Source organism: Megalobrama amblycephala, linkage group LG20, assembly GCF_018812025.1.
Source record: "Megalobrama amblycephala isolate DHTTF-2021 linkage group LG20, ASM1881202v1, whole genome shotgun sequence".
Lineage (NCBI taxonomy): Eukaryota > Metazoa > Chordata > Actinopteri > Cypriniformes > Xenocyprididae > Megalobrama > Megalobrama amblycephala.
This window is the reverse complement of record NC_063063.1, coordinates 31,305,387-31,421,956: the sequence shown is the minus strand read 5'-3', so window position 1 is coordinate 31,421,956 and position 116,570 is coordinate 31,305,387. Positions and strand designations below refer to the sequence as shown.

Below are 116,570 nucleotides of genomic sequence, written 5' to 3'. Positions count from 1 at the left end.
CTTGTGGCTGTAAATATGCTACCTGAGTACCAACATTTACAACAGGAACATGAGTTAACCCATTCTCCATGGCCAATAAAGCATGGGAAAGTAATACTCCAGGGGGCAGATGAGTTTCATCAGAATCAGTTGGTTCCAGGTAAACTAAAGACCTACTGTTAACTTTACCTTTAGGTCCAGTTGCAGGTACTAACACCAAACAGCCAGCTGGAATTGGAACCAGGGCTTCAGACTGCACACAAATTTTCCCCACACAACTGGAGGACTGGTCCTCCAGCTGCTGGCATGTTAACATAGCTTCCTTCCACAAATTGTTATCCTGCAACTCAGACAAGACAGAAGGCAAAGCAACACCATACTGACAAAGGAGCTGTTGATAACACTGGGTAAGAATATTCATCCCTACCAAACCTGGGGTACGTTCCTTTTGTTTTGAGAATGTAGGGTAAGGTGGATCTTTAACTACTAAAATCCCACAGTTTGAAATAATCTGTCCTTGTACTACAACATCCAGTTCCAAATATCCAATATATGGAATATCTAACCCATTTTCAGCTTTCAATTTTAACCAATGGCAACTCTGTAGTTTTTGTGGGCCCAAACTCTCAAAATTCTTGGAAAAACAGCTCTTTGTCATTGTACTAACCATGGAACCAGTGTTTATAAGACATGGAATTGGCACCCCCCCATAACCACTTCCATAACCGGGCAAGGTTCAACAAAATTTGACATAACTGGAACCGGCTCTACACTTGAGACATGCTCACTCTCTACTACATGACTTTCCACTGCAGCAGCTGGCGATGGTTCTGCCTCAGATTGATTAGCGTGTCTTCTCTTTTGCCTAAACTCATTTTCAGAATTACTGATCAGCAGGTTCAAAATGGTAGGGTTAGGGGTAGGGGTGTGCTTAGGGACAGAGACAAGTAATGTCCCAATAAGGTAGCATCCATTCATGATTATCACAGACTGTTAAAATTATTACTACAATACACTAAGGTGCAAATAATATGTGCCACTCTTTGCACTAAGTAAAATAGCATCTTTTTTTTTTTTTATTGGTGCAAAGAAAACACTGCTATAGTGCAAATAGCTGATGCCTTTTTTAAACACCCTGAATTCAATTTAGGCTAAATTACAAAATGCTATATTTGTTGTCCTCAGGCTAACGGCACCCACTTCATCTATGATAACTTTATTCTGGGGACACCGAGGTCAGAAGGTCTCATCAGCAGAGAGAAAATCCTGAAGCTTTCTTTCAGCTGTGTTTATCCTCAAACACAAACACTTTCCATGAATGTGGAAATCAACCCACTGGAGAGGTGGGAGTTATATACCAATTCTGGTTTCAGCAGCACTATTTTTATTAAAGGAGCAGTTCATCAAAACACAACATTTTTCTCACCCTCATGTTGTTCAAACCATAATGTGTTTATTTGTTCCAAGGATCACAGAATTTTACTGGTCTCATCTTTCAGTGCTTTTAATCCTCATGGGGACTTTCAAGCTTCAAAAAGTGCACAAAATGGTTTATATGACTCATACTGTATATTCCACATCTTCTGAAATTATGTGATACCTTTGTGTAAGGAGCTTGAGAAGATTCATGGTTCATAAGTTAATCATTATGGCCACATTGTGAACCAGTTTCCTTGTAAATATCCAACTTAATAGAACAAAAGTGCAGATTTCAAAATTGTCAGTGAATAATGTTCACTGAATTGTCAACATTGTGGGTGAACTAATCCTTTTAGCAGAATAATAACTGTATATAATAGGTAAAATGATTACCCATAAAACAACGTAGATTTAACACAGATCTATTCATTATTTCAAAAGAATTGTGCACGACTCTTCCCACTGGTGAAGGCAGATATCGTGTCCGGATGATTGCATATCAGGATGATGAGTTTACCCGGCCCTTCACTGGTGCAGTGGATGCAGAGCTCGACCAGGAGATGCATGTGGAAGTTCGTGTTGAGGGGGTCGACAGTCGCCAGTTTGCCCTGGTGATGGACACGTGTTGGGCTACACCTGTGAATTATCCTGATTACAGCCTCCGCTGGGATCTCATCGTTTCAGAGTAAAGCAGGGCTTTTTTTTTAATTCTTTTATAATATTTTAGCTTTAACTTAGTGTAACTGATTAATTAATTATTTTACTAAATAATAATCATGTAACTTTTCGGATTGCCTTACATGCCTTGTCTTTCAGTATGTCAGAACTAAAGCATAAGATTCATGGAATGCAAATGTGTGATGATTTACAGCCGATCACTTTGTATTGACTGTTTCAAATGAGAGAATTTGTCATTATTGATATTATCAGGTGTCCCAATCCAAATGACGACACACTGAAGCTGCTGCAGAACGGCGTCTCGACATCCAGCCGTTTCTCCTTCAGGATGTTCATCTTCACTGCAAACTCCACTAAGCTTTACCTGCACTGTGCTGTTCACCTTTGCCTTCTGTCAAGCAACCACTGCTCAATGGTGAGTTAACAAACCTTCCAGAATTCATAATATTGTGATGTTAAATTTGTAAGGGTATCTTTAGTAGGCTTACTGTAGTTGTGAATTGCTGGTATATTCATGCATTCTCATGCTAAACATGGCCAAAGTTTCAAAACACAAGTTGGCCTTATGACGGAGTATTTCCAGTTGCAACTTCCGGTGTGGACATTTTGCCGATTTTTTATGGCCTGTATGATGTCATAAAAGGGAGTAATTCCTCGTATAGGCACTTCTCCCTGATAAGCGTGCACACACACACCACTCAGAGCAAGAGCACGCCCATCAACGTGCTTCATTCAGAATACGGAAGCAGAAAGATTTTTCAACAATGGCTGTGTCCCAAATCAGGGGCTGCACCCTTCGAAAGCTGCATCAAACGTCTTTGTTCCCTCCTCATTTATATTGATGTCACAGCTTGCAGATGATCTCTATGCAAAAGCTGCGCGAGCTCGTGACTCTTTAGCTCTACCCACGGTAGCCACACCTTCAGAAGCTCGGCTTTTTTCGGAAAGACTCGGTTTAGCGTATCTGTCTTTTATAAATATAATAAAACTAAAGACCTTTCAGAGATATGAAGGGTGCAATATTACTCTATGTGTACTCATTCAGATTGGCAGAAACTGTGTGATATGTTTAAAATGTTATTTTTTTTCTAATGAAACTTACCCACATTCAAGTGTTAATAAAAAGGAATTCATGAAGCTAGAATATTTATTATTATTATTATTTTTAAAGCAGAGGCTTTCTTTTGATATATATGTTCAGACATTAATATGACTTTCTTTTCTTAAAAAAAATAGTATTGTAAAAAAATTTTAAGGCATGTATAAAAAAGGTCTTAATGATCCAAAAAGTAAATGAGGGGGGAAAAAAATAAATAAATTTGATGGTTGGCCTCATACTATGTTCTTCCTTTTATAATAATTTTCTTTCAGTAAAAGAATGAGAATGTTTAATGATCATAGCTTTATCTTTTTCCTGCTATTTACAATAGTTTTACTTCTTTTCCATATGATGTTATGATAATATGTATAAGAAGAGTCTTGCTATTTTACTTTCCATTCTAAAGGCTTTGAATAATTTTACAGTTGAATTGTTCTTTAAAGGAAAGATGTGGTGACGATCAGTCATTGATCAGGTTACCAAAACGTGTTCTTTGTATTGTTCTAGTTTTCAGGTTTAGAATGAGAAGAGTACATGAAGTTAAAGAGCCAGTAGGACAAAGTGCATTCATTGTGACATATTTGCATAATTTTATCCTCAATTGTGTAAGAGAGTAACATTATTAACTGTTCACCACTAAGACACACTCACTGTAAAAAAAATCAAAAGTTGAGAAAGCTTAAAAGTTTATGGCAACAAACTTCAGCAGATTTGAGTTTTCTCAGTTTTTGTTGTATAAACTGAATACAAGAAGTTGAGAAAACTCAAAAATCTTCTGAAGTTTGTTGCCTTAAACTTTTAAGTTTACTCAACTTTTTTTAGCTGCTGCATTCATGCAACATTCAGATTAAAAATATTAAATTATTATTATTATTAATTATACAATATTGTTGAATGTTGTATGAAATTGTTAATTTGACAACAAAATATTACAGATCAAATACTCAAGATTTCTACATTAGATTATAAACAATCAGCAATATGTCGGTAGTCAACAACCATATTGTGTGATTCAAATTCCTGTCAAATATGTTAAGATAAATAAAATAGCTATTAGATTGTTACACACAGAAGGGGACGGAGACACAGGTATTAATTAAGATGAGTTTATTAAACAACCAGAGGATCAATGACTGAGTGCAGGTGAGTAACGGCAGGATTGGTTCGTGGAAATGGCAGTAACTGGATCTGATTGTGGTTCTTATCTTTTCCCAGGGACGTGGATGCAGGCAGGCGTGGAACAGACTGGACACGATGACACTCACTGGAGACACGAGGAATTACGGAGAACACTGGAGACAGGTAAACAGGCATTGAACGAGTCCTTAAAGTATGCATAGCAGGTAGGTATGCATTAACGAGACTGGAAAATGACTGTGTGATCTGGAGTGTCTTTTGTAGTGCCGCTGATGAGTGAGGTGATGTGTGTCAGGTGGAGCTAGTTAATACTCAGGGGAGGGAGTGCATTGTGATTGGGTGAGTGAAGAGCCTGGCGTGTCTGTGACATAGAGTATAATAAGTAGAGTATGAACTGCTTTTATATTAAGTTTTAACCTATAAAGGCATTGATTGTGTTCCTGCACATGTGAAAGACTCTGGTGTGTCATGTTGTAGTATAGCTGGTTTATTCAGTCAGTATAACAGGTTTCTGAATGAGTCAGGTAAACATTCGCTTATTTTTCATTGCACATTCATTTACCTTAGACACACAAAAGCAAGCTTATTATGATCATTTGTGTCAAAGTTCTCTCAATTTCAATTCAACGAGATGCTAATAGACTGAGTTTGTTTAGTGAATAATTAGAGAATATTAATCTTCTTTATACATGAGGTTTGAGCTTTATACAATCAGCTCCTAATAATGTTCAGGTTTCCTGCTGTACATTCACAGAGGAGTGTCTGTTTGTCTCTATTTATGGTTAGATTATCTCACCACAATTTTCAACCCTTTTACTTTTTATCACATAATCATGATCGGCTGCATTCTTTATGACTGATTTTACATTATTATTTTGCCCGTTTGAAATAATATGCAGAAACTGCAATCATCACATTTGTTGTTGTGTGATAATGTAAAATAAACTAAAAAGTCTGTTAATGCAGTGGTGACAGTCATGTACTGTAAGTAATTCTGGGGAATCTTGATCAACTGCATTTGCAACAATTACTGGAAAAATTTATTTTGGTGACTGGATAAGAATAAGTTCATTGTCCAGAATCCATTCTGGTGGTTTCATAAAAAAAATCCCAGTAAAATTTACGGTAAAAAACCGGCAGCTGTGGTTGCCAGAATTTTACCGTAAAAAATACGGTAGCAACGTAAAAAAAAAAATCTGTTAAATTTACGGTAAAATAACATATTTCATTAACTGATATTAATGTTAATTTACCAACCTAATGAAGTACTAATATCTGTTTTGCACGTTTATAATACACTGACAGTCACCAAACACAGTGGTGATAAGAGTCACATGATGAATCAAAGTTCATCACAAGCAGATTTTCCACAAGCTGAGAAGCACAATACTAATATATAGAAGGTGCACACAGTGTCATTCACACACACACTAAACACCATCATGGTAACACGCATGCCATTTTAAAAATGCAATAAACATTAATTTAACAACATTAGGTGTAACATAAAACCCTAATGTACATAACTGATTAGAAAAAAATGAGAAAAAATAAGAAGAAACAGAGTTATTTCAACGAAAATATATCAAATTTGAAGTGTCACGCAGGGAATTGTGGGAATGTCAATTTACGGTTTTTCACTGTAAATTTTACAATGAATTGTTATTTTCACTTCCAAAAACTGTGAATTTAACAGTATTTTACCGTAAAATTACATTAAATGTACCGTTAGATCTATTACAGTTATTCACCGTATGTAGTACGGGAACTTTCTGTAAACCAATTAACAGTTTTTCACCGTAGCATTTTTACAGTCTTTTACTGTTAAAATCACGGTCATTTTTTACAGTGTGTGAAATGTGTAAAGATTACAGTGAACCTGACTATCAGGTTTGGCTGCACAAACAAAGAAATACGCAGTACTTCTCATGAGATGCTCATACTGTTCTGTAGATCAGAGGATGAAATGTTCTTTATATTGGTGCCAAGTGTCAAATTTACTGCGTAAATTAAAACTAATTAACTTAATTATAGCTAATGCAATAAATAAATTAATAATAAACATCTTTTTTCACCAGCATATTATAACATTTAAAAATACACACCTGTTCATTGTTATTTCATGTTTTTTTTTTTTTTTTTTTTTTTGGTGTTAGTTTAGTTTTTTCTTCACAAGTCCTCACATTCATAGAGGAGTGTCTGTTTGTCTCTATCATTGGTTAGATTATCTCACCACAATTTTCAACCCTTTTACTTTTTGTCACATAATCATGATTGGCTGCATTCTGTATGACTGATTTTAACATGATTATTTTGCCCATTTGTAATAATATGCAGAAACTGCAATCATCACATTTGTCATTGTGTGATAATGTGAAATAATAATACGCTTAATAATACATAATACCCAATGGCTTAAGAAACAATTCAAATAATTAAAAAAATGCAGACAGTTTTCTGTGATGGGTAGGTTTAGGGGTAGGTGTAGTGTAAGGGGAGAGAATATACAGTGTAAAATACAGTATAAAAACCATTACGTCTATGGAGAGTCCCCGTAAAGCACATATACAAGTGTGTGTGTGTGTGTGTGTGTGTGTGTGTGTGAACATAATGTACGTATGCAGGAATGTAGAACAATTGTAAAGAGTGTAATAACTGCTCCTCCAGTAAACCAGTTAATATAGTGTTCACTTCCTCAAATTCTTCCAGAACAGAGGCCAGAGTTGAACATCTTATGAACGAACAACAGTAAATAAAACATATGGGCTTTTGACATATAACACGCATCAACGTTTCTGTTTGACCTAATTTTATGTATTCTCTGTGGTCTTTGTAAATTAAGTTCCATGACTAGCATTTGTTGCTGTTTCTCATTTTTTTTTTGTTTTTTTTTTTTTGTTTGTTTGTTTCTTTGTTTTTTTCTTCATAGACAACCATTTGCCTAATGCTAATCTGCAAACTAGCATACCATTTCTTAGCTGTTTTAAAAAAGACATTAGAGTTTACTTTAGAGTTAAGGTTTGTGTAGACTTAGTTGCATTCAAAATAAATTCGATATGTATTTCTGGAATCCTGTTCTGATTTTGCTAGTTTGCACATCTCACCAAACCCCACTTGACCACTGCCTGCATCCTTCCAGATGTTTTAGGGATGGACTCTAAAGCTTTTAATGTAAGCATCAATTATTTAAAGCAATAATTAATTGCCATCATGAAATTAATAAATGTGAATCTTTCCAGTAAAGTGTGGGTCACTCACTGAGTGTTTTAAGGTACTATTGTTGAACATTTACTTTTAAAAAAGTGCTAATCAAATCAAACTGACCCACCGTCATTCCATCTTCACATTTAATTTGAGCACAACGAGGTAAAGAATGTCTTTCTGAATGCAGGTGTGCACAAGGAAACAATCAGTTAAAATAACAAATCTCTCAATGTCACATGAAAAATGAAAAACTGGTTTAAGCTATTTTTGAGAAATTCTGGTTCCAGTAATGATCCATCCCACAGTTATTAAAGGCGCTAATGAGATTGTGAGATCTGCAGTTCAGCATCACTGTATTGAGCTGCTGAAGAGAGAATCTCCCTGAGTTTGCTCTGATATCAGGTAAAAATACTTCTGTTCTGTCTCTTTGGGCTCTAATGAGTTTGGCTGTTTTATATATTTTGTAGACTTTACCTGTTATTTAAGTAACTGTGGATGTTTTAATTGCTTTGCAAATTTGCACAACAAAGAAAGAATAAAATATATCAAAACATAAGAAACAATTGTGTGTATGTTGCATATGTGTGTGTGCAGGTGCCGTTCGTCACAATGAGGTTTCTGATCTCACTGTGTGTGTCTCTACTGCTGCTAATTAATGGTGAGTGTTTTATAATCTCTCATGTAAAATGACTAAATATTTTCCCAATAATACATAATTATGCTTTAATTGTGCATTTAACAGGTGAAATAAACAATGGACTATTAACAGGTACATTCATTCACTTCATCTAATATTCAGTTCATATTTTGTTTTCCATTCAAATATATAGAAATAAAAGTCGTAAAAAAAAATTCACATGGTAAAAAAGTTTTCCAATTGATATAAAACCTCATATTTTAGCACTTTTTACACATTGATATTAACAGCAGACTTTAAAAGAAAGATTTTATTATTATTATTATTATTATTATTATTATTTATTTATTTATTTATTTATTTTGCAGTCTGTGCCATTTCTTTTGAACTCGCTGCAGTTCTATTTTAACAAACAAACGTTTTAAGACAAAACCCCCAAACCAGGCTTAATGTATTTGGAATTTGTGACATTTATGAACTGCACAAATATCACACACTTTTTAGTTTTTTATGTAATATCCTGTTCCTTTTTCTTTTTTCCCTTATAGCAGTTGTAGCAGATACAACCACAGTCCAAACCATGGAAACTACAACCATGGACATTACAACTGGTAATATAATGTACTATATTTTTTCTGGAAGAGTATTTATTTATTTAGGAGGCTTAACATGTCATATAAAACCTATGGTAATATATATAGGCATAGTGAAACATCTAGTTTAAATATTGCTGTTTATTTAACTGTGTGTGTGTGTGTGTGTGTCCATACATTTGTACATATGTATGTTTACAGAGGAGACATTACTACTGGACACATTAAAGTACATCACATAGCCTTTTTTGAATGATGACGAGCTTCTCCTAAAGTGTGCAGGTGAGGAACGTAGAACAGTTGTAAAGAGTGTAATAACTGCTCCTCCAATAAACCAGTTATAGGCCTCCTCAAATTATTCCAGAACAGAGGCCAGAGTTATGAATGAATGTTTTATGAATGTCAGTACAAACAATAAATAAAACATATGGGCCTATGACATATGTAACACTCACCAACGTTTCTGTTTAGCCTAATTTTATGTATTCTTTGCGGTCTTTGTAAATCGAGCTCCATTACTAGCATTTGTTGCTGTTTCTCTTTTTTTATGTTTTGTTTTATTTATTTGTTTTTTGTTTTTTTTCTTCATTGTTGGTACCCAAATATTACACACCCATTTGCCTAATGCTAATCTAATCTAAAGTAAGGAACAATCTGGGGTGCATTTCCAAAAAGCATCATTTAAGTTAACATTTTTTTTTTTTTTTTTTTCCATATATAGTACGAACAACTATAAACATAATCCCAAATATAAAACACTGATTAATTCTTAAATGCATGTGAATTCAATTCCAAAGTGCAATTTGTATATAATGTGTACATATGAAGCAACAAATCAAGTTTGCACATGTCTGACCTGGATGTATGATCTTAAAGGTGCCCTAGATTATGTTTTTAAAAGATGTAATATAAGTCTAAGGTGTCCCCTGAATGTGTCTGTGAAGTTTCAGCTCAAAATACCCCATAGATTTGTTTTTATAAATTTTTTTAACTGCCTATTTTGGGGCATCATTATAAACGCGCCGATTTATGCTGCGGCCCCTTTAAATCCCGTGCTCTCCGCCCACAGCACTCGCGCTTGCCTTAAACAGTGCCATAACAAAGTTTACACAGCTAATATAACCCTCAAAATGGATCTTTACAAAGTGTTCGTCATGCATGCGGCATGCATGCGTCGGATTATGTGAGTATTGTATACTGTTATATTGTTTACATTGATTCTGAATGAGTTTGAGGCTATGCTGCGTGGCTAAAGCAAACATTACACACTGTTGGAGAGATTTATAAAGAATGAAGTTGTGTTTATGCATTATACAGACTGCAAGTGTTTAAAAATGAAAATAGCGACGGCTCTTGTCTCCGTGAATACAGTGAGAAATGATGGTAACTTTAACCACATTTAACAGTACATTAGCAACATGCTAACGAAACATTTAGAAAGACAATTTACAAATATCACTAAAAATATCATGATATTATGGATCATGTCAGTTATTATTGCTCCATCTGCCATTTTTCGCTGTTGTTCTTGCTTGCTTACCTAGTCTGATGATTCAGACGTTGATCCAGACGTTTTGCCCTTGTCTAATGCCTTTCATAATAATAATGTTGGGACCGTGGGCTGGCATATGCAAATATTGGGGCATACATATTAATGATCCCGACTGTTACGTAACAGTCGGTGTTATGTTGAGATTCGTCTGTTCGTCGGAGGTCTTTTAAACAAATGAGATTTATATAAGAAGGAGGAAACAATGGAGTTTGAGACTCACTGTATGTCATTTCCATGTACTGAACTCTTGTTATTTAACTATGGCAAGATAAATTCAATTTTTCATTCGAGGGCACCTTTAAAGACCTTTTGATCTATATGATTCTGCTGAAATGTTTGAAATGAGTTTATTTACTATGTTAGATTTTGAGGTTCATTAAATTAATAAAGGTCAGATAACCAAACCATACTTTAACATAATCTGAGAAAATGTGGGAAACTAAAGCTCTGATATATAGTATATTTTTTTTTTTTTTTTGCTCCATCACTAGTATGTTAAAATTGTCAGGTCAAAGTTTGAACTAATTGTTATATACTTGCACTAGCATATTGTATAAGACAATTTAGCCCATTTGTGTTTGCGCTCTGGAAAACATCAGATGTATCTATTCACAATGTCTTTTTGCAGCGGTGAGCAATGAAGCCAATCACAGTCATAGTTGTTGATCTCTTGAACGCAATGGCCAATCAGAGGTTAGCTCAACTTAAACACCAATCAATACGGCAGAGTTTTTATTCAATGCTGACTTGTGCAGGCTCATGAAACCTCTCATTAACAAATAAATTGTAGACATGATGAAAGTAAGAGAGTTATTGCTTTTAAAGGGAGCGTATGGGACACTGAATGTGACATTGCTATGGTAGAGCCGTTGCTTAGCCTACATTTGCACTTTGCTAGAGCTCCCTCATTAATGAATTAATCATTCTGGAACCGAGCCTGGTTTGTGGAACAAAAGAGGGTCTTCTTTATTGATTAGTTTTGCATCATATTGGAAATAAAAACAATGATAAGGAAGTGTATTGAAAGTACAATAGTTTGTGATCAGAACAGGGAGAAAGCGTGAAATATATAATTTGAAAGCGTGATATATATCATTTAATGTCTTATTTGCCCTTTACATTTTTTACTGTTATTTATTAATTTGTTTATTTTAAGTTTTATTTTGAATTGTTCATATAGTACTGCTTCACAGTCTTTAATTATCTGAGGATGATCTATCTTGAATGTTGTTCCACTTTGTATATTTTCTTTCAATAGGAAAATTGTTTTAATAGGAAAATATTTTAATCTTACATTTGTCATCAAAGTTCCAACACTAAGTACAGTATTGTTATTCAAGTGGGTTTTGGCCTATACAGTTCCTTAACACTCAATTGAGATCAATTAATTAGTGAGAGAAGGTTATAAAGGATACACTTGTAGATGCAGTCAGTGGACCTCAGTGACTAAGTGAACTGTCTTATTTCTTTATTCTCTCAGAACCTACTACTTCCATCTCTGATCCATGCTATGATTATCACACTCTTGATGAATCCTGGAGAGATATACAGCAAAACCAAAACTATGGATATGATGACACCCTTGTTGAATGGAGTGGCTGGTATCGTCTGTATTTGAATGGAGAAAGTGCCCAGATGTCTGAGTGGTGTATGAGTTATATGGGATGTGGTGGTCAAACTGGACTGCATCTCAGCGGTTCTCATCCAACACTTGAGGATGGAGTGGTGACCCGAGAAGTCCTGGGAACTTTGGCTCAGAGGTGGTGGTGGGAGTATTCCCGTCAGTGTGGCGACTACAGATCCACGTCCATCCAAGTCAAAGCCTGTCCTGGAGATTATTACGTCTATGAATTTGTCAAACCCATCATATCAGCTCCAAGGCCTATGTACTGTGCAGGTACAATTTTAAATCTTTTCTCTAATATTTTTGTAATGATTTTTTTTGTTATTCCATCCAGTCCATTATCCATTCTTTACTATGTTGGTTCCCCATGCAAATCAGTAGCTCTCATAGATCTCATGTTATTTGTAACACAATTCTGTTTGTTCAATATTTTATATCTTACTACATATGAACACATCATAATATTACTCCCCAGTCCTCTTGTGCTGATTTGCAGTCAAGTCTTTGTCAGGAAAACTTGAATATTTGCATAGATTGTGGCCACCTCAGAGCTGGCAGGAATTAATAACCTGCATCTTGCAATAGATCGTGGCTCATTTTGAGTTGGACGAGACAAGTTCAACAGTTTGAGCTGAGCTTTGCAGTTTACATATTTGATCGACAGACATATCAACAAATGTATTTGTGCATCAGTTCCAACAATAGCTGAGCCAATATAAGTAGCTATAAGTTTTGCTCTAAAGCATACTTGTCCCATTTTGAGCCTGCACACACCCACACACACAGACAAATTACATTTATGTAATGTTATTTTGCAATCTCCATGACAGTTGCTTTCCAAAGCATCAGCAGTGATCCCTGCTACAACTATGAGTCTCTGGATCGTCCCTGGAGAGCCAACAATGAAAGTGGAGTTTACGTTTGTGATAACTCTTTCTCCTGGAATGGCTGGTATCGGCTTTTTCACTATGGAATGAACATCCGGATGTCAGAGACCTGTGTTAGTTCATTCAGCTGTAACGCATACATCAATCTGTGGCTCAGTGATCCTCACCCTCAGATAGAGGATGGAGTGGTGATCAGGGATGTCTGTGCTGGGACTCCTTTGAGTGGCTGCTGTGAATACAAGACAAGACCCATCAGAGTGAAAGCTTGTCCAGGCAATTACTATGTCTATGAACTCGTGAATCCACAATCCTCCTGTTCAGGATACTGCATAGGTACTCTGGTTTTCTCATTTAATTTAAGTCTTTCAAACTTTTTACAATGATTTCTGTCATGACACAAACTTTTTTTTCTATTTTTTTAGATGTCAGCACTATTTCACAAGCAGTTTCCACTGTGGGTCCAGATATATTCACTGGATCCAGCATCACCTTGAGTAAGTTATAAATAATATGTGAAAGAATATATTAATAATAATAATAATAATATTATTATTAAAAATGATCTCAATAGAAAAATGTGCTAGTATTTTTCGAATTAAGGTTTTGCATTACAGTTTAAATGTCAATGTTTATTCATAATCGTTTTCACTATTACACAGTCACATTGTGTTTGAATGATTTAAGAATCTCACAATTATTTCTGTGTTTCACTGATTCACATTTGTACTTGGAAGTTCCTCATTGGACTTTAATTTGTCTTTTTTCATCTCTCACTAACAGATTATGATCCGTGCAATAACTACAACATACTCGACAACCACTGGAGAAACACACTCAATTACTGGTCTATGTATGGATACATATCTGATCATGATGACACTCGTGTAGAATGGGATGGCTGGTATCGACTCTTCATTAATGACTTGAGTGCTCAGATGCCTGACTGGTGTATGTCTTTCTTGTCATGTGGAGGTTTTAGTTCTCTGTATCTTGGTGACTCTCATCCTCAGCTAGAAGATGGAGTTGTTACTCGTGAAGTTTATGGCTCTCATCATGATCAGTGCAGTCGCTACAGATCTGACCCAATCCAAGTCAAAGCTTGTCCTGGAAATTATTATGTCTACAAGTTTACCAGGCCAGCTCTATCAATCCCAGCTCCTGTTTATTGTGCAGGTACATTTATTCATCTTTATATTTGACATGCTTATCATGAATTATATTATTTACATCTTGAATAAATGTAATCTTTAATATACAATGCTATCTTTCTACTTTTTCTACTATAGTACCTTTCTCCACTCCAAGTGTCGACCCCTGCTACATCTATACTAGTCTGGATGAGCCTTGGAGATCCACTAATAACTCTTACTATAATCACTATAACTACTTCGTGTGTGACTATAATGTGCAGTGGAATGGCTGGTACAGGCTGTTCTACGATGGTCAAAATACTCAGATGCCAGATTCATGTGTTAATCAGTACATGTGTGGCACTTATTACCCAATGTGGCTCAACGGCCCTCACCCACAGCTGGAAGATGGAGTGGTCACCCGTCAGGTCTGTGTCTCCTCATGGAATGGCTGCTGTACTTATGTTTCCCACCCTATAAGAGTCAAAGCCTGTTCAGGAGATTACTATGTTTATGAGTTTGTCAAGCCATTAGCTTGCGGAGCTTACTGTATAGGTAAGCATATACTGCACCTATTTGTACTTTATTTATTTATTTTTCTGGATTTGTTTTAAAATGATTGATATTGATTTAAAATGTTCCTAATACCAGAAGCCTCAAACCAGTCCATCTCATCAGCGTCTACAACAACAGAGACAATCCCATCCACAGAATCCATTACTCCATCAATCACAAACACTGGTAAAGTATTGTCTTACTTCCTTTATAAACTCTCATGAGCATCTTTTTGAACATGTGAAAAAGTTACTAACCAGCATGTACACATACATAAAAGATAAAAGAACCATAGTTTCATAGTCTTTCATACATTCATACATTTTTAGTAGTGTATTATCTTTCTTGATTTGTACATGAATACATGAACAGGAATCAAATACATGAAAAACATGCAAAATTAAGTAATAAGCAAAGAATACATGCAAGTATAATAAACAATGAAAGCAAAAGCAGAGATCCAGGAACGAGCTATTTTTGCAGATTGCAGATATTCTAAAAAAAATTTCCTAAAGTGTGCAGGTGAGGAATGTAGAACAGTTGTAAAGAGTGTAATAACTGCTCCTCCGATAAACCAGTTAATATAGTGTTCACTTCCTCAAATTCTTCCAGAACAGAGGCCAGAGTTATGAATGAACGCTGTTGTCAATACAAACAATAAATAAAACATATGGGCCTATGACATATGCAACACTTACCAACGTTTCTGTTTAGCCTCATTTTATGTATTCTGTGTGGTCTTTGTAAATCAAGTTCCATGACTAGCATTTGTTGCTGTTTCTTTTCTTTTTTTCTCCTTCATTGTTGGTACCCAAATATTATACACCCATTTGCCTAATGCAAATCTAATCTAAAATAAGGAACAATATAGGGTGCATTTCCCAAAAAGCATCATTAAAGTTAACTTTTTTCTTTCTTTCTTTTTTTCCCCAGTTGCAAGCAGCATAAACCCTACTACTGTTATAGCAGATACAAGCACAGTCCAAACCATGGAAACTACAGCCATGGACATTACAACTGGTAATATAATGTGATATATCAGTCTGGAAGATTATTTATTTATTTGGGAGGCTTAACGTCATATAAAACCTATGGTTATTAGGATATTAAATATGAAATGTCATGTGTTACATTTGCATTTTATTTTGCATTATATATTGATTTAAAATATTCCTAATACCAGAAACATCAAGTCAGTCCATCTCATCAGCGTCTACAACAACAGAGACAATACCATCCACTGAATCCATTACTCCACCAATCACAAACACTGGTAAAGTATCTTGCTTCATTTATAAACTCTCATGAGCATCTTTTTTAGTTACTAACCAGCATGTACATAAAAGATAAAATAACCATAGTATAGTTTCTTAGTCTTTCATACATTCATTCATTTTTATAGTGTATTATCTTTCTTGATTTGTACATGAATGCATGAAAATGAATCAAATACATAAAAAAACATGCAAAATGAAGTAATAAGCAAACAATACATGCAAGTATAATAAACAATGCAAGCAAAAAAAATATCATTTTCAATTAACAGTCTGTACAGATCACCACTCTTTTTTTTTTTGCAATATAAGTGGCAAAGTGTTCTTTCTTCTCAATGTCAAGTTGCTTGTAATATTTGTGCTCAATTGCAAGGGACTTAGGTTTAGCTGTTTTTAAGAGGAGATGTTCTGAAGACTCAAAACAAACTGTCTTCAGCTTTGAACTTAAAACACACATTAAACAGGGAGCTAAAGTAAAGAGCATTCTGGAGATAACTATTTATATAATTCATTTATTCATTCAACAAAATTAATATTTGTAATTTTTCTATAACAACAGCTCCCCCTGTTGACCCTTGCTATAACTACATTGTCCTGGATGATCCATGGAGAGCCACCAACAATCAACATTCCCCTCAACTAATGTGTGACTATAGGGTCAGCTGGAATGGCTGGTATCGTCTCTTCATTCAGGGTCAGAGCGTTCAGATGCCAGACACATGTGTTGATCAGTATAGTTGTGGCACTCATGCTCCACTGTGGCTGAACGGAGGACATCCAACAGTTGAGGAAGGAGTGGTCACTCGAGATGTCTGCGGTCACTGGAGCAATAACTGCTGCCTTTTCCAATCCAATCCCATTAAAGTCAAAGCCTGTCCAGGAGATTATTATGTCTATGAGTTTGTACGCCCAAATGGTTGCTATTTGGCATACTGTGCAGGTAATATTTACACATTGTTTGCGCATTGTATGCAGGAGATATTTTTTTTTTTTATGTAATATTTATAATTTATTTCAGATTCAAGCAACATAAACACTACCACTACTACTGTCACACCAGAGACAACCAAAGCTGAAACTACAACAACAGAAACTACATCCATGGACACTACGATTGGTAATATGATGTATTGTGTTAATCTGGAGGATTGTTGTTTTGCATGAGTAAATCAGATCTATGTTATGTGTTTGTGATTCATGTACCTAAATAACTTATACAAATTTATAAAGCTATATATTATATTATCAGTCATATTAAAGTGATTCAGCCATGTAGATGTAGGTCATAATGTGCAATTGCAAATATTATGATGGGGACACTGAGGTAAATGAAACTGAAATGATTACTATGACATTACTAATATATATATATATATATATATATATATATATATATATATATATTTTTTTTTTTTTTTTTTTTTTTTTTTTTTTTCTTTTTTTTTTTCTCTCAGACAATGGCATTGATATTATGAGCCGATTTTATCCATTTAGAGTTGGAGACACAGTGATTGAACGCTTTGATGATGGAAGTTCATCAGTTATATACCTCCAGCAGCCGTTTATATTTTTTGGGCAATCATACAACCAAATTTATGTAAGTCAATCGGATATGAGAGGATCTGGGATTATGAATGTCTATAATCATTATACTCTTGGAGAAAAAGTAAATGAGAAAATGCATGCTTGCATCCTTTATAAGAATTCTGCCCATGATAATCAGTCCTCTTCTATTTCAGGTTAACAACAATGGACACTTGACTTTTGACAGTGCATGGTCCAGCTTCTCTCCATATCAGTTCCCAGCTTATGGAGGGAAAGACCTCATTGCTCCATTCTGGACAGATATTAACAACGGTTGGAATGGTGTTATCTCATATCAACAGTACACCTCTGGCAGTGTCCTTACACAGGCGACCCAAGACATAAACCAATACTTCCCTGACTTGAGTTTCTCTGCTTCATGTGTCTTTGTTGCAACATGGGATAGAGTTGGATACTACTACAATTCAGGAACAGTAAGTAGTCCAATTTGGTACCATGGAAACCGTCATGTTCCCATAAGAAATTAAAATCATTATACCACGTTTTCTTGCTTCACTTGCAAAGGGGGAAAAAAAAAAAAACAACTTTTTTTGTATGTGTCTTTTTAAGGAAACATCTTTCCAAGTGGTTTTGATTTCAAATGGCCATCTCTCATTTGTTGTAATGAACTTTGGTGCAATCGCTCCAACGCAACAATATGTACAGGTATGCACAAGATGACAGATTTATATAATGTATTGAATTGTTTATGACTAACTAATCTGACATCTGGATTTCTTCCATATCATTAGGCTGGTTATGACACCATCAACTCGAGTCACCATTTCTCAATTACTGGATCACTCCAGAATGACATCACAGCCCTACCATACAGCAGCAATGTCAATGTGCCAGGCAGATGGGCCTTCAGAACAGATCATGGAACACGAGGCTGTCAATTTAATGGTAAACACTGCTTTCCTGATTGCAAGCAATATTTGCTTTTTGCAAAAGACTATTAATTAACCATTCAAATGTGATTATACCATGTTAGTGAGCCATAGGTGAAGCCTTCCAGAAATGACACAAATGATTTTTGGTATGTTGGTATGATTTTTTTTTTTTGTATTCATAAACTCTTTGTTATAGGTTTTCCAGTGCAGCTGGGAGACTCCTTCTGGAGTGATATCAACTGTCAGCAGAGATGCACCTGTACCAGAGCAGGCCTCCAGTGCAGCTTTGAGACCTGTACTTTTTCCCAAGCTTGTCGTCCAGCTGCTTTCCAATACTCTTGTCAGAATATTCAGCGGCAAACGTGCACCATCTCCGGTGATCCTCATTACTACACCTTTGACAATCAGATATTTCACTTTCAAGGAACCTGCACATATGTTCTGTCTGAGGTTAGTAGTGCTGCTATGGCTTTCGGTAACACTTTAGAATAATGGTCCATCATTAATAAGTAACTATGCAGGAAGTAATGCAGGACTAATGAGTAGTACTACATTAACACTTCAGCTACTACTATTAACTAATATAGAAACAAGCTTAACTAATCAGTAATATCAAATTTAGGAGATAGTTCCTTATTAGCTAATCAATAATTACCTAATGAGATTACCATCATTAATAACTATTAACTAAATCACTAAGGGTAGGTTTAGGGATGGGGTGGGTGTAGTCATTAATAAAAATTAGTTTTGGTAAATGGAAATAGGAGAAATGGTATAAAAAGTCCACACACTGCATTTAAATGAACACGCATTTTGATTGGTAATGACAGTCATTTCATGACGACAGACGTAACACGACACTGTCATTATTTTTACGCCCACTAGAGGGCGCATGATTTCAAAACGTAAATATAGGTCGTAATATGGTGCTTAAAAACGACCTATAGGGTCGGTTTTTTTTGGAGGACAGTTACATAGTCACTATGCAGGAACTACTAGTGATCAGGGGTGCGTTTCCCAAAAGCATCGTTAGCCAACTAACATCGCAAGTTCCGTCGTTACTTACATAGTTCAACGATTTGGTGTTTCCCGAAACCATCGTTCAAACGAACATTCGCAAACTGCATCGTAAACTTGTGTGGTTGGAACGACAGCTCTCAAGCTGTGGTTAGAAGCATAGTTTCCTGTTTTTTTGACGTGGACTTAATAAATCGTTAGCTTGAGCTAAATAAGCAAGCTGACATTAAGTACATTGTATATCTTCTATTTCGAATATATACAAGTGTCATTTATATATTTTAGTTTGTCAAGAGATTTAAAGCACCGTTTTTGTAGAGTGCGCATGTGTGTATGTGCTCTAGTACGTAAAAACAAGCATTTGATTTAATCTGGAAATAAAGCAAAATAACTGAGGAAAATGAGAATTAGTCCTCTAATGCCATGTCTGTAATTTATAGCAGAAATTCTAGCATTAATTCAATCTCAAACGGATCATTTAAAGAAGTTATTACTCCACCATCTACGTGACGTCATTCACCAATGTGGTTGAACGACAGGTTTGCGGCAATACGGTTTCGGGAAACAGTTGTGACTAGCTAGTTGATTTGTTCAATGATGCATCGTTACTTGATTAATTAGTGATGCATTTTATGACCACATTGAGAGTAAAAAAGGACAATCTTCAAGAACTACTAGTGATCTGGACCATTATTTTAAAGTCAAAAAGATGTTTTTCACTTTAAAATAATGGTCCTGATCACTAGTAGTTCCTGCATAGTGACTAGGTAACACTTGAGTAATTAATGATACATTTTATAACCATGTTGAGAGTAAAAAAAGACAATTGCTCAGATCTCAGACACTTTAATGTTGTGATTAGTAATTAATTAGTAATTCTATATAATTTGGCATAGTTACCTATTAGTTCTTAATGATGTCAATCTCATTCTCTAATTACTAATTAGCTAATAAGGAACTATCTTAGTCCTAAATTTGATATTACTTACTGATTAGTTAATCTTGTTCATATATTAGTTAATAGTAGTAGCTGAAGTGTTAATGTAGTACTACTCATTAGTCCTGCATTACTTCCTACATAGTTACTTATTAATGGCGGACCATTATTCTAAAGTGTTACCTGGCTTTCTATTTATTGTAGAAGAGATTGTACAGTCTTTTACTGATTCTGAATTTGTATCATTGTTTAGGCTTGTGGAAATGGTTTGCCGTACTATCGCATTGAAGGCAAAAATGAGCATCGGGGTAGTACACATGTGTCATGGACTAGGATAGTCAGAGTATTTGTCTATAATGAAGAAATTGAACTGGTCAAAGATCACCATTATGAGGCAAAGGTAAGTATCACTTTAAGCTACTGCTGTAAGATTGATTTGATTTCAGCCTTTCTTACATTTTCCTAATTTCTTTTTTGTCAACATTTTCAAGGTCAATGGGACCTTTCTAGCAACGCCATTTACCCTCCACAATGGCTCCATCCAAGTGTATCAGTCAGGTTTTTCCGTGGCCATCAGCACAGATTTTGGTCTCCTAGTGACCTATGATGCGTATAGCTATGTCACCATCTCTGTACCTTATGACTACCAGAATGCCACATGTGGTCTGTGTGGGAACTATAACCTACATCCTGAAGATGACTTCCGTTCAATCTCTGGGGAGATCTTGAGCTCAGATGTTGAATTTGCCAACTCTTGGAAGGTAGAGGGCGACACAGATCCTGAATGCCATGATGTCAGATGCACAGGCCTTGCTTGTGCGGTTTGTACCAGCAGTGAAATGAGCCTTTACAGTGACACAAACCACTGTGGAATCCTAGGAGATGTTTCAGGGCCTTTTGCATCTTGCCACTCTGTGTTTTCACCACAGACCTACATAGAGAACTGTGTCTATGATCTTTGCTTAGGAGGAGGGTACCAGCCTATTCTGTGCCAGGCTCTCAATGTGTATTCTGCTCAATGCCAACAGCAGGGTGTACAACTAGGGCAGTGGAGACAACCAGACTTTTGTGGTAAGTGCCTTGTTATATCTGTATTAAAAGTAAGATTGGCAATCAACCTAATTTAACTTAAAATAAGTCCATTTAAATAATAATAATTTAAAATATTTTTGGAAGGTGAAAGATCACAAAGTTTGCATATTTTTATTTCTGCCCTCCATTTCCAGAAATCATATGCCCTGAACACAGTCATTTTGAGTCCCACGGACCAGGCTGCCCTGCAACTTGCAGCAACCCATCTGCCCCAATAAACTGTCCCTTGCCCAGTAAGGAGAGCTGTATTTGTGATGATGGGAACATCCTCAGTGCTGGGCAATGTGTGCCTGAAGTGAACTGTGGCTGCACATTTGAGGGCTTCTATTACTCTGAGGGACAGTCAGTAGTATTGGATGAGGACTGTGAGAGACAGTGTGTTTGCAGTAGCAGGTCAGTGGTCTGCTATCAGCACCAGTGTGGTCCAGCAGAGGTGTGTGGACTCCATAATGGTGTGAGGGGCTGCAGACCCATCAGTTATGCTACCTGTTCGGTTGAAAGCCTGGGTTCATACCACACCTTTGATGGACAAACTTTCAGATACCCTGGAGCTTGTGGACTGACCCTTGCCAGAGTGATGGGGCCATCCCAACTACCATACTTTGTTTTGACAGTGGAGAAAATACCCAGAGGCCTTCAAGGCTTTTCCAGGTTCCTGAAGTTTGAGGCAGGAGGAACTCATGTTTCCATTGAGTTGGGAGAAGGTAGCAATTTACAGGTAGGCTAAAGAATCTTAGCTTTTCATTTATTTGCAACAGTTTAACTATATTATTTCAAACTCATATGCTAGATCAATTAACATTTTTATTCTCCCCAGGTGGATGGACAGGTGGTTAGTCTACCCATCAGTGTTGGTTCCAGTCAGATCCGCATCTATCACAGCAGTGTGAGGGGTTTTGTTTTGGAGACGAACTTTGGAGTGACGATTAGAGCTGACTGGCCGCACATTGTCCGAATCACAGCTCCAACCACTTACAACGGTACACTTGGAGGTCTGTGTGGAAACTTGAATGGAAACATTATTGATGAATTCTATAGCCCAGATGGTGTCCTGCTGGATGACTCGCAGCTTTTTGCGGACAGCTGGCGTGACGGATCCCTGTCAGCCCACTGTGAGGACCCAGCTGACATTTTGGAACCAGGACTTAATCAGAATAGGAGTGAGTTCAGTGAGCGCTGCAGCATCATGGCAATGAATGATGGACCATTTGCTCAGTGCAGCAGAACACTAGACCCTTGGCAAAGAATTGAAGACTGCATTCAGATGCTGGAGCAGACGGACGGTGCCAGGGAGGCTCTATGTGAAGCCCTGCGAGGGTACACACTGCACTGCCAACAGAATGGCATTGCAGTTGGAGAGTGGAGGAGTATCACCCACTGTGGTTAGTATCTTGTAAGGTGATAAGATTTTCAGAATTAAAAGTATACATCTTCTTCAAAATGCTCATCATTCATTCCATCTGGTTTTGTCTTAATTATCCCAGATCCCAACTGTCCAGCAAATACACATTTTGAACTGTGTGGCACATCCTGTCCGGCGTCCTGCCCTAGCCTCTCATTTCCCTTCCAGTGTGCTTTGCCATGCCAGGGGGGATGCCAGTGCAATGATGGACTAGTGCTGGATGGAGATCGCTGTGTTCCCCCCACTGGTTGCGGCTGCCACTATGATGGCCGTTATCGGCAGCCTGGAGAACAGTTCTGGCATGGTGAAGAGTGCCAGTCCCTGTGTGTCTGTGATGGAATCACTGGAAATGTCCGTTGCACACCATCATCTTGCAGTGAACAGGAAATCTGTCGTGTGGTGGATGGAGAGTTTGGCTGCCATTCTCGTCCACATGGTAAATGTTCTGCTTCTGGAGATCCCCATTATATCTCCTTTGATAGAACCTACTTTGACTTTCAAGGTACATGCCGATATGTGCTGGCCACAGTGTGTAATGACACTCATGGACTACCACACTTCCAGGTGGAAGCAAGAAATGAAGCATGGAATGGATGGCCTGTGTCAATAACTGTTGAAGTTTTTGTCAACGTCTCAGGGCATCTTGTGCACATGTCACGGGACATGAACAGTTATTCTGCTGTTAAGGCAAGCATGTCCCTCTCACTGTAATTTGTAAATGTGATATGAAAAAAATTACTGTTGTAATTATTGATACGATTATTTTGTATAAACAAACTCTACTTTTTCTTCAATTAGGTTGATGAAGAGACCAGAAACCTCCCTATCTATCTTGACTCTGGTCGGGTGTTTGTCTACTCCACAGGACAGTTTATATATGTCTCAACTGACTTTGGTTTCAGTGTCAGTTATGGTGGTTCCTGGGAGGTAAACATTGTTGTGCCAGCAGAATACAATGGAGTTATGTGTGGCATCTGTGGCAACTTTAATGGCCATCCTGAGGATGACTTCCTCACTCTGTCAGGTTCTCTGGCACCGTCAGCAGACCTTTTTGGGGCAGCATGGAAGGTTGAGGACAACATCACATGCAATGACCGTGGGGACAGCAATCCTGGCCATTGCCAAGATGAGAGCACAACTCTGATCTCACAAGCCTTGTGTCAGATCATCAGAGACAACCAGGGCCCCTTTAGCTTCTGCCATGGTTCTGTAGTTCCACAGGCCTACTTTGATAACTGTGTCTTTGATGTGTGCATCTCTGGGAACCGTAATGATGTTTTGTGTCACTCTATCCAATCCTATGTGAGTGCTTGTCAATCTGTCAATGCCATGGTCTACCCCTGGAGAGAACTTGCATCCTGTGGTAAGTGACCGGAGGTGTGGCTGAGATATATGTAAATAGACCAACTTCAGATGAATTTGTTCTCTATATTGAATTTTGCTCTCCTTTTATCACAAAGATTTAATATTGTACAAACTATTAATTGCTTTTCCAGTCATGGACTGCTCATCAAACACCCCAAACAGTCATTATGAGGTGTGTGGCACAGACTGTGGTCATACATGCGCCAGCAGCATCGATGCTAGTTGTGAACACACATGCTCAGAAGGTTGTTTCTGTGATGAGGGATTTGTGAGGAGTGGAGGACTCTGTGTACCAGTGGAGCAATGTGGCTGCTTGTATGATGGATTCTACTATCATGTGAGGATTAAAACATTATGTTTTTATGTTAAACCTTATTATATAGGGCAGCATATTATGGCAACATACATCATGTCAAATACTTAAAACACATAGTGCCATAGTACAAAGATGGTATAATCATAGTATTTGATATACCATATATTTACATTCCATTGCATTTGCATGGTGCTCCTAAAAAAACTACATGGTGATACCAGGATGCTTTTTTGAATGTAAAAATACTCACTGACCTTGTTTTATGGAAATGTAAAGTTTGTTGTCATTGTTGATTTTGTAGATTGGTGAACAGTTCTGGGATTCAACATGTTCCCAGCGTTGCCAGTGTTTTGCTCCGAATGATCTGCGCTGCACTGCATCTTTCTGCCCAGTGGCCATGGAGTGTGCGGTCAGAAATGGACATCGTGATTGCTATAGTACAATGTCCACGTGCACAGTCTGGGGTGACCCCCACTACATCACCTTTGATGGGACTGTGGCCCACTTTCAGGTATGAGCTTTTTTGCAGACAACTGTGTCCCAGTAGTAGAGGACAAAAAATATTCAAGTTTATTCAAAGGAGGGTTATTTAGGTAAACAAGTTTGACAAATGTATTTAACATAATAAATATATGAATTTATGCAATGTCAGTATAGAGAAGTGAAAGAAATGAAGACTATGTTTATTTTGTTAAACCTTCCAGGGAACGTGTTCGTATGAGATTGCCCAGACCTGCGGAAATGTTACAGACAGTGATCTGGGGTTCCGTGTGGTGGCCACCAACAGGCACCGGGGGAACATGGTAGTGTCATTTGTTTCTGCAGTGGATGTTTGGTTGTCACAACATGGACAACAGACACACATTACTATTGGGCAGAACAGAAGAGTTAAAGTAAGTTATGTTTTAAATTGCATACATTTTATATACACTTAAATAGACTTATACACTTCTCTCATTTTCTCTCTTATATCGAAATGTTCTAATTCTCCTTCAGGTTGATGGAAATCCTATTGACACACCAGTTTATCAAATCAATGATCTTGTAGGGCTACATGAGGAGCAAGGATTTGTAATTCTAAATGCACTGAATGAATTCATTGTCCATTTTGATGGACATAACAGCCTTCTAGTCAGGGTGAGCAAAAGATTCTATGGATCTCTATGTGGAATGTGTGGAAATTTCAATGGTAATCCTGTGGATGACAAAGTGCTGCCCAGTGGAGAACTCGCTTCTGATGACATTTCCTTTGGCCACAGCTGGAGATCAGACACCAGCATTCCAGGGTATGATCCATGAGACTTTAAGACAGTAATTTTAATTTGATGGGTCATAATTCAAAAATGTGTCCTCGGGTTTGTTTTGTTAGAGTGGTGGAAAGGGAAATAAGGTTTGTATGTTTTGTGGATGTCTTGTAGCTCAAACAGCAGGGCATGACACTATCAAATGCAAAGCTATGGGTTTGATTCCAAATGAAAATATGTATATATTGAAAGCAATGCAAGTCACTTTGGATGAAAGTAATCCAGAAAAATAAATTGAGTGAATTAATTGCTGCTGACAGAAGTAAATGCTGCAAAAATGTCATGTATTTGCATAAATGCATTAATTGGATTATTATTGACTAGTTCATGTCCCTGCTGAATCAAGAGTCATTTCTGTATGGGGTTTACATGTTTTCCTTGTGTCAGGGTGGGTTTCCAATGCCATGCAAGTTAGGTGAATTGGTTGCACTACATTTCCAATAGAGTAAGTGTGAGTGTCCCAGCCAGTAAGGTTGCACATGCTACTGCACTCTTGGGGTTGCATCAGTTAAAGGACTATTTAGATGATTATGTATCTGGAGTAAAATCTGTGTTGAATTACTGATGACTCCACTCTGGCAACCGTGAATTGGGAGCAGCCAAAATAATGAGAGAGATTAGCTTCCAAATGTTGATGATTTCATGCTAATGTTCATATTTGTTTAATGTTAAACTGTTTACTTTTACTTTGTTGAGTCGCCACTCAGTGCCCACTGTAAAACCTCTTCTGAAAATCCTTGCTTCAAAACAAAAAGAAAATCACTGCTTTAGTTCAAAATATGCAAATGAATATAGCAAATGATGTTTGCTGTTCACCTGAAAACTATCCAAATGGTGAAATAGTATTGGCATATAATTGACCTGAAGTTTCCTTGTATTCTTCAGCTGTGGTATCAGAGACCAGCCCGGTAATGCTGATGAGTGTCCATCCAGGCAGAGGTATTCTGATCTCTGTAGTATTATCACTAACACCACTGGCCCCTTCCAGAACTGCCATCTTCATGTTGACCCTGCACCTTATTACTACTCTTGTGTGTATGATCTGTGTCTCTACGCACGTACCAATGGCATGCTATGTTCAGCTGTTGAAGCCTATGAAACAGCTTGTGCCATCTTGGGGACACAGATCTCAGAATGGCGCTCGGGTCTGCGGTGTGGTAAGTCAAAATCACATTTCAGCACAGAATATTTTGTGATTTTGTTACCAGTGTTACTAAAATGTAGGTTTCTGAACTAACCTGAAAGATGATAAAGTAGCAGGGAGGGGTAATAGGGTCCATAGGATACAAGTTTGTTTTTTGTCCTCTGTGTTCCTGTTATGATGAAGAGTGAGAAACTGATTCCAAATGATTCAGTGGATGAATGAGCTGTCTGAATGATTCACAGTCATTATCTGATTTTTATCATTTTTATAACCCGTTTGACCAATCCAAAGAAAAGAATGACTGTTTAAAAACATGATTAATTCATAAATTGGACATTATTAGCTCATAAAGCCTAGATTTTAATAGTTATGATTTTAAAATAAAATATAGCAGCACTACCATTAAGCTTTTTTTTTAGCAATGCTACTGTCCAACAGTGCCTGTCACAATGAGGCAGCAGTATATTGGATTTTACAGCAAATCACGACTAAAAAGAAACCTCTGCTACACATTTCACATGTGGAGAACGTATACCCCTTTTCCAACAAGGCAGTTTGAGTGCTGGTTCGGAGCCTAGTTTCAAATCAGTTCTTTGTCTTTCGACACACAAAGCACCAGCTCCGAACCAGGAAAAGTGGTTCGTAAGTAGCACTAAAACATTGCTGGGCTAGAAGTAAGAACCGCTTGCGTCAGGGGCTGGGGGGTTACCGTGATCATCAAGAAACTTGTGATCGCCATTTTTTAAATAACAGCTAATCAAGCTAATAGCAGCTCGTTTGTAATCTCCGTCTATATACGAATTACGTCGAGTCGTGTTTGGATGACGATGTAGGTTCGCAATGAGCATCAACAGTAGTGAAACATCCGCGATTGTTGATAGAAGGCTTGTTCGAGATGCATCGGAGCAGCGCGGACCGATTCGGCAGGTGCCGCGGATCCGCGGGAGCGTTTGTAGAGCATACGACTCCTTGTGCTTTTGGATTGCTCTCGCGGAGCTTCGATGTCATGCGTCGATCGCTATGCGAGAAACCGATGCATCTCAAACGAGCCTGGTGTATTTGTGTTTGGCGCTGCGGCGCTAGCTTTGCTGTGAAATATGAGATGTATGCAGTGACGTAAGTCCTGGCTCTGTGCTGGCTCTCTAGCCCGTGGAAAGGCAAACCGGTTCTTAGAAGGCTCGTCAGTTGAACCAACACCGAACTGGCACCAGCACTAGCTCTGAACTCGCACCCGGTTTGTGCTGGTGGAAAGGGGGTATCAGAGGGCATTTATATCGAAATCACACCAGCAATTTAATTCTTATGGTTAGTTGGATGTAAAGTGTACTATCTATGGATCTAAAAGGGAAAATTATTAAAAATGAAATGGCTCATTTAATTCACTAGAAAAAAAATATCTTGGGGAATACAGAACAATAATCATTTAGGGGCCCAAAATGTTAAGCTCTGGCTCTGTTAACATGACTCATTGTCTTTGTGTTGTATTTCATTTATCTGTGTTTTTTTACTTAGATGTAAGAGATCGCTGTTCTGAACTCCGCTGCTCTGAGAATGAATGGTGTGGGAAGAAAAATGGTGTTTATGGCTGTTTGTGTGACGATGATCAACCCAAACCAGAACCTGACACTTTTGGTTGGTATCAATCAACCAGAAACTATGAAATATCTTTTTTTTTCAATCATTAATTGCCTTACTTTTTTGTTTTGTTCAGATTCCTTAGAAACCTGTGAAAGCAGCTCTGGCTCCATGTCTGTGTCTCGCTGTCAGCTCTTTGAGGCTGGTTTTCAAGCTGATGTCTTACACCTCAATGATCCCAGCTGCAAAGGAACGGTCCGGAATGGCAGAGTGGAATTCCATTTTGATAATGATGGACACATCTGTGGTACAAATCTTGTGGTAGGTTTAACTATGTATTAACTATTCAAATACACCATCTGAATATTTGTAGTGTCTGTAGAACCAACACAGTTTGATCTGACCACTTGGGGAATCTCTGTTGTTCTTTGAGAAGTCACTAGAGAGGTCTGTAAGGGTACTGAATCTGTAACAAGAAAATAAAGGGCTTAAACAGACTGCCCTACAGACTTCTCAAAGTCTCCGAGACATTCAGTGGGGAAGGGTGCACAACACCGTGCCATAAAAGAGACTGGAACCTGTGCCCGCATTCTCCACCATTTATTTGTAACTCACCATTATTTCACTTTACTGATGCAACGTTTTGGGCTTTGTAGTTTTTAATGTCATATATAAAGTTGAACTAGTTAAGAAAGAAAGAAAGAAAGAAAGAAAGAAAAAGAAAGAAAGAAAACTAACCTTTTTTTCTCCCCTTTTTAAGGAGTGTCTATTTAAACTATGTGCAAATAGCCCACCTCATTGGCAGAGGTTATTTACTCAAACTTTGATTAAGCCAGACAAAAAGAAACACATCTGTAAACAAGAGCAGTGGAATGGAGAGAAAAGCAGCTTGTGTTAGCTTTTGACGTGACTGACCAGATTTCAAATCAGCGTTTTCCAGGTTCAATCTTCTCCCTTTTCCCAATGCGTTTCAGCTCAGAGAGGTGTATATTTTTAAGAAAAACAAAGAAAATATTCGAAAAGTGGAAATAAAATGCCCAACAGGTGTTTATTAGTAGAAATAAAGTGTTTAACAGGTATTTAATTGGCCTATGATTGAAACTGGATGTGATGTCCTCGCATTGATCAGACAGGCTGAGACATTGACCACAACACGTGTAGCTCATAAACCATGGACCTTCAAGGACTACTTTACTGATCAACAGGTTTAATATGGTAGAGTTAGAAGAAGGTGTAGTGTGGGCTTTAGGAACAGAGACAAGTAATGTCCCAATGGGGTAGCATACATTTATGATTCTCACAGACTATTTTATAATATTATTACTACAATACGCTAAGGTGCAAATAGTATCTGCCACTATTTGCACTAAATATAAATAGCATCTAACAACTTTTTTCTTCTTTTTCCCTCATAGTTACTTGGTGTAAAGAAAACACTGCTATAGTGCAAATAGCTGCTGCCTTTTTAAAATATCGTGAATTCAGGGGCGTTTCCTCCGAGTAGGCAAGGGAGGCAGTGCCTCCTCAAAAAAATAGGATGGGAAAATAATCCATATTACATATAAAACAACGCAAATATTACAAATTATGACATTAAAAAGAGCACAAGTCATGCTTATTTCTAAAGGAACACTGCCCAACAGTGACACCCGCAGGTAAAGTTACAGCAGGAGGTATGCAGGAGTCATGCCTCCCTTTTCACTCATAGAAAACCATATAAAATCATCAGACCCCGGCGTGCGGTGGGTTTTGTGGGGGGTAATTGAGAATGAATGGGGGAAAGTCACGTGAGAGGAGGCAATGTCTCCATCACGCTATGATTGGATGTAATTGGTTATGATTGGATATGATTGGTTTGTGCGATAAATCCCGCCTCTTGTTGACGTGTGCGTTCCGCGAGTCAGTTTGAATGAACAAATGATGGCGTCAATCGGAAGAAAAGTAAGTAAACAGATCACCCAGTTATATATCACCGCTTTATGTCACGTCAAAATCAAACTTGAAGTGGACTGAAAGCATGATGACTGCGGGGGTTTTTAGTGCAATCATCTTGGTGAAATTAAAAATACAATTCGTGTGTGTGACAGACGGTGTAACTTGATGAGATTGACTTGGTTTTGATAAATAGAACATTTACAATACTGTAAAACCACAAAATAGAATTGTATTTGGTTTCTTTTTTCTTTTTTGATGTAATGTAAAGTAATGTTCATTTAACAAGGAAGATGTGTCAACATTAAGAGTAATGCATGAATTTACATTGATTCATAAATAAATAAAAAAATCATTTCAGAACACCACTGCACGCCACTGCTTGAATTTAATTTAGGCTAAATTATAAAATAATATATTTGTTGTCCAACAGGCTAACGGCACCCACTTCATCTATGATAACTTTATTCTGGGGACACCGAGGTCAGAAGGTCTCATCAGCAGAGAGAAAATCCTGAAGCTTTCTTTCAGCTGTGTTTATCTTCAAACACAAACACTTTCCATGAATGTGGAAATCAACCCACTGGAGAGGTGGGAATCTTTTAAGCAGGAAAAACTAATGCACAGTAAAAAATGAGTAAATATACAGTAGCAAGAAAAAGTATGTGAACCACTTGCAGAATCTGTGAAAATGTGAATAATTTTAATAAAATATGAGGGATCATACAAAATGCATGTTATTTTCTATTTAGTACTGTCCTGAGTAAGATATTTTACATAAAAGATGTTTGCATTTAGTTCACAAGACAAAACAATAGCTGAATTTATTAAAATAACCCCATTCATAAGTATGTGAACCATTGATTCTCAATACTGTGTGTGGTTACCTGGATGATCTATGACTGTTTTTATGTTTTGTGATGGTTGTTCATGAGTCACTTGTTTGTCCTGAGCAGTTAAACTGAGCTCTGTTCTTCAGAAAAATCCTCCAGGTATGGCAGAGATTTCGGTTTTCAAGCTTTTTTTGCATATTTCAACCATTTCCAGCAGTGACTGAATGATTTTGAGATCCATCTTATCACAATGAGGACGGTTGAGGGACTCAAACTCAACTATTAAAAAAGGTTCAAACATTCACTGATGCTCCAGAAGGAAACATGATGCATTAAGAGCCGGGGGGGGGTGAAAAATTTTGATTTCAAATATCAAGGTAAATTGTACTTTTTTTTTTTTTTTCGGGAAACATGCAAGTATTTCTGTTGCTTCCGAAGGGCAGTACTAAATGAAAAACAATGATATTTAAACAAAATAAGAAAAATTGTGACATCTTCATCCTGTTCAAAAGTTTTCACCCCCTGACTCTTAATGCATTGTGTTTCCTTCTGGAGCATCAGTGAATGTTTGAACCTTTTTTAATAGTTGAGTTTGAGTCCCTCAATTGTCCTCAGTGTGAAAAGACGGATCTCAAAATCATTCAGTCACTGCTGGAAAGGGTTCATACATGCAAAAATGCTTGAAAACTGAAATTTCTGCAAGACCTGGAGGATTTTTCTGAAGAACAGAGCTCAGTTTAACTGCTCAGGACAAACAAGAGACTCATGAACAACCATCACAAAACATAAAAACAGTCATAGATCATCCAGGTAACCACACACAGTATTGAGAATCAATGGTTCACATACTTATGAATGGGGTTATTTTAATAAATTTAGCTATTGTTTTGTCTTGTGAACTAAATGCAAACATATTTTATGTAAAATATCTTACTCAGGATAGTACTAAATAGAAAATAACATGCATTTTGTATGATCCCTCTTATTTTATTAAAATTATTCACATTTTCACAGATTCTGCGAATGGTTCACATACTTTTTCTTGCCACTGTATGTGAATATACTCCAAGAATATATGCTCTTGATTAACTTGAGATCTTCTTTTTTTTAATGGCTCTTGAATATTTCATCAGCATTGTGCACAAGACTCTTCCCGCTGGTGAAGGCAGATATCAGGTTCGGATGATTGCATATCAGGATAATGAGTTTACCCGGCCCTTCACTGGTGCAGTGGATGCAGAGCTCGACCAGGAGATGCATGTCGAAGTTCGTGTTGAGGGGGTCGACAGCCACCAGTTTGCCCTGGTGATGGACACGTGTTGGGCTACACCTGTGAATGATCCTGATTACAGCCTCCGCTGGGATCTCATTGTTTCAGAGTAAAGCAGGGCTTTTTTTTATTCTTTTAAGCCTTAACTCTAATTAATTGATCAATCAGTATGTCAGAACTAAAGCACAAGATTCCATTTTTTTTTGTACATGGAATACAAATGTGTTATGATTTACAGGAGACTTTTTTGTATTGAATGTCTTTCAAATGAAAAAAAATGTCATTATTGATATTGTCAGGTGTCCCAATCCAAATGACGACACAGTGGAGCTGCTGCAGAACGGCGTCTCGACATCCAGCCGTTTCTCCTTCAGGATGTTCATCTTCACTGCAAACTCCACTAAGCTTTACCTGCACTGTGCTGTTCACCTTTGCCTTCTGTCAAGCAATCGCTGCTCAATGGTCAGTTTACAAAGTTTCCATATTTCATAAAATCGTGATTTTCAAGTGTATCTTTAGTTTTGTAGCTGTGAAATAATTTTTCAATACGTGTTGAATTTCAGTCTAATTCATCAATTATATTAGACAGTGTCTGTCTGTTTGTCTTTCTGTGCATACTGTATATCTATCAATATTAAAGTATCTTTAGTAAAATGTGGTGGGTAAATGGTACATGTAAAGGTTTAGAAATCTTCAGTTTATAAACCCTTGTTGATTAAACACTAATATAAGAAAGGGATGTATTTTGTTTTTTTGTTTTTTGGCTGCCCTCTTCTGGAGACTTTGTGCACTCCTTTGTTTCTTGTTTGTTCAGTGATATTAAACAGGGATTCACACCGCTGGATTTTGCTCTTTTCTCTATCAGGACTGTGACTCTGGACACCAGTGGAGAGAGCGCAGGTCTCTGGACTTCCATGACAGTGCTTCCATATCCATGGGTCCTCTGATGTTGTCTGGAGGGAACACAGGTGAATATTTCATTTATTTTATTCATTTGTAATAAAGGTTACAGATGATTTCTGTCATGAATACATTACATTTCACTGCATTTCATTATATTCCCTGTTCACAGATAAGTGGGTTCCAGACCAAGTGAAGGTATCTGAGGCTTCTTGTCTGTGTGGTTCTCTGATGGTGTTTCTTGTTCCTCTGATGAGTGTCCTGACACACTTTTAGTTTATTTCCACAACGTTTTACATGCATATTGTTTATGCCATTTTAATTAATGTTGAACAAAATGTTGATGCCACAGTGGTTGTGGGTTTCTAAACGTTTCTTTATTTCATAACTGATATTTTATGTGGCATAAAAATGAATTATTTAATCATTTACTTTAATTTTTATATATTACATTTATTTTGTACTATTTGCAAGGATTTGCTACAATAACAATGACCATCACATTTATTCAAATCATGCAAAAACATAACTGGGTCATTCCTATTCTGTGGAAATCTGATATTATAATCATAGAAATCTAACTAATATGATTTTCTTTTCTTAAAAATTGTGCTGTAATATTTTATTCAAGTATTTAGTATAAGGCATGTATGAAAAATATGTAAAAGATCCAAAATGAGGAAATAAATTTGAGATTTTTGACAATATGGATGGGAGGAGTGTTGCTATTTTTACTTTATTTTATTTTCTTTGAAGAATGTTGCTGCACTGGTTGAACTGTTCCTTTTAGAAACGCAAGATGTGGTGATGTTCAGTCAGTGATCAGATTGCCAAAAAATTCTCTTGTATTGTTCTAGATTTCAGGAAGGTGAAGCCAGGTGAAAAGAAAAAGTAAATTTCAATAACAAACGAACCCATTTCTGGGGCCTTTGAATAAGGCTGAAGCAATAGATGTCTTTCTGTTTTTATTAAATTTATTTATTACTTTATTACATGTCTTTTACTTATTTGATTGATAAGATGTTTTTGGTCTAACAATATATTTTAGCTGGTCTAAATTCTAAGTTAGACACAAGTTTGCGTTATATAAGGTTCCCTTCTAGACAAGCTCATAAATTGCTGTTTCAGCTGCAAATTTTCAGTAATTTCGATCAGTGCATCAAATGATGTAGGCCTAAACTAAATTCATGTATTTACAGTAAAAGAATAAAGAAATAACTCTAGACTTATTGGCTAGGCTACATTTGGAAAAGAACTTCAGACATTCCGGTAGCTGACCATTAGCAGAGCTGGCGATGGGGTAAATACGTATGGGCAATATATAATAATAATAATAATAACAATAATAATAACAATGTCTCAGCAAAGACCGAACATATTTATTTGTCTCGGCACACGTCCGCTAACAGTAACACAGTGCATCAAGGCTTGCTGTTGTCTTGGCTACCTTACAAACGGCGATGGAAACAACAGTGAATTTTTCCCCCTTATGTGGTAATTTACCACTATTTTCTAGTATCTTCTGCTTTCATTTTTGGGTTTCAGTTGGATGCTTTATTTTCATCTTTAGTCAACTGAGTTCAGTTCTAAAAAAAAAAAAAAAAAAGGCTACATAGTAAATAGGTGAATCTGCGATGGGAATCTGCCATGTTTAAAGGTGCTAAAGAGGATGTTTTGTTTTATATATTTTTGCAATATTACTTGAAACTGTCTTTGCTAACTGATAAAAGACTATTTATTAGGTGCACTGAAAGTAATAATATTAATATACATCATCTGTGCACGAGGTAGGGCCTTAAAAACATCAGCCAATCGTTTACGCGATCATCGCGTAAACGATTGGCCCTCTGGCTTGTCAATCACTGCCGTGACGTTCCTTGTGAGAGACGTGCGCGGATTGGCCCTCTGGCTTGTCAATCACTGCCGTGAAGTTCCTTTTGAGAGACGAGCGCGGCTGCGCTCTCCAGTAAATTTCCACACTCTCAGGAGACAGGAGTAACAACTGCAGATTATGAGTTACCTGCGGTGAGTCTGACATAATGAATCCACTAACACGACACAGCGAATGCCGGTGGTAAACACTCGTGTTCCAATACGAGTGTTTACGAGTTTTGGGAGGCGTTCCTTTGAAATGTGTTGTGAAGGAGGGGAAAACTGTGAAACTCATGCGCTCATTTCAAAAACTCAGTAACAGTCTTTGGATTCTCAGTCGACGAAAAAATCCTCTCTATCACCTTTAACGCGTACTGCAAATAAACATTATTGTAGTACTGGGCAAAGCCGCTAGGTGGCGCATGAAGCTCACAAATAGAAAGTAGGTGAAAAGTAATTATATTTTGCTGCGTCATTAAGTAGAATGGTGAATATGAACAGTGACACGTAATTAACAATCCACGCGATATACAATATACAATACTATGAATTTAGTTACATACAAGCATCAATTAAATCTATAAAATGAAGAATTAAACTGGTTAGGAATGCAATACAGCAGAACTTGTACACGCGATTTGATATCGCTACTTCAGTGACTAAACAAGCTAGCGGTAATATACAAATACAATCACATAGTCACTTTACAAACATAAATAAAGAGTCTCCCATTAAAGTATAGCAAAGCACACTTACATTGTTTCAGTGACTCACGAAATAAATGTCCACTTTATGGAAATTTATCATTAATGTTCAGCCTCAGACAGGGGCGGATCTACCGGGGTGGCACGGGGTGGCAACTGCCACCCCATCTGCCACCCCAAAATTATCACAGAATAAAATATAAATGTAAGCAATGTTTCAAGTACTGCTTTTCAGCAACGGCGCTTCAATGTGATGACCTATAAAAGTCAGCGTAACGCAAAATAATGGCAAGAAAACATGTCTTTCAATAAACTGTGCATAACGGTTGCACGCTCATGCAGTGCGCCCAGTGAAGTCAGCTTCATTAACAAATGACTCTTATGAACCGGTTCTTTGAGAGTCAAAAACACAGCGCAGCCAAGTTCACTTACGATTTTACTCCTATTTGTGCGTAAAGCGGAAAATTACTGCTTTTCTGCTAACTCAGAAGTCCTCTGAGAAATCTAATCCCATCCGAATAGGTCTGAGATTCATTTTCGTAATTTTTTGGCGAGCTGATTCTCCAACAGACCGCTTCAATTTCATCATGGATGAAGGTCTTTTTTGTCATCCGACGAAACAATAACATGAAATCAATAAATAGATCCGGATCACAGAAAATAATAGCAGAGTTAGTTAAGAATCTAAATCTATTTGAGCTTTTCTCGATTTCTAACACATTATAAGTGATTCAGTTGGCCCAGTTTCCCAAACCATTCGTTCACTTCTCAAAACAAAGACACATTTCTCAAAACGTTTAACAATGACAACATTTGGTAGCAAAACTGAGCTGCAAAATAATTTCTGAATCCCAATAAGAGGTTTTTATATTAATTGATCTCACAAGTGTTCAGTCAGTGAACAGTGCAGTAGTCAGTGCATTTGTTACGTTTGTGTCATCTGATGCAAAGTTTCATTTTGTCAGACAAGAATAAGTTTTTGACTAGAACATTTTATTTTGACCTGGAAGTTTGAGGTTTGTACAAGTTGGTGTATTTTGAGATTGTGTTTATAGTTCTGAGAAAATGTTGAATTGTTTCATGAATCGTGCGTTAGCAATCAAGAAAAACAATAACTAGACTGAAAAGTTTGAAAGATAAATTTAGGTTGGTAAAAGTCTTGTTTAAAAAATGTAAAGTTGGGTCATTAGGCCAGAATATAGATGTTCTGGGTGATTGCTAAAGTGTTGCTAGGTGGTTGCTAGGAGATTCTGGGTGGTTGCCGGGTGGTTACTCTTGTTATGCAGTTGCTGGGGTGTTGCTAGAGTATGTGGTTGATAGGGTGTTCTGGGTGAACACACAGAGACATTCCCACCTCTGTTAATAACAGAAACTCAAAAATTGTTTTGTTGCTCTAACTTGCACTAAAACATTTGATTTATACCATCGAAGTAGCCTGTGTAATATTAATAAAACTGCTCATCTCCTTTACTGGAGAAACTCAGTACAAGAATACAAACTCAGACGCATTTAGAATCTGTTGATGTTTTACATATAGTGTCTTTACTTGCCATGATGGACATTGAAATCTTAATACAATAATACAATGTTTGTGAACACAGTTGTGTATGTCAGACCATAAATCCAAAAACTATGCATGGGCACTTGCTTTGGTGTTGCCACCCCTCATAGACCTCATGCCACCCCTTTGCCACCCAATAAATAATTTTCTAGATCCGCCCCTGATCTAGAGAGGTCTGTAAGGGTACATAAACTGTAAAAACAAAATAAAGGGCCCAAACATACCTCCCTAAAGACTTTGCAAAATCTTATAGTGATTCAGTGGGGAAGGTGCACATACCATGCCATAAATGAGACTGGAACTGGTCCACCATTAATATGCACTGATACATTGCACTTGAATGATACAGCGTTTTGGGCTTTGTATTTTTTTTTTTTTTTTAACGTTATGTATAAAGTTGATTTAGTAAAAAAAAATCAAATAAACACAACACCCCCCCCCCCTCCTTTTTTTTTTAATGGAGTGTCTGTTGACACCAAGTGCAAATAGCCCACCTCATTGGCAGAGGCTATGAGCCAGACAAAAAGAAACACATCTGAAAACAAGAGCAATGGTGTGGAGAGTAAGGCGGCTGGTGTTAGCTTTTGAAGTGACTGACCCGAGTTCGAATCAGTGTTTCCCAAGCTCATTCTTCTCATTAGGTGTTTATTTTAACAAAAAACAAAGAAAATATTAATAGTAGAAATACAGTGTTTAACAGGTATTTAATTTACCTATGATTGAAACTGGATGTTATGTCCTCGCATTGATCGGACAGGCTGAGACATGGACCACGGCACGTGTAGCTCATAAACCATGGCACCCTTCCTGGAGCTTCGAGGATAAATTTACTGATCAGCAGGTTCAAAATGGTAGGGTTAGGCATAGGGGTGTGCTTAGGGACAGAGACAAGTAATGTTCCAGTAAGGTAGCATCCATTTATGATTATCGCAGACTGTTAAAATTATTACTACAATACACTAAGGTGCAAATAATATGTGCCACTCTTTGCACTAAGTAAAATAGCATCTAACAACTTTTTTTTATTTATTGGTGCAAAGAAAACACTGCTATAGTGCAAATAGCTGATGCCTTTTTAAACACCCTGAATTCAATTTAGGCTAAATACCAATACCAATTCTGGAAATACTAATTCTGGTTTCAGCAGCACTATTTTTATTAAAGGAGCAGTTCATCAAAACACAACATTTTTCTCACCCTCATGTTGTTCAAACCATAATGTGTTTATTTGTTCCAAGGATCACAGAATTTTACTGGTCTCATCTTTCAGTGCTTTTAATCCTCATGGGGACTTTCAAGCTTCAAAAAGTGCACAAAATGGTTTATGTGACTCATACTGTATATTCCACATCTTCTGAAATTATGTGATACCTTCATGATTCATGAGTTAATCATACTGGCCAGATTTTGAATCATTTTCCTTGGAAAGATCCAACTTAATAGAGCAAATCACTTGTGGACATCATTATTTCTCTACTGAGCTCTGGTGAACACGCTAAAGAGAGCATTAGTGCAGATTCCATAATTGTCAGTGAATAATGTTGACTGAATTGTCCTTTTAGCAGAACAGTAACTGTATAAAAAGTAAATATACTGTATGGTAATATTCTCTAAACCAAGAATATATATGGTTTACTAAATAAATAATAGGTAAAATAATTACCCATAAAACAAAGTAGCCTTAACACCGATCTATTCATTATTTCAAAAGCATTGTGCACAAGACTCTTCCCGCTGGTGAAGGCAGATATCGTGTCCGGATGATTCCATATCAGGATGATGAGTTTACCCGGCCCTTCACTGGTGCAGTGGATGCAGAGCTCGACCAGGAGATGCATGTGGAAGTTCGTGTTGAGGGGGTCGACAGCCGCCAGTTTGCCCTGGTGATGGACACGTGTTATTCTTTTATAATATTTTAGCCTTAACTTAGTGTAACTGATTAATTAATTATTTTACTAAATAATAATCATATAACTTTTCGGATTGCCTTACATGCTTTGTCTTTCAGAATATCAGAACTAAAGCATAAGATTCCATTTTTTGTACATGGAATGCAAATGTGTGATGATTTACAGCAGATCACATTTGTACTGACTGTTTCAAATGAAAGAATTTGTCATTATTGATATTATCAGGTGTCCCAATCCAAATGACGACACAGTGGAGCTGCTGCAGAACGGCGTCTCGACATCCAGCCGTTTCTCCTTCAGGATGGTCATCTTCACTGCAAACTCCACTAAGCTTTACCTGCACTGTGCTGTTCACCTTTGCCTTCTGTCAAGCAATCGCTGCTCAATGGTGAGTTTACAAACCTTCCATAATTCATAATATTGTGATGTTAAATTTGTAAGGGTATCTTTAGTAGGCCTACTGTAGTTGTGAAATGCTGGTATATTCATGCATTCTCATGCTAAACATGGCAAAAGTTTCAAAACACAAGTTGGCCGTATGACGGAGTATTTCTAGTTGCAACTTCTGGTGTGGACGTTTTGCCGAATTTTTATGGCCTGTATGATGTCATAAAAGGGCAGAATTCCTTGTATAGGCACTTCTCCCTGATAAGCGTGCACACACACACCACTCAGAGCAAGAGCACGCCCATCAACGTGCTTCATTCAGAATACGGAAGCAGAAAGATTTTTCAACAATGGCTGTGTCCCAAATCAGGGGCTGCACCCTTCGAAGTCTGCACACATCATCAAGGCAGTCTCTTTTAAGAAAAATAACCATTAGATTGCAAAGTAAGAAAGAAATTACAGTATTTTACACCTCACAATGAATATCAGTCAATTTTATTACGGTTACTTCTCTTAAAGGTGCTAAAGAGGATGTTTTGTTTTATACATTTTTGCAATATTACTTGCAACTGTCTTTACTAACTGATAAAAGACTATTTATTAGGTGCACTGAAAGTAATAATATTAATATACATCATCTGTGCACGAGGTAGGGCCTTAAAAACATCAGCCGCGTAAACGATTGGCCCTCTGGCTTGTCAATCACTGCCGTGACGATCCATGTGAGAGATGTGCGGCTGCGCGCTCCAGTAATTTTCCACACTCCACAGGTGCTGCATGCAATGTTTTTGTCAGGAGACAGGAGTAACAACTGCAGATTATGAGTTACCTGCGGTGAGTCCGACATAATGAATCCACTAACACAACACAGCGAATGCCGGTGGTAAACACTTGTGTTCCAATACTCGTGCACGAGTTTTGGGAGGCGTTCCTTTGAAATGAGCTGTGAAGGAGGGGGATTGTTCTTACGCATGCGCTCATTTCAAAAACTCAGTAACAGTCTTTGGATTCTCAGTCGATGAAAAAATCCTCTCTATCACCTTTAAATATGACATCCTTGACAACGTATGCAGCCTTCAAACGCGACCTCCGGAGGACGCAGCCTCCGAAATGAGACGCAGCTCCTGTCACCAAAGGAGTGTGTTTTTGGTTGTGAGGGAAAGATTACCTTTTTCAGCTTCCCAAAGAACCCAGCGTTAAGGGAATAGTGTCTGAAGTTTGTTTTTCTGGGGCAGCAACGGAGTTGTGCACATATATTTGGTTGTTCCTGGGATTTTGGTGATGAATACTTTGTAAACAAGTCCCAGTTTGGTGCTATATTTGCAGACCGTGGTGGGTGAGTGAAGCTGCATCAAACGTCTTTGTTCCCTTCTCATTTATATTGATGTCACAGCTTGCAGACGATCTCTATGCAAAAGCTGCGCGAGCTCGTGACTCTTTAGCTCTGCCCACAGTAGTCACACCTTCAGAAGCTCAGCTTTTTTCGAAAAGACTCGGTTTAGCATATCTATCTTTTATAAATATAATAAAACTAAAGACCTTTGAAAGATATGAAGGATGCAGTATTACTCTATATGTACTCAAGATTAACATGAGATTGGCAGAAACTGTGTGATTACCTCCCCCCCCCCCTTTAAAGAACACAGACACAGCCAGATAATTTCCATAATGACCAACTCGAGCAGTGCAAATTTGTGTAGGGCCGCGAACAAGCAGAGCTGCTGATAATCAGGTGTGTGTGATCTAATAACAACACAGGTTAAAAATGAGGTAAGACAAGCTTTTTTGGAGCAGTAAATAATGGCGCAAATACCAGTAAATTGACTAGCGCAAACCTTAATATATTAATGTTGAGGTCTGCTCTCTGCTGGAGACTTTGTGCACTCCTTTATGTTTCTAGTTTGTTCAGTGATATTTGACAGGGATTCACACAGCTGATTTTGCTCTTTTCTCTACCAGGACTGTGACTCTGGACACAAGCGGAGAGAGGGCAGGTCTCTGGACTTCCATGACAGTGCTTCCATATCCATGGGTCCTCTGATGTTGTCTGAAGGGAACACAGGTGAACATTTCATTTATTTTAATCATTTGTAAATAAATGTTTATGATGATCTCTGTCATTAATACAATTCACTGCATTATATTCTCTGTTCACAGATAAGTGGGTCCCAGATCAAGTGAAGGTATCTGAGGCTTCTTGTCTGTGTGGTTCTCTGATGGTGTTTCTTGTTCCTCTGATGAGTGTCCTGACACACTTTTAGTTTAGTACCACAAAAAATAAATAAATAAATAAAAATTGAAACGTATTATATGAATGTTGTCTAATGCCATTTTAATTGGCCCCACTGGGGTTTCTTAATTGTTTCATAACTGTTATTTTACTCAATCTATTTTTTGCTTATTGTTCTGAATCTGATACTAATGAAGCCTATGACAAAAATGTGATTTGCTCAGCTTTTTGTTTTTGTTTCTTTTTTTCTAATGAAACTTACCCACATTCAAGTGTTAAGGAATTCATGAAGCTAGAATATTTATTATTATTATTATTTTTAAAGCAGAGGCTCTGTTCTTTCTTTTGATATATATGTTCAGACATTAATATGACTTTCTTTTCTTAAAAACATTGTATTTTAATATGTTTTAAGGCATGTATAAAAAAGGTCTTAATGATCCAAAAAGTAAATGAGGGGGGAAAAAAATAAATTAATTTGATGGTTGGCCTCATACTATGTTCTTCCTTTTATAATCATTTTCTTTCAGTAAAAGAATGAGAATGTTTAATGATCATAGCTTTATCTTTTTACTGCTATATTTACAATCGTTTAACTTCTTTTCAATAGATATGTTATGATAATATGATAAGAGTCTTGCTATTTTACTTTCCACTCTAAAGGCTTTGAATAATTTTACAGTTGAATTGTTCTTTAAAGGAAAGATGTGGTGACGATCAATCAGTGATCGGGTTACCAAAACGTGTTCTTTGTATTGTTTTAGTTTTCAAGTTTAGAAGGTGAAGAGTAGAGACGGTGAAGTTAAATAGCAGGACAAAGTGCATTCATTGTGACATATTTGCATAAGTTCTCTGACATTGTCCTCAATTAACCCTGTTGTGTGAGAGCGTAACATTATTAACTGTTGACCACTAAGACACACTCACTGCAAAAAATCAAAAGTTGAGAAAACTTCAGAAGATTTTGCCTTAAACTTTTAAGTTTACTCAATTGATTTTTAGCTGCATTTATGCAACATTCAGATAAAAAAAATAAAAATAAAATATTATTATTATTATTAATACAATATTGTTGAATGTTGTATGAAAGTGTTGATTTGACAACAAAATATTACAGATCAAATACTCAAGATTTCTACATTACATTATAAACAATCAGCAATATGTCAGTAGTCAACAACCATATTGTGTGATTCAGATTGCAAATTCCTGTCAAACATAAGATAAATGTAATAGTTATTAGATAGAGTATAATAAGTAGAGTATGAACTGCTTTTATATTTAGTTTTAACCTATAAAGGCATTGATTGTGTTCCTGCACGTGTGAAAGACTCTTTGGCCTGGTGTGTCATGTTGTAGTATAGCCGGTTTATTCATTCAGTTTAACAGGTTTCTCAGTCAGGTAAACATTCGCGTATTTTTCATTGCACATCCATTTACCTTATTTATCCTTATTTATCCATTTTGTGTCAAATTTCTCTCAATTTCAATTCAACGAGACACTAATAGACTGAGTTTGTTTAGTGAATAATTAGAGAATCTTTATCCTCATCAGTGTGTCTCTATAACACCTTTATACATGAGGTTTGAGCTTCACCGAGAGCCAATAGATACAATCAGCTCCTAATAATGTTCAGGTTTCCTGCTGTTCATTCATAGAGGAGTGTCTGTTTGTCTCTATCGATGGTTAGATAATCTTACCACAATTTTCAACCCTTTTACTTTTTATCAATCATGATCGGCTGCATTTGTTAGGACTGGAATTAACATGATTTGGCCATTTGTAATAATATGCAGAAACTGCAATCATCATATTTGCCATTCTGTGATAATGTAAAATAAACTAAAAAGACTGTTAATGGAGTGGTGACAGTTATGTACTGTGAGTAGTTCTGGGGAATCTTGATCAGCTGCATTTGCAACAATTACTGGAAAAATCCACTTTGGTGATAAGAATCATTCATTGTCCAGAATCCATTCTGGTGGTTTCATAAAAGCTGTGAAATGTGTAAAAATGAGCCTCACTATCAGGTTTGACTGCACAAACAAAGAAATAAACTGTAGATCAGAGGATGAAAGTGTTCTTTATATTGGTGCCAAGTGTCAAATTTACTGTGTAAATTAAAACCCATTAACTTAATTATAGCTAATGCAATAAATAAATTAACAATAAACATCTTTTTTTTCCCCCAGCATTTATTATAACATTTAAAAATACACTCCTGTTCATTGTTAATTCATGTTTTTTCATAATACATTAACTAATATTCATTTATACAGCTTGTTAAAACATTCTCAAGCTTCTCATGCTCCCCATTTTGACAGGAGAGTGTGTAAATTACATAATAATGTCTAATATGACTAATATCAGGGCCAGTTCTAGACATTTGGAGGCCCTAGGCAAAATTTATGTTGGAGGCCCCTGATAACACTTCTCCCCTCTGTAATATTTTTATATTGTAATAATTTTACCATTACTCTCCAAATTAATAATAACTTAAAGCAACAACTTTAAAAAAAAATATATCTGTGGCCTGGCCTTAAATAAACGTATCCATATATATTTATAACATATAGCATAGAAATATATAGCATTGAATAAATTTATCAAACAATTTATGCAGTCTTCACTGCATAAATTATAACTTAAACATAAGCCTTATTAAAGCAATTGTCTCTTGTCTCCTTTGTTCTTTGATGAACATTAACGACAGACATCACAGCAACTGGTTTATTAGGCTGCTGTCACTTTAAGAGCTGCCGCTGCCGAACATGACGCGGATCTGACGCGCATCTCATTTTCTCACAGCTCACAGCTTAACTTAATTTAAGACATAATTTAACTCTTTTAAGACTACTCTTATGAAGATACTCGACAAAACAGGCATAATTCTGTGTATTATTGTTTGTTCAAGAGTGAAAGGAAACATGATATTGGTGCACATCTTTCTGTCTTTTCTTTTCTGTGAGTCGTGTGTGAGTCGATCACTTTCACCTGAACTGGTGTCTGTCTTATAGGCTAAATGAACCGAAACTCAGCGTATAGGCTGCTTGCCTCACAGACATGAGAAAAAATATCTATAGAAAGCTTGAAATGTCTACTTTTAAATGAAATAATTCAAAACGAAAAGAAGTAGGCTATTATGTAATCCGAATGAAATGTGCATTCTCTCTAAGCGCGTCCAAGGAGATGATGAGAATCAGCAATGTCAACTTCATCTTTGCAGCCGACACGGATTCAGAAAACATTAGTTTATTAATAAACAATTAAAATGTCTCCTTGCTGTTTTTGTCACATTCATAATCATTACTTTTGCAGGCTTTTTATGGCAAGCTTTATTTAGCATCACCCACAGTATGTGTTCGTTTTGGCGAGTACATCGGACCTACTCTGACACGGCGACATTAAATGGTTCGACATTAAGTGACAATTCATCTATATCCAATGAACAAAGAAGCTAGCATTTTGCTCATCTCTTGACTGGTGGACTAGCGTCAAAGAGCTTAGAACCCAAGAGGCGACACTTCGATACTTTTTTTCTAACAGCCACTAGATGGCGCTCCGGTAGCGCGGCCGCCATTATGGGGTGAAAATACTGACTGGACCATTGAATCCTTCACATCTTACGCACCCAAAATCGACGAATTTCACTGCCAAATCAGAAGCGCAATAGAACAGTTTTTTAAATTAAGTCACCAGTAAATTGTATGGCTCCAAAGACTATAGAATAACACAAGATGTGTCACTCGTATTGTTTTGAATGGGAGAAAGTGTAACGTGCAATATGGCGGAATAAGTCCTGTCACATCTGTCTAGTTTATTTCTTGGTTTCGTGACAGAGCTCTGACACTCCCGTTTTTGTCCTGTCTTTGTGTGCGCGTACGGTCTCGAGTGTTCTCGGGCCGTGCGCTCTCTTGTCTGCGTGCCTTGTTTCATGTTGGGAGCGTGGCGTTCGGATCCCGGCACTCGTGTCAAGTTTGGTTTCGTGTCGGGATTCGAACACTCGCGCTCCCAGTCCTGTCTTTATTGTGCGTTCTTGTCTTGTGTTTTGTTTAGCGCCTGGTCAGTTCTTATTGGCCAGGCGCTCGTGTATTGTTTTGTGTAGCATGCGGTTGTTTCCACCTGCCGCGTGCTTTCATGTTGTTTTTGTCATGTGTAGCACGCAGTCTGTGTTTCACGGGCTGCGTGCTCTCATTTTGTCTTGTTTTGTGTGAACACGTGGCTTATGGGTTCCCTCATAGTTGCGTGTTCATGTCTCGTTTTGTGTAAGCACATGGCTTGTGATCTGTCTTCATTGGCCATGTGGTTGTGTTTTTGTTTTGTTTGGTGTGAGCGCATGGCTTGTCATGTGTTTCTCTGTGCCATGTGCTCTCATGTCTATTGTCTTGACCCCGCTCTTCTTGTTACCTCATTATTGGTTGATTTGCCCCACCTGTCCTCCCTCATTACCTGCCTTGTTTGCGCTCCTATTTATTCTCCTTGTGTTTGCAGTCCTGTGCTTGATCGTTGTCGTTAAATGTTACCTTGTGTGTTTTTCAAGTCTAGTCTAGTCTGTTTTCCCCCTCGGGGTAGGTTTTGTTGTGTTTTTTGTTTTATTTTTATTATTGAATAAAGCTTTTCCTTTCCTGCATTATTGAGTCCTCGCTCATTCCACCACCACAACCTGACACATGATGCATCGCTGTGTCCGTTATCGCATAATTCCCACTTTTGGACACTTTTGCTTTAACAGACATTAGACAACACTGCAAAATCAAGCTGTTATATTCATATATTTATTGTCAAACATTCCCAATTTTTCTGATGCATGTCCTTAATTTAATTTCATATGTTGGTATTAATTCAGTGTTTATAAGCCTTTTAAAGAATTTTAATCCAAACTGACTGGGTTTCTAGAGAGCAAAGGTTTTGTGGAAAATGTGGAAGACTTAAACACAAAGTGTGTAAAATAAACTGTAAAAAGGATTTGATGATCACTAGTGATAGTATTTTATTCTGTGTTGTCATCATTCAGGTTTGATTTCAGCTTTAATATACATTTCACCACAAAATGGCGGAAACGCAGGGCCGCTGCTGGGCGCCGATGTTGCAATGGAAACTTCTATTGAGTGTCGCTTCTTGTTAGCGTATATTCTTTTCTAGCGTCCAGGGGATGTTGCGGTTATGGAGGCCCCTCCTCAAAATCCGAGGCCCTAGGCAATTGCCTGAATTAAACCTTATTGTTCAATTCTTTAACAAAAATTCTTGACATTCATATGTAAAGCATTGCACACCTAAAAACTGGTAAATATATTTGTGTGTGTTCTTGTATACATTATTTATGAGGACACAAATGTGTATAATGACATGGGTATTACAATAAAAACATGGTTTATGAGGACACTTCCTGTGTCTTCGTAAACCAAATGACTTAACAAAAAAAACATACTAAACAGTGTTTTTTGTTTGTTTGTTTGTTTGTTTAATGAAAAAATGCAGACAGTTTTCTGTGATGGGTAGGTTTAGGGGTAGGGGTAGTGTAGGGGGAGAGAATATACAGTTTAAAATACAGTATAAAACCATTACGTCTATGGAGAGACCCCGTAACGCACATATACAAGTATGTGTGTGTGTGTGTGTGTGTGTGTGTGCGTGTGAAAACATACATTTGTACATATGCATGAAGTGTGTAATAACTGCTCCTCCAGTAAACCAGTGAAGATAGTGTTCACTTCCTCAAATTCTTCCAGAACAGAGGCCAGAGTTGAACATCTTATGAATGAACAATGATAAATAAAACATATGAGACTTTGACATATAACACGCACCAATGTTTCTGTTTGGCCTAATTGTATGTATTTTCTGTGGTCTTTGTAAACCAAGTTAAATGACTAGCATTTGTTGCTGTTTGTCATTGTTTTTTTTCTTTTTGTTGTTGTTTTTTTTTCCCCCTTCATTGTTGGTACCCAACTATTAGACACCAATTTGCCTAATGCTAATCTGCAAACTAGCATGCCATTTCCCAGCTGTTCTGTATGTTTACAGAGGAGACATTACTATCGACATTACTACTATTAAAATGCATCACATAGCCTTTTTTGAATGATGACAAGCTTCTGAATGCAGGTATGCACAAGGAAACAATCAGTTAAAATAACAAATCTCTCAATCTCACATGAAAAATGAAAAACTGGTTTAAGCTATTTTTGAGAAACTCTAGTTCCAGTAATGATCCACCCACAGTTAATAAAAGCGCTTATAAGATCGTAAGATCTGCAGTTCAGCATCACTGTATTGAGCTGCTGAAGAGAGAATCTCACAGAGTTTGCTCTGATCTCAGGTAAAAATACTTCTGTTCTATCTCTATGGGCTATAATGAGTATGGCTGTTTCTTATATTTTGTAAAATTTGCCTCTTATTTAAGCATCTGTTAATGTTACAATTGCTTTGCAAATTTGCACAACAAAGAAAGAATAAAATATAGCAAAACATAAGAAACAGTTGTGTGTGTGTTGTATATGTGTGTGTGCAGGTGCCGTTCGTCACAATGAGGTTTCTGATCTCACTGTGTGTGTCTCTACTGCTGCTGATTAATGGTGAGTGATTTATAATCTGTCTGTAAAATTACTAAATATTTTCCCAATAATAAATAATTATGCTTTAATTGTGCATTTAACAGGTGAAATAATCAATGGACAAACAACAGGTACATTCATTCACTTCATCTAATCTTCAGTATATATTTTGTTTTCCATTAAAAAAAATGTAGAAATAAAAGTAATTCATATGGTAAAAAAGTTTTCCTATTGATATAAAACCTCATATTTTAGCACTTTTATACACTTTGATATTCACAGCAGACTTTAAAAGAAAGATTTTATTATTATTATTATTAATAATAATAATAATAATAATACATTTGATTTATAATGCGCTTTTCTTAAACCCAAAGCGCTACAGTAATAAAATGAAGCAAAAACAACAAAAGCAATACAACAATTCATTAGAGAAAGACAGTCTTAAATAAATGTGTCTTAATCAACTTTTTAAAATGACCCAACATTGGTGCATTTCTGATGGGCAGAGGAAGCACATTCCATAGCTTAGGGGCTCAAATTCTTGTATTATTTATTATTTTGCAATCTGTGCCAGTAACACTTTAGAATACTGATCCTTCATTAATGAATAACTACACAGGAACAAATGAATAATGCATTATTAACACTCTAGTAACTACTATTAACTAACAAGAAACTCTGATTAATGAAATCGTAAGTAATAGTGCTCAGTTTAAGGTGGTAGTTCACTATTAGCTAATCAATAACTACTATTTTTTTCATTCATCCCAGAGAACTACTAAGAACTACTATATACATGTTCAAAATTAATGTGAATAATGCGTAATGTATAATTAATTCTAAAGTGAAGGTCATAGTAACCCTAATGACTGAAGTATTACCAAATACTAATTACTAATTATTTGGATCAGTATTCTAAAGTGAAAAGCATGATAACTCTCTAGTAACTACTGAAGTCATTGTAAACTTTTGAGGTTTTTGTAAAGTATTGGATAGTAATAATAACTCAAGAGTTATAACTCTAAAGTAACTACTAATATTTGGATCAGTATTCTAAAGTGAAGATCATAGTAACCCACTAGTAATTACTTAAGTATTAACAAATACGTCAGAAGGAATTACTGTACAAAAACATACAAAAACCTTAAAAGTTTACAAAGACTTCAGTAGTTATTAGAGAGTTATCATGTTTTTCACTTTAGAATACTGATCCAAATGATTAGTAATTCCTTCTGAAGTATTTGGTAATACTTCAGTCATTACTAATGGGTTACCAAGACCTTTACTTTAGAATCAGTTATACATTATGCATCATTCATGTTAATTATGAACCTGTATATAGTAGTTCTTAGTAGTTCTCTGGGAGGAATGAAAAAACAGTAGTTACTGATTAGTTAATAGTGAACAACCACCTACAACTGAGCACTATTACTTACTAAGTCATTAATCAGAGTTTCTTGTTAGTTAATAGTAGTTACTATAGTGTTAATAATGCATTACTCATTTGTTCCTGTGTAGTTATTCATTAATGAAGGAACAGTATTCTAAAGTGTTACCTCTGTGCCATTTCTTTTGAACTCACTGCAGTTTTATTTTAACAAACAAACGTTTTAAGACAAAACCCCCAAACCAGGCTTAATGTATTTGGAATTTGTGACATTTATGAACTGCACAAATATCACACACTTTGTTAGTTTTTTTATGTAATAGCCTGTTCCATTTTTTATTTTTTTTTCATACTGTTATAGCAGATACAACCACAGTCACAACCACGGAAACTACAACCACGGAAACTGAAACCACGGAAACTGCAACCACGGAAACTACAACCATGGAAACTGCAACCACGGAAACTACAACCATGGAAACTACAACCACGGAAACTGAAACCACGGAAACTGCAACCACGGAAACTACAACCATGGAAACTGCAACCACGGAAACTACAACCATGGAAACTACAACCACGGAAACTGCAACCACAGAAACTACAACTATGGAAACTGCAACCACAGAAACTACAACCATGGACATTACAACTGGTAATATAATGTGCTATATTTTTCTGGAAGATTATTTGTTTATTTGGGAGGCTTAACATGTAATATGAAACCTACAGAATGGTACCAGTGGAAAACAAACAACGTTTGTACATGTGTAAAATCTAAAGTAAGGAACAATCTGGGGTGCATTTCCCAAAAAGCATCATTAAAGTTAACTTTCTGGCTTAACATGTCATATAAAACCTATGGTAATATATATATAGGCATATTGAAACATCTAGTTTAAATATTGCTGTTTATTTAACTGTGTGTGTGTGTGTGTGTGTGTGTGTGTGTGTGTGTGTATGTGCGTGCCTGTGTGTGTGTGTCCATACGCTTGTACATATGTATGTTTACAGAGGAGACATTACTGTCGGACACATTAAAGTTCATCACATAGCCTTTTTTGTTATGAATAAACAATGAACGCTATTATCAATACAAACAATAAATAAAACATACGGGCATATGACATATGCAACACTCAACAATGTTTCTGTTTAACCTAATTTTATGTATTCTCTGTGGTCTTTGTAAATCAAGCTCCATGACTAGCATTTGTTGCTGTTTTGTTTTATTTATTTATTTTTTTTTTTTTCCTTTATTGTTGGTACCCAAATATTATACACTCATAATGCTAATCTAATCTAAAGTAAGGAACAATATGGGGTGCATTTCCCAAAAAGCATCATTAAAGTTACCCCCCCTCCCCCCCCTCTTATTTTTTTTTTTCTCCCCAGTTGCAAGCAGCATAAACCCTACTACTGTTATAGCAGATACAACCACAGACCAAACCACGGAAACTACAACCATGGATATTACGACTGGTAATATAATGTGATATATCAGTCTGGAAGATTTGTGTGTGTGTGTGTGTGTGTAGATGATGAATCGCCTTCGATAATGAACGCGATATTGCGTAGCTTGTCAGTGAACTACGGCTCTGTCTATTAAATGCCGCTACATTTGAAAGCAGGTGATGGCGATTTCGCGGTAATCAGGGAAACGGCTTTACTGACGAAATGCGCGTGACAATCGCATGCTGGAAAGAGCAGATGTCCTGGAGGATGTCACTGTTTGGGTCTGTGTTGATTTGGGCCTTGTCTTCACAAGTCTCCATCTCCTGATATGGCTGTGGATATATGCATTAAGGTCACAAAGGTGTCTCTTAGCCAATTTGTCTTAAAGTTTTTGGCAGGCCTGGTTCTACGGGGGTGCTAGAGGGCGCTAAGCATCCTCAAACGCATGTAAGAGCACCCTCAGTTGATATACTAAACAGATTTGACAAATGCTCCAGTGCACATTTGTGTTTGCACTCTGGAGAACGTCAGATGTATCCATTTACAATTTATTTTTGCAGCGGTGAGCAATGAAGCCAATCACAGTCATAGTTGTTGATCTCTTGAACGCAATGGCCAATCAGAGGTTAGCTCAACTTAAATAACGCTCAATACGGCAGAGTTTTTATTCAGTGCTGAGTTATTGGACACTGAATGTGACATTGCTATGGTAGAGACGTTGCTTAGCCTACATTTGCACTTTTCTAGAGCTCCCTCATTAATTTCAGAGGCACCTTCAGTGATTTAATTCTGGAACCGGGCCTGGTTTGTGGAACAAAAGTGGGTCTTCTTTATTGATCAGCTTTGTTATTAACAAACCCTAGTATGAGATTAAACAGGCATGGGAGAGATGTCTCCTTCAGCAATTTAGGATGGTGAGCATCTTACATTGTCATGTGGAGGTTATAGCTCTCTGTATCTTGGTGGCTCTCATCCTCGGCTAGAAGATAGAGTTGTTACTCAGGAAATTTACGGCTCCCGTTATGAGCAGCACAGACGCTACAGATCCAACCCAATCCAAGTCAAAGCTTGTCCTGAAAATTATTATGTCTACAAATTTACCAGGCCAATTCTTTCAAATCCCCACATTTATTCATCTTTATCTTTGACATGCTTATCATGAATGGTATTATTTACATTCATATTATTATCTGGAATAAATGTAATCTACATTATATAGTGCTGTCTTTCTACTTTTTTCCACTATAGTAACTTTCTCCACCCCAAGTGTTGACCCCTGCTACACCTATACCAGTCTGGATGAGCCTCAGAGAAGCGCTGACTATTCTCACTATACAAATTTCTTTGTGTGTGATTATTATGTGGAGTGGAATGGCTGGTACAGGCTGTTCTACAATGGCCAAAATGCTCAGATGCCAGAATCATGTGTTTATGATGGCATGTGTGGCACGTATTACCCACTGTGGCTCAGCGGCCCTCACCCACAGCTGGAAGATGGAGTGGTCACCCGTCCGGTCTGTGTCTCATCATGGAATGGCTGCTGCGCTTTAACATCCCACCCTATAAGAGTCAAAGCCTGTCCGGGAAATTACTATGTTTATGAGTTTGTCAAGTCATCAGTTTGTGGAGTTTACTGTATAGGTAAGCATATACTGTACCTATTTGTATTCATTTATTTTTCTGAGTTTGTTTTAAAATGATTGATATTATTTAAAATGTTCCTAATACCAGAAGCATCAAGTCAGTTCATCTCATCAGCGTCTACAACAACAGAGACAATCCCATCCACAGAATCCATTACTCCACCAATCACAAACACTGGTAAAGTATTGTCTTACTTCCTTTATAAACTCTCATGAGCATCTTTTTGAACATGTGAACAAGTTACTAACCAGCATGTACACATACATAAAAGAACCATAGTTTCATAATCTTTCATATATTTATAAATTTTTTTTCCTTCATTGTTGGTATCCAATTATTATACACCCATTTGCCTAATGATAATATAATCTAATGTAAGGAACAATCTGGGGTGCATTTCCCAAAAAGCCTCATTAAAGTTAAATTCTAGTTAAATTCTGTTTATTTAACTGTGTGTGTGTGTGTGTGTGTGTGTGTGTGTGTGTGAGTGTGTGTGTGTGTGTGTGTGTGTGTGTCTGTCCATACGTTTGTACATATGTATGTTTACAGAGGAGACATTACTGTCGGACACATTAAAGTTCATCACATAGCCTTTTTTGAATGATGACGAGCTTCTCCTAAAGTGTGCAGGTGAGGAATGTAGAACAGTTGTAAAGAGTGTAATAACTGCTCCTCTGCTAAACCAGTTAATATAGTGTTCACTTCCTCAAATTCTTCCAGAACAGAGGCCAGAGTTATGAATAAACAATGAACGCTATTGTCAATACAAACAATAAATAAAACATACGGGCCTATGACATATGCAACACTCAACAATGTTTCTGTTTAACTTAATTTTATGTATTCTCTGTGGTCTTTGTAAATCAAGCTCCATGACTAGCATTTGTTGCTGTTTTGTTTTATTTATTTATTTTTTTTTTTTTCCTTTATTGTTGGTACCCAAATATTATACACCCATAATGCTAATCTAATCTAAAGTAAGGAACAATATGGGGTGCATTTCCCAAAAAGCATCATTAAAGTTACCACCCCCCCCCCCCCCTTATTTTTTTTTTCTCCCCAGTTGCAAGCAGCATAAACCCTACTACTGTTATAGCAGATACAACCACAGACCAAACCACGGAAACTACAACCATGGATATTACGGCTGGTAATATAATGTGATATATCAGTCTTTAAGATTTGTGTGTGTGTGTGTGTGTAGATGATGAATCGCCTTCGATAATGAACGTGATATTGCATAGCTTGTCAGTGAACTACGGCTCTGTCTATTAAATGCCGCTACATTTGAAAGCAGGTGATGGCGATTTCGTGGTAATCAGGGAACCGGCTTTACTGACGAAATGCGCGTGACAATCGCATGCGATATATCGCCCAGCCCTAACATATACCAAAACTGAGGTAGAAGTTCGTAAGAATCTAGCTGTAATAAAGGTTTAACACACAGAAAGAACTCTGTAGGTTATATAAAACATACATGATACACAAGATATATCCAAGTGAACTGGTGATTATTGGTAGAAATTTTGAGTTTGTGCTGTTTTAAGAGAAAATATCTCCGGAGTGTGCAGCTGGGAAGAGCAGATGTCCTGGAGGATGTCACTGTTTGGGTCTGTGTTGATTTGGGCCTTGTCTTCACAAGTCTCCATCTCCTGATATGGCTGTGGATATATGCATTAAGGTCACAAAGGTGTCTCTTAGCCAATTTGTCTTAAAGTTTTTGGCAGGCCTGGTTCTACGGGGGTGCTAGAGGGCGCTAAGCATCCTCAAACGCATGTAAGAGCACCCTCAGTTGATATACTAAACAGATTTGACAAATGCTCCAGTGCACATTTGTGTTTGCACTCTGGAGAACGTCAGATGTATCCATTTACAATGTCTTTTTGCAGCGGTGAGCAATGAAGCCAATCACAGTCATAGTTGTTGATCTCTTGAACACAATGGCCAATCAGAGGTTAGCTCAACTTAAATAACGCTCAATACGGCAGAGTTTTTGTTCAGTGCAGAGTTATTGGACACTGAATGTGACATTGCTATGGTAGAGACGTTGCTTAGCCTACATTTGCACTTTTCTAGAGCTCCCTCATTAATTTCAGAGGCACCTTCAGTGATTTAATTCTGGAACCAGGCATAGTTTGTGGAACAAAAGAGGGTCTTCTTTATTGATCAGCTTTGTTATTAACAAACCCTAGTATGAGATTAAACAGGCATGGGAGAGATGTCTCCTTCAGCAATTTAGGATGGTGAGCATCTTACATTGTCATGTGGAGGTTATAGCTCTCTGTATCTTGGTGGCTCTCATCCTCGGCTAGAAGATAGAGTTATTACTCAGGAAATTTACGGCTCCCGTTATGAGCAGCACAGACGCTACAGATCCAACCCAATCCAAGTCAAAGCTTGTCCTGAAAATTATTATGTCTACAAATTTACCAGGCCAATTCTTTCAAATCCCCACATTTATTCATCTTTATCTTTGACATGCTTATCATGAATGGTATTATTTACATTCATATTATTATCTGGAATAAATGTAATCTACATTATATAGTGCTCTCTTTCTACTTTTTCCACTATAGTAACTTTCTCCACCCCAAGTGTTGACCCCTGCTACACCTATACCAGTCTGGATGAGCCTCAGAGAAGCGCTGAATATTCTCACTATAAAAATTTCTTTGTGTGTGATTATTATGTGGAGTGGAATGGCTGGTACAGGCTGCTCTACAATGGTCAAAATGCTCAGATGCCAGAATCATGTGTTTATGATGGCATGTGTGGCACGTATTACCCACTGTGGCTCAGCGGCCCTCACCCACAGCTAGAAGATGGAGTGGTCACCCGTCCGGTCTGTGTCTCCTCATGGAATGGCTGCTGCGCTTTAACATCCCACCCTATAAGAGTCAAAGCCTGTCCAGGAAATTACTATGTTTATGAGTTTGTCAAGTCATCAGTTTGTGGAGTTTACTGTATAGGTAAGCATATACTGTACCTATTTGTATTCATTTATTCATTTATTTTTCTGAATTTGTTTTAAAATGATTGATATTATTTAAAATGTTCCTAATACCAGAAACATCAAGTCAGTTCATCTCATCAGCGTCTACAACAATAGAGACAATCCCATCCACAGAATCCATTACTCCACCAATCACAAACACTGGTAAAGTATTGTCTTACTTCCTTTATAAACTCTCATGAGCATCTTTTTGAACATGTGAACAAGTTACTAACCAGTGTAGTGATTTTTACTTTGTCCATCAAAGGACACAAAGTAAAATAGGGATTGGTACTCACGTCACCGCTGACGTTGTGATTTTTGGATCACACGTCTCTTAAGGTGTGATTATGAGTACATCAGATGACCACTTTCCCCTTATTCCCTAGTTCAGGGCACCAGTCAAGGTCTGTTACCTTGGCAGTATGAGAACACTCCCAAAAGGGGCCTTCATTCATTTAGAATTAATGTAAAGTGGTCAGCTGATTTATCTGAAAATTGGTGATATTGCTAACTTGTAGAACCTTTTCTGTATTATCAGCACAAGGAAGACACAAGTGTAATAAAATAAATTTTATTAACAAAAAGATAAACAAGAATAACTAACACAACTACTAAATGAATACTATGAATGATAAAGGAATAAAGTGCATAAGCTACATAGAATACAAGTGATTAAGTTGGGTGTGGCTATGGAAGAGTTACGTTATCTTATGGAAAGATAAACTGTTTCTCTAAAAATAATAAGGTGGAGAACCTTATTATGCACCAAACAAATAAACAAAAGATTATTTGTTATTAACTAACATCAGTTATTATTACATCTAATGGAAATTAGGAAATTATATACTGATAACATACAACAATGCCAAGGTCTCTGGAAAGAGGTTTGGTTAAGTGATATTTACGTTCCACTTGGTCGAGTCCGATGACGGTGATGTCTTCCACTGGTTGTGCTGGGTGACAATGCAGTGGGGAGAGGAGCCAGAATCTGTTTCAACAGTCTTGAACACGAAGCTCTGTGGGATGCTGATCTCCTGGAGCACCAAAGGGTCCTAAAATCTGGAACACGCAGATGAGGCCCTGGTGTAGGTGCAGAAGGTCCTTAACAATCTGGAACACGCAGACGAAGGTACCTTGGATTGAAGGTTTGTTCTCCTGAGCTTAACCTTGTTGCAGATGTCGTTACTGTCTCACTGGACGGAAACTCTGAACGTAGTGTTAGTTGACGTCTCTTTCCTCACAAGCTAGAGGCTTAGAACGTGGTCGTCTCTGTTGCTGCCTCACAAGCTGTAGGCTCAGATCACGGGATCTGTTGTTGTCTCTTCTGGATGGACCAGAGGCTCAGAACGGTATATCTGTTATGTCTTCTCCCTTCGCAGGGCAGACTCAGAACGATGTATCTGTTGTGTCTCAACTTCGCAAGCCGGGACTCAGAACGGTCTATCTGTTAATGTCTATCCCTTTTGACGGACAGACTCAGAACGAGGAGTGTCTGTTGAAAGGGTACCTTTATCCCTTTCCGATGAGGAGGAGATTGCATTTTGGCGCTTCTCCATTCGAGTGCTGTGATTGGCTGCTGGCATCAGAGGGGACACACACAGTGTGGCCCACCCTTCTCTCCCCTGTGGAACTCATTTGCATAAAGCACAAAGTTGGAAGTCTTTACAGTGTCTTTAAAGTTTACCAATGCATCTCTCACTTTCCAAACCACCACCAGAATACCTTTGGCAATATTCTAAACAAATAGAGACTAAACATGATGGAAAAAGATTGAACTGTCATTCAATTGTACATTAACAGCTGTATTTGTATCAGATGTTGCACTACAAATGGCTGTCACTGAGAATACTTATTTCTGTGAATAAGTGTGAAATGGATGTGTAGTTTGCATCAGTTCTAAGGTTTTCAAACATAGTTTTGAATGGATTTGGATGGATCTTTGTGATCTCTCTTTGTTTCACCCATTTCTGCTAAGGTCCCGAGGAATTTTTATGGCAGTCTCTGGCCAACCTTAGGAAGTAGTGTTTAGATGGGTGAAGGGCAGTAACTGCCTATGGACCAATGAGAAGCCTTGTCCTTCCCAGGCTTGGTACAAGAGGTCTTCTTCTTACCCTCTAAGAGAGGTCTGGATGTTGTCCTTCCATCTTTATCTGATGGCGTAGGACAGTTTGTTTGTGTTAGTCCACCGAGATCTAATCAAAATGTAGCAAACCTTTGTCCATTGTTACGGACAGAGAGGGGCCCGGCCATAAACTGGGCCCTAGAATGTGCTGTTCACTACACCAGCATGTACACATACATAAAAGAACCATAGTTTCATAATCTTTCATATATTTATACATTTTTTTTCCCTTCATTGTTGGTACCCAAATATTATACACCCATTTGCCTAATGCAAATGTAATCTAAAATAAGGAACAATATGTGGTGCATTTCCCAAAAAACATCATTAAAGTCCATTAATCCCCCAGTTGCCAGCAGCATAAACCCTACTACTGTTGTAGCAGATACAAGCACAGTCCAAACAACGGAAACTACAACCATGGACATTACAACTGGTAATATAATGTGATATCAGTCTGGAAGATCATTTATTTATTTGGGAGACTTAACGTCATATAAAACAACAACCATGGACACTACGACTGGTAATTAGGGCTGGGCAATATATGGCATTCGTTTGTCACGTGCATTTCGTCAGTAAAGAACTCAGTTCCCTGATTGCCGCTAAATTGCCATCACCTGCTTTCAAATGGAGCGGCATTTAATAGACAGAACCGTAGATCACTGACAAGCCACGCAATATCATTATCGAAGGCGATTCATCAATAAAATTTCAATTTTATTTATCATGATAAATAAAATTGAAATGATGACTGTGATATTACTAATAAATGTTCAATACTGTTGTTTTTTTTCTTTTCTCAGACAATGACGTCAATATTATGAGCCAATTTTATCCATTTGGAACTGAAGACACAGTGAATGGACGCACTGATGGTGGAAGTTCATCAGTTATTTACCTCCAGCCGCCGTTTATATTTTTTGGGCAAACATACAACCAAATTTATGTAAGTAAATCAAATATGAGAGGATCTTTGATTATGAGAGTCTGTAACCTGTCTATAATCATTACACTCTTGGAGAAAAAGTAAATGAGAAAATGCATCCTTGCATCCTTTATAAGAATTCTGCACATGATAATCAGTCCTCTTCTATTTCAGGTTAACAACAATGGACACTTGACTTTTGACAGTGCATGGTCCAGCAACAGACCATACCAGTTCCCAGCTTATGGAGGGAAAGACCTCATTGCTCCATTCTGGACAGATATTGATACTGAACACCGTTGGAAGGGTGTTATCTCATATCAACAGTACACCTCTGGCAGTGTCCTTACACAGGCGACCCAAGACATAAACCAATACTTCCCTGACCTGAGTTTCTCTGCTTCATGGGTCTTTGTTGCAACATGGGATAGAGTTGCATACTGCTGCAGTTCAAGAGATGAAGTACTGAAGCCTAATTTGGTACCATGAAAACCTTCATGTGCCCATTTAAAAAAAAAAAAAAAAAGATATACCATTTCTTGCTTTACTATATATATATATATATATATATATATATATATATATATATATATATATATATATATATATAATATTTTTTTTTTTTGTCTTTTTTAAGGAAACATCTTTCCAAGTGGTTTTGATTTCAAATGGCTATCTCTCATTTGTTGTAATGAACTATGGTGCAATCGCTCCAACGCAACGATATGTACAGGTATGCACAAGATGACAGATTTATATAATGTATTGAATTGTTTATGACTAACTAATCTGACATCTGGATGTCTTCCTTTATCATTAGGCTGGTTATGACACCATCGACTCAAGTCACCATTTCTCAATTACTGGATCACTCCAGAATGACATCACAGCCCTACCATACAGCAGCAATGTCAATGTGCCAGGCAGATGGGCCTTCAGAACAGATCATGGAACACGGGGCTGTCAATTTAATGGTAAAGCTGCTTCCCTGACTGTGTGCAATATTTGCTATTTGCAAAAGACTATGAATGACCTATTCAAATGTGATTATACCATGCTAGTGAGCCATAGGTGAAGCCTTACAGTAATTAAACAAATGATTTTTGGTATTATTTTTTTATTCTTTTATATTCACAAACTCTTTGTTATAGGTTTTCCAGTGCAGCTGGGAGACTCCTTCTGGAGTGATGTCAACTGTCAGCAGAGATGCACCTGTACTAGAAGTGGTCTCCAGTGCAGCTTTGAGACCTGTACTTATTCCCAAGCTTGTCGTCCAGCTGCTTTCCAATACTCTTGTCAGAACATTCAGAGGCAAACATGCACCATCTCCGGTGATCCTCATTACTATACCTTTGACAATCAGATATTTCACTTTCAAGGAACCTGCACATATGTTCTGTCTGAGGTTAGTAATGCTGCTATGGCTTTCTATTTATTGTAGAAGAGATTGTACAGTCCTTTACTGATTCTGAATTTGTATCATTGTTTAGGCTTGTGGAAATGGTTTGCCGTACTATCGCATTGAAGGCAAAAATGAGCATTGGGGTAGTACACATGTCTCATGGACTAGGATGGTCAGAGTATTTGTCTATAATGAAGAAATTGAACTGGTCAAAGATCACCATTATGAGGCAAAGGTAAGTATCACTGTATTGCTGTAATGTTGATTTGAGCCACCCTTACATTTTCCTAATTTCTTTTTTGTCAACATTGTCAAGGTTAATGGGACCTTTCTAGCATCACCATTCACCCTCCACAATGGCTCCATCCAAGTCTATCAGTCTGGATTTTCTTTGGTCATCAGCACAGATTTTGGTCTTCTAGTGACCTATGATGCATATAGCTATGTCACCATCTCTGTACCTTATGACTACCAGAATGCCACATGTGGTCTGTGTGGGAACTATAACCTACATCCTGAAGATGACTTCCGTTCAATCTCTGGGGAGATCTTGAGCTCGGATGTTGACTTTGCCAACTCTTGGAAGGTAGATGGGGACACAGATCCTGAATGCCATGATGTCAGATGCACAGGTCTTGCTTGTGCGGTTTGTACCAGCAGTGAAATGAGCCTTTACAGTGACACAAACCACTGTGGAATCCTAGGAGACGTTTGGGGGCCTTTTGCATCTTGCCACTCTGTGTTTTCGCCACAGACCTACATAGAGAACTGTGTCTATGATCTTTGTTCAGGAGGAGGGTACCAGCCTATTCTGTGCCAGGCTCTCAATGTGTATTCTGCTCAATGCCAACAGCAGGGTGTACAACTAGGACAGTGGAGACAACCAGGCTTTTGTGGTAAGTGCCTTAATATATCTGTATTAGAAGTAAGATTGGCAATGAACCTAATTTAACTTAAAATAAGTTCATTAAAAAAAAATAATAATAATTTAAAATATTTGTGGAAGGTGAAAGATCACAGAGTTTGCACATTCTAATTACTGCCCTCCATTTCCAGAAATGATATGCCCTGAACACAGTCATTTTGAGTCCCACGGATCAGGCTGCCCTGCAACCTGTAGCAACCAATCTGCCCCAATAAACTGTCCCTTGCCCCGTCAGGAGAGCTGTATTTGTGATGATGGGTACATCCTCAGTGCTGGGCAATGTGTACCTGAAGTGAACTGTGGTTGCACATTTGAGGGCTTCTATTACTCTGAGGGACAGTCAGTAGTATTGGATGAGGACTGTGGGAGACAATGTGTTTGCAGTAGCAGGTCAATGCTCTGCTATCAGCACCAGTGTGGTCCAGCAGAGGTGTGTGGACTCCGTAATGGTGTGAGGAGCTGCAGACCCATCAGTTATGCAACCTGTTCCGTTGAAGGCCTGGGTTCATACCACACCTTTGATGGACAAACTTTCAGATACCCAGGAGCTTGTGGACTGACCCTTGCCAGAGTGATGGGGCCATCCCAACTACCATACTTTGTTTTGACAGTGGAGAAAGTACCCAGAGGCCTTCAAGGCTTTTCCAGGTTCCTGAAGTTTGAGGCAGGAGGAACTCATGTTTCCATTGAATTAGGAGAAGGTAGCAATGTACAGGTTAGCTAAAACCTTTTTTTTTTTTTTTTTCAGATTTTCATGTATTAAGAAAAGTTTAACTATATTATTCCAAACGCATATGCTAGATCAGTTGTTAACACTCCAATACGTTTCTATTAGTTAACAAGAATTAACAGTGTAAAATACTTTTAAAGCATTTATGAATCTTAAGTATTTGAATTATGAATTTCAAGATTAACTAATACATTATTAAAATCCAAAGTTTTATCAGTTAATATTATTTAATGGACCTGAGCTTACACATTAAAAATGAACAGTTGTATTTTTATTAATAAAGCTTAACAAATAAAAACTGTATCAAATATATTGCTCATTGTTAGTTAATATTTTTTAATGCATTTACAGACATTAACTAATGGAACCTTACTCTAAAGTGTTACAATACAATTTACTTTTTTATTCTTCTCAGGTGGATGGACAGGTGGTTGGCCTACCCATCAGTGTTGGTTCCAGTCAGATCCGCATCTATCACAGCAGTGTGAGGGGTTTTGTTTTGAAGACAAACTTTGGAGTGACCATTAGAGCTGACTGGCCGCACATTGTCCGAATCACAGCTCCAACCACTTACAATGGTACACTTGGAGGTCTGTGTGGGAACTTGAATGGAAACATTAATGATGAATTCTACAGCCCAGATGGTGTCCTGCTGGATGACTCTCAGCTTTTTGCGGACAGCTGGCGTGACGGATCCCTGTCAGCCCAGTGTGAGGACCCAGCTGACATTTGGGAACCAGGACTTTATCAGAATAGGAGTGAGTTCCGTGAGCGCTGCAGCATCATGGCAATGAATGATGGACCATTTGCTGAGTGCAGCAGAACACTAGACCCTTGGCAAAGAATTGAAGACTGCATTCAGATGCTGGAGCAGACGGAGGGTGCCAGGGAGGCTCTATGTGAAGCCCTGCGAGGGTACACACTGCACTGCCAACAGAATGGCATTGTAGTTGGAGAGTGGAGGAGTATCACCCACTGTGGTTAGTATCTTGTAAGGTGACAAGATTTTCAGAATCAAAAGTATACATCTTCTTCAAAATGCTGATCATTCATTGCCTTTTCCATCTGGTTTTGTCTTAATTATCCCAGATCCCAACTGTCCAGCAAATACTCATTTTGAACTGTGTGGCACATCCTGTCCTGCATCCTGCCCTAGCCTCTCATTTCCCTTCCAGTGTGCTCTGCCATGCCAGGGGGGATGCCAGTGCAATGATGGACTAGTGCTGGATGGAGATCGCTGTGTTCCCCCCCACTGGTTGCGGCTGCCACTATGATGGCCGTTATCGGCAGCCTGGAAAGCAATTCTGGCATGGTGAAGAGTGCCAGTCCCTGTGTGTCTGTGATGGAATCACTGGAAATGTCCGTTGCACACCATCATCTTGCAGTGAACAGGAAATCTGTCGTGTGGTGGAGGGGGGAGTATGGCTGCCACCCTAATCCACATGGTAATTGTTATACTTCTGGAGATCCCCATTATATCTCCTTTGATAGAACCTACTTTGACTTTCAAGGCAAATGCCGATATGTGCTGGCCACAGTGTGTAATGACACTCATGGACTACCACACTTCCAGGTGGAAGCAAGAAATGAAGCATGGAATGGATTGTCTGTGTCAATAACTGTTGAAGTTTTTGTCAACGTCTCAGGGCATCTTGTGCACATGTCACGGGACATGAACAGTTATTCTGCTGTTAAGGTAAGCATGTCCCTCTCACTGTAATTTGTAAATGTGATATGAAAAACATTACTGTTGTAGTTATTGAAAATATTGTTTTGTATAAACATACTCTACTTTTTCTTCAATTAGATTGATGAAGAGACCAGAAACCTCCCTGTCTATCTTGACTCTGGTCGGGTGTCTGTCTACTCCACAGGACAGTTTATATATGTCTCGACTAACTTTGGTTTCAGTGTCAGTTATGGTGGTTCCTCTGAGGTAAATATTGTTGTGCCAGCAGAATACAGTGGAGTTATGTGTGGCATCTGTGGCAACTTTAATGGCCATCCCGAGGATGACTTCCTCACTCCGTCAGGTGCTCTGGCATCAACAGCAGACCAGTTTGGGGCAGCATGGAAGGTTGAGGAGGACATGTCATGCAATGATGACAATGGGGACAGAGGTCCTGGCCATTGCCAAGATGAGAGCACAACTCAAGCCTTGTGTCAGATCATCAGAGACCATCAGGGCCCCTTTAGTTTCTGCCATGGTTCTGTAGATCCACAGGTCTACTTTCATAACTGTGTGTTTGATGTGTGCATTTCTGGGAACAGCAACAGTGTCTTGTGTCGCTCTATCCAATCCTATGTGAGTGCTTGTCAATCTGTCAATGCCATGGTCTACCCCTGGAGAGAACTTGCATCCTGTGGTAAGTGACCGGAGGTGTGGCTGAGATATGTAAATAGATCAACTTCAGATGAATTTGTTCTCTATATTAAATTTTCCTTTTATCACAAAGATTAAGATTAATATTGTACATAGTATGAATTGCATTTTATGAATACATTTTTGTTCCTTTTCCAGTCATGGACTGCTCATCAAACATCCCAAACAGTCATTATGAGGTGTGTAGCACAGACTGTGGTCATACGTGCGCCAGCAGCATTGATGCTAGTTGTGAACACACATGCTCAGAAGGTTGTTTCTGTGATGAGGGATTTGTGAGGAGTGGAGGACTCTGTGTACCAGTGGAGCAATGTGGCTGCTTGTATGATGGATTCTACTATCATGTGAGGATTAAAACATTATGTTTTTATGTTAAACCTTATTATATAGGGCAGTGGATAAGGGGGAAGCACAGCCTTAGTATATTATGACAACATACATCATCTCAAACACACACACACACAAAAAGAAAAAAAAAAAAGAAAAAAAGAAAAGAAAAATGTGGTGCTGCCATGGTACATAGATAGTATAATCATAGTACTTTCATATATATCATATATTTACTTATCATTGCATTTGCATGGTACTCATAAAAAACTACATGGTGATACCAGGATAAATTTGTTTTATATGTAAAAATACTCACTGATCTTATGTTATGGAAATGTAAAGTTTGTTGTCATTGTTGATTTTGTAGATTGGTGAACAGTTCTGGGATTCAACATGTTCCCAACACTGTCAGTGTTTTGCTCCGAATGATCTACGCTGCACTGCATCTTTCTGCCCAGTGGCCATGGAGTGTGTGGTCAGAAATGGACATCGTGATTGCTATAGTACAATGTCCACGTGCACAGTCTGGGGTGACCCCCACTACATCACCTTTGATGGGGCTGTGGCCCACTTTCAGGTATGAACTGGTAAACTGTTATGTGTAGATAAACACGCATGAAGCAGAATTAATTTCAAAGTTCTTTTTAATAAACCAGGGGAATACGCAAGAGAAAATCAACAAGGCATGTACACAATAACATAAGATTGAACAAAGAAGTAGAACGAAGGGCTAATGTTGGCCACACACTTGTAGATTTTAAGCTTGATTTTGGGCCTGATTTGCCCAAATTTGATTTTCTATTCGAGGCTTGTCGTAACCTACTTTTTGTCCAAAACAATCCTCAATTTTATGGTGTCATTATGATTATATTACTGCTCACCATCGAGTCGAAGCCTCCCCGATCCCAAATTGTAGATATCGAACATGCCAGCATGTCTTGTGTCTGCATCCAAATCATCTAGTGTGTGCATGCAGAGTATTATAATTTTTAAAAAATAAGTTGAAACTGTCCTTAAAATTGGTTAAAATTTAAAAAAAAATTGTCTAGTGTCTTCCAGGCCTTAAATACACAGAGTGAAGTAATCAACATAAACTAAAAGAGGTGCCGAACTCATGAGAACTATTGAAACAAACTAGCAGACAAAACTCAGGCAAACCAGAACATGGCAATGAATGAAAACGAAACCAAAACAAAACAAATTGTATTGTGTTAATCCTACCAGGGAACGTGTTCGTATGAGATTGCCCAGACCTGCGGAAATGTTACAGACAGTGATCTGGAGTTCCGTGTGGTGGCCACCAACAGGCACCGGGGGAACATGGTAGTGTCATTTGTGTCTGCAGTGGATGTTTGGTTGTCACAACATGGACAACAGACACACATCACTATTGGGCAGAACAGGAGAGTCAAAGTTAGTTACACTTCAAATTATATACATTTTGTATACACTTCAATATAAATTTCCTTTCACTTTCTCTGTTTTCTCATGTCGAAATCTTCTGATTCCCCTCCAGGTTGATGGAAATCCTATTGACACACCAGCTTATCAAATCAATGATCTTGTAGGGCTACATGAGGAGCAAGGATTTGTAATTCTAAATGCATCCAATGAATTCATTGTCCATTTTGATGGACATAACAGCCTTCTAGTCAGAGTGAGCCAAAGATTCTATGGATCTCTTTGTGGAATGTGTGGAAATTTCAATAGTAATCCTGCGGATGACAAAGTGCTGCCCAGTGGAGAACTCGCTTCTGATGACATTTCCTTTGGCCACAGCTGGAAATCAGACACCAGCATTCCAGGGTAAGAATCATGAGACTTTAGGATATAGAGAGAAATTGTCTTCCAAATGTTAATTTCTTGCAAATTGTTAAATTTTGGTTTACTTTTAGTATTTTGTTCAGTCGCCAGTCAGTGTCCAATGTAAAACATCTCCTGACAATCAACAAGTAGAGAATCATTGTTTTAGTTTAAAATATGCATGAATAGGAAATTATATTTGTTGTCCACCTGTAAACTCTTTCTTTATCCAAATGGTGAAATAGTATTGGTATATAATTGACCTGAAGTTTCCTTGTATTCTTCAGCTGCGGTACCAGAGACCAGCCCGGTAATGCTGATGAGTGTCCATCCAGGCAGAGGTATTCTGATCTCTGTAGTATTATCACTAACACCACTGGCCCCTTCCAGAACTGCCATCTTCATATTGACCCTGCACCTTATTACTACTCTTGTGTGTATGATCTGTGTCTCTACACGCGTGCCAATGGCATGCTATGTTCAGCTGTTGAAGCCTATAAGACAGCGTGTGCCATCTTGGAGATACAGATCTCAGAATGGCGTTCAGGTCTGCGGTGTGGTAAGTCAAAATCACATTTCAGCACAAAATATTTTCTGATTTTGTCACTAGTATTGCTAAAAGTGTAAAGTGTAGGTAGCTAGACTAACCTTTGGCTCTGTTAACACGACTCAATGTCTTTGTGTTGCATTTCCTTTATCTGTGCTTCTCGTCTTAGATGTGAGAGATCACTGTTCTGAACTCAGCTGCTCTGAGGATGAAAGATGTGGGAAGAAAAATGGTGTTTATGGCTGTTTATGCAACAATGATCAACCCAAACCAGAACCTGACTCTTTTGGTTGGTAGTGTTCAACAAAAAATATGATTATAGGTCATTAATTGCCTTGACAATCTTTTGATCTGACAATCTCTTTTTTTCCCCTCAGATTTATTAGAAACCTGTGAAAGCAGCTCTGGATCTATTTCTGTGTCTCGCTGTCAGCTCTTTGAGGCTGGTTTTCCAGCTGATGTCTTACACCTCAATGATCCCAGCTGCAAAGGAACGGTCCGTAATGGCAGAGTCGAATTCCATTATGATAATGATAAACACATCTGTGGTACAAATCTTGTGGTAGGTTTAACTATGTATTATCTATTCAAATACACCATCTGATTATTTGTAATGTCTGATAGAATCAACAGAGACAGACCAGTTGAATCTCTCTGAGACTTTGAGAAATCTGCATGCAGGTCTGTAAGGGTACTGAATCTGTTACAACAAAAGGAAGGTCTCTAACAGACCTTCCTAAAGACTTCTCAAAGTCTCAGAAAGATTCAGAGGGGAAGGATACACAACCAATGCCATAAAAGAGACAATGATGTTTGCCCGCATTCTCCACCAGTACTATGTAACCCACCATTATTTAACTTAACTGACACAACTTTTTGGCTTTTTATAGTTTGAAGTGATGCTTTAGTATTTTTTTTTATTTTTTTTAAATGCCTTGAATTCAATTTAGGCTCAATTACAAAATGTTATATTTGTTGTCCACAGGCTAACGGCACCCACTTCATCTATGATAACTTTATTCTGGGGACACCGAGGTCAGAAGGTCTCATCAGCAGAGAGAAAATCCTGAAGCTTTCTTTCAGCTGTGTTTATCCTCAAACACAAACACTTTCCATGAATGTGGAAATCAACCCACTGGAGAGGTGCAAGTCAAGCAGCACTATTTTATTAAAGGAGTAGTTCACCAAAAAACAAAGTTTGTTCAAACCCTAATGTCTTTATTTGTTCCAAGGAACACAGAATTTTACTGGTCTCACCTTTCAACGTAGTTAATGCTCATGGGGAATTTCAAGCTTGAAAATGTACAAAAAATGTCTATATGACTCATAATGTATATACCAAATCTTCACCATTTAAGTGATAGCTTTGTGTAAGGAGCTAAAGTTGAAAGAATTGTTAACTTTTTGGGTGAACTAATCCTTTAAGCAGAAAAATAAATGTATTTAAAATATATATGGTAATATTATCTAAACCAATATACATTTTATTCCTAAAACAGAATTTTACCCATATGCAAAGTATTTTTAACATGCATCGATCCATTATTTCAAAAGCGTTGTGCAAAAGATCCTCCCTGCTGGCGAAGGCAGATATCGTGTCCGGATGATTCCATATCAGGATGATGAGTTTACCCGGCCCTTCACTGGTGCAGTGGATGCAGAGCTCGACCAGGAGATGCATGTGGAAGTTCGTGTTGAGGGGGTCGACAGCCGCCAGTTTGCCCTGGTGTTGGACAAGTGTTGGGCTACACCTGTGAATGATCCTGATTACAGCCTCCGCTGGGATCTCATCGTTTCAGAGTAAGCAATGCTTTTTATCTATTCTTTTAAGCTTGGCCTTAACTCAATGTAACATTTTTGCTGAATAAATAATAATCATATCACATTAAGTATTAGGGATGTCAATTTACACAAATTCCCATGATTGATCATCATTTAAATTAACAATCAATTAATCGATAGCCTTAATACTGCAATATGCAGTAGGCTATAGACAGCAGCATGACAGGGTGTGCAAATGTTGCTCAAAATGCCATGTTCCTCACCAAATGAATGAGAAGAGCTAGTGGGATTGTAAAATGAGTTGATGTTACTTATTTAATAATCAAATATAACCACCAATATAGTGTGTATTGTGAGTGCTTGTCAGAATGTGTACTCCTGTTGTGGACGCATTCTTCCTGTAACGACGTGCTGAATATATGTAGCAACTAAACTCAAGGAATTCCCAACAATTTATTATGGTGTTATCATTAATGTTATGTAATATGGCAGTCTAAATCATAGTTATTGTTAGTCATGCATTGCTGTTTGAGTTGCATGTGCTGAAGTGCTGAATTAACACCGGTAAACTGGAGCACTTTGCTAGTGCGTTATTTAACTCTAAGAAACACTTCCTATATGAGACTAATCAGTCATATACAAAATAAACATAATATTACAAATTATATCTGCACAAAATGATGCAAATGCACAAGTGAACTTGAACTAAGTTACGTGCTATTCAGAATGCGTGAGTCATGTTGTAGGCGTGCTCTTCCTGGAGCAACACAATGAAACAACTAAACGGCAACTAAACACAAATAATTTATGTTTTGTTACAATATTGTTCTCTTCATAATGTGATGTAATATGACAGTCCCAATCATAGTTATTATTAGTTGTGCATTGCTGTTTGAGCTGCATGCGGTGAAGCTGAGAAAACGGCACGCATTACTACAGCGTTAATTCTTAACCAATGCATCCTATATTGATATTCTCAGGTGTCCCAATCCAAAAGACGACACAGTGGAGCTGCTGCAGAACGGCGTCTCGACATCCAGCCGTTTCTCCTTCAGGATGTTTATCTTCACTGCAAACTCCACTAAGCTTTACCTGCACTGTGCTGTTCACCTTTGCCTTCTGTCAAGCAACCAATGCCCAATGGTGAGTTCTGATTTCATAATACTTTTGTATAGCTAATTTGTGAAATGTAATGGAATTTAGTGTGTAGAGTCAGATTGTTTTGGTTCCTTCAGAAGACACTGACACAGGGACGTGGGAACTATATTGTGAGGGGGGGGGGATTCTTGGGGGGGGGGGGGGTGTTAGTGTATGCCTATAGTAGGCTGTGTTATGTATCCTGATTGGCTTTATGATTAGTTAAATCTGTTTTGCACATGCATCGCCACAGAGTTAACCATTTCAGACAGTAAAGGACAGCCTCTGTCTCGTTCACTTCACGTCTGTGGGCGTTATGCACAGCTCAGTGTGGCCCAGGCACGGCGCCAGGATTCCAGTTTTGGATGGGCCAGACCAATTGTGGGTGGGCCTTAAATTAAAAATGTTAAATTAAAAAAAAAAAAAAACGTTATACAATCACTGCTTAACCTAATAAAAAAATATTGACTAATATAGCCTACTGTTATATTATCTGTGCGTATATATAATATAGATTTTAATAGCTTGATGTTCTTTAAATATTGTGTTGCATTGTTAAAAGTTTCGGTGCATAGGACAGACCTATCCGCGATCGCTCTCCATGGTTCTGACCAAAGAAGAGGGCTTTGGAATCTCCATTACGCATGAAACGCATCATACCTGGGCTGCGTTTCCCGATAACATTGTCTCTTAGCGTGCTACGAAGACTCTTAAGGTATATCTTAACTAAAGGTATACTACCACTAAAGGTATATCATTGCTAGGCGTCTTCAGGGCTGTCATCCACTTCGCGAAGCATAGGCGCTGAAAGGCAGAGGCGCTGGCGCCCTCCTAGCAACGGTGCTGTTTTTGGTAAAACATGATTTTGACGACTTCATTAAGTTTTGTTTTATAGAAAACTGTTTTTAAAATATATTCATTTTGTATAAATTGTATCTTAATTTTGATCAATGTTTTATCAATCAATTGCCCGTATTTAATAAATAAGAAGCAAATATATAGCAGACAATGTAATAACCTTGTGTAATTGACAGAATTACTAAAAAATATTTTGCTACCTAAAAGTTAAAGATTTTTTGTGTCACGCATGCATGCATGTCTATTTCCCTAATATTAAATATAAAACGCATGTGGACCGATATTTTTCCAATGTCTGGACTCCTTTATTAATGGAGTATATAAACAGACGTTTCAATATATTGGTATTAAATGCATTTTCTGAGAATTTATATTTCAAGTTTTTAATGCAAATGTCGAAATGCGCGCACTTTGGTCCATCAGTGCTTGGGTCACTGATCATAGAATACAATATCTCTTAATAAAATACAAAATTGACTGATTTACGAATGTATATGTGTTAGCTATGGCATGAAATATCTGATATTCCGATTGTCAAATACATGCAAGTGGAAGTGTATTGTTGTTTAATCACCTTTATAACGGTCGCGTTAGTTGAGCTGTATGCGCGATATAATTTTATGACACAAAATTTTGAAATGTAGGCTTAAATCAAACACATTTTAAAGGTGCCCAAGAACGTTCTTTCACAAGATGTAATATAAGTCTAAGGTGTTCCCCTGAATGTGTCTGTGAAGTTTCAGCTCAAAATACCCCATAGATTTTTTTAAATACATTTTTTTAACTGCCGATTTTGGGGCATCTTTAACAATGCACTGATTTACACTCAGTGCCGCCCCCTTAAATCGTGTGCTCCCTGCCACACCAGCTGTCGACTATATTACAGCGCATTTACAAAGTTCACATAGCTAATATAACCCTCAAATGGATCTTTACAAGATGTTCGTCATGCATGCTGCATGCATGCTTCGAATTATGTGAGTATTTATTTGGATGTTAAAGTTTTATTCTGAGTGAATTTGAGGCTGTCCTCCGTGGCTAATGGCTAATGCTACACTGTTGGAGAGATTTATAAAGAATTTGAAGTTGTGTTTATGAATTATACAGACTGCAAGTGTTTAAAAAATGAAAATAGCGACGGCTCTTGTCTCCGTGAATACAGTAAGAAACGATGGTAACTTTAACCTCATTAAACAGTACATTAGCAACATGCTAACGAAACTTTTAGAAAGACAATTTACAAATATCAGTAAAAATATCATGCTATCATGGATTATGTCAGTTATTATTGCTCCATCTGCCATTTTTCGCTGTTGTTCTTGCTTACCTAGTCTGATGATTCGGCTGTGTGCAGCTCCAGACGTTAACTGGCTGCCCTTATCTAATGCCTTTTATAATGTTGGGAACATCATGGGCTGGCATTATGCAAATATTGGGGCGTACACCCCGGCTGTTACGTAACAGTCGGTGTTATGTTGAGATTCGCCTGTTCTTCGGAGGTCGTTTAAACAAATGAGATTTATATAAGAAGGAGGAAACAATGGTGTTTGAGACTCACTGTATGTCTTTTCCATGTACTGAACTCTTGTTATTTAACTATGCCAAGGTAAATTCAATTTTTGAATCAAGGGCACCTTTAATTCAGATTCTGTACTGGAAGAATGTGGGAGAATGTTGGAACAGGGAACAGATACTGTTATAAACTGTGTAAAAATCTCATCACATTCTGGTTATCCATTTTCAATCTTTAGCACTGTGACTCTGGACACCAGCGGAGAGAGGGCAGGTCTCTGGACTTTCATGACAGTGCCTTCATTTCCATGGGTCCTCTGGTTTGGTCTGAACAGAACTCAGGTAAATGTTAAATTTAATAACCATGATACTTAATTTTCTCTTTTCACTTATGTCAAAATTATGTATGTTTTAAGCCATATTTATATCTCTTTTGCAACTTCACCATGCACTGAACCATGTCTTGTCCCCCTTCACAGACATACAGATTCCAGAAAAAGTGCAAGTGTCCAAGGCACCAGGCCTGTGTGGTTCCTTGATCATTTTGATGGTTTCACTCCTTTGTGCCTACACTATGTTGTATATTTAAACATAGAATTACCTTTGAATTATACATTTCTAATTTTTTTGTTCATCATATTTGATTTGTACACTGTATGTTGGATTAGGAACAATTGGCACTGAACTTATAAATTGTTCTGCTTTGACTTGTATTTTTACCTAATAATAATGACTGTTATTAAGAGATGTTTCTGTCTATTATGATAAAATAAGAATTATTTTGATTACTTCTTTATTTATTTGTAATATTTAAAATACTTATTTATTTTAAATACTCAAAATATTTACTGTGGAAAATGCTTTTTAGCTGTTTAACTGTTACTTATGAGGAGAAACAGCTGCCTTCCTCAATAAAATGATTTTTAAAAATCCTCATCCAAACTGTGATTATTCCATCCTGACCAGTGGGGAAAAGTAAAGTGTACCATGTGATTTTGTCCAGTATCTGTGTAGTTTTATAATGTTATTACTTATTATTACTTTTCTGAAGAGTGTCCTGACCTTTGACCCTTTTTTAATTATTAAAGTGCCCCTATTATGACTTTTGAAAGGTTCCTATTTTTGTTTTGGGAGTCCCCAACAACAGGTTTACAAGCATGCAAGATCAAAAAACACTTTCATTGTCTTATAATATGGATTTATTTTTACCTTATTTTCTCAAGGTTTGGGCTATTGTTGTAAAGATTAATTTTAACCACTGATTCTTCATGTATTAGCAGAGTTTGAGAGGTTTTAGGTTTTCCCTGGTGTCTGTGCACACAGTAAGTGGGCGGGCAATATGCTGATGTTTCGTTTTGCGTTTTGATGTCACAACGAAATGGCTTGGGATTTGTTTAATTGACTCTTACATTTGAAACAATAACTTTATATATGGTGCACTTTCAGATTTAAAACATTGCAGGATGTTTTCATTCACTTAGAGCCATGTTACACACTACATGAAAGGTCATTTTCAAAAATCCATATTAGGGGCACTTTAACTTTGTCATATCTATGTGTGTGTTTTGTATAATAGCAGTCCAACATCCCAAACCAGATCAAAGACTGTTTTTGATAGAAATTATATTTCTACATGGCAAATATTTTACTGACAATTTTACAGAGAGAAAATCCTAAAGGCTTCTTTCAGTTGTGTTTGTCCTCAAAAACACACACTTTCCATGAATGTGGAAATCAACCCTCCGGACAGGTGCGAGTCAAATACAAATTATTGTTGACTGAAGAGTCAACATTCTGGGTGAACTAATCCTGTTAGCAGAATAATAACTGTGTATAATAAGTAAATATACTGTATGGTAAACCAAGAATGGTTATCTGGGAAAATAATGGGTAAAATGTTTACCCATAAAACAAAGTAGATTTAACACACATCTATCCATTATTTCAAAAGTGTTGTGCGCAAGACTCTGCTCAATGGTCAGTTTACAAACCTTTCATAATTCATAAAATTGTGATGTTAAATTTTCAGAGTAGATTTAGTACTGTAATTGTGAAATAAATTTTCATTGTATATGTGGAATATGATCAAACTAATATAAGTATGGCTAGACGTTCAAGGCTGCTAAAATACCATGTTTGTGGTTGCCCTCTTCTGGAGACTTTGTGCACTTCTTTATGTTTCTTGTTTGTTCAGTGATATTTAACAGGGATTCACACAGCTGATTTTGCTCTTTTCTCTATCAGGACTGTGACTCTGGACACAAGCGGAGAGAGGGCAGGTCTCTGGACTTCCATGACAGTGCTTCCATATCCATGGGTCCTCTGATGTTGTCTGGAGGGAACACAGGTGAACATTTCATTTATTTTAATCATTTGTAAATAAATGTTTATGATGATCTCTGTCATTAATACAATTCACTGCATTATATTCTCTGTTCACAGATAAGTGGGTCCCAGATCAAGTGAAGGTATCTGAGGCTTCTTGTCTGTGTGGTTCTCTGATGGTGTTTCTTGTTCCTCTGATGAGTGTCCTGACACACTTTTAGTTTATAACCACAACATTTGACATGCATATTGTCTAGAGTCATTTTAATTCATGTGGAATTTGATGCAACACTAATATAACTAATATTTTATACAGAATAATAAATGAATTATTATTTAATCATTTATGTTTTTACATAGTACATTCATTCTGTATTACCTGAGGGGTTGTGCGACAACAACAAAGACCATCAGATTCATGTTTAACTAAAGGAAAACACGATTAGTTAAAACTAACTAATATGACTTACTTTTCTTAAAAATTGTGTTGTAATATTTTATTCAGGCATTTATTAAAAGGCATGAAAAAGGTCTGAATGATCCAAAATAAGGAAAAAAATAAATACATTTTATGGTTGAACTTTTGTTATCATTTTATTTCAATAAAAGTACAAGAATGATTAATGATCATCTTTTTACTGCTATCTTTGTAATTGTTTTACTTATTTTCCATCGTGATGCTATGATAATATGCTTGAGAAAGTCTTGCTATTTTACTTTTAATTCTAAAGGCTTTGAAGAATGTTGCAGTTTGTTTAGTGAATAATTAGAGAATCTTCATCCTCTTCAGTATGTCTCTATAACATCTTTATACATGAGGTTTGAGCTTCACTGAGAGCCAATAGATACAATCAGCTCTTAATAATGTTCAGGTTTCCTGCTGTACATTCACAGAGGAGTGTCTCTTTGTCTCTATTGATGGTTAGATTATCTCACCACAATTCTCAATCCTTTTACTTTTTGTCACATAATCATGATCGGCTGCATTCTTTATGACTGGTTTTAACATGATTTTGTTGCCTATTTAAAAAAAATGCAGAAACTGAAATCATCATATTTGTCATTGTATGATAATGCAAAATAAAATAAAAAGACTTATCGCAGTGGTGACAGTTATGTACTGTAGGTAGTTCAGAGAAATCTTGATCAACTGCATTTGCAACAGTTACTGGGAAAAACCCACTGACAACTGCACTTTGGTGACTTCAGAAGAATCTTATCTGGAATCCATTCTGGTGGTTCCCTAAAAGCTGTGAAATGTTTTGACTGCACAAACAAGGAAATACACAGTACTTTTCTTGAGACGCTCATAGTACTGTATACTGTAGATCAGAGGATGAAAGTGTTGTTGTTTTTTTCATTTTGTTCTTCATATTGGTGCCAGATGTACTGTGTGTAAATTAAAACGTTAGTGTCAGTGACCCTGGTTCGAGGCCCGCACAGAGCGGGGAAAATAGGACGTGACCCAGATGGGAATAAGGGTTAGGGGTGAGTGTAACCAAAGAATATACACTAACAAGAAGCGACACTCAATAGAACGTTCTATTGGAACATCAGCGCCCAGCAGCAGCCCTGCGTTTCTGCCATTTTGTGGTGAAAGTGAGTCGTCAGTCCACTAGTTTCTATGGCAATATCAGCTGCTTTGTTAAAAACAAAAAAAAAAGTTCATTAAAGCTGAAAATAAACTTGAATGATGACAACACAGAATAAAATAATATCGCTAGGGATAATCAAATCCTTTTTAACAGTTTATTTTACAGACTTTGTGTTTAAGTCGTCCACTTTTTTTCACAAAGCCTTTGCTCTTTAGAAACCCAGTCAATTTGGGTTAAAATTCTTTGAAGTTCAAGTATTAGCATTATAAACACTGAATTAATACCAACTGTGGGGACATGACCAGAGTAAAGGCGGGGAGACACTGCTTGAAGTCAATATAAAGAGTTTATTGACTCTAAACTTGCATTTCACAAAAAAACCAAAAAAAACAACAACAACAACAACACATTAAACCCGGGACACTAGTGTTGACCCACCTTTTTTTCGTTTACTACTAAAATCTGATAAAGGTCAGATAAATATGATTAGAACAATGCCAATGCAATCCACTAATGCCAACATAATTTTGGAGTCTATTTAAAAAAATGTTGTGATCGATAGTGTCAAAAGCAGCACTAAGATCCAGTAACACTAATAGAGAGATACAACCACGATCCAATGATGAGAGCAAATACTTTGTAACTCCAATGAGAGCAGTCTCAGGACTATATTACAATTAAAATCCTGACTGAAAATCCTCACAGATACAATTTATTTCTTAAAAAAAAAGCATAGTTGAGATGATACTGCCTTTTCTAGTATATTTGACAGAAAAGGTAGATTCGAGATCGGCCTGTAATTGAGTAAATTGTAAATAAAGTTGTGTTTTTGTTTTTTTTAACAAGATGTTTTATAATAGCCAGCTTAGGTTTTTGGTATGTATCGTAGTGAAAAGATGAATTATAGATATAAAGATGAGGATCTATGACCTCTGGAAGCATCTCTTTCAATAGCTTTGTCGGTATAGTGTCTAACTTACATGTTGTTGATTTTGATGATTTAACAAGTTTAGACAATTCTTCCTCTCCTATAGCAGCGAATGAATGGAGTTTTTCCTCAGTGATGTAATACTGTAGTAGACGGTTGCATGGTTATAATTTTCGGCCCCACTTTATATTAAGTGGCCTTAACTACTATGTACTTACATTTAAATTAATCATTTGATACAATGCACTTATTGTGTACATACATGTTTTTACATTGTACTTATATTTTAAAAACACCTGCATGTAATTACATTTGTAATTAATTTCTGTTATTACATTTATAATTACACTGTTGACCCATCCCTTACACCTTAAACCTACCCATACCACCAAAGCTTTCCCTAACCTTACCAATATCCCACCTCAATAGCAGCACAAGTGTTTTGCAATTCTATATGAACCCAATAAGTACATTGTACTTATTTTTTGATGTAAGTACATAGTAGTTAAGGCCACTTAATATAAAGTGGGACCTAATTTTCTCTCTAAAATTATCAATCTTGTAAGTAAAGAAGTTCATAAAGTCATTACTGCTGTGCTGTTTGGAAACATCTGGGGTTGAAGCTTTATTTCTCGTTAATTTATCCACTGTATGAAATAAATATCCAGGGTGGTGTTTGTTTTCTTCTAAGAGGGTTAAAAAATAATCAGATCTAGCAGTTTTTAAAAGGCCTTTCAGTTCTTAAGGCTCTTTCAGTTCTTCAATGTTCTCTCTCCACAAAATATGAAAAACTAGTTTTGTTTACTTGCAGCTGCGCTCCATTTTGAGCTTGTGCAGTGTGCAGGTGAGGAATGCGGAACATTCCTAAAGACTGAAAATGTTGCTCCTCCAGTAAACCCGGTAAAATAACTTCCTCAAAACTTCCTTAAACTTTTCAAGAACAGAGGTCAGAGCTGATTTTTTACTTCAAATGAAATTATCAACCCATGGGATGTGAACGTCTTATGAGTTGTGTTGTGTTAATTAAAGGAAAATATAAAATATATACATGTATGGCAATTATGACATGTTGAAATGAACCGCGCTAACCGAGCAATCGCACCAGGGTTCGTTTTAATGTGAACGCACCCTTAATCCCTGGGCATACTTTCTTTTTTATGCGTATGCTAGTGTATGCGCATAGTAGAATGCACAGCCTTGCAAAGCATACGCCATTCGACTCATACTCGTACACAGGTGTTCGACGCATGCGTAGTGAACAATCTTTGAACAATCTCTCACTACGAGTTACAACCCTTGTAAACATCTTTGTATTCTTTCATGCTAGAGTTGTACAAAGGGGGTACTTTCTAATTTCTTTGCACAATCTCTCGACTATGTAGGCCTCCATTGTCACTGTAGCTTGCATGTGTTCTGTTCTGTTTATGCAGTTTTTCTTTGACTACCTTGTGAATTGACACCCCCAGAGCATGGTTGCCACCTTGTGGATAAACAAATTACTGCAAAAACAATTATGAGCGCGTGGGGTGCGTGTACATTATGCGCATACACTTTGATTACTAAATTTGCGTCACATGCACTGCATGCTGACCCTTGCACACGTGTAAAAAGTGAACTATTCTTTGGGCTTTAGGGATGAACTCTAAAGCTTTTAATGTAACCATTAATTTTTTTACAGTTCTTTACAATGGCTATGACACATGTAGGTATGCTTTTGTTATTGTTGAGAAATTTATTGTAGTTCTAGCAATGCTCCGCCCACAGTTAATAAAGGCTGTGAGAGCTCGCATTTCAGTGTCACTGTATTGAGCTGCTGAAGAGAGAATCTCAGTGAGTTTGATCATCTGACCTCAGGTAAAGAGCTGTTTTTCTGTTTTATGCCCTTGGGCCACCAGCTTTTGATGGCTCCAAATTTAGTAAAGTTTGGCTGTATCTTATATTTTGTAAAATGTGCCTTTTGTTTAAGTGTTTGTGAATGTTATAGTTCTTTTACAAATGTGCACGACAAAGAAAGAATAAAATATAACAAAATACATTAAACATATTTCATGTGTGTGTATGTTGTATATGTGTGTGTGCAGAAGGTTCATCACAATGAGGTTTCTGATCTCACTGTGTGTGTCTCTACTGCTGCTGATTAATGGTGAGTGTTTTATAATCTGTCTGTAAAATAACTAAATATTTTCCCAATAATAAATAATTATGCTTTAATTGTGTCTTTAACAGGTGAAATAATCAATGGACAAACAACAGGTACATTCATTCTTTCACTTCATCTAATCTTCAATTCATCCCTTGTTTTCCATAAAAAAATGTAGAAATAAAAGTAGTGGAAATAATTAATATAGCGAAAGAGTTTTCCTGTTGATATGAAACATTCTTATATTTTAGCACAAATTAATATTCACATACTGTAAAAATGATTTCATTTTTTCAGTGAAAGACTGTAAAAATGTGACAGTAAGAACCTAATTGGTTAACAGTACATTCCTGTACTATATACAGGGAAAACTGTATTAGAGCTAACCATACATTTCAGTAAATACTGTTAGATAAAAAGAACAAATTTTCTTATAATTTACAGTTAAAAACTGTAAATTTGCATTCCCAGAATTCTCTGCGAGGCAATTTACACTTGATAGTTTTTATTTTGAATAATTATGTTCCATTATAGTATTTTTTTTTTTTATCAGTTGTGTACATTAGGGTTTTATGTTCTATGTTGTGAATATTTCTTGCATTATTTTAGAGAGTTGTGTGTTACCATGATGGTGTTTTGTGTATGACACTGCGTGCAGCTTCTTTATATTAGTATTTAGCTCCAGCTTGTGTAAAAGCTACATGTGATGTACTTTGATTCATCTTGTCTTTCTCTTTATCACCAGTGTTACTATGGTGGATGTCAGTATGTGTAAAATGCACAAAACAACTTTTAGAAGCAGCAGGGCCTTGCTAATTCAGCAGCAGAAAAAAAAAAGAAAATAAATATAACTACTTTGCTATTAAAAACAAAACTGAACTATTTTAATGACTGCAACAGTGGTATAGACTGTGTAATGGGGAGGATTCGGGCCGAGAATTCTGATAAGCTGTCGGACACAGGCCAGACACGGGCGGGGCTCAGATTTGAGGCCCGGTGCAGGGATCTACTACAATAGTTCCAGTGCCAAAATTTACAGACAATCTTCGATCAATGGCACTAACACCACTAGCGATTAAATGTTTTGAGCACTTAGTGAAAAAGTACTACATACTCTGTAATTTAAGCCTCTGGGGGACTAGAGGACACACTTTTAAAGGATTAGTTCACTTTCAAATAAAAATTAGCCCAAGCTTTACTCACCCTCAAGCCATCCTAGCTCGATATTTGACTTCATAACTTGTTTAAATGGCCTCCCAAGCTGCCAGATCCACCATGGCAGTCCGATCAGCCAGTAGTGTCCTGGAGACGACCTACTCTGTATCACCCTGATCACCCCTCCCTCTCCCCCTCCCTCTCCAGCTATATTCACGGCACAAGGTCACACCTTCTGGGATGGGGGAATACTGCCATGGTCACCAGCTCAGTCACCTTCCCTGCACTCCATTTCCCAGCATGCCATCTGTTCTTCTCCAGTACACCATCATCAAACACCTGCATATGAAAGCTATCACCATTGTTAGCACACCACTACTTAATCCCCATGTTCACTCCACCACGGTGTCTGGTCTCGTCAATGGATAGTACAATGTCACATGTACCTGGACTCCTTACCTGCTACTTACCTGAGCCGTCTAGGTCTTCTGTCGTCAGTTCTCCATTCCATCGTTGATTCCTTCGGTCAACATCCTGTTTTACACTTACCTGTCTGCCTCCGTCTGTGCCCTGACATCTACAGTGGGTACGGAAAGTATTCAGACCCCCTTAAATTTTTCACTCTTTGTTATATTGCAGCCATTTGCTAAAATCATTTAAGTTCATTTGTATTCCTCATTAATGTACACACAGCACCCCATATTGACAGAAAAACACAGAATTGTTGACATTTTTGCAGATTTATTAAAAAAGAAAAACTGAAATATCACATGGTCCTAAGTATTCAGACCCTTTGCTCAGTATTTAGTAGAAGCACCCTTTTGATCTAATACAGCCATGAGTCTTTTTTGGGAAAGATGCAACAAGTTTTTCACACCTGGATTTGGGGATCCTCTGCCATTCCTCCTTGCAGATCCTCTCCAGTTCTGTCAGGTTAGATGGTAAACGTTGGTGGACAGCCATTTTTAGGTCTCTCCAGAGATGCTCAATTGGGTTTAAGTCAGGGCTCTGGCTGGGCCATTCAAGAACAGTCACGGAGTTGTTGTGAAGCCACTCCTTCGTTATTTTAGCTGTGTGCTTAGGGTCATTGTCTTGTTGGAAGGTAAACCTTCGGCCCAGTCTGAGGTCCTGAGCACTCTGGAGAAGGTTTTCGTCCAGGATATCCCTGTACTTGGCCGCATTCATCTTTCCCTCGATTGCAACCAGTCGTCCTGTCCCTGCAGCTGAAAAACACCCCCACAGCATGATGCTGCCACCACCATGCTTCACTGTTGGGACTGTATTGGACAGGTGATGAGCAGTGCCTGGTTTTCTCCACACATACCGCTTAGAATTAAGGCCAAAAAGTTCTATCTTGGTCTCATCGGACCAGAGAATCTTATTTCTTACCATCTTGGCAAACTCCATGCAGGCTTTCATGTGTCTTGCACTGAGGAGAGGCTTCCGTCGGGCCACTCTGCCATAAAGCCCTGACTGGTGGAGGGCTGCAGTGATGGTTGACTTTCTACAACTTTCTCCCATCTCCCAACTGCATCTCTGGAGCTCAGCCACAGTGATCTTTGGGTTCTTCTTTACCTCTCTCACTAAGGCTCTTCTCCCCCGATAGCTCAGTTTGGCCGGACGGCCAGCTCTAGGAAGGGTTCTGGTCGTCCCAAACATCGTCCATTTAAGGATTATGGAGGCCACTGTGCTCTTAGGAACCTTAAGTGCAGCAGAATTTTTTTTTTAACCTTGGCCAGATCTGTGCCTTGCCACAATTCTGTCTCTGAGCTCTTCAGGCAGTTCCTTTGACCTCATGATTCTCATTTGCTCTGACATGCACTGTGAGCTGTAAGGTCTTATATAGACAGGTGTGTGGCTTTCCTAATCAAGTCCAATCAGTATAATCAAACACAGCTGGACTCAAATGAAGGTGTAGAACCATCTCAAGGATGATCAGAAGAAATGGACAGCACCTGAGTTAAATATATGAGTGTCACAGCAAATCAACAGAACGAATAGACCCCTTTGGAGCAGACGAAGATGTTTTGTTGTGCCTCTGGATGTTGGAATTGGAATGAAATGTTGGAAAAAAAATTTAGTCTTCATTTTTAAAGAAAACCATAATTGAAAACGTCCTTTGAAGCTAAACGGAGACACCTGCAAGGATTAGTCTACTATTAAAGCAGGAATTTGATGTAAACAGTAAGTCTACATAATATTCACATATGCAGTTCAGAGGACATACATACATAGCAGTTACAGCATGAAATAATATTTAAACCTATAACATTTTACATAGATAACTTTTAAACATAGCCTATACAATTTTTATTGTGAGAAATAAAAGTCAGAATTGTGAGATATAAACTCGAAATTAGCTTTTTTTTATTCTTTTTTTTCGTGGCTTCCATAGACTGCTACTGTTCAAATGTCATTTTCTGCAACCAGGTAGGCTCCGCCCACAAAAAACATCATCGCTGTTTGCAAACACTAAATTGGTCTATAACCTTTTTTGCTTTGAATGATCTTTTGCTTCGAATGCGTTCTCGACCACATCAAACCGTGACTGCATGTTCAAGGTGTTAAAGACTGTTGCAATAAGCAAAGGCATAATATTTCACTTGTACTGTTTATATGGGCCCTCAAAAGTTTTTTGCATAGAGGACAAATAAGCTGCTCTGTGTCCAAACCTGTGCTTCATCAAATAAAGGCAGTTAAGTCTTGTCAGACGAGCTGTTCCTCACCGTCGTCTTCTTACCCAGCAAGCAATTTTATGTCTAATAGACGTCAAAACATAGCCCGGCCGTCTAGGCTAAAACAAGGCAAAAAAATTGGCTGAATTTGGGCTGTCAGTGAAAATCTAATAGACGTCTAACTATAACCTAAAAATAGACTAGTTATCAAATATACGGCTAATGAATGACTACATCTATATATGTAATAGACAACAAAATAATGGCTAAAGGATTATTTTCACTTAAAAATATTCTCATATATATTTAAGTATAAATATATTCTTAAATATATATTCTCATAAATGACCATCCGTCCAAATATATCCATTAAATATAAAAGGTTTCATTTAGAAAAAGAACTCAAGATAATACACAATGATAAAAAAAAATCAATTAAATTTTACAAATACAATACAAATAAACATAAAAAAAAATTACAACTTAACATAATAAAAATATAAAACATTGACAAAAAAAGTTAGGCCTAAATAAAAAAGGTTAACAATGTTTTTTGGTTTATAAAACAACCTGATTAATTTTCGGTTCCATAAATTCCATGTTTTATGTAAAGCATTTTGAATTACCTTAACAATTGTTGTTGAAATGTGCTATACAAAATAAACTTGCCTTGCCAAATCAAAAACTCATATTTTCATATCATAATGATCAAACGATTAAAAGATATATGAGGTTTCTGTAACAAATAATAATAGGGTGCACAGGTTTCATGTTTACCCCCTTGTATTTAGATAATAGTGAGTTTTAGGGCACAAGGAAACACTAAATATGCATGTAGCATGTTAATTAATCAAACCACATTTACTCTGAGTCTGCACTGTTACCCGCTAAAATGTCACGGTTCCTACGCATGGGCATAGTCGAACATGCTGACGTAGACCATTTCGAGTGATTCTCAACATATATTCATGACATAAAGCTCATTTAATCCAATCACTGCGCTGTAGTATGCATAGGATTATAATTGCAGTATTATAAGTTAAAGTTTTTATTTCACACATTCTCCTGCACCAAACATTAACCAGCACGGTGTAGTTATGCACACATATTTCATCAAATCTTCTTATATGTGCAAACTGGACACTGATACAGTGGTGTAGCCTATCTGAATGCGATGACACGATTATTCTAATAGACAAAAGACTGCAGTGCTCGTAAACGTAATCAAGGTAGCCTATTATTAGCCCTATTAAATATTCTTTCCCATTTCTCCCTTGTGCTTGGGAGTTTGTTGTCATTTTCTCCATGCTCATATATTAATATTCATTATTCTGTATAATGAGTGTGTCCTATGTCTGTGCTTCATTGGTTGTTCTCTCCCCTCTTCCCCCCCTCTACACTCCCACTTTTCCAGAGCTTTACACACCCATTTTAACAGACTTTTTTGAGCTTTGAGGCTTGAACAACCAGGGTAAAACAGGGGGGTTTCATGACCTTTTAACAGCGTGAAAATACGCAGTAGCCTACTGGTGAATTTCAGTGTTCTCATTACTCTGTACATTTTAAAAATGGGATGCAAATACAAATTTGCGATATACGCATAATTACGTATGGAAACAGCTCCAGGGCTTTTTAAGCGATATAACAAAAAATTATGCAACAATGCATTTTTTTTTAGGGATGATGTCTTTACACATGTCATTTTATCGGTAAAATGCCAACTGGATGGAAAGTCCTGGCGACAGCAAATTTCGCAAATATTTTTTTGTGCATATTTGCTTTGTTGATTACGAAACTGCAAAAACTGGATGGAAACTTGGCTAATGTCAGTTGTCGACTCATAATCAGCCTTTTTCAAAGACTGTGATGATGCGTTTTAACAGCATTGTAAATCCTGTGAAGTTATTTATATTTTTAATTTTAAAACATTTTATGTAGGCTACATTTATAACATTATACTTTGTATTATATTAGCTTTGCATCAAATTACAAAAACGCTGCTGTGAGGGTGTTTGTAATACAGCGGCTGTGGGAGTGATGGTCAAATTGACATCTTTCTCTCTTCTGACTGACGTTATCAATCGCTTTGTTTGTTTTTTTTTTCCTCTTTTGAAAGTTGTGAAAACACTATTGTAGTGTTTTTCCTTTTGCTATTTGAACAAATAAGAACACAAAAAAATATATTTAATGTAGTCTTTTACAACAACACTTTCGTTTAGACGTTTCCAGAAGTAAATTTACCCTGCGATGCCGAGCGCCGGATCGTCTGCCGAAAACTGATTGCTGACCACAGGAGCACGCGTAGCATGTTTAAAGGGTATCGCCCCTGTTTCTACACGTCTACAGCTGCATTTATCATGATTAAATGGCCATAACCTGCAAATACATATAACTCTGTGTCCATGTGTCACGGATTGGCACAGAGACAAACAGGTAAGATCCAAGTGCAGCTTTAATGGGGTAATCCAAAATGTAATCCACAAACAGGCAAGGGTCAAAATCCACAGAGCAGTCCAAACAGAAAACAAAGAAAACAAACAGAGAAACCGGTGACATAAATGAAACCACAATAACAAAAGCAGAAACAAACCAGATATAAATAGACAGACACTAATGAACATAACACAAGACAGCTGGGTGCAATGAAGAGGTAATGAGTCCGGGAAGTGAGTTCAAATGAAGTCCAAGTGTAGAAAACAAGAGTCCGGGTTGGAGTGCCCTCTAGTGGCTGATATAGGGCACTCCCACTAGTGATCATGACACCGTGGTAATATGTTTGTGCTAATAGAAAAGTTTCCACCTGTTACCATCCCAAGTTTTGAAAACAACTGTATTCAATAATTTCTCATGCTGTCAGCAAATCACACTGAAGTCCTAAAGGCAAAGTCAGAAGATCAAGGACAGTGGAAAATGACCTCATATTAAACATTTTAAATTAATCTGAAGGAATAATAATAATGAATAAAAGATCTTTTAATACAGGACTTAAATATGTACTATTTGTATTTTATTAAGGGATAATCCATAGCTAGGTGTGCATTACACAATTTTAATGCACAATGTGGAGGCAAAGAACCACACAACACAAAGCTCATTAAAATCATGTAGCCAAACTGGGGGCCCAGAGTTATAAAAAGGGTCATGGCAAGGCTAAGGAATACAGTCACTGAGCAGATTGTTATGCAAAAGAAACTTCAGGGTGATACAAGATCACACTGCAAAATTAGTTTATTATGCAGCTACTTGCCACATAATAAATAATAGAACACAAAATATTAATTTGACATGTTTTCTCATCTCAAAGTGTCTCACAGTACTCACTTCAGCGCTCTGTTATCAGTAGTAGTGGTTGTTGTTGTGAAATGAATGAATCAGAATTCAGTACTGTAAGGAGCCGTGTAAAAATATAAATGATGAAGCATGGTTCTGCGCTAAGCACAAATGCCATTGCCAGCTAAACATAAAGCAGACTATGATCTACTTCAAATGTCACAAGCACCAAAACAACATATTAATTATAATTTATCCTGCTTATTCTGCAGTCCTGGGCAGAATTATTGGTACCCTTGGTATATATGTGCAAAGAAGGCTGTAAAAATAAAAATGCATTGTTTATCATTTTGATCTTCCATCCAAAAAATTCACAAAAATCTAATCTTTCAAAAAATATTTAAATTTCATAATGAGATTTCCACCCATTTTCAATTGATTCAATTGATTTCAATTGACATTACTACTGTCCCATCCACATGAGTCGGCCACCAGAGGGCATCAATACTAATCAAAGCAGGATTCAAACATGAGACCCATAAATCAGTGTGAATTGTAAACATAAATGTCAGAATTGTTTTTCTTGTTCCCTCTTGTTAACACCGGAAATATTCTACCCATTCACAGGGGCGCAGGAGACATTTTCAAAGTGAGGGGGATGCTTTTGCCTTTCAAGATGTAATTACCGAAATCAAAACAGTCCATAAACTATAAATCCTCTCGAAAACTTCAGTAAGCCAGCTCGCGCGTCAACCTGAGAGATCAGCCTCCTGTCAAATTTCTCGGTTTCTGAATGGACGGTTTGGCTTGATTGACAAACTCTATCGTTCGGGCAAGATTTATATACCATCAACCTGTCCTAAAACGTTAGCACGCTTTGATCGATTGTTTGGAGATCGCGTGTTTCTCCGTTCGAGAGCGCATTTCCTGTTCACATCCGCGACAAAACAGCTGATTATTTACGAACGGATCGCTTACAGAAACGTGAAAATGGTCTCAATTGAAAGAAAATATCCTAAGCTAAAAGATGATATAGTGTGACTGATTGAAGCAGCCCTTATCAAAAGTGCGGGGGTCGACTTCTATCTTTGTTGGCGGGGGTCCTGACCCCCCGTCCCCCGTGCCAACGGCGCCCCTGCCCATTCAGCTCATCAGGAAACACAAGAAACACTGCTGTGTGTGTGTGTGTGTGTGTAGACACATATGAAGGTACAGTAGTTAGCGATCTGGTTTGGAAAAAGCATGAAATATATGATTTTACAAACCCTTATTCATCCTTTATTCGTACTGTTACTTATTTGTATATTTAAAGTTTTATTTTGAATTGTTCATACTGTACAACATCACACTCTTTCGTTATCTAAGAGTAAACTTGGATGCTGTTCCAATGTTGTGTTTTGAATGTTTTGTTTCAATGGGAAAATAATTTTACTTAAATATTTAAAATCTATCATCTAAATTAAAATGTATCATCAAAGTTCCAAAACAAAGTATAATATTGTCATTTAATTGGTGAAAACAAATATGACAGTTACTAGAAATAACTTGGTTGAGATGTAGATGGCAGCTCTTTTTAAAAGAGTGGGAAAGGGGTATAAATTATGCACTTGTTGTAGGTTTAGTCAGTATCTAATCCACCCCAGAATCTAATCCACTCTCAGTTTACCATCCCAATATATCTTCTTTTTTTCATACAAATGCAGATGTTAGATGTTTACCTGTACCTCATTGAATGAGTGAACTGTCTTTTGTCTTTATTCTCTCAGAAACTACAACTTCCATCTCTGATCCATGCTATGGTTATCACACTCTTAATGAATATTGGAGAGACATACAGCAAAACCTGTACTACGGATATGATGACACTCTTGTTAAATGGAGTGGCTGGTATCGGCTGTATTTGAATGGAAAAAGTGCCCAGATGTCTGAGTGGTGTGTGAGTGATGTGAGATGTGGTGGTCAAACTGGACTGTATCTCAACGGTTCTCATCCAACACTTAAGGATGGAGTGGTGACCCGAGAAGTCCTGGGAACTCGTTCATTTTCCTATCAGTGTGGAGCCTACAGATCCACGTCCATTCGAGTCAAAGCCTGTGCAGGAGATTATTACGTCTATGAATTTGTCAAACCCAACATATCAGCTCCAGGGCCTACGTACTGTGCAGGTACAATTTTAACACTAGGATTTTTGTTATGTATTTATTTGTTTTATGAAAATCAGGATGTTTTAACTAGCAATCAGTGATGTGTAGTTCATTATCCATTCTGAATAGGTTATATTGGCTCCTCATTACAGAGTAATAGCACTCACTAAGATTATTTTTTACTTATTACACAATTCCTCATAGTCATATTGCACTTTAGTCCATTTATTAAATATGCATACCATATTTTAAAACATTATAATATTACTCCACATTTTGTGCCTGTTTGGTGTTCAGACTTTACACAGCTTTTTGCATATTGTCAGCTACAGTATTTTGAGCCTGACAGCACATCTCTGGTTAGAATATAATTGCTCAAAATCATGTAATTAACAATCATAATAGGTTAAAGATATACTAGTCTTATACTCTTTAGGATATAAAATATATATTTTATTTTTCCAAACTCCATGACAGTTGCTTTCCAAAACATCAGTAATGATCCCTGCTACAATTATGAGTCTCTGGATCGTCCCTGGAGAGCCAACAATGAAAGTGGAATAAGTATTTGTGATTATATTTTCTCCGGGAATGGCTGGTACCGGCTTTTCTACTATGGAATGAACATCCAGATGCCAGAGACCTGTGTTAGTTCATTCAGCTGTAGCACAAACATCAGTCTGTGGCTCAGTGATCCTCACCCTCAGATAGAGGATGGAGTGGTGATCAGGGAGGTCTGTGGAGGGATTTATCAGAGAGGCTGCTGTGATTACAAGTCAAACCCCATCAGAGTGAAAGCATGTCCAGGCAATTACTATGTCTATGAACTTGTGAATCAAGAATTGTGGTGTACAGGATACTGCACAGGTATTGTGTTTTTCTCATTTAAGTCTTTCAAACCTTTTAAAATTGATTTCTGTCATGACATGAATTTCCTTCTTTTTAGATGTCAGCACTATTTCACAGGCAGTTTTCACTGTGAGTCCAGCTATATTCACTGGATCCAGCACCACACTGAGTAAGTTGTAAATAAAATATAGGAAAGAATATGAGTGTTATTAAAAAATGATTTTTTATTTTTTTTTTCAATTAAAGATTTGCATTACAGTTTAAATGGGATTTTTTGTGCATAAACATTTTCAATTCAATTCACATTTACAGGTGCTGGTCATATAATTAGAACATCATCAAAAAGTTGATTTATTTCACTAATTCCATTCAAAAAGTGAAACTTGTATATTATATTCATTCATTACACACAGGCTGATATATTTCAAATGTTTATTTCTTTTAATTTTGATGATTGTAACTGACAACTAAGATAAAAATCCCAAATTCAGTATCTCAGAAAATTAGAATATTGTGAAAAGGTTCAATATTGAAGACACCTGGTGCCACACTCTAATCAGCTAATTAACTCAAAACACCTGCAAAGGCCTTTAAATTGTCTCTCAGTCTAGTTCTGTAGGCTACACAATCATGGGGAAGACTGCTGACTTGACAGCTGTCCAAAAGATGACCACTGACACCTTGCACAAGGAGGGCAAGACACAAAAGGTCATTGCAAAAGAGGTTAGCTGTTCACAGAGCTCTGTGTCCAAGCACATTAATAGAGAGCCGAAGGGAAGGAAAAGATGTGGTTGAAAAAAAGTGTACAAGCAATAGGGATAACCGCACCCTGGAGAGGATTGTGAAACAAAACCCATTCAAAAATGTGGGGGAGATTCACAAAGAGTGGACTGCAGCTGGAGTCAGTGCTTCAAGAACCACAACGCACAGACGTATGCAGGACATGGGTTTCAGCTGTCGCATTCCTTGTGTCAAGCCACTCTTGAACAACAGACAGCGTCAGAAGCGTCTCGCCTGGGCTAAAGACAAAAAGGACTGGACTGCTGCTGAGTGGTCCAAAGTTATGTTCTCTGATGAAAGTAAATTTTGCATTTCCTTTGGAAATCAGGGTTCCAGAGTCTGGAGGAAGAGAGGAGAGGCACACAATCCACATTGCTTGAGGGTCCAGTGTAAAGTTTCCACAGTCAGTGATGGTTTGGGGTGCCATGTCATCTGTTGGTGTTGGTCCACTGTGTTTTCTGAGGTCCAAGGTCAACGCAGCCGTATACCAGGAAGTTTTAGAGCATTTCATGCTTCCTGCTGCTGACCAATTTTATGGAGATGCAGATTTCATTTTCCAACAGGACTTGGCACCTGCACACAGTGCCAAAGCTACCAGTACCTGGTTTAAGGACCATGGTATCCCTGTTCTTAATTGGCCAGCAAACTCGCCTGACCTGAACCCCATAGAAAATCTATGGGGTATTATGAAGAGGAAGATGCGATATGCCAGACCGAACAATGCAGAAGAGCTGAAGGCCACTATCAGAGCAACCTGGGCTCTCATAACACCTGAGCAGTGCCACAGACTGATCGACTCCATGCCACGCCGCATTGATGCAGTAATTCAGGCAAAAGGAGCCCCAACTAAGTATTGAGTGCTGTACATGCTCATACTTTTCATGTTCATACTTTTCAGTTGGCCAAGATTTCTAAAAATCCTTTCTTTGTATTGGTCTTAAGTAATATTCTAATTTTCTGAAATACTGAATTTGGAATTTTCCTTAGTTGTCAGTTATAATCATCAAAATTAAAAGAAATAAACATTTGAAATATATTAGTCTGTGTGTAATGAATGAATATAATATACAAGTTTCACTTTTTTAATGGAATTAGTGAAATAAATCAACTTTTTGATGATATTCTAATTATATGACCAGCACCTGTATTTGTATAGCGCTTTTCACAATACATATCGTTTCAAAGCAGCTTTACAGAGAATGCATGTCAACATTACAATTTAGAGAATGCAGTTAGCAAATAATGTGATAATTTAGGCAATTAATTTACAAACACTGTTAGCAATTTACTTGAAGGTAGAAGCAATGAGCTCCTGGAAAAATGAATTACATATTAACAATAATTAGGATATATAGAAATTTGGGAATGTGCATGTTGATCCAGATGTTGCATCTCCTGAATTCGGGCGTCCCAAGGTAAAATAGAAAAGCAAATGGAGAATAATTAGCGTAGCTGCTGTTCATAACATTAAGCAAAGACAGTCATGTGCAATTTATCTGACATGAGATGCATTATGTGAATGCTTGGCTAAAGAGATGCGTCTTTAATCTAGATTTAATCTGGGTGAGTGAGTCTGAGCCCCAAACATTATCAGGAAGGCTATTCCAGAGTTTCTGAGCCAAATGTGAAAACGCTCTCCCTCCTTTAGTGGACTTAGATATCCTAGGTACAACCAGAAGTCCAGAGTTTTGTGATCTTAAAGAACGTGAAGGATTGTAGGGCAATAGAAGATCAGTTAAGTACACAGGAGCTAAACCATTTAGAGCCTTATAGGTCATTAGCAATACTAATCGATTCGGAACTTAATAGGTAACCAGTGTAGAGATGATAAAATTGGTGATATATGATCATATTTTCTTGACCTGGTAAGAACTCTAGCAGCTGCATTTTGGACTAATTGTAGCTTATTTATTGAGGAAGCAGGACAACCAGCTAATAATGCATTACAGTAGTCTAGTCCAGTGGTTCTCAAACCTGTCCCAAACCTGTGTTAGATGAGGGAGACATGCAAAATGTGCAGTGGTGGGGGGTCCCCAGGACAGGTTTGAGAACCACTGGTCTAGTCGAGACGTCATGAAAGTATGAACTAACTTTTCTGAATCAGAAATAGATAACATATTCCGTATATTAGCAATGTTTCTGAGGTGGAAGAAGGTTTTTGTAACATATGAAATATGATTTTCAAAGGACAAGTCGCTGTGTAATATAACACCCAGGTCTTTAACTGTCAAGGATGGAGTAACAGTACATCCTTCTAAATGCAGATTGTAGTCTGAAAGATTCTGTGTACAAGTTTTTGATCCAATAAGTAATACTTCAGTCTTATCTGAATTTAATAGAAGAAAATTACTAGCCATCCAATGTTTTACTTCTTTAATACATTCTGTCAGATTGGATAATTTAGAGATTTAGAGTACTTGTTAAGTCTCATTGAAATTTAGAGATGCTATCGTTATCTTAGATTTTTCCGTTTAAATAGACAAAATTGTGACACCTACGGTACGACCTAAACCACCGTAATGCCTGTCCCTGAATACCAATGTAATTTTGTAGTCGATCTAGGAGTATTTTATGATCTATAGTGTCGAACGCAGCACTGAGATCAAGTAACACTAGTATTGAGATACAGCCTTGGTCAAAAGCTAGAAGTAAGTCGTTTGTAATTTTAATGAGCGCAGTTTCTGTGCTATGATGAGATCTGAATCCTGACTGAAATTTTTCATAGATAGCGTTTTTTTGCAAGAAGGAGCAAAATTGGACCAACACCACTTTTTCTAGTATTTTAGACATAAATGGAATATTTGAAATGGGTCTGTAATTTGCCAATACATTTGGATCTAATTGTGGTCTCTTAATGAGAGGCTTAATAACTGCTAGCTTGAACGGTCTTGGGACATGACCTAGAGATAAAGACGAGTTGATAATATTGAGAAGAGGCTCTTCTGCTACAGGTAACAATTCTTTCAGTAGTTTAGTGGGTATTGGATCTAATAAACATGTTGTTGGTTTAGACGCAGTGATAAGTTTATTTAGCTCTTCCTGTCCTATAGTTGTAAAGCTCTGCAACTGTTCTTGAGGGGTGAAATACAATTTACAATTGTATTTCTGATGCTTTCGATTTTCTCAGTAAAGAAATTCATAAAGTCATCACTACTAAATTGTAATGAAATGTTTTGTTCTGGTGATGTCTGTTTATTTGTTAATCTAGCCACTGTACTAAACAAGAACCGTGGATTGTTTTGGTCATTTTCTATAAGTTTGCGGAGATGCTCAGCCCTGGCTGCTTTTAGAGTCTTTCTATAACGGGACGAGCTGTCTTCCCACATGATTCTGATGACCTCTAAATGAGTTTGTCTCCATTTGCATTCTAGATTACAAGTTTCTCTTTTGATAGCTTGAGTAATACTGTTGTACCATGGTACAGTATTTTTCTCTCTAAACTTTTTTAATCTCATCGGTGCAACAGTATCTAATGTACTAGTAAAAATGGTGCACATGCTGCTAGTCATTTTCTTGAGATCATTTGTGTGTGTAGATAAAACTATTAACATTGTATATGAATGGTTTAAGAAGCCTATGATTATTACAGTATTTGACTGGTTCATTTTTGTACTTGTTAAGTCTCATTGAAATATATATATGTTTTTTTTGGTCTCATCATCTCTCACTAACAGATTATGACCCGTGCAATAACTACAACATACTCGACAACCAATGGAGAAGCACACTCAATTACTGGTCTTATTATAGATATGTATCTGCACATGATGACACTCGTGTAGAATGGGATGGCTGGTATCGACTCTTCATCAATGGCTTCAGTGCTCAGATGCCTGAATGGTGTATCTTTTACATGTCATGTGGAGGTTTTAGTTCTCTGTGGCTTGGTGACTCTCATCCTCGGCTAGAAGATGGAGTTGTTACTCGTGAAATTTACGGCTCCCGTTATGATCAGTGCAGTCGCTACAGATCTGTCCCAATCCAAGTCAAAGCTTGTCCTGGAAATTATTATGTCTACAAATTTACCAGGCCACCTCTTTCAATCCCAGCTCCTGTTTATTGTGCGGGTACAGTCATTTATCTTAATATTTGTATTATTCTATATTCATATTTATACTTAATCATTAATTGTATTGGTTTGTATTAATTTTATCTTAAATATATTTAATCTGCAATATAATGCTCTCTTTTTCCTTTTTCCATAACAGTATCTTTCTCCACTCTAAGTGTCGACCCCTGCTACAGCTATACCAGTCTGAATGAGCCTTGGAGAGCCACTAACAACTCTTATTCTAACTCTATGGTGAAATGTGATTATAATGTGCAGTGGAATGGCTGGTACAGGCTGTTCTACAATGGTCAAAATGCTCAGTTGCCAGAATCATGTGTTAATCAGTACATGTGTGGCACTTATTACCCACTGTGGCTCAGCGGATCTCACCCACAGCTGGAAGATGGAGTGGTCACCCGTCAGGTCTGTCTCTCCTTAGGGAGTGGCTGCTGTACTTACAAATCCCACCCTATAAGAGTCAAAGCCTGTCCAGGAAATTACTATGTTTATGAGTTTGTCAAGCCAATGCTTTGCGGAGCTTACTGTGCAGGTGAGCATTTACTCATATTCACTTCATTCATTTACTTTTCTGGATTTTGTTTAAAAGTTATTGATGTTGATATAAAATGTTCCTAATACCAGAAGCCTCAAGTCAGTCCTCCTCATCAGCCTCTACAAAAACCACTGGTAAAGTATTGTCTTGCTTCCTTTAAAAGCTCTCATCAACATCTTTTTGGACATGTATTTTAATTAAACATGATCTCTTGAAATGTTCTTGTTAATCACATTAAATAAATTGGTAACACTTTACAATTTAATACATTAGTTAACATTAACTAACCATGAACAACACTTCTGTTCAGCATTAGTTTATGTTTGTTAACGTTAACTCATTATTAATGCATCTATTCACGTTAACAGCACTATTAGTTAACATTAGTTAATGCATTAGATAACATGAACTAATCATGAATGATGCCTGTAAATAGCCTCAATGTTTTAAGGCTAACTTACTTAAATCAGTGTGAAATGTAAACATAAATGTCAGGTTTTTTTTTCTCTCTCTCTCTCTTGGCAGCACCGGAAATATTCTACCCATTCGGCTCTTCAGGAGACACAATAAACACTGCTGCTGATGATGGAAGCTCCTCAGTTATTCCACTGTTGAGTCCATTTCTGTTCTTTGGCCGCACATACCAGCAGATTTATGTAAGAATTTGATTCCATTTTGATTCTGTGTCTAAATGTAAGTGGTGGATGTTTTATAAGCTCATCTGTGATCAGTAAAACATGTGGCTGTTATTTTGACAGTATTTCTCATGTTTCAGGTGAATAATAATGGACACATCACATTCAACCAGCCTTCATCACAATTTGTTCCCTACTCTTTTCCTGCTAATGGAAGCCAAGATATAATTGCTGGTCTCTGGACCAACCTTGACAACCGTGCAAGAGGTGTGATTTCATATCATCAGTACACTAATGGAAGTGTTCTTGCACGTGCCACTCAGGATATAAACCATCATTTCCCAAATCTGACCTTCAACGCTTCTTGGGTCTTTGTTGCAACTTGGGATAAAGTCGCTTACTGTCTCTTCAATAACACAGTACGTTTGATATAGCCTAATTCTTTTTTCACTTTACCAGTAATTCAGTTAAATTCAATTTCAGAATACTCAGTAGACAGAACACATTAGTAGACATTGATTAAAATTATAATACATTTAAAACAGTAAAAATAATAACAATGAGGTCAGTTAGTAATGATCATAAAATAATATTCAATATCATTGTCCAAAAGTTTGGAACCACTAAGATTTTTAATGTTTTTAAAAGAAGTTTCGTCTGCTCACCAAGGCTACATTTATTTAATTAAAAATACAGTAAAAAACAGTAATATTGTGAAATATTATTACAATTTAAAATAACTGTTTTCTATTTGAATATATTTGACAAAGTAATTTATTCCTGTGATGGCAAAGCTGAATTTTCAGCATCATTACTCCAGTCTTCAGTGTCACATGATCCTTCAGAAATCATTCTAATATGCTGATCTGCTGCTCAAGAAACATTTAATGTGTACAGATGTACAAAATATTTGTGTACAATATTTTTTTTCAGGATTATTTGATGAATAGAAAGTTCAAAAGAACAGTGTTTATGTCACGAATCCTGTCAGTTCCGGACTACATTTCCCATCATCCCCCCTGTCAATCACATGCACTCACTCCACCTATCACCTGTTGCCACATCCACCCTAGCACACCACACTGATCACCACACCCAGCTGCAGCTCATTATCAGGACTATAAAGGACTCACACTCACACCACCAGTTTGCGAAGTCTTGATTACCCAGTGTGTCATTTCTGAGCGTTTCCTTGTTTCCTGTCTGCCTGTGTTTGATCTTGCCTGTTCCTGTTTATTGACCCGTTGCTGCCTGTCCTGACCCTTGCCTTGTATACTGTTCTGTGAATGATATCCGCCTGCCTCGATCTACTGCCTGTACCCTGACTACGATTCTGCCTAGCCCTTGCTGTTCCTGTTTGCTCCTGATTGACCCTGCCTGTACGACCACTCTTACTTCTAATAAAACGCTGCATTTGGATCTTACTCTGAGTCCCGCCTTCGTTACAGTTTATCTGAAATCTAATCTTTTGTAACATTATAAATGTCTTTACTGCCACTTTTGATTGATTTAATGCATCCTTGCTGAATAAAAGTATTAATTTCTTTAATTTCTTTTCAAAAAATAAAAATAAAAATTCTTACTGAGCCCAAACTTTTGAACGGTAGTGTATAATGCTACAGAAGCTTTGTATTTCAGATAAATGCTGTTCTTTTGAACTTTCTATTCATCAAGGAATCCTGAAAAAAAAACGTACACAACTGTTTTCAACATTGAAAATAATCATAAATGTTTATTGAGCAGCAAATCAGCATATTAGAATGATTTCTGAAGGATCATGTGACACTGAAGACTGGAGTAATGATGCTGAAAATTCAGCTTTGCATCACAGGAATAAATTACTTTGTCAAATATATTTAAATAGTACACAGTTATTTTAAATTGTAATAATATTTCACAATATTACTGTTTTTTACTGTATTTTTAATTAAATAAATGTAGCCTTGGTGAGCAGACGAAACTTCTTTTAAAAACATTAAAAATCTTAGTGGTTCCAAACTTTTGGACTGTACTGTATATATATATATATATATATATATATATATACACACACAGTACTGTGCAAAAGTCTTAGGCACGTCAGTTTTTTCACCCCCCCCAAAAAGGTTTTAAGCCAGTTATTGATATCTTTTGCTGTAGTGTGTCAATAGGAAATATCCGTTCACATTTCCAAACATTCATTTTGCCATTAATTGTAATAATCCAGTGAGATTTATGAATACATAATAAGACTGATAACAGCCGGTGCTCCACATGGAGATCAGAGCTCACCATCATCAAATCTGTCTGTGATTACATGAATAAACATATGAAACTGAGACAAACCAAATCCAGAAGAACTGTGGCCGTGTCTCCAAGAGATTTTAAGAAACCTGCCTCCAAAGCTACCTGAAAAATGATGCCCAAGTGTACCTGGACAAGAGCTGTTTTAAATGCAAAGGGTGGTCACACAAAATATAGTTTTGATTTAGCTAATATAAGTTAATTGATAAATAAAATCTATTTATAACAGTATTTTTTAAAAAACATCCTCACTTTACAGCATTTTTACACAAGTGCCTAAAACTCTTCACAGTACTGTATCTTTGCAGGCAGGTTTCTTCAAGCATCTTAGAGACATGGCCACAGTTCTCCTGTATTTAGTTTGTCTCACTTTCATCTGTTTCTTCATGTAATCACAGACGGATTTGATGATGATGAGATCAGATCAATGTGTGGAGCACCGGCTGTTGTCAGACTCCTTGTGTTTTCAAAAATCTCACTGAATTATTACAATTAATGGCAAAATTAATGTTTGGAAATGTGAACAGATATTTTCTATTGACACACTACAGCAAAAGATATAAATAACTGGCTTAAAACCTTTTTTGGGGGGTGAAAATACTGACGTGCCTAAGACTTATATATACTATACTATATAGACTATATATATATATATATATATATATATATATATATATATATATATATAAAGATGAACAGTGAATGTTAGGCTTAAAGTGATTATACTTTTTTTCATCTTTTCAGGAAACATCGTTTCAAGTGGTTTTAATTTCAGGCAGTAATTTTTCATTTATTCTGATGAATTATGGTTACATTGCCATAACAGGACTTCCAGTGGAGGTAAAAGAAACTTGTTTTCTGTGTTGAGAACCAGGGGTAGACTTAACCAATAACCGAGATAAGCAGCCGCTTAGGGCCTCAGGCATTCAGGAGGCCCCATAAAATACCCAGAAGTTTATAGTTGTTGAATTAAATATGCTAGAAAACCCTGCTCATTCAAGGACATGCATTTATTGCATACATGGAACAAAAACAGAATGTGTCTAAAATGCATGTTCACAGTTTGGTTGAACAATAAAGTTTGACCTCTTTAACTTAATGCCGTTGAACTGAATGTACAAAGTGAGAGAGTTGGGGTCCCAAACCTGAAACTGCTTAGGGCCCCCAAATCACTACATCTGCCCCTGTTGAGAACAAAGTGTTACTATTCACTAGTATATAACAGCATTTGTACTGTATATGTACTATTTATATGAATAATGTTTTACATACTTTCAGGCTGGTTATGACACAGTAAACTCCTTTGACTACTTTGTGATTCCTGGATCAAACAACGGGAGCTTCATCTCAAACCTCAAGAACTCCAGTAATGTCAATGTTCCCGGTCGATGGGCCTTCAGGGTGGACAGTGGACATAACTATAGAAGTAAAAAGTTTGTCTTTCTAGAAACAGATTTTTTTTTACAAGCCAGTGTTTTGATAAATTTCATATAACCCATGCAATGTTTTTGCAAATATGAGTATTTTAGGTGTTTGTCTGTGTGATTCCCTTTAGACAACGTCATTGGACTTCGAGTGAGATTTTCCTCATTCTTAAATCTAACACAGAGTGGAAACATTGAGATTGTTTTACAGCAAGTATGTCACACTTACTATAAATATTTATATAAAATACAGTGCTAATAGATGATTCATAGAAAGTTTGATCTGTCTGTCCATCATTTGTTTCAGATAAAACAGGAGTTGGTCAAGTTTGGTCTGCCAAGACACATTGAGCTGGCGTTAAGAAAACTGCAAAAGATAACACCGTAAATCCAGTGTCCTTCAGGAAATAAAAATAAAACCCGTTCACTAACAACATCTGACAGCAAATATTACATTGCTCATGTGGAGACTGTAAAGACTGCAGTTTTACATTAATGGTGCTACAGAGGATCTTTTTGTTGACTGAGAAACCAAAGACTTTTCAAACCAAAGAAATTTCGAGGGAACGCTTCCCAAAACTCATGCACGAGTATTGGAACACGAGTGTTTACCACCTGCATTCTCTGTGTCGTGTTAGTGGATTCATTATTTAGGACTCACCGCAGGTAACTCATAATCTGCAGTTGTTACTCCTGTCTCCTGACAAAAACATTGCATGCGGCGCCTGTGGAGTGTGGAAAATTACTGCAGCGAGCAGCCGCGCACGTCTCTCACAAGGAACATCATGGCAGTGATTGACAAGCCAGAGGGCCAATCTGCACACGTCTCTCACAAGGAACGTAATGGCAGTGATTGACAAGCCAGAGGGCCAATCGTTTACGCGATGATCGCATAAACCGGAGGTCGGCAACCCGCGGCTCTTTAGCGCCCCCCTAGTGGCTCCCTGGAGCTTTTTCAAAAATGTATGAAAATGGAAAAATATTTTTTGTTTTTATATGGTTTCTGTAGGAGGACAAACATGACACAAACATTCTTAACGTTTTCCAATGCTGTAAAAATGTGTATAATAAATATTAAATTTCAACATTTCTGTCAACGAAGATTTGCGTCATAGCTTGCGACACACGTTTCGGCGCGGCGCGAGGGTATGCATCGACGTCACTTTCCCGCCGAAAGCGCGTTCCCTCAGCTGGACTGAGTGGCAAAAGAACCTGCTGCGTGACTGGATTTAATAGGGGAAACTGAGAAAACGCGAGTAAAACAAACGAATTACACTAAAGGTTGGACTCGAAAGTGTTTCTTACAACTTGTCAAATAAACCTAATCCATGGATATTGACATGCAGCCAGGAGTCGTGTTTCCTGACATTTATATGTGCCTGATTTGACGCCGGGGAAATACATAAAGCAAATCTGCCTGTGAATATTTTATATAACTACAATATAGGTAGGTTTAAGTCCGCGTAATCACTTATATCAATGTTATATATATCGTCATATCGTCCAGCCCTAAAACATATAGTTTTATAGTATAGTTTTTGTCAGTGTCTATTTTAAAACACACAATTATGCAGAATATAAGATTGAAAATATTTAATTGATGATTTGTCAACATAATATATAACAATACAATATATATGGAATGATTTTGCCTCAGAATCCAACAATTTGACATAAAATGATGAATGCAAATCCATGTTTCTCTGCCTGGAGTCCAGCTGTTTCTGTGAATTGCAGTGATCCATTTGCTTCTTTTTCTGCTTTCAGCAGTTTTTAAATATATACCTCGGGAATACCTCATTATGTAGGTATTTGTAGCCTACTTAGTCATTTTGACAGTAGGCTAATATAGCTAATATACACTTACAACCTGTGTTGCCTTAATATAAGGCTTATATAAGGCTTTTACAGAGGGAAAGTGCTTTTTTTGCTCACAAACGTTTTCTACCATTTCAAATACAATAATGCTCCAAATATATAATGTAAAGACTAAATAAATATTATAAAATATATAATGAAGATTTGTTTTTTGTTACCTTTAACAAAAATTTTTTGTTGAAAGAAAAAATCACACTTGACATCACTTGACTTCCTTCTACCTGTCTGAAGATCAATGAAGAAAGGCCAATGAAAGTCCACTATCTCTTTTCTTTGATATTTTAATTATAAAATCATATTTTCATATGAAGCTTTTAGTTGAAGTCACTGGTGTGACCTACTTTATTGCTAGGGAATTTAAAAAACTAGAATACAAATGGATTAAATTACTTGATTTGGAATATATCATATAAACATGTGGGTTGATTGCAGCAGCATTTTGTAAAATGCATTTTTTTGAAAAATGTCACTGGTGTTACTGTCACTGGTGTTACCTTTTTATGAAAATACCTCTGGTGGTACCGCACTGGTGTTACCCGTTTATGATAAACTTTATTTAAAGCTATTCATTTAGTTATTAAAAAAGCATAAGATACATATTCTTTTCTTCCATTGTTAATCCTCCTTTGCAGATATGGCTAAATTAAGGGGATTTGGCTAAATTATGCAGCGACTTTACAGACAGTTTTAAAATGTTGTTTTATCTTTTCTGACTGCTTTCACTAAGTGTCAATGACAGTCTTTTATTGTACACCAAAGTAAAAATTTAGTCCAAACTACTTAATTAAGTTGAAAAATTAAGGATCTTTGGTCTTATGTATATGTCACTGGTGATTCATTGTGTCACTGGTGTTACTGTTTTTTGTCAAAAATGTCACATTAAATAAAATGTCAATGTGACATGATAATAATTTTAATTCATTGAATTCTGCTCCTCAAGAATTAAGATGTAAAGGATTGTATCATTACTTGTTTATTATTGTTTTTCAAATATTTTTATTGTTTAGCAAATAATGTGCGCAATTGAATTAACATCATTCAATCACACTTTTAACAAACCTGATTAAAATAAATAACACACAATCTCCTTATTTTTTGCATTATCATTATTATTCTGTAACTCTGACTGCATGTGCTGAAAAAAAATGAGAAATAATATTTCATAAAAATGTTTAAAAATGCCAGAGAAGTAAGGTAACACCAGTGACAAAAAGAGGGGACATGCAGTATTTAAATAAATGTACAAAAAAAATAAAAAATCATTAAGCTGTCATTTATGTGTATTCATAAAGTCCAAGTGTAAAATAATAATGTGGTCTAAGTTTAAATGTTAAAAAAAGAAATACATTTTGAGACATTTTGTCATACCAAAAGTGGACGTTTCTGTAGAATGACCCATTTTACAATAACTTCCTTAAATCTTTCGCACTAGGTTTCTTTACATGTTTATGAGATTTCTTCAGTGAGAAAATCGCTTTTTTTTTTTTTTAAGTTTAAGCTTTTTTTCGATGATGCAGTTTACACAGCTGGTCTGAATGATTCATTAACAAATCAGATCGTTCCGATTCACAATTTCAGTTCAATGATCCGATCTCTAGAGAGAAACATTATTAATGAATAACAACATACGTTTCACTTCAATGTATAACTTTTGAGTGATGCATAATCAAGTTATTAATCAACATTTATCCTTCTAAATATTCAATTATTTGAATGACTTCTTCATCGTAAAGCATTTATTTTCCTTTTCGTTTTCAAACATTAGAAAATAATGATGAATATTGTCTGTACCTCTCACTGAGAGAAAAGTACAAGTTTTGGTAATATTTCCTGTTGAGCCTGGGCCAACTTCAACCTTGAAGAAGCTGTGAATCCTGTGTATCTTTGTATGTTCGCTAGTCTTCTGCTGTGAAAATGTACGCAGAGTGGCAAACTCCTTGTGAGACTTGAAGCTGGCTTCTGCTGATGAAACGGCAAACTATTCTTCAGTAAATTTTCTTCAAATGATTGCACTTCTGACTCCTGGTCTTTCATTCATCTTATCTGGTTTGGAGTCCTTAACTGTTTATCCCCAACAAAATGTATTAATTAATGGATAAACAACAGGTGTAGGTGAAGTATTTTAACACAATTACACTGTAGAAAACAAACTATGAATCAGCTGTTTTGACACACTGACCTTTCTAACCATTTTTTATTGTATTGTTGGTGGTTGCTGCTTAGTCACTGTCGCTATAATAACAAAAATAATCTGCGTTTAGGGTATTAATGAGTGAAATGTTTTACTTCATTTGCTTTACTTTGCAAGTTTTTTTTAAAGACACCACGGAAATACTGTCCTAAATTTGATAGACTTAAATTCAGAAAGAGCTTATTTTGGTGCTTGTGACTGTTCCTTTGCTCACCATGAGAGGGAGACAACATCTCAATGAGAGAGAGTAAGATACCTGTGCGCTGTCATCCACTAAAATAAATAAATTGGTAATTTATTTGGTATTTGTAAATCAAGATTTACAACACAGCTGTTGTTAGTAATTCTTTCATATTTTAATCTTTAATTATTAAACGGTTAGTTCACCCAAAAATGAAAATTCTGTCATTTATTACTTACCCTCATGCCGTTCCACACCCACAAGACCTTCGTTCATCTTCGGAACACAAATTAAGATATTTTAGTTGAAATCCGATGGCTCAGTGAGGACTTCATAGGGAGCAATGACATCAAGATCCATTAATGTACTAAAAACAGTTCATGTGAGTACAGTGGTTCAATATTAATATTATAAAGATTCGAGAATATTTTTGGTGCGCCGAAAAAAACAAAATAATGACTTATATAGTGATGGCTGATTTCAAAACACTGCTTCAGGAAGCATTGGAGCATAAATGAATCAGCGTGTCGAATCTGCTGTTCGGAGCGCCAAAGTCATGTGATTTCAGCAGATTGGCGGTTTGACACACGATCCGAATCATGATTCGATACACTGATTCATTTATGCTCCGAAGCTTCCTGAAGCAGTGTTTTGAAATCGGCCATCACTATATAAGTCATTTTTTAAAATTGTTTTTGGCACACCAAAAATATTCTCGCCGCTTTATAATATTAACATTCACATGAACTGATTTAGATGTGTTTTTAGTACATTAATGGATCTTGATGTCATTGCTCCCTATGAAGGCCTGACAGAGCCATCGGATTTCAACTAAAATATCTTAATTTGTGTTCTGAAGATTAACAAAGGTCTTGTGGGTGTGGAACGGCATGAGGGTGAGTAATAAATGACAGAATTTTCATTTTTGGGTGAACTAACCCTTTAATAAGTCTGAATGCCACTTCATGTTGACTTTAAGTTTATATTTGAAGTGAATGGCAGTCTCTTGGAAACGGAGATTCTTAGATTTCTGTGCAGACATGGGCTGTGTGAATGTTGTACAGGCACTATACTATTACTTCTGATCAGGTTCAAATGGTTTTCATTTCAGATGGTATTTTTTCTTTTATTCTGATGAACTGTGGTGATGTTGCTGTAACAGGATATCTGGTGCAGGTAAAAGAAGCTTTTTTCTAAATCAAATCTGTTCTATCTCACTGTATTTCTCTGTTCTTATAGTATATAATTTTTATGGTTTGTACGACATAGTAAACATGTACATCTCAAACCTCTAGAGCTCCTGTGATGTCAATGTTCCCGGTCGATGAGCCTTCATTGTGGTTGGTGGACCAAAGTCAAACAAAGGTAACCTTAAAACTCACACATCACTATTAGTTTGTTCATCATAATAAAATATGTTACATCATACCCAGAAAAGATTTTGGTTTACAAACCAATGTTAAACCAGACAGCAGCAGCAATGGAATCAACAAGTACCTGTTGTGTGCCGGATCTGGGTCAACACTATGTTGCTGTCTGGGAAGACACGTCCCATCACAACTAGCAAGTCAAATTTAATTTCACCCACATATATTATTTATTTTGTTTGGCCATAAACCATTATGTACACATTCAACAAATAATTAAAGGATTAGTTCACTTTCAAATAAAATGTCATCCAAGATGTTCATGTCTTTCTTTCTTCAGTCGAAAAGAAATTAAGGTTTTTGATGAAAACATTCCAGGATTATTCTCCTTATAGTGGACTTCAATGACCTCCAGACGGTCGAAGGTCAAAATTACAGTTTCAGTGCAGCTTCAAAGGGCTTTAAACGATACCAGACTAGAGAAACGTTCGGTCATTTTCTAAATGCGTGATTACATTTATGAAATTACATAATTTGGATACTTTCATCATGATAACAGATTACTTTAAATTATAATGATGACATGCATGTTCTGTAAAGCTGCTTTGAAATGATACGTATTGTGTAAAGCGCTATACTAATAAATGTGAATTGAACTGAATTTGATAGAATAGGAAATGCAAAAAAGACTGCACTTAAAGGCACTGTATAATTAAATATTAAATATTCAAACTTGCATTGCAGTCAAGCATGCTGATTTAGTATATAGTATTATAAATTACCGCAGTCTAAATATAGTAGTCAACATTTGAAGTGGATCAAAAAAGTGAATCAAATTTCTCCTAAGAACTAAGTTGTCCTAAGAAGAAGGTTTTAGGACAACTTTGATGAAAGGTTTTGATCCACTTCAAATGTTGACTACTGATTCACATTATTAATCAATATAATATTATTATTTAGGCTATTTATAATTCACTAAAAAGAACAACAAATTTGACAATAAAAAATGTGAAACGCTTACTTTGGCAAGGGAGCAAGATTAAACCTGTTCAGAATTTGTTTTTATAGCATCATGTCTGCACACAATGCATGTCTCCACAGCATGAACATCGTAACCACATGGTGGCGCCACTGATTTTCTATACACTTCTATACTTTTTTACACTTTTCTATACACTTTCTATTTGCGTAATCTCGGTATTGTGATTTATATGAATACAGTTTTTTAATGAATATTAAAATGACCACACTGGTCTAACAGGTCTCATTTTTTTATTTTTTTTTTAAATAAATGTTATGTGCTCACCTACAAGCATAAACCATATTACAATTTAATTATGATTTACATTAGGGTGAAGTCAGCTAAAATGGGCTATCAGGTAAAATGGGCCAAATAAGGTTGTAGCGTTATCTTTTTACAGCTAATCACAATAACTGATCTTGCATTGTTGCTTCAACACTTGTTGATATCAGTCCCTCCAGAAAAACACGATTATGCGATCGCCTGATTTCATGCATAATCAGCCAAAGTCCGCATATTTATGCGGGGGTCGCATTTTTTCAAATACGCCGCACTTTCGCCGCATAAATTGCCGATTTCAGCAAGCAAAATATATGCGGGGCCCTGCATTTCGTTGCTAAAAAGTCACATATATCTTAGCAGAAAGTTGAAAAATGTTGCGTTTACTTCACACTAGTAAAGCGCCATTATTTTCCCCCTATTGCCATGGGAACCTTGTGAAGTGACGTAATTACGCGATGTGAACATCATCTGCAAACCATGAAACCTTGATGAAGCACACAAATCATTCTCATTTGCCAATAAAAATAAGCGCAAAAGACCGCGCGAAGCAGTTTCCCGGTGTGTTACATGACAGTGGGTGCAAAATATTTTGCACTCCGTGCAACTGCGTGTTGACGCTGGAAAACCACTTTCACTTTGCCACCGCCAAGGATGGTTAAAGCAGCAGCGGAAGCAGGCAGGAAGAAGCACACATTTTTTAAAATATTGTATTATTCATTTTTATAGAAGTTGTTGGATATTAATAATAATATGTTTATTTTATATAGCGCCTTTCTACAAAAGCATATTCCTTTTGTAAAGCTAAAGAACTTGTTTGACTCAATGTTTTGTAAGTTTGAGCCACGTGTTAATTAAGGTCTGAAATAAAACAGAATGAGAACTTAAATATTCTGTGATTTAGTATGCTTGCTTATCATAGGAAGTAATTGGAAATTACACTTTACATTAAAGTAGTAGCCTAGTGAGAACAGGGTGTTGAAATCACCTTTTATTTTTTTCTGTTTTTCATCAAACCGCAGTTTTTGCAAGTTACCGCAATTTCATCGCATAAAATTGCAAAAATATCCTGCATATTCCATCGCATTTTTTAAGAAAACGTGCCGCAAAATCAAGCATTTTAGCCCGCAACAATCACAAAAAAATCCTTAAAAAAAGAGTTTTATAAGGCAGGCAGAGACTGACATAAAAATTGCATTCATCACTAATAAGGGTACTAAAGGAATTATAAGTACGCTTACCACCAAAGCAAAGGTTTATGAACAATGTTTTGACATGCTCTTTAAAATAAAAAAGTTAATTTGAAAGTTTGATTTTATTTTAAGATAATAGTTTGAAGATATTAGGTTAATATAATGTGTATAGTTGGAAAGATGTTACTTGGAAATATAAGACTGACAGATTGTCAGCGTATTTGTGTTTTTTTTTTTTTTTTTTTTTTCTTTTCTTTGAGGTAATAGTATTTTATTGGACAAGTCATGGCTTGGTTATAATATGTGGGTATAAAAATGGATAAGAAGGTTGAAACGGTAACGATGGATAGAGGGGTTGGTGTTCATTGAACAAATAGGAGAAGACCATTTAAGAAGTCGAGTGTAGGGAAGGGGGTTACTGATACAGATGGTACCAGTGAAGCATGGAAAATGCTGGGGTAAGTTCATATTTTATGTTATTAGTTTTGTTTTAGTTATTTTAGGTTTGGCCTCGTATATTTGGCAAATATATGGTTCAAGGTAATGAGGATGGTTAAAACAAAAAATGGCACAGATAGGAGGGATTAAGCTTCTATCATGGAATTGCAGGGGGCTGGGGAAACTAAAAAAGATTAAACAGGTGATGACTAGAATTAAGCAGATACAGGCAAATGTGGTATTCTTGCAAGAGTCACACATGACTAAGGAGGAAGTGATCAAAATTGAAAGAAGGTGGCAAGGACAAGTATTCTTGGCATGTTTTACTACACAAGCCAGAGGGGTAATTACATTAATACATAAAGCTGTGCCATTTCAAGTAAATAATGTTATTAAGGACCCAGCTGGCAGATTTGTGATTATTCAGGGGAGATTGGTAACAGAGATAATAAATTTAGTAAATATCTATGGCCCTAATAAGGATGACTCTAAATTTTATAGCAACATATTTCTGTTGGTGGCTTCATTACCAGGTCAGGTTATAATGGCGGGGGATATGAATTGTACACTTGATCCAGGAAAAGATAGATCTACGGGAGTTGATACCACACATGTGAATTCTAGAAAACAGATTCTACATTTTATAGGAGAGCTTAAACTAGTGGATATATGGAGGCATCTTAACCCAAAACAGACTGCATATTCATGCTATTCGGCAACACACCAAACTTACTCTAGAATAGACTACTTTCTTGTGTCAGCCCAATTGCTTTCAAAATATATAGATTGTCAATACCTTAGTATTGTCATTTCTGATCATGCACCAGTGTCTTTGTCATATGTCGATTCAAAATTAAAGATACCCCTAAATGGCGATTCCAACAAAGTTGGCTTAAAGATGCGTCATTTGTAGAGTTCTTGGGCAATCAAATTGACAATTACTTTGAAACAAATCAATTGGAAACTTCAGCAGGAATTCGGTGGGAGGCATTTAAATGTTTTATTCGGGGACAAATTATTAGTTTTTGTAGTTCTAAAAGTAAAAAATCTCGACAGGAGCTACAAGATTTGGAAAAAGAGATTAAAGAGCTGGAAAATGAAGTATATTATAGTGATTCGATATGTGCAGATAAACATAAACAGCTATTAATGCTTCGATCTAAATATAATACACTTTCTGCAAATAAAACTGTAGCTAAGTTATTAAAGCTGAAACAAACATTTTATGATCAAGGCGAAAAGACAGGTAAAGTGTTGGCGTGGCAAATTTAAAAAAAAGCAAATGGAGAGGGCGGTAGATTCGATTGTACAGTCAGATGGTAATATCATTGTTGACCCACAAGAAATTAATAATTCATTTAGATCATATTATATGAAACTGTATAATTCTGAATGTATTTCGGGTTCAGAAATACAAAAAACTTTTTTGGATAATTTGGAGTTACCTAGTATACCAGAAGAACATAAAGATGAAATAGGAAAAGACATTAGTTTTCAAGAGGTGGTAGAGGCAATCGATCTGATGAAAGCGGGTAAGGCGGCGGGACCTGATGGTCTCCCCATAGATATATATAAAAAATTTAAAGATAAATTAGTAAGACCTATGTTAGACATGCTAGTAGAAGCCTTTGCGGAGAATAAACTTCCTATGTCTTTGAATGAAGCTATAATTATTTTATTGCCTAAATCGGGAAAACCTAACAATAAATGTGAAAATTTTCGACCAATAAATTTACTCAACTCAGACACTAAAATCCTGAGCAAAATATTGGCAAGAAGATTAGAAACTGTAGCATCTTACGTCATAGGGATGGATCAGAATGGTTTTATGATAAATAGGCAAGGATGTCATAATGTAAGAAGAGTGCTAAATATTCTGCATCAACAAAAGGGGGAAAAAGATACTGCATTACTAGCACTAGATGCAGAAAAGGCATTCGATAGGGTGGAATGGGATTTTCTGTTTGATGTTTTAATTCGGTTTGGAGTTGGAGAAAAATACTGCAAATGGGTTAAATTGTTATACCAGAATCCTTCGACAGAGGTCTTAACTAATAATTTTATATCAAAATCATTTAATATTTCTAGGGGATGTAGACAGGGATCGCCTCTTTCCCCTCTCCTTTTTCTGATGGCTATTGAACCCTTGGCAATTGCCATCAGAAAAGAAAGTGATATAAAAGGTATAGAAATGTTTGGCAGTGAACATAAAATAGCGCTATTTGCAGACGACGTTATATTATTTTTAAAGAAATTAGACTCAACCATTCCGGCGTTAATTCAAATTATAGAGACATTTGGGAAAATCTCAGGGTATCGGATCAATAATTCAAAATCTTCAGTTATGTTGCTGAATGAAGAAGAAAGGAAAAGTCCTATCAGTAAGGTAGATATGTTTAATAATGTGGAAATTTTCACATATTTGGGAATTAAAATTACTCCAAAACTGGAAGACATAGTAACAAAAAATTATAATTCAATTTTTGAGAATACAGTGACGCTGGTTGAAAGATGGGCTTCTTTACCGTTGTCTTTAATAGGAAGAATTAATATTTTAAAAATGAATATTTTACCTAAATTTTTGTACCTATTTCAGAATATTCCAATTACACCTCCTAGTAATCTGTTTTCTAGACTTAAAAAGTTAATTATTAAATTCATATGGAACAATAGAAGATCCAGTATTAGATTATCTCTTTTATATTTGCCATTTGATAGGGGGGGGCTTCAATGCCCTAATTTTAAATGGTATTATACTGCTGCCCAGTTAAGATCTATTATGTTTTTCTTCTCAACATCTAATGAACAACCTGTATGGGTAGAAATGGAAAAAAACTCTATTCCGAATAAAATACCCTTGGAATCATATTTATATGATTTGGATCGTAAAATTCTACAGAAAATGAAGGGTAAGGTTACGAATCCAATGGTTTTAAATATGGTAAGGGTATGGTATGAGACGCAGAGATATTTGAATATCTCCTATACAAGTGAGATATCTCGCTACTGTCCAATATGGGGAAATCCTAAGTTTAGTCCCGGAAAAGTAGATGTAGGTTTTAAGACATGGGCAGAAAAAGGTATTAAAAGTATAAAAGATTTATATAAGGAAGACAATCTTATGTCATTTCAAGAATTGAGTAATACATTTGATATACCTAAAAGTCATTTTTTTAGGTACTTACAGATAAGAAGTTTCATTTTATCATTTCAAAAAAGTACTGGAAATATACCACCATTATCAGTTTTGGAAAGAGTAGTCACCAAAGATTGTTATGATAAAGGTCGGATTTCACTTCTGTATAATATGTTGGTAGAGGGCTCCCCGGAGTCTTCTAGCTCTCGTTTAGGAGCATGGAGTAAGGATCTTAACGAGGAGATCACACCAGATGAATGGAGTGAGATTTGTCAAGATGCTCAAGTACAAACAGTCAATACAAGATTAAAGTTGTTACAATATAATTGGCTTATGCGAGTATACATAACTCCGGTATTATCAAACAAATTTAATGAAAATATACCAGATACATGTCCCAAGTGTAAGGTTTGTAAAGGCACCTATTTCCATTGTATATGGGAATGTGAAGAAATATCGAAATTCTGGAAAGAAGTGCATAATATGATTGGTAAAATAATAAATGTGAGTCTTCCTTTTGGACCAAGGATTTTTCTAATGCATTTGTATCCTAAGCTTAAGTCAAAGGAATGTATCTTTATTTCTATGTGTATCTTGCAAGCTAAATGCCTCATTGCATTACAATGGAAAAGTCTAGAACCACCCAGCATAAAAAGGTGGCTCAGGGAGATGGTACTGAATATGTCAATGGAGAAAATAACATATATTATTAAAGGAAAGGGTAAGACTTTTGAAGATGTTTGGAATCCCTTTAGATGCTTCATAGAGAAGGAGGATAGTGACATGTTTAAGGAGACAATTGAAGATATGTGAGATTATAGGATGTATTTGTATTAGGAGGCCTTAATAGTTTGTATGCGTTTTTTTTTTTTGTGTGTGTGTGTTTTAATTCATTAGTCTTGTGGATGTGAGTCCTGTACAAATTGAGATATGCTAAGTTGTAACGATGCGAAGACATCAATATGTGTCTATACTGCATTTTGTATTTTTGTTCCTGGTGTGTGTGTAATACATGTTGTTAAAAAAGTTAATAAAAAAAAAAAAAAAGTTAATTTAAAAATTGAATTAGAAAGAAATGGCTGGTTAAGCTAAAATGGGACACGATTTTCAGCTAAAATGGGCTGCATACACACACTTTTACACAGAAATTGAAGGTGAAAATAGGTTTGTAGGCCTAGATGTATCCATACAAAATCTTAACCTTAATCTTTAAAAAAACTGCATTGCAGACTGTGTGGTAGGAGGACATGCAAAGAAAGGAAACAGAGAGATAAGAGAAAGGGAAAGAAAGGAAAATGTCAGTACAGTACTATGTTAAGACCTATAGCTACAGGAAATGTTTTTTTTTTTTGACAAAGATGTTCTAATCTTTAACAAAACATAGACACAGATATTTGACAAGCATACACATACACACAAAAGACACCAATGCACAGAAACACATACCTATACAACATGATCAGGATAAATCTATAAAAAAAATATTTGACTCTTTTTCTTTTCTTAGAATTGCTTAACTTAAAGTGCTGTAAAAAAAATAAAAAAAAAAAAAAATGGAAAAAAATATTATTTTAAGGTACTTTATGATATGTTGCCATATGGCAACAACGTACAATAGTGGAAATAACTTAGAATAAGTGTAAGTGTATATAGTTGATATTTTTCCTCAGAAATGTTGTTTGTATTGAATAAATTGGTGCTATTATAAGCTTTAGCAGTAATTATAAACTATACCTTATACTTATTTTCCAACATCTTGTGCTTTTCCATTCTCTTTTGCTGAATAATGCTTTATATTCTTTAAATTTCATTACATTTTTTATTAATATTATTTAAATTGCAAATGTAGACAGTTAAAAACAAATCTAATACTGTTCATCATGTATCATAAAACATTGACATAAAACCAAAAACATTGCAGTTCATGAAAATTCAACATTACGCAATCTTATGAGAGGAAGGTTATGAACATGAACCCCCATAATCCGTGAAACTTCACCTTTTTCTGTACGAAACTTCAAAAAGCATTTTTTTTCAGAGGTGAGACACAAGTACACATTACATTTGGCGCACTTCACCCTAACAATACACTTACAGCCACTTGCACCTGCCTTTTTGAGACACCATGGTAGGCCAGTGGTTGGTCTGGGCCAGTAGTACTGGCTTTGGTGGCAGATCTCTGATATGATTTAATCCATAATACAAATGCCATGGCAGTCCTTAACATACGACTAATCAACATAATATCACTAGCATTAATGTTTTTATTGTTATAGTTTAACAGACTGCAGCTAACTTCTGCTAGCTAGCTAACCTATTATAATAATGGCATTCCATTATTGCGCAGTGTTGCCATATGGCAACACAGACATTTTCTCGATTTACCAAAAACTAATTTCATAAAAACTTTTTTGATTTTTTGAGTGGTGAATATGTCATCATACCTTACCTGAGATGATGTTAACATTTTTTTTGTGAATGTGACATGGGCGGGTCCTTGCTTGTTACTGACGTTTTAGTTTGCTTTCAGCAACTACCGACAAGAGACAGCAGTCTGTCGGATATCGCGTCACAGAAAAAAATTGCATGTGATGTAACTTAACCAAAGCACATCATTGGCTAAACTAAGGTCTTCTCTTACCAACAAAAAAAACTACAATGTTCTCTTAAAGAGACGGTGGCAAGGAAATGAACACAAAGAGTATGTTGCCATATGGCAACACTATGCGGTAGAGGGTTGCATTTTTTAATGTAATATTTGTTCAACTTTCTATTTAATAAAATAAATGTATGGTGTTGTTGCTATGGCACACTAAAGACAATAGTGTCAATTTACTGTTAAAAAATAAAATGATTCCAGCCTCTTTTTATATTGGCCCAGTTTAACTGAATGTTGTGCCGTGGCTCAAGAAGAGACCTGCTGATACTCTAACTCTCAAAATTTTAAAACAATTACACTTTTTTTCACATTTAAAAAATACATATATATTTAAGAGACCCATGCTAATTTATAAAAATATCATTAGATCTCATGCATAGCTTATTTGATGGTATTATAAGTCATTTACCAAAATGTGGCCCATTTTAGCTGACTTCACCCTATAAAAATATTTCATTTTTGTTTACCTAAGAGACCGATAAAAATGCCATCAGAATCATGTTTGTTCAAATATATATATAACCCGTTTATTTTCCTTTTTGTTTTTGTGTTAAATGACATTAATTAATGAGACAATTGTGATATGTAATACCATCTGTGCAACTGTTTAAATTTCCATAGTGATTCTGAGACTTATTTGCGTCAAATATGTGTGGCAACATTTCAAATTTCTAAAGGATCCGAAGAATGTTGCCGCACTGGTTGGAGTTCTCTTTCATAGGTAAGTTAAGGTGAGGTTCAGTTATTTCTCAGATCAACAAAAATAATTGACAGTTGTTTTCACGCAGATTGTTCACACAGGTGTGGCTGCATACAGGCTGTGGAGGCTTTGATCCGCCCTGACTGACGGCTGGTTCTCCCAGTCAAAGCAGCCAATATGCTTATAATAGTTTGGTAGTAAAGAGAGGCAGCATTTTGCCACACACAGAAATATCATAATACGCATGCATGCACGTCATGATGTTTCTGCTATCTATATCACAGGCGAGGCCACAAAAGAGAAACAGGGCACTGATCCAACCATGATTCATAATGCCATATTATTTTGCTATTATAGTAATTGGAAAGCAATATGTAATTGAAAAGTAACAAGATTGAATGTATATACAATAAATATTAATAAATTAATAAGAAACTCTCACAAAAGAAATGTTGGTTTGGATTCTAGTGGTTGATTCTGTGTTTAATTAATGTAATATTTTCTAAATCTGGATTGTGGAACAAAAATCACAGGGGGATTAAATCTGGGAATTTGATTCATTGTAGGGTAAATAACATCATACTCACAGTGAACTCACAAACCACTATTGCCCTAACACCGAACAGCGTGATTTAAATTTACAGACGTGTGCAATTTGTCATTCTAGCTTTATAACATCAAAAAAAGTTAGTGTTTCTCAACTGATTTTACACAAAATGAATGATAATAGAAATATACAGCAAAAGCTTCAGATTCACTGCATAATGTAGTAATGTAAGCATAGCATTCTTTTAAATAGCACATTTAATAAAACAAAAGAGGATGAGTCGTTTATTGTATAAAAGTAGGTCTTGTGTATTATGGTGTATTAGATGACTCTTCTGTGTCCTCTCAACCTGCTCTCTCCTCTTCTTACAACACATCTTTCTCTTTCAGTGCCCTCCAATCTTCCTTTTATATACATCTTCTCCTATTTTTCTCCCATCATCTCTGTCTACCTCTTCCATTTCTCATCTTGTTTTGCCAACTGCACTTCTCCTTCTGATAACCTATTTATATAAAGCGAAATCATAACTGTTTTGTGAACAGTTTAGTAAAACGTACTTTGTGAAAATATGGCTTAACTGTAATGGGTTGGTTAACAATTGAAACTTGGATAGGAGGAATTTGTGTAAAGTTAGTTTTTTTTTTTTAATGTATGTAATTTGTATTAAATCATGAAATATTTACAATATGTTTAGGAAAATTACAATCTTTTCAGATGGCTCTGTTAACTGTTTTGAGAACATTTACTTTAGTGTGATTAATTGTGTAAAAGCAAAGCGTAAAACAGGCTGATAGACTGTAATGATTTTGGGAATGCATATCCTCATTATTCAGATTCATTTGGTTGTCTTGTAGTTGTTCTATCTACGATCATCTATTCAAGCCTAAAAAATGTGCTTCTGAATGGCAGGTGTGCAATGAAATGTTGGCGTCATGTAGCGTGGAAGAAAATGTTATTGTTGGAGGGAGGGTGTTGTTAAAGTTGTCAAGCCTTCTAGAAAAGGTCCACCCACATGTAATACAGTCACAGATAATATTGTGAGGACTTTACTTCATTCTTCATTGTATTCTTTAACTGGATTAAAGCATCACTGTGTTTGTCTGAAGTTTGTGAAGAAACATTTCAAGAAAGATCAGGTAATGTTATTTAGTTCATTTTATCCCTTTGAGCTCTAATTACTCTTTCAGTAGTCTGCTTTTGATAAATCTAAATTATTTTGTAATATACATTTTAGTAATGTTTTACAATATGCCCAAATATGGTAAAATTAGTCAATGCATTAACTAACATGAAGAATCAATGAACAATATATATTTTACAGCATTGTAATATTTAAAAATTTGCTTGTAAATGTTGACGTTAACATCAACAAAGATTAAGAAATGCTGTATAAGTATTGTTCTTTATTACTTAATGTTAACTAAGGTGGTAGTAAAAACAAATGAAGGCTTTTTATTAAGTTGTTTTTCCAAGTGTTGCCAAACACTTTATTATACAGTCCTGTTTTACATGTACATACTACATACTTATTGTAGTAATTACAATAACTGAATAATAACCAGGTACTAGTCCTGAATCTAAACCTAATCTTAAACCATGTAGTTACCTTATATTATTCAGTACTTTCTTAGTAAGTACACTGAAAGTGCACATAAGTGCAACCCTAAATTTAATACAAT

General features: G+C 36.7%; 4 protein-coding genes and 2 long non-coding RNA genes across 6 annotated transcripts; all 6 read left to right on the top strand.

Annotated features, from left to right (window-relative positions):
• Nucleotides 1–11,813: 11,813 nt before the first annotated feature.
• On the top strand, nt 11,814–34,014 carry LOC125255227 (alpha-tectorin-like). The gene is made up of 33 exons (XM_048170277.1): nt 11,814–12,195; nt 12,753–13,142; nt 13,232–13,303; nt 13,590–13,982; nt 14,096–14,494; nt 14,591–14,680; nt 15,428–15,514; nt 15,678–15,767; nt 16,328–16,708; nt 16,787–16,885; nt 17,223–17,365; nt 17,508–17,786; nt 17,923–18,018; nt 18,105–18,258; nt 18,442–18,695; nt 20,453–20,599; nt 20,691–21,270; nt 21,426–22,009; nt 22,109–22,673; nt 22,776–23,374; nt 23,492–24,056; nt 24,190–24,395; nt 24,676–24,885; nt 25,079–25,267; nt 25,371–25,660; nt 26,564–26,835; nt 28,335–28,454; nt 28,534–28,718; nt 30,763–30,920; nt 32,296–32,541; nt 32,732–32,894; nt 33,298–33,400; nt 33,505–34,014. Exons 1-33 carry the CDS (start codon nt 11,934–11,936, stop codon nt 33,606–33,608), a joined length of 8,475 nt encoding a protein of 2,824 aa, XP_048026234.1. The 5' UTR covers nt 11,814–11,933; the 3' UTR covers nt 33,609–34,014.
• A 5,215-nt stretch (nt 34,015–39,229) lies between these two features.
• Nucleotides 39,230–42,490, top strand: LOC125255176 (uromodulin-like). Its single transcript, XM_048170209.1, has 4 exons — nt 39,230–39,363; nt 39,605–39,767; nt 41,726–41,828; nt 41,924–42,490. Exons 1-4 carry the CDS (start codon nt 39,230–39,232, stop codon nt 42,025–42,027), a joined length of 504 nt encoding a protein of 167 aa, XP_048026166.1. The 3' UTR covers nt 42,028–42,490.
• Nucleotides 42,491–48,259: 5,769 nt separating this feature from the next.
• LOC125255229 lies at nt 48,260–48,687 on the top strand. Its single transcript, XR_007181853.1, has 3 exons — nt 48,260–48,316; nt 48,509–48,572; nt 48,656–48,687. It is a non-coding gene; the product is annotated as an uncharacterized LOC125255229 (long non-coding RNA).
• Nucleotides 48,688–50,305: 1,618 nt separating this feature from the next.
• On the top strand, nt 50,306–73,421 carry LOC125255220 (alpha-tectorin-like). The gene is given in 32 exon segments (XM_048170266.1): nt 50,306–50,596; nt 51,337–51,423; nt 52,645–53,037; nt 53,128–53,670; nt 54,104–54,190; nt 55,617–56,009; nt 56,108–56,197; nt 58,964–59,106; nt 59,260–59,547; nt 59,723–59,818; nt 59,906–60,059; nt 60,237–60,490; nt 60,576–60,722; nt 60,804–61,383; nt 61,544–62,127; nt 62,558–63,122; nt 63,232–63,386; nt 63,388–63,555; nt 63,557–63,838; nt 63,950–64,508; nt 64,664–64,869; nt 65,223–65,432; nt 66,080–66,268; nt 66,372–66,661; nt 66,946–67,217; nt 67,375–67,494; nt 67,583–67,767; nt 68,191–68,348; nt 68,760–69,005; nt 69,968–70,130; nt 72,734–72,836; nt 72,974–73,421. Coding segments are annotated over 28 exon segments (6,726 nt in total). The 5' UTR covers nt 50,306–50,596; nt 51,337–51,423; nt 52,645–53,037; nt 53,128–53,670; nt 54,104–54,174; the 3' UTR covers nt 73,084–73,421.
• Nucleotides 73,422–74,459: 1,038 nt separating this feature from the next.
• On the top strand, nt 74,460–75,252 carry LOC125255228. Its single transcript, XR_007181852.1, has 3 exons — nt 74,460–74,471; nt 74,739–74,841; nt 74,937–75,252. It is a non-coding gene; the product is annotated as an uncharacterized LOC125255228 (long non-coding RNA).
• Nucleotides 75,253–79,426: 4,174 nt separating this feature from the next.
• Nucleotides 79,427–99,912, top strand: LOC125255222. Its single transcript, XM_048170273.1, has 14 exons — nt 79,427–79,485; nt 79,569–79,595; nt 88,349–88,747; nt 89,204–89,593; nt 89,673–89,744; nt 94,030–94,422; nt 94,564–94,956; nt 95,049–95,093; nt 95,485–95,615; nt 95,735–96,013; nt 98,622–98,717; nt 99,156–99,303; nt 99,433–99,515; nt 99,609–99,912. Exons 1-14 carry the CDS (start codon nt 79,437–79,439, stop codon nt 99,687–99,689), a joined length of 2,586 nt encoding a protein of 861 aa, XP_048026230.1. The 5' UTR covers nt 79,427–79,436; the 3' UTR covers nt 99,690–99,912.
• The last annotated feature ends 16,658 nt before the right edge of the window (nt 99,913–116,570 follow it).

Excerpts from the sequence above, each read along its gene's own strand:
- LOC125255176 (XM_048170209.1), top strand. The coding sequence starts at position 39,230 with ATGATTCCATATCAGGATGATGAGTTTACCCGGCCCTTCACTGGTGCA. Across the intron at positions 39,364-39,604 it reads TTTGCCCTGGTGATGGACAC|GTGTCCCAATCCAAATGACG; the intron begins GTGTTATTCTTT and ends TGATATTATCAG. Across the intron at positions 39,768-41,725 it reads CAAGCAATCGCTGCTCAATG|GACTGTGACTCTGGACACAA; the intron begins GTGAGTTTACAA and ends TTTCTCTACCAG.
- LOC125255227 (XM_048170277.1), top strand. The coding sequence starts at position 11,934 with ATGTCTGAGTGGTGTATGAGTTATATGGGATGTGGTGGTCAAACTGGA. Across the intron at positions 15,515-15,677 it reads AGCCATGGACATTACAACTG|AAACATCAAGTCAGTCCATC; the intron begins GTAATATAATGT and ends TCCTAATACCAG. Across the intron at positions 20,600-20,690 it reads ATCACCATTATGAGGCAAAG|GTCAATGGGACCTTTCTAGC; the intron begins GTAAGTATCACT and ends AACATTTTCAAG.
- LOC125255222 (XM_048170273.1), top strand. The coding sequence starts at position 79,437 with ATGAGGTTTCTGATCTCACTGTGTGTGTCTCTACTGCTGCTGATTAAT. Across the intron at positions 96,014-98,621 it reads ACTGTCTCTTCAATAACACA|GAAACATCGTTTCAAGTGGT; the intron begins GTACGTTTGATA and ends TCATCTTTTCAG. Across the intron at positions 99,304-99,432 it reads CAGTGGACATAACTATAGAA|ACAACGTCATTGGACTTCGA; the intron begins GTAAAAAGTTTG and ends GATTCCCTTTAG.